Source organism: Leucopleurus acutus (assembly GCF_964270905.1).
Source record: "Leucopleurus acutus genome assembly, chromosome: 2".
NCBI lineage: Eukaryota > Metazoa > Chordata > Mammalia > Artiodactyla > Delphinidae > Leucopleurus > Leucopleurus acutus.
The window spans coordinates 92,502,490-92,643,023 of record NC_139143.1 but is presented as its reverse complement, the minus strand read 5'-3'; the positions used below and the strand labels follow the sequence as shown (position 1 = coordinate 92,643,023).

Sequence of the window (140,534 nt, the reverse complement as noted above, 5' to 3'; positions counted from 1 at the left end):
AATTCACATACAAATATAAGTGATGTGTATTCATGGTGTTTCAGTGGCAAGAGAGTAGCATAGCAACATGACACTCCTTAAATCTAGGTAGGTATTATGAAGAGAAATGCTACTTTCTCCTAACTATGTATTAATACATTGCAGCTTTTAAAAAATGACAAATTATTTCAAAACTAAAAAGTTTTAATGCATTCTAATTAGATCAATGCCTATATTGATATTATAATCTGTCTTTATACATGATTGCACAGCTCCAATTTTTGCCAAATTAAACTCTTTATAATGTGGCTTGCCTATTCTTATACATAAGTTGTGATTCTGTCCTATCCAAAAAATAAGAATCACCAAACCAAGAGTTGCCTGTTTTTTCCTTACAGGCATCTCACATCTAACTGTCCTTTTAGTCTAATCAAATTGAGTCACTTTGCTACCCAGCACCTCCTCCCCTATGGCTCGCCTAGCCTGCAAGATTCTTTATATCCCATTCTTCACCTCTAGTTTCTTGCCTTGACCTCCACTATCAGTAGACATTCTAATCCCTATGTGCTGTTCAAGTCCTAGATCTCTCCAAGCTTCATCTTTTGAAAGCTCCCTAAAGCCAACTTATTCACATATTTGCCCCTAGACACTGCTTTCTGAGCCTTGCTTCAACAGTTCTCACAGAAACACAGATTGAGAAAATATAACAGTTTCAATAATTTTTAAAATTTTGTTTCTTCTCTTAATACTACAAAATGAGTCAAAAGCTTCTCCAACTATTAAAGACTATTAAGTCAGGCAGGACTCACACGAAGAGAAGCTACAGCTCACGATAACCACAATGGGCAACCTCAAGAGAAGAAACCAGCAACTCAGTTCCTCGGGTGGGCAAAAGAAGTGTAAATGTGAAAAACTAAGCATGATTTTAAAAGTATAATAAAACAGAATGCTTGGAGTAAAGGCTACTAATCAATTCTTTTTTCCTACTCTTTGTTCCCAAAGAGGTGGTTCTTAATCATGTCCTTTTGTTTTTACAGTAAGTCCTCCATATACAAATGAGTTCTGTTCTGAGAGCACATTCGTTAAGTACGATTTGTTCGTAAGTCCAGCAAAGTTAGCCTAGGTACCGGATTAACACAATTGGCTATATAGTACTGTAATAGGTTTATAATACTTTTCATACAAATAATGCATAAAAAACAAACAAAAACAAAAAATAAACATTTTTAATCTTACAATACAGTACCTTGAAAAGTACAGTAGTACAGTACAACAGCTGGCATACAGGGGCTGGCATCTAGTGAACAGGCAAGGAAAAGTTACTGACTGGAGGAAGGATAGGAGGTGGGAGATGCTAGTGGTGAAGGATCGTCAGCAACAGGAGACAGAAGGCAAACTACAAGTTCACTCACACCTGATGATGGTGGCACAGGTTCTGGTTCCTTGCTGGATTCAATTCTATCTACCCTCTTGAAAAAACAATCCAGTGATGTCTGGGTAGTAGCCCTTTTTTTCTTGTCATAGATGACACGGTAGCACTGGATTGCATTCTGAACGGCTGCTTCAACCTTTGTGTACTGTTCTATGTTCGGGTCCTGTGCCTCAAAAACTAACAGTGCCTCCTCAAATAAAGAAAATCCCCTTGCCATTTCCTGCATCATGAATCTCTTTGGTTCTTCAGTTACTTCTTCCTCCTCTTGTCTCTCTTCGTCCTTTCTCTGGGCCTCCAGTTCCTGGTCTTTTTAGCAGTACCAGCTAGATCACCACTGCTTTTACACTTGCTTCCGGACATCCTGGGCTTGAAATAAAGATACTGTACTACTGTACTCTATACAGTACTGTAAAGTACACAAAAGCACAACCTCTTGTAGAGGATGCATGCACGTGACAATGTACACCAGACATGTGAACTAACTTACGTGACTGGACATGTGAACACACATTCGCATCTTTGAAAGTTCGCAACTTGAAGGTTCGTATGAGGGGACTTAAACTTGTTTTCTATTGCTTTTCTGAGTATTTACTTTCATCCAAGATATACAGCAACTACAGTTTATCAGCTTAAGATGTAATTTATAGTATAACCTAACACATATAGGATTCTGTGTTCTTAGCCTTTTAAAAGAAACCAATCTAAATCCATTCAGGTAAGTGAAATTCCCTTTAAGAAAGAGAATATTAACGTTCTATTTTACTGACTCAAGTCTATATAAGGAAAGTTTCTCACTCCAAATCCTTTAAAATACTTTATTTCATTAAGTATAATCTGGACAAATAGGAAGAATTTAGAACATTCTAAAAGTTAACTTAAAAACTGATGAAAGGATATACTTTTAAATGGTTAATTTTTGTTATGTGAATTTTACCTCAATTAGAAAGAAAACAGATAAAAGGGACCAAGAAGACTCTCGCTTCTGGTATGATAGAAAAATTGGACTAGACTTGCCTTCCCAACATAAAAAACTATAAAACTGGACTTATATGTAAAATAAATGCTTTTAGATATTGAATAACAGCAAAGGACTGTGATCCCTGAAAGAAGGAAAACAAATGAAGTGGGCACCAAGATGGCCCAGCTTTCACCCAGGAGGCTCTTTTCAGAAAACAGCATAGAACATGGTAACCATGCTGAGTTAAGGATAAAGAGACCAGAGTGTGGAGGGGCAGAGGCAAATACAATCTTCAGGGTACAGTATCAGAAAGGAGGGAGCAACACAGAAGAGAAGCTCCAGAAATCTACATAGGATCTACTTGAGTCTTGGGCTGAATACTAAGCTGGTAAGGTATAAGGTAACACTGCACGAGGCTAGACAACATATTACTGGGAGAGAAGAGCTAATGGAACCCTGTAAAGCTGACTAACACCCAGAGTTAACAAAGGTCTGGGAAATGTTCAACTTCCAATGATCTTCACAAGGGAGGCCTTGTCAAACACCTGGGTAATTCAGTAGAAACAGTAGGAGGTCACGGCTTGCCAGTGGGACTAAACTAGCCCTAGAGTGAAGGCTACTTTAGAACCACCACAAAAAAAAACTTTTCAGAAGGATCAAGTTGATCCATAAGTAATTTAAATAACCACAGAAACAAAAGTCAATATTTTTTACATGAACACATCAAAATCCAGACACACCACAATGTAACATTTACAATGTCTAGCATCCAATCAAAATTACTAAACATGCAAAGAAGCTTGAAAATGAGACCCATAATCAGGAGAAAAATCAGTTAACAGAAACTGAAGCAAAAATGACAGACAGGATACAGTTGGCAGAGAAAGACTTCAATTCAGATATTTTAAATATATTCATAAACTTAAAACAAAATATGAACATAATGAGTATAGAAATAGAAGACATAAAAAAGAAAACAAAGGTAACTTCTGGAGCTTCAAAATACCCCATATGAAAAGAAAACTTCGCTGGATTGTTTGAACAGCAGATTTTAGATACTGCAGAGGAAATGATCAGTGAAGTTGATTAAGTAGTAATAAAAACTGTCAAAAACTAACACAAAAACTGAAGCACAGAGAGAAGAAAAGAATAAAACAAAAGTCTCACTGGGACAATATCAAGTGGTTTACCTTACATATAAATGGGAATCCCAGAAGTGAGGGGTTGGGAGGCAGGGAACAAATATTTCAAGAAATAATAGCTGAAATTTTTCTAAATTGGATGAAAACTCTTAACACATAGATACATGGGGCTCAACAAATTCCAAACAGGATAAATATAAGGAAAGCCTTACCAAGGCAAACCATAATCAAGTTGCTGAAAACTGGTGATAAAGAGAAAATTCTTAAGAGCCAAAGGAAAGAACATACATTACATATAAGAACAACAAGGTAAGTCAGAAAACAATGGAAAATATTTAGAGAATTCCTTGGTGGTCCAGTGGTTAGGACTCGGTGCTTTCACTGCCGTGGGTCCGGGTTCAATCCCTGGTTGGGGAACTAAGATCCCACAAGCTGTCCAGAACAGCAAAAAAAAAAAAAAAATTTAAAGTGCTAAGGGGAAAAAAAAAATCTGTGAAATCTAGAATTCTAGACATATCCTTCAAGATGAAGGTGAAATAAAAACATTTTCAGTTAAACAAAACTGTTGCGAATTTGTTAACAGCAGACCTGCACTTAGGGCCAGGGACATAATTTGTGGGTCCCAGGGCAAATTGAAAACATGAGGCCCCTTGTTCAAAGTGCTTTAAAGGTACATATGAAGCTTTTTCTTTTTCTGCAGTCTTCTTTTCAGCTTATCATGGTGTTTTAAATTTACTATTTAATGTTTTATGGGAAAAAATTTTTAATTTAAATTATCAGCATGAGCTTTACCATTCATCTATATATTGTGCAATATCATTTTAAATGCAAATATCAGAACGATACATGGAACATTTACCAATAAACCATACATTGGGCCATAAAATCAGACATGATAAATTTAAAAGGATTGAAATCATTCTGAGAATGTTTTCTAACCCACTATGGAAATGAATTAGAAATCAGTTCTAAACCAAAATGAAAATCCCAAAATATTTGGAAATAAATGTTTATATTACAAAAGGAAGAAAAAGCTTAAAAACAATGAATGATGATACTATTTCTTGGTGTTTTAAATTGGAACACCTTTTACCCTGTTAAGTTTCAAGTTATATTTTATCTATTTTTTAAATTTAATTTTATTTATTCTTTTATATAGCAGGTCCTTATTAGTCATCAATTTTATGCACATCAGCAATTGTCAATCCCAATCGCCCAATTCATCACACCACCACCACCATCACCCTGCCGCTTTCCCCCCTTGGTCTGTCCATACGTTTGTTCTCTACATCTGTGTCTCAATTTCTGCCCTGCAAGCTGGTTCATTGGTACCATTTTTCAAAGTTCCATATGTATGCAATAATATACGATATTTGTTTTTCTCTTTCTGACTTACTGCACTCTGTATGACAGTCTCTAGATCCATCCACATGTCTACAAATGACCCAACTTTGTTCCTTTTTATGCCTGAGTAATATTCCACTGTACATATTTACCACAACTTCTTTATCCATTCATCTGTCGATGGGCATTTAAGTTGCTTCCATGACCTGGCTATTGTAAATACTGCTGCAATGAACATTGGGGTGCATGTGTCTTTCTGAATTACGGTTTTCTCTGGGTATATGCACAGTAGAGGGATTGCTGGATCATATGGTAATTCTATTTTTCGTTTTTTAAGGAACCTCCATACTGTTCTCCATAGTGGGTGTATCAATTTACATTACCACTAACAGTGCAAGAGGGTTCCCTTTTCTCCACACCCTCTCCAGCATTTGTTGTTTGTAGACTTTCTGCTGATGCCCATTTTAACTGGTGTGAGGTGATACCTCATTGAGTTTTGATTTGCATTTCTCTAATAATTAGTGATGCTGAGCAGCTTTTCATGTGCTCCTTGGCCACCTGTATGTCTTCTTTGGAGAAATGTCCCTTCTGCCCATTTTTGAACTGGGTTATTTGTTTTTTTAATATTGAGCTGCATGAGCTGTTTATATATTCTGGAGATTAATCCTTTGTTAATTTGTTTGCAAATGCTTGTAAATACTTTCTCCCACTATGAGGGCTGCCTTTCCGTCTTGTTTATGGTTTCCTTTGCTGTGCAAAAGCTTTGAAGTTTCATTACGTCCCATTTGTTTATTTCTGTTTTTAATTCCATTACTCTAGGAGGTGGATCAAAAAAGATCTAGCTGTGATTTATGTCAAAGAGTGTTCTTCCTACGTTTTCCTCTAACAGTTTTATAGTGTCCGGTCTTACATTTAGCTCTCTAATATTTTGAGTTTATTTTTGTGTATGGTGTAGGGAATGTTCTAATTTCATTCTTTTACATGTAGCTGTCCAGTTTTCCCAGCACCACTTATTGAAGAGACTGTCTTTTCTCCATTGTATATCCTTGCCTCTTTAGTCATAGATTAGTTGACCATAGGTGCATGGGTTTATCTCTGGGCTTTCTATCTTGTTCCATTGATCTATATTTCTGTTTTTGTGCTAGTACCATATTGTCTTGATTACTGTAGCTTTGTAGTATAGTCTGAAGTCACAGAGTCTGATTCCTCCAGCTCCATTTTTTTCCCTCAAGACTGCTTTGGCTATTCGGGGTCTTTTGTGTCTCCATACAAATTTAAAAATTTTTTTGTTCTAGTTCCGTAAAATATGCCATTGGTAATTTGATAGGGATTGCACTGAATCTGTAGATTGCTTTGGGTAGTATAGTCATTTTCACAATATTGATTCTTCCAAACCAAGAACATGGTATATCTCTCCATCTGTTGGTATCATTTTTAATTTCTTTCATCAGTGTCTTATAGTCTTCTGCATACAGGACTTTTGTCTCCCTAGTTAGGTTTATTCCTAGGTATTTTATTCTTTTTGTTGCAATGGTAAATGGGAGTGTTTCCTTAATTGCTCTTTCAGATATTTCATCATTAGTGTATAGCAGTGCAAGAGATTTTTGTGCATTAATGTTGTATCCTGTAACTTTACCAAATTCATTGATTACCTCTAGTAGTTTTCTGGTGGCATCTTTAGAATTCTCAGTGTATAGTATCATGTCATCTGAAAACAGTGACAGATTTACTTCTTCTTTTACAATTTGTATTCCTTTTATTTCTTTTTCTTCTCTGATTGCCGTGGCTAGGACTTCCAAAACTATGTTGAATAATAGTGGTGAGAGTGGACATCCTTGTCTTGTTCCTGATCTTAGAGGAAATGCTTTCAGTTTTTCACCATTGAGAATGATGTTTGCTGTGGGTTTGTCGTATATGGCCTTAATTATGTTGAGGTAGGTTCCCTCTATGCCCACTTTCTGGAGTGTCTTATCATAAATCGGTGTCGAATTTTGTCAAAAGCTTTTTCTGCATCTACTGAGATGAGTTTATGGTTTTTCTTCTTCAATTTGTTAATATGGTGTATCACACTGACTTACATATATTGAAGAATCCTTGCATCCCTGGGATAAATCCCACTGGATCATGGTGTATGATACTTTTAATGTGTTGTTGGATTCTGTTTGCTAGTATTTTGTTGAGGATTTTTCCATCTATATTCATCAGTGATATTGGTCTGTGATTTTCTTTTTTTTGTAGTATCTTTCTCTGGTTTTGGTATCAGGGTGATGGTGGCCTCATAGAATGAGTCTAGGAGTGTTCCTTCCTCTGCAATTTTTTGCAAGAGTTTCAGAAGGATGGGTGTTAGCTCTTCTCTAAATGTCTGATAGAATTCACCTGTGAAGCCATCTGGTCCTGGACTTTTGTTTACTGGAAGATTTTAAATCACAGTTTCAATTTCATTACTTGTGACTGGTCTGTTCATATTTTTTATTTCTTCCTGGTTCAGTCTTGGAAGGTTATACCTTTCTAAGAATTTGTCCATTTCTTCCAGGTTGTCCATTTTATTGGCATAGAGTTGCTTGTAGTAGTCTCTTAGGATGCTTTGTATTTCTGCGGTGTCTGTTGTAACTTCTCTTTCTTCATTTCTACTTTTATTGATTTGAGTCTTCTCCCTCTTTTTCTTCATGAGTCTGGCTAATGGTTTAACAATTTTGTTTATCTTCTCAAAGAACCAGCTTTTAGTTTTATTGATCTTTGCTATTGTTTTCTTTGTTTCTATATCATTTATTTCTGCTCTGATCTTTATGATTTCTTTCCTTCTGCTAACTTTGGGTTTTGTTTGTTCTTCTTTCTCTAGTTCCTTTAGGTGTAAGATTAGATTGTTTATTTGAGGTATTTCTTGTTTCTTGAGGTAGGCCTGTATAGCTATAAACTTCCCTCTTAGAGCTGCTTTTGCTGCATCCCATAGATTTTGGGTCATCGTGTTTACATTGTCATTTATCTCTAGGTATTTTTTGATGTCCTCTTTGATTTCTTCAGTGATCTCTTGGTTATTTAGTAACGTATTGTTTAGCCTCCATGTGTTTGTGTTTTTTACGTTTTTTTCCCCTGTAATTTATTTCTAATCTCATAACATTGTGGTCAGAAAAGATGCTTGATATGATTTCAATTTTTTAAAATTTACTGTGGCTTGATTTGTGACCCAAGATGTGATCTATCCTGGAGAATGTTCCTTGCGCACTTGAGAAGAAAGTGTAATCTGCTGTTTTTGGATGGAATGTCCTATAAATATCAATTAAATCTATCTGGTCTATTGTGTCATTTAAAGCTTGTTTCCTTATTAATTTTCTGTTTGGATGATCTGTCCATTGGTGTAAGTGACGTGTTAAAGTCCCCAACTATTATTGTGTTACTGTCAATTTCCTCTTTTAGAGCTGTTAGCAGTTGCCTTATGTATTGAGGTGCTCCTATGTTGGGTGCATATATATTTATAATTGTTAGATCTTCTTCTTGGATTGATCCCTTGATCATTATGTAGTGTCCTTCTGTGTCTCTTGTAACAGTTTTTATTTTAAAGTCTATATTATGGGATATGAGTATTGCTACTCCAGCTTTCTTTTGGTTTCTATTTACATGGAATATCTTTTTCCGTCCCCTCACTTTCAGTCTGTGTGTGTCCATAGGTCTGAACTGGGTCTCTTGTAGCCAGCATATAGATGAGTCTTGTTTCTGTATGCATTCAGCAAGCCTGTGTCTTTTGGTTGGAGCATTTAATCCATTCACGTTTAAGGTAATTATCAATATGTATGTTCCTATGACCATTTTCTTAATTGTTTTGGGTTTGCTTTTGTAGGTCCTTTTCTTCTCTTGTGTTTACCACTTAGAGAAGTTCCTTTAGCATTTGTTGTAGAGCTGGTTTGGTGGTGCTGAATTCTCTTAGCTTTTGCTTGTCTGTAAAGCTTTTGATTTCTCCATCGAATCTGAATGAGATCCTTGCTGGGTAGAGTAATCTTGGTTGTAGGTTCTTCCCTTTTATCACTTCAAATATATCATGCCACTCCCTTCTGGCTTGTAGAGTTTCTGCTGAGAAATCAGCTGTTAACCTTATGGGAGTTCCCTTTTATGTTATTTTTCATTTTTCCCTTGCTGCTTTCAATAATTTTTCTTTGTCTTTAATTATTGCCAGTCTGATTACAGTGTGTCTTGGCGTGTTTCTCTTTGGGTTTATCCTCTCTTTGGGTTTATCTCTGCACTTCCTGGACTTGGGTGGCTATTTCCTTTCCCATGTTAGGAAAGTTTTCGACTATAATCTTTTCAAATATTTTCTTGGGTCCTTTCTCTCTCTCGTCTCCTTCTGGGACCCCTATAATGCGAATGTTGTTGCGTTTAATGTTGTCCCAGAGGTCTCCTAGACTGTCTTCATTTCTTTTCATTCTTTTTTCTTTATTCTGTTCCACGGCAGTGAATTCCATCATTCTGTCTTCCAGGTTACTTATCTGTTCTTGTACCTCAGTTATTCTGCTATTGATTCCTTCTAGTGTAATTTTCATTCCAGTTATTGTATTGTTCACCTCTGTTTGTTCTTTAATTCTTCTAGGTCTTTGTTAAACATTTCTTGCATTTTCTTGATCTTTGCCTCCATTCTTTTTCCAAGGTCCTGGATCATCTTAACTATCATTATTCTGAATTCTTGTTCTGGAGGGTTGCCTATATCCACTTCATTTAGTTGTTTTTCTGGGGTTTTATCTTGCTCCTTCATCTGGTACATAGCCCTCTGCCTTTTCGTCTTTTCTATCTTTCTGGGAATGTGGTTTTTGTTCCACAGGCTGCAGAATTGTAGTTCTTGCTTCTGCTGTCTGCCCTCTGGTGGATGAGGCTATCTAAGAGGCTTGTGCAAGTTTCCCGATGGGAGAGACTGGTGGTGGGTAGAGCTGACTGTTGCTCTGGTGGGCAGAGCTCAGTAAAACTTTAATCCACTTGACTGCTGATGGGTGGGGCTGGGTTCCCTCCCTGTTGGTTGTCTGGCCTGAGGCAACCCAACACTGGAGCCTACCTGGGCTCTTTGGTGGGGCTAGTGGTGGACTCTGGGAGGGCTCACGCCAAGGAGTATTTCCCAGAACTTCTGCTGCCAATGTCCTTGTCCCCATGGTGAGCCACAGCCACCACCTGCCTCTGCAGGAGACCCTCCAACACTAGCAGGTAGGTCTGGTTCAGTCTTCCCTGGGGTCACTGCTCCTTCGCCTGGGTCCCGATGCGCACACTACTTTGTGTGTGCCCTCCAAGAGTGGAGTCTCTGTTTCCCCCATTCCTGTCAAAGTCCTGCAGTCGAGTCCCACTAGCCTTCAAAGTCTGATTCTCTAGGAACTCCTCCTCCCATTGCTGGATCCCCGGGTTGGGAAGCCTGACGTGGGGCTCAGAACCTTCACTCCAGTGGGTGGACTTCTGTGGTATAAGTGTTCTCCAGTCTGTGAGTCACCCACCCAGCAGTTATGGGATTTGATTTTACTGTGATTGCACCCCTCCTACCATTTCATTGAGGCTTCTCCTTTGTCTTTGGATGTGGGGTGTCTTTTTTGGTTAGTTCCAGTGTCTTCCGGTCAATGGTTGTCCAGCAGCTAGTTGTTATTCTGGTGTTCTAGCAAGAGGGAGTGAGAGCATGTCCTTCTACGCTGCCATCTTGGTTCCTCTCTCAAGTTATATTTTAATTTTCTCTCCAGGTTAAACACTCTAGCTTAACATTTGTTTAAGTTACTTTACAGCCAATCCTGAACAAAATGTACCATTCTTTTCAAAGTTACATTTTTCTAAACCATGTAGTGAAATTTGAGTGTCATTATTCCACCTAAGAATTGAAAAATAAATGATTTAATGTTCTCCCTTAAGAAGAAAAAATGAATAACTTAAGCGCAAAGCAAGTAGGAGACAGGAAATAATAAAGAGTGAATATTGATGAAACAGCAACAGATGAACAATGGAAAATACCAATAAAACAAAAAAAGTTATTTAAAAAGATCAGTAAATTGATAAACCTCTAGGTAGACTGAATAAATAAAAAAGAGAGAAAAGCACAAGTTAGTAATATCGGGAATGAAAAAGGGGGCATCACTGCAGATCCCACATTAAAGGATATAAAGGACTATCATGAATAAATTTATACTAGTAAATTTGACAACTAAAGGGGCAAATTTCTTGAAAGAAGCAAAGTAGCAAAACTGATATAAGCCTTGGCTGCATCTTTTACTTTCTGTGTAATCTTAGTAAGGTTCCTTAACCTCTCTCTCCCTCCATGAATGTGCCAATTCATAAGCTGATACATTTCAACTATTGATACTTAGATCAGTGCCTGGCACATAGAAAACACTCAGTGCATGCTAGGTGATATTAATATCATCATCATACAGACAGGGACCCCTTCCAAAGAACATACGGCATCTACATTAGATCAGTTTGAGAACTGTCAACCTACCTCATCAAATACTACCCTAGTATGTGAGTGAGTGCGAAGATTACAACAGAAATTAATTTTTAATGTAGGAAACACTGCATCAAAAAGAAACTGTCTTTTGGTCTTTATTAGAAAACTGGACTTCTAGCAATGGAAAAAATAACCCCTTCAAATGATGGTGTTTCAGATCTTAGTCTAAGTCTTCCTTCTTAAGCATGATTTCTGTTTTCCCTGGGCTAAACTAGCCAGCTTGTTTTCACCATGATTTGAATTCAGACTATTACTGGAAATGTGTAGTGCTGATAATATAGCTTAAAGTACTTTAAATTTTTGTCTGGAATGGTTTCATGTACAAATTTGAGTAGGGTGGGATGATAAAACAAAAAAGCCCATAAAATTTACCATTAAATTTTTAAAGTAACCAAAAACAAAAAAAGAAGATATAGGAATTCTGAATATCTCTATATTTACTTAAAAATTAATTTTAAATTTTAGTTAAAAACCTTCCATAAAGAAAATTCCAGGTCTAGAGACTGGTGAATTTCATTAAACATGTAAAGAGACAATGTCAACCTTACACAAACTCTCTCAGAAAACAGAGGAAGAAGAAACACTTTCCAATTCATTTTATGAGGCCAGCATTACCCTGTTAGAAAACCAGACAAAGACTTTACAAGAGAAGAAAAACACCGAACAATATAACTCATGAAAATAAATGTAAAAATACTTTAAAAGTATTAGCCAAAAAATTGCATAAATAAATACAAAAAAGATACTATGCAGTGATTAAGTATACTTTATAACAGAATGCAAGGGTTGCTTTAACATGAAAAGCCATCACATTTATGACATAAAGAAAAAAAAACCCTCACACTGGTCAAAATGGCCATCATCAAAAAGTCTACAAATAATAAATGAAGAGTGTGGAGAAAAGGGAACCCTTGTACACTGTCGGTGGAAATGTAAGTTGGTGCAGCCTCTATAGAAAACACTATGGAGGTTCCTTAAAACCTTATCCCATTCCTGGGCATATATCTGGAAAAGATGAAAACTAATTCAAAAGGATACATGCACCCCTATGTTCATAGTGGCACTATTTATAATAGCCAAGACATGGAAGCAACCTACATGTCCATTAACAGATGAATGGATAAAAAAGATGTAGTGTGGGTACGTGCGCGCGCACACACACACACACACACACACACACACACACACACTGGCATACTACTCAGTCATCAAAAAGAATGAAATACTGCCATTTGCAGCAACATGGATGGACCTAGAGATTATCATACTAAGTGAAGTAAGTCAGATAGAGAGACAAATATCATATGGTATTGCTTATATGTGAATCTAAAAAAATAGTATAAATGAACTTATTTACAAAACAGAAACACTCACAGACATAGAAAACTCATGGTTACCAAAGGGGAAGTGGGAGGAGGGATAAATTGGGAGGGAGTATGGGATTCATAGATGCACATTACCATAGGTGAAAATAGATAAACAACAAGGATTTACTGTATAGCACAGGGAACTGCATTCAGTATCTTGTAATAACCTATAATGGAAAAGAATTGAAAAAAGGGTATAGATATATGCATATATATATGCATAACCAAATCACTTTGCTGTATACCTGAAACTAACAGTGTTGTAAATCAAATATATATAAATTAAAAATAAATAGGGCTTCCCTGGTGGCGCAGTGGTTGGGAGTCTGCCTGCCAATGCAGGGGACACAGGTTTGTGCCCTGGTCCGGGAAGATCCCACATGCTGCGGAGCGGCTGGGCCCATGAGCCATGGCCGCTGAGCCTGCGTGTCCGGAGCCTGTGCTCCGCAACGGGAGAGGCAACAACAGTGACAGGCCCATGTACCGCAAAATTAAATAAATAAATAATAAATAAATAAATAAATGAAAAAACCTCTATATGATTATCTTAATAGATGCAGAAAAAGTATCCCAAGATGACAGAGTTGAAGGACCCTGTGCTCACCTCCTCTCACAGGCACACCAAAATTATAATTATTTACAGAACAAATATTGCTGAAAAAGATTGAAATCTACCAGAAAATATATTCTACAACTAAAGATATAAGAAACAACAAGAAGACACGTAGGAGGGGCAGAGATGCAGTATAGTCAAGACCCATAATCCTGGGTGGGTGACCCATAAACGGGAGAATAATTACAACTGCAGGGGTTCTCTCCAAGGAGCAAAGGGTCTGAACCCCACATTAGGCTCCCCAGTCTGGGGGTCCTGCACCAGGAAGATGAGCCCCCAAAACATTTGGCTTTGAAGGCCAGCGGGACTTACTCTGGAGAGAGCCAGAGGGCTGTGGGAAATAGAAACTCTATTCTTAAAGGGTGCACACAAAATTTCACACACTCCAGGACCCAGGGCAGAAGCATTAATTTGAAAGGAGCCTGGGTCAGAACAACCTGCTGATCTTGGAGAGTCTCCTGGAGAGGCAAGAGGCAACTGCAGCTCACCCTGGGGACACAGACACTGGTGGCAGCCATTTTGGGGGCTTGTTCTACCACGTGGACACTGGTGCTGGCAAGTGCCATTCTGGAATCCTCCCTCTAGCTTATTAGCCTCAGGACCCCTGTTTACGAACATTTAGGCACCAGTACTGTGACACCTCAGGCCAAGCAACTAACTAGGCAGTGACACAGTTCCACCCTCCAGCAGACAAGCTGCCTTAAGACCCCCTGAACTCACAGCCGCCCTTGGACACAGCCCTGTCCACCAGAGGATCCAAGACCTGGCCCCACACACCAGATCCAGGACCCTCAGGGTCCTGCAGCCAGACAACCCAGAACCCAGCTCTGCCCACCAATGAACAGGCACCAGCCCCAGAATCTCCTGAGCCCCAGCTCCACCCACCAGCAAGCATGCACTAGCCTCCGGACCAGCCTCACCCACCAGTGGGCAGACACCAGCCCCCAGGACTATAGCCCCACAGCCTGCCATGGCAGGACCCAGCCCACTCATCAGCAGGCCAGTAACAGCCTTGGGACAATCTGGGAATCAGCCTTGCCCACCAGCAGGCCAACACAAGCTTTGGGACACCCTGGACCCCACAGTCAGCTGTGTCAGGAACAGGCCACACCCACCAGTAGTCCAACACCAGCTCTGGGACACGTGTGCTCCACAGCCAGAACCCAGGACCCAGCTCTGCCTACTAGTGGGCTGGCACTAACCCAAAGATCTGGCTTAACTCAGTGGTGGCTGGATACCAACCCTGGGATCTCCTAGACCCCAACTCCACCCACCAGTGAGCCAGCACTAGCCCCAGGGCCATGTGGGGTTCTTCAGCCGGCCAACTCATGACCCAGCCCTGCCAAAAAGCAGCTGGCAGCCTCCTCACAAGGCAGGGCCTGGCAACTAACCAGGCTGGAGGCCAGCCATTTCTACCAGACTGTCCACAGTAGTCAGCCCACCATAAGAGAAGGATCTACACAGCTCAATTAAGGGGCACCCCCAGCTCTTGTGACCAGAGGGGAATGTGTTTCTGGGATGCATAGGATGTCTCCTACAAACTTTTCCAAGGTTGGAAGCATAACCAACCTACCATGTACACAGAAACAAAAACAGCAAGTTAGGCAAAATGAGGTGACAGTGGGATATATTCCAAACAAAGGACCAAGAAAAAAACCCAGAAGAACTATGTGAAGTGGAGAAAGACAATCTACTTAAGAAAGAGTTCCAGGTAATGATTATAAAGATGATCAAAGAACTCAGAAGTTTTAAACAAAGAGTTAGAAAATATAAAGAACAACCAGAGTTAAAGAATATAATAACTGAAATGAAAAATATACTAGAAGAAATTAACAGCAGACCAAATGATACAGAGGAACGGATGAGTGAGCTGGAAGACAGAATAGTGGAAATCAATGAAGCTGAACAGAAAAAAGGAAAAAGAATTAAAAGAAGTGAGAAGAGTTTAAGAAACCTCTGACACAACATGAAGCATACTAACATTTGCATTATAGGGGTCGCAGAAGGAGAAGAGAGAGAAAAAGGGGCAGAGAACATTTCTGAAGACATAATAGCTGAAAACTTTCCCAACCTGGGAAAGGACACAGAAATCCAAGTCCAGGAAGCGCAGAGAGCCCCAAACAGGATCAACCCAAAGAGGATCACACCAATACACATTGTTATTAAAATGACAAAAATTAAAGATAAAGAGAGACTATTAAAAGCAGCAAGTGAAAAGCAACAAGTTACATACAAGGGAACTCCCATAAGACTATCAGCAGAAACTCTGAGGCCAGAAGGGAGTGCCTGATATATTTAAAATGATGAAAGAGAAAAACCTACAACTTAAAATACTCTGCCCAGCAAGGCTCTCATTCAAATTTGATAGAGATATCAAATTTTTACAGAGAAGCAAAAGCTAAAAGAGTTCAGCATCACCAAACAGGCTTTACAAGAAATGTTAAAGGGACTTCTCTATGTGAAACAGAAAAGCCCACAACTAGAAACATGAAAATTACAAAAGGAAAAAGCTCATAGGTAAAGGCAAATATACAGTAAAGGTCATATACAAAACTGGTAGGAAGGTGAAAAGACAAAAGTAATAAATTCATCTATAGCTACAATAAGCAGTTAAGGGATATACAAAGTAAATAGATGTCAAAAACAGTAATCATGAGGGGAAAGGAGTACAAATGCAGAGTTGTTAAAATGTGTTTGAACTGAAGAAATCAGCAACTTAAAATAATCATATATATGTTTTATATATATATGTATATATATATATATATATATATATATGCATAAACTTCATGATAACCACAAAAGAAAAACCTATAATAAATAACACACATACAAAAGAGAAAGGAATCCAAACATAACACTAAAGATAGTTACCAAATCACAAGAGAGAATAAAAAAAAGAACAAAGGAACAAAAAAGAAATACCAAAACAACCCCAAAATGATTGAGACAGTAAGTACACGTATATCAGTAATTACTTTAAATATAAATGAACTAAATGCTCCAGTCAAGACACAGAGTGGCTAAATGCATACAAAAACAATATGTGTATATATGCTGCCAACAAGAGACTCACTTCAGATCTAAAAATACACAGACTGAAAGTGAGGGGAAGAAAAAGTTATTCCATGTAAATGGAAATCAAAAGAAAGCCAGGATAGCAATACTTACATCAGAAAAAACAGACTCTAAAACGAAGACTGTTAAAAGAGACAAAGAAGGATATTACATAATGATGAAGAGATCAATCCAAGAAGATATAACAACTGTAAATATAAAGCACCCAACATAGGAGCACCTATATACATAAAGCAAATATTAACAAACATAAAGGGAGAAATTGAAAGTAGCACAAAAATAGTAGGGGACTTTAATACCCCACTTACATCCATAGATAGATCATCCAGAGAGAAAATCAATAAGGAAACACCGGCCTTAAATGACACATTAGACCAACTGGACTTAATAGATACATATAGAATATTCTGTCCAAAACCAGCAGAATACACATTCTTTTTAAGTGCACATAGGACATTCTCCAGGGTAGATAATATGCTAGGCCACAAAACAAGCCATGGTAAATTTAAGAAGACTGAAATTATATCAAGCATCTTTTCTTACCACAATGCTATGAGACTAGAAATGAACTAAAAGCAAAGAACTGCAAAAACACCAACACGTGAAGGCTAAACAATATGCTAAACAACCAATGGATCACTGAAGGAATCAAGGAAGAAATCAAAAAGCACGTAGAGATGAATGAAAACAACAACACAAATGCTATGGGACCCAACAAAGGCAGTCCTAAGAGGGAAGTTTATAACAGTAAAAGCTTACCTCAAGAAACAAGAAAAATGTCAAAGAAACAACCTAACTTTACACCTAAAGAAACCAGAAAAAGAAAAAACCCAAAGTTAGCAGAAGGAAAGAAATAATAAAGACCAGAGCAGAAATAGATGAAATAGAGACTAAAAACAAAACAAAACAATAGAAAAGATCAGTGAAATTAAGAGCTGGTTCTTTGGAAAGATAAATAAAATTGATAAACCTTTAACCAGACTCATCAAGAAAAGAAGAGAGAAGGCCCAAATCAATAAAGTCAGAAATGGAAAAGAAGTTACAACTGCCGGCAAAGAAATACAAAGGATCATAAAAGACTACTAGAAACAACTACACCAATAAAATGGACAACCCAGAAGAAATAAATTCCTAGAAATATACAGTCTCCCAAAACAGAACTAGGAAAAAATAGAAAATACGAACAGACCAAATACCAGTAATGAAACTGAATCAGTGATTTAAAAAAAAAAAAAAACTACCAACAAACAAAAGTACAGAACCAGATGACTTCACAGGTATATTCTACCAATATTTAGAGAAGAGTTAACACCTATCCTTCTCACACTATTTCCAAAAATTGCAGAAGGAAAACTTCTGAACTAATTCTATGAGGCCAGCATCACCCTGATACCAAAACCAGACAAAGATATCACAAAAAATGAAAATTATAGGCCAATATCACTGATGAACATAGATGCAAAAATCCTCAACGAAATATTAGCAAATGGAATCCAACAATCCATTAAAAGGATCATACACCAAGATCAAGTGGAATTCATCCCAGGGATGCAAGGATGGTTCAATATCTGAAAATCAATTTATGTGATACATCACATTAACAAATTGAAGAATAAAAATCGTATGATCATCTCAGTAGATACAGAAAAGCTTTTGACAAAATTTAATGCCCATTTATCAAAAAGACTCTCCAGTAAGTGGATATGCAGGGAACATGCCTCAACATAATTAAGGCCACATATGATAAGCCCACAGCTAACATCATCCTCAATGGTGAAAAGCTGAAAGCATTTCCTCTAAGATGAGGAAAAAGACAAGGATGCCTTGAAGACCGAACACAGCCAAAAATAAATTAAAATAAATTTTTTAAAAAAGTTACAGGGTACAGAATTAATGTACAGAAACCTGTTGCATTTCTATACACTAACAACAAACTATCAAAGAAATTAAGGAAACAACCCCATTTACATCACATCAAAAAGAATAAAATACCTAGGAATCAACCTACCTAAGGAGGTAAAGACCTCTACTTGGAAAACGGTAAGACACTGATGAAAGAAACTGAAGATGAAATGGATGGAAAGATATATTGTGTTCATGGGTTGAAATCATTATTATTATTACTTATTAAATTTATTTATTTTCTTTTATTTATTTATTTTTGGCTGCATTGGGTCTTTGTTGCTGCATGAGGGCTTTCTCTAGTTGTGGTGAGCGGGGGCTACTCTTCGTTTCAGTGCACAGGCTTCTTATTGCGGTGGCTTCTCTAGTTGTGGAGCATGGGCTCTAGGTACATGGACTTCAGAAGTTGTAGCACACGGGCTTAGTAGTTGTGGCTTGTGGGCTCTAGAGCTCAGGCTCAGTAGTTGTGGTACACAGGCTTAGTGGCTCTGCAGCATGTAGGATCTTCCCGGACCAGGGCTCCAACCCGTGTCCCCTGCATTGGCAAGTGGATTCTTAACCACTGCGCCACCAGGGAAGCCCTGAAAGCATTATTATTGTTAACATGACCATACTATCCAAGGCAATCTACAGATTTAATGCAATCCCTATCAAATTACCAATGACCTTTTCACAGAACCAGAACAAAAAATTTTTAAATTCGTATGGAAACACAAAAGCTGGCAAATAGTCAAAACAATCGAGAAATAAGAACAGAGCTGGAGGTACCATGTTCCTTGACTTCAGACTATACTTCAAAGCTATGGCAATCAAAACAGTATGGTACTGGCATAAAAACAGACACGTACTTCAATAGAACAGAATGGAGAGCTAGAAATAAACCCACACATCTGTGGTTAATTAATCTGCAACAAAGGTGATAAGAATACACAAGGGAGAAAAGTCAGTCTCTTCAATAAGTGGTGCAGGGAAAACTGGATAGCTACATGTAAAAGAATGAAATTAGAAATTCTCTAATACTATATACAAAAATAAATTCAAAAAACCTAAATATAAGAACAGAAATCATAAAATTCCCAGAACAAAACATAGGCAGAATGCTCTGTGACATAAATCATGGCAATATTTTTTTGGATTTGTCTCCTAAGGAAAAGGAAAAGGAAAAAAAGCAAAAATAATCAAATGGGACCTAATTAAGCTTAAATCCTTAACAATTAACAAAACAAAAAATGAAAAGACAGCATAGTGAATGGGAGAAAACATCTGCAAATGAAATGATCCATAAGAGGATAATATCCAAAATATATAAACAGCTGATACAACTCAACATCAAAAGAACAAACAATGCAATTAAAAAATGGGCAGAAGACCTGAATAGACATTTTTCCAAACAAGACATACAGATGGCCACCAGGCACATGAAAAGGTGTTCAACATCGTTAATCATCAGAGAGATGCAAATCAAAACCACAAAGAGATATCACACCTCACACCTGCTAGAATGGCTATCCTCAAAAATACCGCAAATAACAAACATCAGCGAGGATGTGGAGAAAAGGGAACCCTTGTACACTGTTGGTGAGAATGTAAATTGGTACAGCCACTGTGAAAACAGTATGGAGATCCTCAAAAAACTAAAAACAGAACTACCATATGATCCAGCAATTCCACTCCTGGGTATATATCTGGAAAAAATGAAAACACTAATTTGAAAAGATATATGCACCCCAATGTTCATAGCAGTGTTATTTACAATTGCCAAGATATGGAAGCAACCTAATTGTCCATCAACAGATGAATGGATAAAGAGGACATATATATATATATATATATATAGAGAGAGAGAGAGAGAGAGAGAGAGAGACAGAGACAGAGACAGAGACAGAGACAGAGACAGAGAGAATGGAATACTACTCAGTCATAAAAAAGAATAAAATTTTGCCATTTGCAACAAAATGGATGAACCTGGAGGGTATTATGCTCAGTGAAGTAAGTCAGAGAAAGACAAATGCTGTATGTTATCACTTATATGTGGAATCTAAAAAACAAAAGAAATTAGTGAATATCAAAAAAAAAAAGAAAAGAAACAGACTCTCAGATACAGAGTGGGGAGAGGAAGGGCAGGAGGAATAAGACAGAAGTAGGGGATTAAGTGGTACAAGCTACTATGTATAAAATAAATAAGGTGCAAGAATATATCGTACACAATACAGGGAATATAGGCAATATTTTATAAGTATAAATGGAGTACAATGTATAAAAATTTTGAATCACTATGCTTCATACCTGAAGTTAATATAATATTGTAAATCAACTATACCTCAATAAAAACAAATAGATGAAGAAAAAGCATTTGAAAAAACTCATACCTGGGCTTCCCTGGTGGTGCAGTGGTTGGGAATCTGCCTGCTAATGCAGGGGACACGGGTTCGAGCCCTGGTCTGGGAGGATCCCACATGTCGTGGAGCAACTAGGCCCGTGAGCCACAACTACTGAGCCTGCGCATCTGGAGCCTGTGCTCCGCAACAAGAGAGGCCGCGATAGTGAGAGGCCCGCACACTGCGATGAAGAGCGGCCCCCGCTTGCCACAACTAGAGAAAGCCCTTGCACAGAAATGAAGACCCAACACAGCAAAAATAAATAAATAAATAAACTCCTACCCCCAACATCTTCTTAAAAAAAAGAAAAAGAAAAAACTCATACCCATTCACAATAGTAAAAAAAAAAAAAGAACCCTTCAGAAAATGAGTAATTAAATTTCCACCATCTCATAAAGAGCATCTATGAAAAAAACTACTGGTAATAGCATACTAAGTGGTAAAAGACTGAACACCTTTCCCTTAAGATTGGGAAAAAGGTAAGGATGTCATCTTTTCCCACTTTTATTCATCACTGTATGAGAAGTCATAATCAATGCCATAAGGCAAGAAAAATTAAATAAAAGGCATTCAGATTGGAAAAGAAGTGAAAGGATTTTTGGGTAAACAACATGATTGTATATTTAGTCAATCCCAAGAAATCTACAATTACAAGCTAACAGAACTCATGAACGAATTTAGCAAGGTCTCAGGGTACATGGTCAATATTTAAGAATTAATTGTACTTATAGATACTGAGAATACTGGAAAATGAAATTTAAAATAACATTTACAGTAGCATGAAAAACAGGAAATACTTAGGAGTACAAGACCTATACACTGAAAACTACAAGATAGAAAAAATTAAAGAATTAAACAAAGACATATCACGTTAATGAACTAAAAGATTTGATTTTGTTATGATATCTAATTCTCTCAAAATTGATCTGTAGATTCAACACAATCCTAATCATATTCATAACAGGCTTTGTTGTAGAAATTGACAAGTTGATTCTCAAATTTATATGGAAATTCAAACGACCTAGAATAGCCTAAATAATTTTGAAAAATAATAAAGTGGATTTCAGGCATTATAAAGCTATGGTAATCAAGACAATGTGTACTAGTGAAAGCAGAGACAAACGGACCAACAGAACAGCACAGAGTCCAGAAATAGACCCACTTGTATATAGACAATTGATTTCCACAAAACTGGGGAAAGAATAATCTTTTCAGTTAGTGGCACTGGGATAAATGGATATCCATATGGAAAAAATGAACCTCGACCCTTACCCACACCAGGTACAAAAATTAACTTGAAATGTACAGGTGTCCCCTCCTTATCCATGAGGGATACATTCCAAGACTCCCAATGGGTGCTGAAACTGCTGACAATACCAAACACTCTGTATACTGTTTCTTCCTATAATGGGGGGGGTAGCGTAAACAGTGTGGATTCTTTGGACAAAGGGATTGTTCATGTCCCTTGAAGGACAGAGCAAGACGGCAGGAGATTTCATCATGCTACTCAGAACAGCATGCAATTTAAAAATTATAAATTGTTTATTTCTGGAATTTTCCATTAATATTTTTGGACTATGATTGACTGTGCGTAACTGAAACCACAGAAATTAAGACCATGGATAAGGGGGATCACTGCATTATAAACCTAAACTTAAGAGCTAAAACTATAAACCTTTTAGAGAAAAAAAATCTTTGTAACTTTAGGGAGGGAAAAGACTTTTAAGGACACAAAAAGTACTAACCATAAAGGCAAAATATTGCTAAAATGGACTTCATCAAAATTAAGATCTTCTGCTCTTCTAAAGATGTTTTTAAAATTAAATGGCAAGCCACAGACAGGGAGAAATTACACACAATACATATATCTGACAAGGACTTAAATCCATAATATATTGTATATAAAGAGCTATAACAACTGAATGAAAAGTCACACAATTAAAATGTGCATCAGTTTAGAATAGACACTTTACAAAAGATTTTAGGAGTAGCCAATAAGTACAACAAAGCACCTGAAAAATGCACACTATCATTAGTTATGAAAAACATGCAAATAAAAACACAAGATACCACTGCACACCCACTAGAATGGCTAAAATTAAAAAGAATACTAAGTATTGGAGCTCATGGAACTTTCAAACACTGCTGGTATAATATGGTACAACCACTCTGGAAAATAGTTTGGCAGTTTCTTATAAAATTAAACATATGATTGCCATATGAGATAGCAATTTTGAGACAGGTTGGGGCCTGGGGCCTGGGGCCTGGGACCCTTTGCGGCAGTCCTTACATCTGGACAAATGTCTCCTTGAGCAACAGAATACAAAGAAACTATAAGGAACTAAAAATAACTGTGTATGTGCAGTTGGGGAAAATTATGAACAACAAGATACAAAAAGACCAAAAACGTAACTGCCATTTCTGAGGTGTTGGGAGCAAAAGCAGGGTACTGGGCATGACCCCTGCACATTGCACCACCAAGCGGGTGGGCAGACCACCTAAGACACCCCTCCAGCCTAATGCATGGGTCCGCCCCTATCGTCACCCCATTTAAGGGACCAGCTCGCCCTTGGCCTCAGAGTGGAAGCAAGGGAACCTATAACTTGTTTTCGTTCCCTCGAGCTGCAGCATGAATCCCATTAAAGCCTTGCCTGAATTTCTCATCTGGCCTCTCATCAACTTCTATTGATTAAAGAGTCCAAGAACCCTGGTAGGTAACAATCTCACTTAGGCATTTCATATGAAAGGAAAATAATGTTCACACAAATACTTTTATATCAATATTCACAGCAGCTTTATTCATGCTAGCCCCAAACTAGAAACAACCAAAAGGTCATCAAGAAGTGAATGCAGGGCTTCCCTGGTGGCGCAGTGGTTGAGAGTCCGCCTGCCGATGCAGGGGACACGGGTTCGTGCCCTGGTCCGGGAAGATCTCACATGCCGCAGAGCGGCTGGGCCCGTGAGCCATGGCCACTGGGCCTGCACGTCCGGAGCCTGTGCTCCGCAACGGGAGAGGCCACAACAGTGAGAGGCCCGTGTACCAAAAAAAAAAAAAAAAAAAGTGAATGCATAAACAAATTGTGATATAGTCATACAATAGGACATTACTCATCAATTAAAAAGAACTAATGATATGTACAATAACTTGATGTCTTTCAGAAACATTATGCAGAAACGAGAGTACATACAGTATGATTCCATTTATATGAAATTCAAGAACAGGCAAAACTAATCTATTATGAAAGAAAGCAGATCAGTGGTCGCCTAGGGCCAGGAAGGTAAGAACTAACCACAGAGAAGTATAAGGGACCTATGGAATGAAGAAAATTTTATATATCTTGATTGGGATGGTAGTTACATAGGTGTACACATTTGCTGAAACTAATGGACCATACACTTAAAATGGCTGCATTTTACCGTTTGAAATTAGAACTCAGTAAAGTTAGTTTTTAAATGTGAAAAAAAAGATGAAAGGTAAAATATCTAGTACAGTCACTCTGAAAACCCTATGCATTTTTGCTCTTAATTTGAATGAGAAAATCATCCTTTTAAAACAGATTTAAAACACGTCATTTACTTCAATATTAATTTGCGTAGTATTTCTAGTTACAAAGCAGTTTCAGTTAATCTATCTCCTTTCCTCCTCATAACAACCTTGATTATTATATTATTGTATACATTTTTATAGGTGAGGATACTTATGCTCAGAGAAGATAAATGAATTGCCAAAGCCTAAGGTTTTCTTCTATATCATAGTTACTATTAAAAACTTGACAGTTCAGTTCATTTCAACCTGTTCTTCCTCTGCCAGAGCCAGAGATACTGAGCTCTCCAATTGTTTGCCAGGCCAGAAAAAGAAAAAGCCATCAGGACTTAATTTCCTGAATCTGAATGCTTTAAGGGAAAACACTGCCAATGTCAAATTTAAAAACAAAAGGTCTCCTTTGTTGAAGTTAGTGCCCCTCAAAGCAGGTGTCACTGGTCTTCTGTATCCTTAATAATGAAGTGACAATCATTTAATTAAATAGTGTTAATAAACTTGTTATTAAACAAAATCCAAACACAGTGAATTTCACTCTGGGGACAATATGACTAACTTTCACTAAAATAGTCTTCTATTCAATTTTCACATAAGGCTTACTGCTTAAATGCAAAGGAAGCTTTGGACTTAACAAGGGTCCATAGTTGTCATGAATTTCAGACCCATATATTTGTAATGAATTTCAGACCTTTTGGAAACAGTGAATGTATGCTGAGTAAGATACGTTAATTATTCTAAACAAAAATCACTCTTTGTATTCAAGCCTAAATTCTGTAGGACAAGTATTACCTTTCTCTGAACAGCAGATTTTGATTAGGAAATGTAAAACAAGTTGTCATACAACCGTATCCTGGAACATCTAAATAATCTAATATTTCTTCCTCATAAATGCATTTAGCCCCCAAGAATACTATACTATTCACTGCAGATTTACCTTAAGCTCCTAGCTATTCCTTTGTCCTAGGAAAAGAGGAGGCTTGGGCATAGATGCCTATTTTTTAAAATGCCAGTTTCAGGTGTAGTGTCAGAATGACTGTTGCTATCTGAAGAAAATGGGTGCCAAAGGGATTCCAACTACTCAGATACTAGAAGGAACATAGCCAAGTGGAAAAAGAATCACTATTGGTGTCATAAGGGTGATTTATTTCAGGAAAGAGATAAGACTAAAGATAAAATCTCTGGAAAAGATGACTCCCCCTCAAAAAAAAAAAACATGCTGTACTGATTTTTCAAAAAGGCATCGTAGTAGAAAGAAAGGAAGGGAATTAAGATTCATTTTATGCCTTCAGTGTACAAGGTCCTTTAACAAACATTATAATCCTCCTCTCAACTGTATAAAGTAGATATAATCTCTGTGCATATTCTTTACCTGAAAAATGGAGATGAGAGATTTTCTCAATAGTCCAAGGTTCCAACAGCTGGAGGAGTTGAGATTCAGACCTGAATGTGATTACTCCAATGTCATTTGCTTTTCCCACTAAATATGTTATACTGTAACCCAAACAAAGAGTTTATTGAAATCAGAAGAAATGGAGTTCAGTCCTAACCCTGCAATTTATTAGCTGTGTGACCTCAGGAAATCACTTTACCTTTCGGGATTTCAGTTTCCTCATCTATAAATTCTGACTATTCACTGATCTCTGTGTACATTCTTTAATATTTCTTGTAGTGCAGATCTGTGGCAAACAAATTTCCTCCTCTTTCATTAATTTAAAATAACTTTATTTCACCTTCATTTTTTAAAATTCTATTTATTGATTTATTGGCTGCGTCAGGTCTTAGTTGCCGCATGCAGGATCTTTCACTGCAGCACGCAGGCTTCTCTCTAGTTGTGGCACGTGGGCTCCAGAGCACATAAGCTTTGTAGTTTGTGGCACATGAGCTGCCTAGTTGAGGCGTGCGGCCTCAGTAGTTGTGGCGTGAAGGCTTAGTTGCCCCGCGGCATGTGGGATCTTAGTTCCCCGATCAGGGATCCAACCCACGTCCCCTGCATTGGAAGGCAGATTCTTTACCACTGGACCACAGGGGAAGTCCCTCACCTTCATTTTTTTTTTTTTTTTTATATATATAAATTTATTTATTTATTTTTGGCTGCATTGGGTCTTCGCCGCTGCACATGGGCTCTCTCCAGTTGCGGCGAGCGGGGGCCACTCCTCATTGCAGTGCGCAGGCCTCTCATTGCTGCGGCCTCTCCCGTTGTGGAGCTCGGACTCTAGGCCTTGTGGGCTCTAGAGTGCAGGCTCAGCAGTTGCGGCACACAGGCCTAGTTGCTCCGCGGCATGCAGGATCTTCCCGGACCAGGGCTCGAACCCGTGTCCCCTGCATCGGCAGGCGGACTCCCATCCACTGAGCCACCAGGGAAGTCCCCCTCACCTTCATTTTTGAAGGATAATTCTGCTGGATATAGAATTCTAGGTTGATAGTATTCTTCTTTAATTAGTTTAAGGTTATGATTCTTCTGACTTGCAGTTTGCATTGTTTCTATAGAATGAGAAGTTTGCAGCCATTCTTATGTTAGTTCCCCTGTACATAATGTAGCTTTTTTTCTCTAGTTGCTTTTACGATTTACTCTTTATCTTCACTTTTCAGCAATTTGACTACAATAAGCCTAAGTGTAGTTTTAGTTATATTTATCTTGCTTGAAGTCTGTAGAGCTTCTTAAATCTTTAATTGGTGTTTTCTATCAAAATTACCCCCAGCTATTTTTTTTTAAATATATTTATTTATTTATTTACTTTTGGCTGTGTTGGGTCTTCGTTTCTGTGCGAGGGCTTTCTCTAGTTGCGGCGAGCGGGGGCCACTCTTCATCACGGTACGCGGGCCTCTCACTGTTGCGGCCTTCTCTCGTTGCGGAGCACAGGCTCCAGTCACGCAGGCTCAGTAGCTGTGGCGCACGGGCTTAGTTGCTCCGCGGCATGTGGGATCTTCCCAGACCAGGGCTCGAACCCGTGTCCCCTGCATTGGCAGGCGGACTCTCAACCACTGCGCCACCAGGGAAGCCCAGTTTCAGGTATTTTTGGTTCACCTTTGGACTCAACTCTGGCAGAGCATCACTGCACAAATACATGAGACTGCACTATTTCTTTGCTCTTCCCACACCCTCCTGCAATGCTGCTTTCTTAGTAGAAATCTGAAGATGGGGGACACAGCAGATAATTCTTGGGCCAGCTCGTTTGTTTTCACATTTGGGATTCTTCCAAATTCCAATCCACATTTCAATTCCAAGAGTCCATACTGTTAACTAAGGCTTGGCAGATATCCCCCTGCCTCTATAAAGCCTCACCATCTATGTCAGGGCTACTTGTATCCAGACCATGTGCTTGTCCCCAGGTATGAAAGTTGCTGTGGCTTTCCACTCACTTATAAACAGATTCATTTTGGAATTCAGTTCATGAAAGTTTCTTTCTGTCCACTGCTATGCACAAGCCCCAGAGAAATATATGATCTTTATTTTGTCCAGGATTTTCTTGCTACTACGGGAGCAAATGTTTTTCAAGTCTTTCTAACCCTAACCAGAAGAGGAAGTCATAAAATGTTTTTAACGAAAAAGAATAGTGTGAAATAGAAAAAGTCAGAATACACTGTATGTAAATAAGGGAAAGTATTGCTTCAGAGATGTTTATTTCAGATGTGTAATAGACAGACTCCAAATGTATTTATTATGGTGGGGTGTGGTCAAAAAATTTTGTGAAGTCTCTGCTCTAGAGACATTAAAGTCCACTTCAGTATAAAGCACAAGTTTAGAGAAAGGATATTAGGATACCAATTTGTAAAGAGAACAGTCTACTGCTAGATCACCTTCATGCTCTGAAACTTTTCAGAAACCCAAAGGCTTTTACGTATCAACACAGAACAAAGTAAGTCACTGTAAAAATATACAAAACCATAAATTATCACAATAGGCAACTGCTGTCAGAGAAGAATAAAACACATCCAGATATTTTAATAACAGACAGCCTTTGACTTTTTATTAAAGCCAGTTTCTGGACCTATGTACTATAATTCAATTTGTTGTTAGTGATTACTATTATGAGGTTAAGTGTGCAAAGAAATGTCCTGGAGAGAAAATATGCTCCTTTTACATTGTGCTTCCTTATTAAAAATCTTTTCAAAATCTCTTTTTAAGAGTGAGGGAGTTATACTCCAATAAAGATGTTTTCTAAAAAAAAAAAACATGAGGCAAAGAACCAAGAATATTCTCTCAATGTAGGAAAGTTATTCCTAGGTGAACAGAATAAACAACTTTTAACTCAGCAATCAATGAAATAAACCATAGAAATAGGTATGTAATAAAATGTAGGTGGAGGCTACAATATTTAATTTATAAGGGAGGCATCACGGCGCATGGTACAAAGAAGGCAGGCTTTGGAGGCAGACAACTGGATTTAAATTTAAATTCTCTACAATTTACTGTGTGGTGTAGCCTCGTACTCTTGATCAATCCAGCCTTAATCTATAACAAGGGAATAAGATTCACCAGCAGAGTTACTGGAAGGATCAAATGAAATAATATATAAAGTGTCTTGTACAAAGTGCCCAATAATGCCTATGACATTACTGCCACAACTTATTTAAATATTGTATATGTATGTGTGTCAGTACACATTCTCACCAATCTAACCTCCTGAATGTCTCTCTTCATTTCTATTACCATTACAAAAACCTTAATTTATGCCGTATCATACTTCTCCTAGATCTACTGTAATGTAGCCTCCTCTATGGCATACCTTCCTCCAGTATCAACCTGCCTCCAATATTGTTGTCAGAGTGCTATTTTTAAAACTTACATATGATCAAGCAACAAACCAGTTAAAATCTTTTACTGGTACTCCATAACCTACCAAGGTGATTAGCAAAACATACCCTCAAAGAACCATGCACTCTCAAGAACAGAGCAAGGTTCTGCTATCAAAATTGAATAATATCTCTCCCAACCAACACTACTTTGCAGAAATAAGTTAAATTAGTGGGCATAATTTCCTCAATATTAAGTTTTTTTTCTCCACAAATATATCTTAAACATTTGACCCTTGCTACTATTTGTGGTGATATTAAATACTAACAAAATGGCAAAACAAATAAATATATGGCCAACAAATATGAATGAAAAAATTGGAACAAGGAAATCATGAAGAGTTTTAAAGCTTTAAAAAAATGTCATAGGTACACACACATCTGTGTTTTTATAATGCATAAAAATGATCATGATGTTGCTCTAAAATACTTTCTGGTTTAAATGATAAAATTAATCCTGTAAATATTTCATGGTGTACTACCAGTGACAAGATAAAGTCCAAACTCCTTAACATGACATATGAGATCTTTCACCCTTTGATTCCAGCTTTGACTCCTGCCACTTGCCTTTGCTCACATGCTACATGCTAACAACATTGAATACTTTGCATCTACTAGTGGTTTAAAGCTAGAAAATTATGAGTTACACAGAGTTCAAATACCACCAGACTTGTTTCTTGGCTGTGTATCCTTAGTCAAATTACCTAATCCTTCTAAGCCTACTTCCTTATCCATAGAATGATCATGATGATTATAGGTAATAGATATTGAGCACTTACTATGAGCCAGGCATAGTTCTACTCACTTTACCAATATTAACTCATCTAATTCTTGTGACAATCCATTAGGTAATATATATTGAGCACTTACTATGAGCCAGGCATAGTTCTACTCACTTTACCAATATTAACTCATCTAATTCTTGTGACAATCCATGAGGTAAATAGTATTGTTAGCCTCATTTTGCAGATGAGGAAACAAGGCACAAAGAGGTTAAGCAACTCATGTATGTCTTGGCACTCTCTGCCCCCAAAGACACAGGTATTTATTTATTCTGTAAGGTTGTTATGGGGATTAAATGAGATGATATAAATAAAATGTTTAAGACAGTTCCTGGCTTTCAGTAACTGCTCAATAAATGATAGCTCCTATTAATTGCTTCATGAACATACAATGTACTTTCAAGACCAGTTCAAAGTTTTTCTGTGAGATCTTCCTTAGCCCTTTACCGAGAGTTAATGACTCTTTCTGTGTGCTCCCATTACATTTAATACTGTTCTGTAATTGTTCCCCAATTTTGAATTCTCCTTACAACAAATACTTCTTTATACCATTCCATGACCTTAAGAATCTTAATATTCTGGAGTAATTCTTGCTGGGTATATTTAGAAAAAAAAGGAAACTCAGGGATGAAAATGAAAAGAGAGATAGCATTAATAGCCAAGAGGAGTAAATGCTTCTGCAATGCTGTCTTAAAAGACCTAAAGTGAACCTAAATCTCAGAATGTCACTCCTGTACTTGTTACAGCAGAAGATGCTAAGACATGCGTCAGAGAAAAATTGAACATAATAATATCCACTCAGGAAGATGGGTAGAAATTTGAACTGCTCATGGTATTTGCTTTTTGAAATTTCTATTAAGTATATTTAATTAAAATATTAATATAGCATTTAATTTGTAAAGCCTTGAGATAAATTTTTAATAAAAGCCACTGGAAGAAATCTTGCCTAAAATACATCATTAAATTTAGCTAAAACTATTTTAAAGCAAATGATAAAGGAACAAAGAAACAGAGGGAAAAAAAGTAAATGTCAGACTGGCTTCTGCCTTTCAAAACTTTTACCATTTTGCAGACTGCTCCTTGAATAACAAATCTTCAAAGCAAGCACATACAGGATATCAGCCTTTTATCTCACTCCTATCAGAGGAAACAGCCTTATAGGTAACTAAAAATGATTCCCAAAATAGCAAAGAAACTTAAACCCTAATATTACTAAGAATAGACAACATAAACATCTCAAGCAGTTATTGTGCCTAATTGCAAAGTAAGAAAGACAATTCTTCAAAAAAAAATTGAATTTTAACAATTCTACCAACTCTGTTGAGACATCCATCACAGAAATTTTTGAGGTTTTTCTAAAATGAAAGAATAAAAAATGATAGTTGATTTAATGCAGATTATATTCAGAATTTTGAGGCACAAGCCAAAGACTTAGAATAATACTAACTTTGTGATTTTATTATATAGTTGGTTACCCACATTGTTCAAAAAAACTTCCAAATGACTACAAGTCCTCTTCCTTGCTGCCCACTGATTCTACTGGGTACTACTGGAGGTTTTATTTGCCACAGCTGTGTGACCTTAGGAGTTATCCTTATAACTAACCCAATGGTGTTATGGACAGAATGTCTATGTTCCCCCGAAATTCATATGTTGAAGGCCCTAACTGCCAATGTGACGGTATCTGAAGGTGAGACTTTGGGAGGTAATTAGGTTATGAGAGTGAAGCCCTCACGAATAAGATTAGTGCCTTATAAAAAAAGATACAATAAAGATGATCCCTCTCCATTCTGGGAGGTTACAATGAGAAGACGGCCATCTAAAAACCAGGAAGAGGACCCTCACCAGGAACTGGATTGGACAGCACCTTGATCTTGGATTTCCCAAACTCCAGAATTGTGAGAATTAAATTTTTGTTGTTCAAGCCACCCACTGTATGGTATTTTTGTTACAGTAGCCCAAACTTACTAGGACAAATGGTAATTCTTATTGGCTCCACTTTCAAACATATCTAACTCCAACCATTTACCATCTTCACCGCTACCACATTAATCCACGACACCATCATTTCTCCCTCTCTCATTTTTCGATTTGTACTCAGTTTTCACCTTCCCTGTTCATCTTATCTCAAATAAGGCTTCTTTCCTCACATATTTCTCTATGCCTTCACCATGCTATATTTTCTCCATAGGGCTTATCGTTTACCTGAAATTCTATTATTTATTTGTTTACTTATTGTTTGTCTCCCCTATTGGAACGTAAGCTTTTTCACTACTGTATCCCCACCACCTAGAAGACTATGCACCAGATAGTAACCCTTCAGTAAATACTCGTTAAATGAATGACTAAATCCTGACTATAAGAATACATAATAAGGAAAGGTTTATGAAAATTAGCAATGCCTATTACTTTAAGGGCCTCTAGTGATGTGAAGTTGCTCCATTTGTAGAATAGGAAAACATCTTAGAATACTTTAAAGATAAATGAGTAATACCAAAACAACTTACTTAAATAATTATAAGCACCACAATAATGACTTTTTTGTACATTTCTTATTTGCCAGGCACTACATGCATAATCTCATTTAACCTTTACAACAATCCTCAGAGGAAGACATCTTTATTTTCTAGAAGAGGAAACTGAGGCTTAGCAAGATTAGGTAACTTTTTAAGGTCATATATGTTATCATAAGTGGGGAAAGTATAATTTGAACTCTAAAACCCGTGTTATTATTAATATCATGTAACATATTACCTTCATGATAGAAAGACATTTTAAAAGGGGGCAATATCTAAGTCAGGGGTCTTCAAATTTTGGTTCTAAACTCCTATGAACATAAAAGAATGATTTATGTATATTTATAAGTTATAAACATACAACTATAGTAACATCATGCATATTATAAAGCATGCAAAAATAAAAAAGTTAAGAGATATTTTAAAAATCATTTTATTACTTTCCTTAAAAATTAAATATGTAAGAGGAAGGTAAAATGACCATTTCACTCTCACTAAAATATAATTACAAATATTTTAAGTAAAAGCAATGTGATTAAACATGATGTTTTTTCCTTGAAACAGTAATTCAAAGATCTAGTTCTAAATTCAGTTTATTTCAATACTTGGTTCTAAGGGTGCTATCAGCTGAATTATGTCCAAATTCATATGCTGACATCCTAACCCCTAGTACCTCAGAATATGACTATTTGGAGAAGGAGGCTTTAAAAAGGTAATTAGGTTAAAATGAAGTCACTAGGGTGGGCCTTAATCCAATACGACTGTTGCCTTTATAAGTAAAGGAAATGTGGACACAGACAGATAAGAGGGAAGACTGTGTGAAGACACAGGGGAAAGACAGCCACCTATAAAGCCAAGGAGAGAGGCCTCAGAAGAAACCAACCATGCTAAACCTTAATCTCAGACCTCTAGCCTCCGAAAGTGTGAGAAAGTAAATTTCTGTTGTTTAAGCCGTTCAGTCTGTGGTACTTTGTTATGGCAGCCTGAGCTGACTAACATCAAGGGCCATAGTAACTGAAAAAGATAACTTACACAATAGATAGAGCCAATGAAAGAAGAGCTTCATTGACTGAATCAAAATACTCACTGGTAAATTCCATTCACCAATTAAGCAAGAGTTTCTGTTGAAATTTGATTAGTATACCTCCATCTTCTCCAATGTCTGTCAACTATACTCGCAAACTAATTGGACAGTATTACACTATTTACATTTTTAACAACCTGATTAAAAATCCCCTGAAACTACTTTGAAAGATCTTAAAACAGACTAGAAAATTGTTTCCAAGAGTGCTAAGTGTGCAGATAGGAGAGTTTTATAGATGACACGCATACTTTGTTTTGGGCAATAACAAATAGCAATGGAAACATTCCCAGTTATCAAATTCCCTCTCCAAATCATGCGTTTCTTTAGAAAAACAATTGATTTCTCTCTCATTATTAACTTTTACCTTTAAGGAACAATTATATTTAATTATATTTAATTTTTTTTTGCCAATAACCACTTATCCCAGAAAACCAACAATCTTGGAACGTTTCTTACAGTAAAGAAAAATTGTGTGACATTTTAAGATTGGCAACTTTTAAAACTACTTGTCCGTAACAAAGTAGAGAACTACTGTGATATACAAAATATTTTCATGCCAATGCTCACCTTATTTTCAAGGACTGTAATGATTCTATCATTTAAAACATAATTTCTAAATCCACCTACTTGGACATATATAAACTGGACACATATGACTATTATGTGTTGCAATAACTAAAAGAGAACAATACCTAAAAGACCAGTGAGGATGTCACTGCCAATTCTTTTTTGCTGGGGAATGAACACCTTCCCCTTGGGATTAATGCCTTAGATGAAATCTGGTAAGACTGGAGGCACCAGTGTCAATCTGTATATTAAATATTTGACAAAGCCTAACTTACTACCTTTTTTCTTTTTTTTTTAACTTATTACTTTTTGAGGTGAAAACAAATATAAATAACTCTGATGCTCTTTTCACATCCTAATAAATCGTCTTGTGCACCCCCAGCAGACCATAAGTATAGAGTAAGATATTCCAACTGCATTAACTTTAATGTTCACCATTTTACAAAGGAACCTGAGGATATTCAGGTGTCTGCTAAAATAACCAGGTGGCCCAAAATCCTATGAATAGAAAATGTAAACAACTCTTCCCTTTGAGACTTAAGAGAACTAGTCAGAAGAAGCAATAACTATTTCCCCCTCAGCTTTATTGAGATATAATTGACATATAACACTGTGTAAGTTTAAGGTATACAAAATGATGATTTGATACATACATACATTTATATATATATATATATATATATATATATATATACACACACACACCCTGTGAAATGATCAGCACAATAAGTTTGGTTAATACATTTATCACCTCACACAACTATTTTTCTTTTTTTAGTGAGAACATTTAAGATCTACTCTCCTACAACAATATTGTTAACTATTAACTATAGTCACCAATAACTACTGATATTTTTTGAAAAGTGTAAAAGTACATGCCCACAGAGGTCATTTACATCTGGATGGTCCTTAGGCTTTCCTGAATAACAGGGAAAAGTAAAGGAAGCCTACAGAAGGGGAGATATGCACTACAGGCAGAAGAAAAGAAGAATGTGATTTGGGAAAACTTCCTCAGTCTAAATATCAAGGAGGCTAGAAATCACAACAGTAACTATATTTCTGTTGCAGCTGGACCTTAATCTAATGTTCCAGTTAGTAATCTAGTTTAGAGACAACCTAGGTATGGTTACTGCAAATTATGCCATATCCAGAAATGTACTGGTCCTAAAAGGCTGCAAGGGCCACTGAGGAAATAGGCCTTAAATAAGGTTGGAAAAGAACCTCCCAAACCAGCTTCCAGGATTCATAGAAAAATGAATTTTCTTGTAGTAGAACCACTGTTATAACATATATGCTAATTAGTACATGGATTAAATCACATCCTTGAACTGAAAAATAACAATTAAACTAAATAAAAAACTAGCATAATGCAGTTAGCCTATAAGGTTTTACCAATACCAGTGTTTTAAAGATATTCAACTAAATTTACCTAAGAAAAATAAATTTATAAAGATACTTTGAAAAACTGGAAAATATATAAGCTCAAAGCTTAAAAATTTTTCTAAATAATTTTATTTAAAAATAAAATTATTTATAATATTTAAAAATATTTATTTTCTAAATAATCTAATGATATGGTTCATTATCCACACCCCTGTTCCTCTCCCATAAATAAAGCTATAATTTAACAGGCAAGTATTTAATGTTATCTAATTGCATGGCTGATGTTCAAGGCAGTCTTCTCAGTCTAATTCAGTTCTTACATGTTTCTGATCTGAGAGTAGAACCTAATTTCCACTATTTGAACATTTTCAGCAAGTAAAATGTAAACGAAAAATCCAGGAGGTACAGAAGAGATATGTTTGTATAGAAATGTAATATTTTAAATGTCAATAATTATTAATTTATTAAGTGCTTACATGTGCCAACCACTGTGTTTAGTACCTACCTAGATTATTACATTTAATTTTCACAGCTCTGATAGTCAGTATTACCTCCATTTTGTGGATGAGGATGCTGAGACTGAACTGGTTACGTAGGCTACCCAAGGTAACACAAACTTAGTTCCACTTTACTCCAAAGCTTGTGCATTTAACCACTATATATTACTTGTTTCTGTAGGTAGACATAACAATAACATCAGCTAATATAACAGGATGTCAAATGCAACTTTTCCTGTCCTCTCTGAGTTTCTGCAGGGGGCTCAAAGGCCAAAATCAAAACAAAATGAGTCAAACACTTCCCTACTCTAAAGAGAAGGACAAGGCTTATAAAGTGGGGTGGTCAAAACCTGGTTCACTACCCTTGTCAAGATGATGTGAGAAGAATTTCAATTCTTTAATTGTAAGGATTACAAGGACAACAGAGAGGATTTCCTTAAAGAAACTAGGTGGTCTATGTTTCTCTGCCTCCTAAGGGAAAAGGGGGAGATACTTCCTGCCCACCTCAAGCCAAGGGATTATAACCACAAGATAACCACTCAGAGTGCTTTAACATGTATCCTGAATTAGGAGGGAGAAGGGACTAGTACTAGCTCCTGACTGGGGGGAAAAAAGAGCTGGCTCAGAGCTAAATTTTAAAGACTGCTTAGGTACCACAGTCAAATAAATGTTTCAGTAGAAGAGGAAGTTTTACAAAATGAAACAATGTGGAAAATTACATATAAAAATAACTTTAATAACATGAAACTTTAGAATCTCACTACATTAATGCAATGTTAATAACCATCTGCATAATTAAATGAGGTTTATCTTCTTCTATTGAGGTATAATTGACATGTAACATTGCATTAGTTTCAGATGCACAACACAATGATTTGCTATTTTCTATCAGTGTGAAAAGATCACCACAATAAGTCTAGTTAACATTCATCAACATACATAGTTACAAAATTAAAAAAATTTTTTCTTGTGATGAGGACTTTTCAGATCTACTCTCTTAGCAACTTTCAAATATGCAATACAGTATTATTAACTATAGTTGCCATGCTGTACATTACCTCCCCATCACTTATTTGTTTTATACCTAGAAGTTTGTATGTACCTTTTGACCCCTTCACCCATTTTGCCCACCATCCGCACCATCTCCCTCCCGTAACCACCAATCTGTTCTCTGTATCTATGAACTTGGGTCTTGCTTATTTGTTTGTTAGTTTCCACATATAAGTGAGATCATGTACTATTTGTCTTTCTCTGTCTGACTTACTTCACTTAGCACAATGCCTCAAGGTCTATCCATGTTGCAAATGGCAGAATTTCATTCTTTTTTATGACTAATATTCCATTGTATATATATACCACATCTTCTTCATCCATTCATCTATCAATGAATACTTTGGTTGTTTCCATATATTGGCTATTGCAAACAATGCTGCAATGAACATGGGGGTGCAGATATCTTTTCGAATTAGTGTTTTCATTTTCTTCAGGTAATACCCAGAAGTGGAATTGCTACATGGTGGTTTTATTTTTAATTTTTTGAGGAACCTCCATACTATTTTCCATAGTGGCTGCACCAATTTACATTATTACCAACATTGCACAAGGGTTCCCTTTTTTCCACATCTTCGCCAACACCTGTTATTTCTTATCTTTTTGATAACAGCCATGCTAACAGATACGAGGTGATATCTTATTGTGGTTTTGATCTGCATTTCCCTTGATGATTAGTGATATTAAGCATCTTTTCATGGGCTTGTTGGCCATCTGTATATCTTCTAAATGAAGTTTTATCTTAATCTTTTTGATCTATTTATCCTTTAAAAAAAACCGCTCTAATAAAAGAAATAACTGTCCCAAATTAGAACTTTTCAACTTTGTAAATACTTCAAATAAACTTAAAATAACCTAGTTTTTAAATCACAAGCTCAAGCTTGGCTAAGTTCTTAGCAAGACATTGGAAAATAAAAGCAGCAAAATTCTTACTTCCTTGAGTGTACAAAGGTTGAAACAAATTTCCAAAAACTAAAAAGAAACTAATAAGAAGCAATTTTTCAAAAAGGGATTTTAAAAGTCATACAGTCATACTGCTACTTTTTAGAAATTTTGAAAATATAGAAAACAGGGGGAAAATACCTATAAGCCTACCACATCCAGCATAATCACCGGTATATTTTGGTATATTTCCTTCCTGTTTATTTCATAAGATATATTTTTAATTTATTTATTTTATGTATTTATTTTTGGCTGCATTGGGTCTTCTTTGCTGTGCGCGGGCTTTCTCTAGTTGCGGCGAGCGGGGGCTACTCTTTGTTGCGGTGCACGGGCTTCTCACTGCAGTGGCTTTTGCGAAGCACGGGCTCTAGGCACGCGGGCTTCAGTAGTTGTGGCACATGGGCTCAGTAGTTGTGGCTCGCGGGCTCTAGAGCGCAGGCTCAGTAGTTGTGGCTCACGGGCTTAGCTGCTCCGCGGCACGTGGGATCTTCCCGGACCAGGGCTTGAACCCATGTCCCCTGCATTAGCAGGCGGATTCTTAACCCCTGCGCCACCAGGGAAGTCTCCCATAAGATATTTTTATATAGTTGCAATTATAGTGTATATGTAATTGTACCCTGCTTTTCTTTTTAATGCTGTATAAGATGTACTTTTCAAGGTTTAAAACTGAGACATAACAGGCTCTCCTAAAAATATACATTCATATCCATTGTACAATGTAACTTCCCATTTTATACTAAAGCTTTTAAAAAAGCCAGAAGACAGATTTCTCAAGTTTTCAAATCACATCCCAAAATTATACATCCACTGGGTATCTTATCTCATTTTACAATATAAAAGCAACAAAAAGTAAAACTGCATTCACACAGATATTAAACATATCTCCTATCCTTCAAATTACCATTTAAAACACATAAAAATATTAGTTCTGCAATATACTAACCCTCAGGCCCAACAATATCATACAGACACAAAGTTATTACTAAGATAAAAAATTACTACCAGCTCTTCCCCTCTCTTCCTGAACAATTCAGCTGAAAGCCATTGGGTGGAACAGAGTGAGGTAGACATCCATTCCTGATGCTAAGGAGCCACAACAGCAGGGCAGGTTATCAAAGCACCAGAGCAGGAGTAAGGAAAGCATCTGTGTAGGAGGGCTGCGAGTGTGGACCGTCAGGACCCACACAGGGTAAAGAGGGCAACTCCACAGAGGGGCAGCCTCTGTGAGATGTTAGTGTTGGAGAAGGATGAGGGCGTAGCCAGCCTGATGGGTGGCCTGGAGTGGGTTGTCAGAGGCAGAGCAGGGTGAGAAAAGGATCCTTGTGGGAAGGGGCAGACAGGCATAGAGTATTGACAAGTGGACCTTGGGCTGAATTTCAGCCCCTCACCTGGATGTCTATGTGTAATACATAAACTGCTCAATCACATAGGACATCCTGATTGAATACTATGCATGTATTAAAAGAATAAGGTAGAGACTTGTGTGCAGATATGGAAAGATGTCCAAAATAAAAGTGGGGAAAATATTTCTCAATTATGGTTCCTTTTCTATAGACTTTTAAAAAAGGATACACATATATTTACACACACACACACACACACACACACACACATCTTGCAATAATGTGAGTTTGGATATTACACAACTGACTTCTACCCTCTGTAGTCCCCTTTTCTGAAATGGGGGTGGGCGGCATAGATCTCTTGTCTTCCTCAAAGCAGAGAAAGAAGGTGGTTAGGAAGTGATCATCTTATGATCATTTGGACATTCTCAGTTCAGTATATGGTCAGTTGTGTCAATAAAAGTTTCATTATCTTCACGTTGGTACTTTTTATACAATCAGACCATATTTTTTGTTATTACAAGACTGAATCTTATAAGCCCTGCTTACTGAATTATGGTGGATATGGAAGAAATTGTCTACAGTGTGACCAGTGAGAAGGACTTGGGAGTAGGGGAGCAAGTTTTTTACTCTTCATTTTATAACTTCTTACAATGCTTGACCTTATGTATTTGTTGTTGTTGTTTTTAATGTTAAAACACAATCTATCTGAACAGTCAAATAACGGGTCTTTTAAATTGCAATCTTCATGGGAGAAAGTATTTGCAAACGAAGCAACTGACAAAGGATTAATCTCCAAAACATACAGGCAGCTCATGCAGCTCAACATCAAAAAAACAAACCACCCAATCCAAAAATGGGCAGAAGACCTAAATAGACATTTCTCCAAAGAAGATATACAGATTGCCAACAAACACATGAAAGGATGCTCAACATCACTAATCATTAGAGAAATGCAAATCAAAACTACAATGAGGTACCACCTCACACCGGTCAGAATGGCCATCATCAAAAAATCTAGAAACAATAAATGCTGGAGAGGGTGTGGAGAAAAGGGAACCCTCTTGCACTGCTGGTGGGAATATAAACTGATACAGCCACTATTGAGAACATTATGGAGGTTCCTTAAAAAACTAAAAATAGAACTACCATACAACACAGCAATCCCACTACTGAGCATATACCCTGAGAAAACCATAATTCAAAAAAAGTCATGTACCACAATGCTCACTGCAGCTCTATTTACAATAGCCAGGACATGAAAGCAACCTAAATGTCCATCAACAGATGAATGGATAAAGAAGATGTGGCACATATATACAATGGAATATTACTCAGCCATAAAAAGAAACGAAATTGAGTTATTTGTAGTGAGGTGGATGGACCTAGAGACTGTCATACAGAGTGAAGTAAGTCAGAAAGAGAAAAACAAATACCGTATGCTAACACATATATATGGAAACTAAAAAAAAAAAAAAAAAGGTTCTGAAGAACGTAGGGGCAAGACAGGAATAAAGATGCAGACGCAGAGAATGGACTTGAGGACAAGGGGAAGGGGAAGCTGGGACAAAGTGAGAGAGTGGCATGGACATATATACTCTATCAAATGTGAAATAGCTAGTGGGAAGCAGCCACATAGCACAGGGAGATCAGCTAGGTGCTTTGTGTCCACCTAGAGGGGTGGGATAGGGAGGGTGGTAGGGAGACGCAAGAGGGAGGAGACATGGGGATATATGTTTATGTATAGCTGATTCACTTTGTTATAAGCAGAAACTAACACACCATTGTAAAGCAATTATAAAGATGTTAAAGATGTTAACATCTCTGATAAAGATGTTAAAAAAATAAATTGCATTCTTCATATCTTTCTATATTAAATAAGGCCCTAATAAATGCTTTTTAAAAAACATATATGATCATGCAGAAACATCACTTCCAATAATTTATCCTAAGGAAATAAATGAACAAATTCACAAAGATACACACACACACACACACACACACACACACACACACACACACACACACACACACACAAGAGTAGATTTAGAATACTGTAAAATTTAAAATAACTTAAATTTCCAATAGGGGACTTAAATGTATTATGGTAAATCCATACAATGGAACATTATGAAGTCATACATGTTCATAGTAAATGAAGAATGTTATAAAGCACTGTATAGTATAAGTTAATTTTAAAATCTATATGAGGGAATTCCTTGGCGATCCAGTGGTTAGACTCCATGCTTTCACTGCCTCAGGTGCGGGTTCAATCCCTGGTTGGGGAACTAAGATTCCATAAGCCACACAGCAAAGCCAAAAAAAAAAAAAAAAAAACACTATATGAATAAAAAAGTGAATATGTATATAACACCAAAATGTTAACAGTGATTATCTTATCTCTGGGTATTAGAACTATGGCTGTTTTCTTTTGGCTTACCTAATTTTAAAATATAAACATAAATTGCTTTTATAGCACTTGTTTCATAAAATATAACTTACTTTTTAAAGGATTCATGCAATACTTTCTAAGCACCCACTTCATATAACATATTGTGGGAATTAAAACAGAAAAAACAGTAGTTAAGTTTTTTAAAATAAAATTTATTTCTTACCATACCATATCACAAATCCTTTACGGTATTACTAAATAAACATACTTCATTTTTAAATTGACTTTTATAGATCACCATGCTCTGTCAGGGATAAGCTTTATAAACTCTGAAAACATTACTAATCTAAAACAGGTCAGTTCTAGGACATTCTGGGTCAGTCTTCTTCTATCATAGATGGTCATTTAAGTCATGAAAGTAGTTAAAAGAAAGGAGAAAATACCAGGAGTATGTGGAATCATGGGAGCCAATGGAAGAGAACCTTTCAAACAGAAAAGAATGGTCAACAGTGCACTGTCAAAAGTCAAATAAAGTAAAGACTTGAGTGTCTATTGGTCATTAGGACCTGGGCAAGAGCAGATTCAGTGGAAGGAAGGAAGAGCATAGTGAATTGAGAAGTAGATGAGAAAGAACAAATGGAAACAGCAACTGCAGACAACACTTTCAAGGAGTTTATCCAGGTAGGCAAGTGGACATCAGAGTAGTAGCTGGACAGGAACATGTGGCCCAGGAAAGCTTTTTTTTTTTTTTTTTTTTTGATAGCAAAGAACTAAGCTTGTTTTAAACACTGGTGGAAAAGAGTCAGTAGAGGAGACAGAAGAAACAATGGTAGACAGCAAATGCCACGTGGGCGAGAAGGCATTGCCTTCAAATGGAACTGGAGGGATTAGCATTTGACAGAAAGAGGGACAGCTCTTCCACTGGAACAGAAGGTAATGAGGAAAGAAAGACACAGACGCAGGTACCTTTGTAGGCTTGGGGTCTGTATGTTGATTAACTTGCCCTCTAATGGCTTCTATTTTCTCTTTGAAATAATATATGCAATTATTTGCTGAGAGTAAAGTGAGAGATAGAAAAGCCAAAGGTTTAAGGGGAGTAAAGGTTTAAAAGAGACATCATGGAGAAAAAAGCAAGAATACATAGTTACATACATATACATACATAAGCAGAAAGTTTTTAAAAGGCAAAGAATTAGGGATTAAACTTTTGAGAACATTAATCATGATTAGGAACTATAGATGGAAAGAAAAGGGAGAATCAGTGTGGAAAAAAGACTATTGAGAGGTAACAGAACCAGGATAATGTGGATCACAAATAATCATGGAAGGAAAATGTCCTAAGAAGAAAAGAAAGAGGTAAGGAGAATAAGGACCGAGAAAGGGTCCTTGTATTTGGTAACAGGGCATTAAATAAATAGTGTCAAAAGACAGTGAGGACAGGGACTTCCCTGGTGGTCCAATGGTTAGGCAGGACTCCTCGCTTCCATTGCAGGGGGTATGGGTTCAATCCCTGGTCGGGGAACTAAGATCCCACGTGCCGCAAGATGCGGCCAAAAAAATAATAATAATAATTTAAAAAAAAAAAAGGACAGTGAGGGCAGATAACAGCTAAAGCTTAGGGAGAAAAATTAGTGAGAAAATGGATCAAGTATGAATACATTTATTTTAAAGTCAATAATAAGAAGAAGATCAAAAAGGGGAATCAATTTTAAATACAATGCTTTAAGGTTGGGAAAAAACCCTATATATATTTTAAAACTGCAGCAAAAAAATAATGAAGGATATAATAAATACGTGGAAGAGGGAGGGGAAAGTTAGGTCCCATGGAAGGAAGAGGTGTTAGGAGTCTGAGAAGTATGACAGTTCTTATGGAACTGGAAAAAAGATGAGAAGATTTGTGTATGCTTAAGACCCAGACCAAATCAGTTAAGCTTGCTCATACCATGTAACCTTAATCTTTGAAAATTACAATAGCCTTATTAAGATTTAGAGAAAAAGCCCATCTACTTGAGGACAAAATTTTTAAGAGCTGCTCAACAATGAGCTGGGTAATTAATAGATTAATGGAAGTACACTCAATTGAAGTTGGAAACATGATTCATAGAGGGTCTGGCCTACCTACGTGATTCTTCATCTGTCTCCTAAAGCTGGGCACAAGAGTGAACAAAGTAAACTGGAGCCAAAGATAGGAAAACTAGTAATTATCTCCAGCAGGGGGAATGCCTTGCTTCTTGTGCACAACAGAGATCAGTGGAGCAAAGGAACCTAGTGATATGAGGAGAGCAAAACTGAAGTCTCGGGCACTGGGTAAAGGAAAGGCACGTTTGTGGGGAGAAACTGGGTTCGAGGGAAGCAATAAACACAAGGAAAGTAGGCACACATAAGGTTAATAGGGAAGGAGACAGAGTGAGCAATCATAATTGTTTGCAGGACGAATGGAGACTCAAAGAGGGATCATTTAAGAGCAATAGCAGCAGTAGTACAGGTTGGTATGGTTTTTTAGAATACACACACACACACACACACACACACACACACAATCCCTAAGAGTCTTGAGCCTGCTTAGTGGGAGAAAAGATTCACCTATCGAATCAAATCCTCTTTCTCTTGCACTGTAGGCCAATGCTTCCTAAACCCTTCTGACCAAAACCCACGGTAAGAAATACATTTGATTCACAGTACACACACACACACACACACACAACTGAAACAGAAGTTTCACAAAACAGTAATTAACCTTACTACATATAATAAAGTAAAACATAAAGTTAACATCAAATATTTGGTCATTATTTAAATACATTTAAAATTCTAAAATTAATACATAATATAAATATTAAAATTAGAAAAGAGTCAGTGTAATGCAATGAGTGACCTTTCCTGTTCATAAATTAATTCCAGTCTGGAACACACAAGGACAATGTTATGTACTTATTAGGTTCACTATAGAGTCTTGCACTCTTTTGCTTTATATTGGGTCAGGGTTGAAAACCCTAGATGAGACAATAAGTTGCTGTGAATGGTAAAAATAGTACCATACGCATTCTATTTAGTAATGGAAATTCTTTGGTCTTAATACAAAATGATGGTTAGCAATATCATTCATAATCACTTCAGAGTAAATTAAGAACTAAGCTGTAAGAATTCATTTTCTTCTTGGAATCCATATTGAACGCAGTTATTGATGCAGGGCAAATGGATCTTTTAGCTAAATGTTTTTCTTTAATGTTTTAAACTTCCCCTCAGGAAAATAATAATTGAAAGTTTGGAGACAGAGAAATGAGATTTTACAATATCTCTACATTTTATTTTGTTCAAATTTTCTTTAATGATAATGCTCTCTTCCAGATGTAGCAACATGTTTGAAAGAGTAAAAGAGTCCAAGTATTACTTGCCATAACAATGTTTTGGAACCCTTAGACATACAGCTTCAAATTTAGCTCACTAGGTTGCCAAAAATATCAGTTAAATATGCAAATTTTGCTATTCAAAAATACTGGAAAACACCTGCCAAACGAGAATGTTTTTCAACTGGAAAAATTCTAGATTCGCACAATCTGCTTAGCTCCTTACCTCTTAACAATTATCAAACTCTGCTGTGACATAGTAAATGGGTATGATTAGCTCTGAACAAAACATTTTTAAAACTTGGCTACTCAGCAAGCCTCCTTTATAATAATTAATAACTTTCAATATTTTTCAATACACCCAAGAGATTCAGAGGGTTTTCAGCACTTACCAAAGCTTTTTGTATACGTGAAACAGTGATTCCAAAGAGCACTCTAAGCCCTTAGAACAAATGGGACAGAAAGAGAGCCCAGCAATGACCTGCTGGGCAGTGTGCTCATTCATGCCCAGCCTACTGCTTCTGCTGGAGGGAAAGCTTCAAGGAGACCAGTAGTCCGGCTGCCCCGGACATTCAGAAGAAAGCAGGAGGATGTCTGCACTGTAAGTTGTGCTGTTTTGACTACTGTCTGTATGTCCATCTCTGTCTCTGTCTGTCTCTCTGTCTCTGTCTGTGTCCGTCTCTCTGTCTCTGTCACTCTCCCTCCCTCCCTACCTCTGCTTGAGTGTTGGAAGGGTGCTTTGAGGAAATACTCAATAAAACATAAGTGTGGACCTTTGGGGGGAAAAAAGCACTATTATCAGTAGCTTCAAACAATGTTTAAAATAACTCCTCTATGTTTTCTAATCATATTTGCTATTCCACTACTTTAATTACTTCAAAAATTTTTCCCAGTTTAACTTACGAGGATCAACAATTCCTTTTCTATAAATATGACCATACAGTTGGAGCTAAATTTAAACAACACAAGAAAATCTTCCTTATTAATTACCTTGCTACCATATGCGACAAACTTAAGCCAGTGATCCCAACAATTTGGACTGTGAAGTCTGCATCAAACGGTAGCCACCTTATAAGCATTGTTGAAATGTCCCATAATGATACAGAATAGAGGTATGTCAACACGAAGAGGTGCAATTTTCAATTTTCCACTTACTAATCACCAAACATCATAAACATAACACCCATGCATTCTAGACAAATACTTTTTTCAAGAAATATGTAGCCATTTTTCTCTTATGCCACTGATATGCAACAAAATAAAACAATAATGCATCTTTCTCAGGAATGGTCCTTAAATAAAAGGGAAATTGAGATAATTTTATATTCTTTCTTTGAAAAAAAAATATATATTTAAATTTTATTTATTTTTGGCTGCTTTGGGTCTTCGTTGCTGCGTGCGGGCTTTCTCTAGTTGCAGCGAGCGGGGGCTACTCTTCGTTGCAGCGCGTGGGCTTCTCATTGCAGTGGCTTCTCTTGTTGCAGAGCCTAGGCTCTAGGCGCACGGGCTTCAGTAGTTGCGGCTCGTGGGCTCTTGAGCACAGGCTCAGTAGTTGTGGCGCACGGGCTTAGTTGCTCCGCGGCATGTGGGATCTTCCCAGACCAGAGATTGAACCCGTGTCCCCTGCATTGGCAGGCGGATTCTTAATCACTGTAGCACCAGGGAAGTCCTCTTTGAAAATATTTTAAAAGGCTTATCGAAAAGTCCAGTATGCTGTTTCCAAGAATCTTTTCAATTTTAAAGATTTTAACTTTCATTTGCAACATTAATACAAATATATGTCACTTTAGTCAGGTTTTGCACATTTGATAAACCCATTTTTAAAATAATCTTCATTAAAGTCTTACACTTTTTCTCAAGTCACCATTTCCTCAACATTTTTGTACTTCTAGATGCAGCTATTGAACATGCCTCTGTATTTTTTTACTACATGCTCTCTTCTCCTAATAATTAAACAGTACATTTAAAGGGTATATTGATCTAGTTTCTTTTTAAATAACAATTATCACTGAACTCCTAAAAACATCACACTTGAAGAATGCATTTAAAGTTAAAAAATAAAACCTAGTTAGATAGCGTCTCACCATTTTTACCAACCATTCTGCTCAACCTTGAATTATGTTAATATAAATTAACTGTGCAATAACCATTGCATTACAGTCATCACCAAACTGACCATCACTCTAATTCACATAATGCTGCTCTTCTGTTCCATGTTACCCCTTACAGTTTATGTAGGAACCAGGGAAAAGGTGATTTTGCAGTAAATACTGTTGTAAAGCAGGCTGTGTCATTTCCTCCCAGCAGGCCCTAACATCATCAGCCTTAACAGACTCTTATTTAATCAGAGTATCAAAGAATACAGATAAATATTTAAATACAAAATTATGCTTCATATTGCTAAGTAACCAACTCGAAAACATCCTAGACAGCCAGAGTTTTTTGTTTTTTTAACTCGAATGGAAAAAAGGAGAGAAAGAAAAAAAGCACATATCTTTTAAGTAGCACCAAGAACAAATCTCACACACACCTCCATCTGTCCTATATATTAACAACCACACAGAAAAAAATCCACAAATATGCCACTTCTATGAATTTAAACTTCGAAGAAAAACTAATAATTGTCCTCCATGCCCCCTGTTGTAAACATTTATCTCTGTTATGAAAACCATGAAAGTCAGAAATCTAACTTAAAGAAATAGAGCATTAAATATTACTTATAACTAATATAAATGGATTAATACTGCCTGAACTGAATGTTAAAATTATGTTTTCAGGCTGCTAACCAGGCTAAGATCTATAAGCAAAAAAGTATCATAAATTTCCTCCTCAAACATATAAGGTGCAAGAGAAACATCTGGGATGGCTCGATGTGAAAAAGTTAAGTCCTTTAAATTTCTTCCTCTTATCTCACCATTATTTAATCCTTCAATCTTATAACCTGCTATAATGCCCCTGAAGTGAAGAAAAACTTCATGTTTCCTTTTCCTTAGGATAAAAATTATTCACACAATTCAAAGAGGAAAAAGATAAAAGATTCCATCCTGCCCAGCCCTCTGGGAACCAGTGCAGGACACTCCTTCCAGTTTTGGTCTTTTATTCCACCTAGCTTTCAATGTTCCCACTTTCGCTGAGGCAAAAAGATTGCTGTTTAACTGGTTCAGTAAGCAATACTGAATGTTGAAAAATATTTTCAAACATATATTTTTTTTTTTGCGGTATGCGGGCCTCTCACTGTTGTGGCCTCTCCCGCTGCAGAGCACAGGCTCCGGACGCACAGGCTCAGCGGCCATGGCTCACGGGCCCAGCCGCTCCGCGGCATGTGGGATCCTCCCGGACCAGGGCACGAACCCGTGTCCCCTGCATCGGCAGGTGGACTCTCAACCACTGCGCCACCAGGGAAGCCCATTTCAAACATATTTTTGATTCTGACACTGTACAATTTAATCTATTTCTCTGTATCTCGGGTTCCAAACTAATGAAGGGAATGTATTCTAATTACTCTATATGAGAAATAGAGTATGAATGAAAATTTTTCAGATGTTTTAAGAAATGTACTAGAATTTGGAAGCAGGAGGTATAACTTTGAAGAACCATTTTATAAAAACTAAACAAATCCAAGTACTTCAAAGAACACCCCTTAAAACAGGGTCAGCAGACTATGGTCTACCTGTGGGTCAAATGTGACCCAACATCTGTTTTTGGCCTCTGAGAATTTTACATTTTTAAATGGTTGAAAAAATAATCAAATAACTACATTTTGTGACATGTGAAAATGCTATGAAATCCAAAGTTCAATGTCCATAAATAAACTTTAACTGGACCTCAGTCCATACTCATTCATTTAAGTATTGTCTATGGCTCTTTTTTGGCAGAATTGGGTAGTTATGACAGGCTGTATGGCTCACAAAGTCTAAAATATTTACTATCTAGCCCTTCAGAGAAAAAGTTTTCCACTCCCTGCCTTAGAAGATCATACACTTATTTTAATGATACTACAAACTAGGAAAATATTTTTGAAACTGCTTGTTTGAAAATGCCTTCAAAGCTGTAACACTTTCTTTTGAATCTCCTCAGTGGTGACAAGCCTTCACCCTTTGAAGATGAAAATGAATTTTGGAAATGGCTAAGCCATTTGGAGCCAAGACTGAATAAGTTGGTTATCAAGATGAATCAACCATTTATTGATAATCTAAATATATGGGAGGCTTTTTTTTTAAAGCACTATCTCTGACTTCTAAGAGCTAACAACCAAGTGAGGGAAGAGTCATATGCTTTCTTACCTTTGATTCAAGGTAAACAGGCTCTACAAACAGTCCCCAACTTATGATGGCTCCAGTTAAAATTTTCTGACTTTATGATGGTACCAAAGTAATACGCATTCAGTAGAAACTGTATTTTGAATTTTCATCTTTTCCTGGGCTAGTGATATGCAGTATGATACTCACCATGTTGGGCAGCAGCAGAGAGCCGCAGCTCCCAGTAAGCCACACGATCATGAGGGTGAAAATGCGATACACTTACAACCATTCTGTACATACAACCATTCTGTTTTCCATATACAGTACAGTATTCAATAAATTATATGAGATAATACACAGTATTATAAAATAGGCTTTGTGTTAGATGATTTTGCCTAACTGTGGGCTAATATAAGTGTTCTGAGCACATTTAAGATAGGCTAGGCTAAGCTACAATGTTTGATAGGTCAGATGTACTAAATGCATTTTCAACTTATGATATTTTCACATTATGGGTTTTTCAGAATGTAACCCCACGGTAAGTTGAGGAAGATCTGATAAAAGCCCATTGTAAAATAAAGTGTTGACTATCTCATGTAATTTATTGAATACTGTACTGAAAGTGAAAAACAGAATGGTCCTATGGGTACGGAATGGTTATAAGTGTATCGGCTGTTTATCCTTGTATCAATAATCATGTGGCTGACTGAGAGGTTGACTCCTTGTCTCTGCCCAGCATTAGGAGAGAGCATCACACCGCATACTGCTATCCCAGGAAAAGATCAAAATTCAAAATTCGAAGTACAGTTTCTACTGAGTACATACCAATTTTGCACCATTGTAAAGTCGAAAAATCAGAAGCGGAACCATCTTAAGTTGGGGCCCATCTATTATAAGCATGGAACTAGAAAGTACAGAGGAGGAAAAAGAATTCTATAATAAAGCCAGAAGATCTACTTTCTTGATTGGCTGTGAATTTGCTATAAAGTATTTTTTTTTTCACAAAGAGGTACTCCAGTAATAGTTTGGGCAATACACTTTGGGAATAAATGAGTGACTCCCAGTGAAATTTTAAAAGAACAGGATTCATTTGGATGTAAAAGCTGTTTAATCTTCAATTAAAACCCATTTAATTTCTTTATAATCACAATTAATAAGAAAATTAGTATAAATGAATCCCTTCTATTCATACAAAGCAAATAATTTATCCTTGGCCCTCTTCTCTTCTAATTCCTTGTCTTCCCCCCAAACAATTTCATCTGCTCTTACAGCTTCAATTTCCACTTACTGGCTAACTCCGAAATCTGAATCCCCAATCTCAGCCTCTCTTCTGGGCTCTGGATCCTCTCTTGACACCTCTGTCTGAATGCTCCATAGACACTTCTAACTCACCATGTTCAAAACTGAAACAATTATCTTCCCCTCACATTAAAAATTAAATCAAGTTCCTCTATCCAGTTTCCCAAGCTGAGAAACTAAGTTTTTACTTTTCTGTTCACCTTCAAAGCCAATCACTTTTTAAGCCTTGTAATACCATCTGTCCTCTCCTCTTCATCTCTATTACTATTTTCCTACTCCAGGCCCTTATCCACTCTTATCTGGGCTATTTCAATAGCAACAGCCTCCTAAGTTATCTCTCTACCTTTTGCCTCTCCATCCAATCCAGCTGCTATACCATACCACCACCATGTTATCTTTCCTAATTACTTAAAGTCCTTCCCTGGCTCTCCACTGTCTTTAGAATCAAGTCCAAAGTCCTCAGCAAGATAAACAGGCTCTTCACCAAATGGCACCACAGACTTCTTTTTTCTCTTTCTCTGAGTCATAACTTTTTACTTGCATAAATCTGTATGTTGTTTTATAGTATATCCTGTACTTCAAAGTATTAAAACTACCTTTAGCACCATATTCTAAAGTGAAAGATTATGCCAAACTGGGCAAATCTTCATTATTTCAAATGATAGGCACTGAAATCCCACACTTACCTTATTTCTAGAAATTTCAGCGATCCTAAAGTGATTGGCAACCAAGCTCTGCAATTTTAATTTTTTCAGCTTATTTCCAGGCACCACCTTCTTTAGCCCAACCCCTCATCTCTATACACTCTGACTTTTAGTGACAATATGGACTACAACACATTCCTCAAACATACCATATACTTTCACATAATATTCCTCGTTTTCATCCATATCTTCTGTTCCCTTCCCCAACTCAGCAAACTCCTATTCATCCTTTAAAGCCAAATTCAAATATGGTATCTTCTCACTAATCCTCCTCCCTACCATATACAGAATTATCTTCCCTCATCAACGGTCCCATTAACTCTATAACTATATCTCTGTTATAACTCTTATCACACTGAAATTGTAGGGACTTATTTACATGTCTACTTATAAGCATCTTGAAGGCAGGGAAACATTTTCTTTTCTTGAATCTAACTTTAACTTATGGTCTGAGAACAAACATTTTAAACTTATTAAAAAATAATCACCTCTTATAGTATTAAGATAATGCCATAATTGTAGTAACTGAGTGACTGAGGGCTTAGAAACGAAAAGAATCCCACATCATTCACCAGGAAAAAAAAATTCTCCTATATATAAAGTATAATTGTAGCTTGGATATGCCTTCATCTACTCCTTGCAATACCAGTTTCTTTCTCTCTCTCTTTCTTTCCTTCTTTTTGAAGAAGTTCTTTACAGAACTTTCTTTTAAATGCTTGTTGGATTTCATTTGTATCTCACTCACAGAATTTTACACTCAATATAATGAAGAGATTAAGATCAGGATTTCTGGAGCCCAACTGTCTGGTTTGAGTCCTACCTAGCTCTGGCACCTAGGCTGTTTGATATGGGAAAGTTATTCAACCTTTTTGTTTCTCAATGAGGAGATCATAATAATAACACCCCTCAAGATGCTGTTGTAAGGATTAAATAAGATAATGCATGTAAAGAATTTAGAGCACTGCCTGGCCCAAAGAAGGTCCCAGTAAATGCTGGTTGATGTTATTGTTAACATCAGTTTTAAAAACAGCTTATGTTAGCCCACTTGGTAAAGTGTAATCTCCTAGATGGAAGGAATTATATCCTGCCCATACATGAATATAAGTGCTAAAACTGTGCCTTGGAATGTATTAGGTGCTCAATAAATAACGTGAATATAAGGCTTCAGTCCTCCAAGATCAACAAATTATAAATCATAGCAAAATTTATATATGGAGTACATGTTTGAAACTGGTGTTTCAAAGCATCCATCTTGCACTGAACTGTTGAAACATGTAAAACTGTTAAAGCAACACAAAAATTACATTCACTAGAAACTTTCTCTCTACTCCTCCATTTAATTTGATCTTGGTATCCAGTGGTCTAAAATTCTTGTCTATAATGTAAGACTTACTACAGATCATTTAAAACATAATTTTCAGCTTTAGAAAAGTGCTTATTGTCGCATCAGAAAAACTAATATTCTTCCTTTATATTTGCATTATTTTAAAAGTCTGTTGCCACACTCAACACAAAAAAACTAATGAAAAGCCAAGAGACACAATTACTACATTTCCTGGTTTCTGCCTGGGAAACGACTTCAGAACACGCCTATAAGTATCCCTAGTCAAAGTCTGCTGGTTGCAAACTACTACTCTTTTTTCATTTCTGCTCTCCCAACACAACACCTCACACACATACCCACAGAAAATAATGCACATGTCTAGAATAAAGGCTGTACCCCCAAAATGCGGCTATATATTAATTTTGTTTTGGAGGACTTAAATCTTACAAAAGCAAATACAAGTCTGATTTGAAACAATACTCCCAGCTTACTTTACCAGGTAACTTAAACGACAACTATTTATCTAAAGCAAAGACATAGACTGATTGCTACCAAACTTCTTGGTAAACGATCAGTAACAGTGTATCGATAATATATGCTATTCTAGAAAAATTCATTAATCAGTTAAAAATGGACCACATTTCCAACAATGGTGATTTGTGGAAAATGAGCTTGAGCAATTTATTTACACAGTAAACGAAGGTGTAGGACTTGATCTAAAACACTGTAGGTGAATCACTAGCTTTAGGGTAAATGTTTACAACGTGCCTACTATGTGCCTGGCACTTAGTAGTTGTTTTACAGAATATGCAATACCTAACACTTATGGAATACTCTCACGCATCTCATTTGACCCTCAGAATACCCCCAGGCACGCATGAGCATCTCGATTTTACAACTAAGGAAACGTAGGCCCAGAAAAGTCTACTTGACCGAGGCATCACATCTGGTATGTGGGTCCTGGCCGAGGCTCCAGCCCCCGACTCATATTCTGATCATCTTCTGCCATACTAGTTAGAAGCTCTTAGATGTTCCAATGCCAGATTTTTAAATCAAAATCCTACTTGACAACTTTCACTACTGTGCTCGTCAGATTCTGTTAAGAATCAAAACACAAAAAAGCAAAAATGTAAAGTCCGTCGTCTCAGCCTGTCGACGTTCAAGCGCCGTGGCTAATCCTGGAGAGAGCCCCATGTTTCTTCCTGGATGCGGGGCGCTCCCTGCCTCTACCCCAGGACTGTCGAGCGTCCCCGAGCGTCACCTGGACGGCGGCCCCCGCGCCCCGAGGGGAGCGGCGAGGAGACCCTCAGCCAGGCTCCGCCACAACCTCCGAGGCCGACGAGCGGGCTCCCAACGCGCGGCGTCCGCTGGGCGCCGGGCTGCACGCTCGGGCGTCCCTCCAGGCCGTGGAGGTGCCGAGAGAGCGTGGGCGGCGCCGATACCTCCGCCAGCCCGCTCCCGCGCAGCGGCCGGACGGCGCCCGACGCTCCGTGGCCCCGCTCTGCGACACCCTCCGCCGCGAGGGTCCGAAGCCCCTGCCTCACACCCCGCCCGGGTCTCCCTACCCCTACTTGCTCTCGTCCTCGACGCCGCCTCCGCGGCTGGGCTCCGAGGCTCTCGTCCTCCGCGCAGAAGCGCCCAGCCGGCTCGCTCCCACTCTGGGTGGGCTCCGTCCCGCCCCCACAGGCCCGGCCGCAGGCCCCGCCCCGGCAAAGTCCTGTTCTTATTGGTTCCTGTTCCCACCCCTCACGGTCGGGCCCGCCCCCGGCACCGCCCGGGGACCGTCCAGAGGGGAACCGCCCCCTCTGGAGTTCGGCGTAGGGGCCAGAATCTTGCCCAGGACCTTGGGCGCCGAAAGGGTGCGGCCCCAGGAGGCAGGCTACCGGCGCCACTGTCGTCCAGCCGAGGGCCTCTAGCCAAAGCTCCTTCGCCGTTGCCGTGCCTGCCGTCCGACAGGCCCCACGGCGAAGGACCAGAACTTTACACGAAGGTTGACTCCTCACAACCACCCGTGAGAGAAAGCCTAATCAAGGAATCCAAATGGCACCTCACTCAAAGAAACCATAGAATTGTCTCCTGCCACCGGGCTCAGTAGGCCTGGTGTCTCCAGTGAAAGAGCAGCACCATTTCTCGGGCTGAGCTCAAGGAGGAAACAAACATTTCTCCGGCAATTGCAGTACAGCGCCTACTTGAAACATACACAGATGCAAATGACGCTCCGGACACCTGAGGCGTGAAATCCCAGAGCAGGGTTGCCTTTGATACTCCCAGTGCCTGAGGTCGGCTCCCACGCCCTGTTGTGACACACATGCTTAAGCGCTACGCCTGCAACACACTCATACTCAGGTATGTGCATGGCGCAGTGCCTACTGCGAGCAGCAGCCCAGTTTCACTAAGGCTGCGAGTCAAGGATGATTTGAGCCTGTTTCCCAGGCACTTGCTAACCACCCCACCCTGCCTCTGCCCGCCCGACTCCACCCTACCTCACCCCACCCCCACCAGAACCTCTTGGATTTGGTGATCAAACTCCCCATATCTGTTCGCATAGAGGTACCAAAATAGAAGACGGCCAGAAAGAGCAGTATTACACATCACAGATGACTGTCACAAGCCAACGTAGCCAAAGCAATAAAAGCTGCATATCCCAAACCACTGTGAAACCATGAACCGTGGACAATGAAACAGGAAGTCTCTTCTGTGATGGGGGGGAGAAAAAGAGGAATGACAAGACATATTTTTTTGACAAGACATATTTTTAATCATGTCTCAATGAGGAAATAAATTTGTAGTAAATTTTGAACACTGATCTTTATGGACTCCTCCTGCTCACCACCAAAAAATCCCTTATGTATTTAGAAAACTTCCCAAACAATTGTTTAAGATAAAATTTGGGGCTAGAATAGTGTGGCTTTGGAATTTCAAATTTATTTCAAAGTTCAAACTTTGAATTCCAGGAGACTATATGACAAAATGAGCAAATCGAATTCCAAGTACCAAATTGGAAACCAAATCTGCATGGATGTAATAAATGAATTAACATGTATGTATTCTACTGCCCTCTCATGGGTAAGATGGAGATATACATAATGGTAGTTCATGCCTTTTAAAATCTGAGAATAGAAAGTTTAATTTGGCAACTTATATTATTTTGATGACAAAGAGGCCAAGGTAAAATAAAATCAGGTTTTCCAAGGGACTTACAAATACTCAGCAAACAGAACTTCAACTTCAGAAACCAGGGAGAGCATTCTAACACCAGGGCTAGTACAAACATGCTGTTGGGATCATGCCTATGCTTATGGCTACCTGTACAGAATGTGGAAGCATGCAGGAATTTGCTTTTAATTTTTTTTTCCATTTGAAACGTCATTACTTTCTGGGATGTTTCACAAAATGCTCTTTTTCGCTTTTGTATCCACTCATGCTATAACTTCTTGCTGTGAATAACTTGAGAATAGAAGTGAAATCTTATTCTTTATATCTTTGCTGCCTAGAATAGTACCTGGTACTTTAGATGTTTGATCAGTAATTGTTTATTGAATAAGTGGAACGAAGTATCAGCCCAACCACTAGATGGCAACACAACTGTATATGTACAGAAGTATGGTCTGGCTAATTGGATTGAATTCCACCTGACCTTGAGTAACAGGAATGTTTCTAAAAAGTTACACGTGTATCTTATTTTGGTAAGTGAAATCGTTTAAAACGTACCACTACAGCTGACTATAACTTTATTGTCAATTATATCCTTAAAACTAAGAATCCTTTCATAAGATAAATTCTCCATGAGTATAATAACTCATAATTACAGATTTTCTATCTTGGGGTACACCTGTTTTTGTCTAAGAAAGCCACCCTTCAGATGTATCCTGTCAAAAGGACTTTTCAGAAGTCTAAGTGTCTATAGCAAGTTTCATTCTATAAACCAAAAGCCTACATTCTCCCTATATCAAATCATTTGCTTGTTTTTGTTTTTATTTTTTAAAATATTTATTTATTTATTTGGCTGCGCCGGGTCTTAGTTGCGGCAAACAGGATATTTTAGTTGTGGCATGCAGGATCTAGTTCCTTGACCAGAGATTGCACCTGGGCCCCCTGCATTGGGAGTGCAGAGTCTTAACCACTGGACCACAAGGGAAGTCCCATCATTTGCTTGTATTTTTGCCCTGCCTTAATAACCATTTTGCCTGGAAGTCATGGACACTCAAGAGTCAGAAAAACCCAGGTCCCCATTGCTACCTCTCACTAGGTGCATCCTTGTGCAGCTTATTTTTTTAATCAAAGGTCATTTCTTTTTTTAATTAAGGTATAGTTGATGTACACTACTATATGTTACAGGTGTACAGCATAGTGATTCATAATTTTTAAAGGTTATATTCCATTTACAGTTATTATAAAAAATTGGCTATATTCCCTGTGTTGTACAATTGTGCAGGTTATTAACTTCACCAACCTCAGTTTACTCATCTTCCCCAAAATGGAGGTAATAATACCTATAAAGTTGTGCAAAACATTAAATGAAATAATGTCAATGGAACAATATCTAATACAATCTTTGGCTTGTAGTAGGGATTCAATAACTGGTAACTATTGTTATTCACACTCTACAATGAAAATCTCACCCATATTATTATTTGGTTTATTTGTTTTATTCTCCTGATTTAATGCCTTCAGCAATTAAATTAAGTTCATAGCACCAGGTTTCGTAGCGATAGGCCATGCGGATTTGGGCCACATTTGTCTTTCGGATATCATTTCCAGTAGGACCTTCTTCAAGGTAATTGTCACCCAGAAACTTTACTTTCTCCTATAAGAGAAAAGGAAACAGAATGATTGTTGTCTCTTTTTACCCTGATATAGACAATAATTACATCCTCCACCAAGATTCCTTCCTTATGTTAGCTACGGGCAAGAGGAAAACAATAAACCATTAAAAGCACTCATCCAGTACCTCAATGTGCACGGTCTGCTGAGAAATCAATTATATTTTATTTCCCTTGCCCAAAAAGCATGGCCAGAGAGACAGAATAATTTTTTCTAGTCCCTGTCCATAGTAATTGCACATGATTTGTGAAATAATTTTTCAACATGTTTCCCCAACTAATTTTTCAATATTCAAGTTGCCAAATTCTAAACTCAGAAGGAGAGCCAGTCAAGGGCAGGTCTACCTCATGAGAAATTCCACATTGCAGAACACTGTTTCTTGCCACTTCACACATATCACAGGTACTCAGCTTGAAGACTTGTGCAGCAATGGCATATTCTTCCATTAGGGGCTCCTTGGGTTATTTATTTAAATGAGGCCAAAAAAAAAAAAAAAAAGGAAGAAAGGAAGAAAAAGGAATGCATTAAAAGAAATAACCCACATCCTGCACAAAAAGAATAATGAAATATCTTGATTTGACTTTAAAATTCTGGGTGGTAAACAACATTTCAGCAAAAATATACTTGTATTACTCAAAATTCCATATGTGTACCTTGGTGAAGTGGAATTGCATCGGGTCATCTGTAGACAGTGAGATCATTAGCCCTTTCTGGAAGAAATCTAAAAACGGATTTTTGGCATATTCTAGAAATAAGCCGTTGTTACTTAATGGCGACATAGCGATGGGAATCTGGGCTAAGAAAAACAAATACTGTAACACAGGACTCTGTAAAGGAAGAGTGAAAAAAAATTTTTTTAATGTTGAGAAAGGGATACAAACTAGAAAAGTTAAAACTTCCTGGTAACCTCAAGTTTTACCTTTCAACAAAATTATCACCTATTCTTTAAATCCCCTTGTAAAGAAGAATAATAGCTTTTAAATGTAAATACTATTTAGAAGAAATTTATTTGGGATCAATTTTCAGAAGCATTGAGTCAAACCCAGTTGTTTGTGTTTTAATTGTCTAGTTAGTTAGGCAAAAGACTTCACCTTGAAACATTTTTTTTCTCTACAAGAAAGTTCTGACTCACACCAGAGGCATTTTAAAACATGCTATAACATGAAATCTGGTGAAAACCAGTTTCAGGTAAGCCAAGCTGCCTCTGATTTATCCCTTGTCAGAGTTCTAAAATGCAAGTCAGGCGATCTGCATTAACTCCTCCCTGCCACCAACTATCTAGGTAATCTTGAGCAACTTCCTTTACTTCTCCGGGCCTCTGTAAAATGAGATGCACTAAATAATCTCAAAAATTTTTTTTGCTCTACTTTAATTTGATTCCAGTGTTGATAATGACTTGTGACAGAATGATAAGGGAAAAAAATGCTGTTCCTCTAGCTCCAGTATAAAAGTTAATATTGAGAAGAGAGCTTCCAACTCACCTTTTTTAAATTCAGGCCATGAGAGATATTATCTGCTGTCATGAATGCTGTCATGAGATGGGTGAGAGCTCCAGCTTCCCCACAGTGAGGTCGGAACAGAAACGTATTCATGCCTCGTTCCCTAGGGAAACGGAGCTACTATAGCAATCACAGGTGACTGACTGGGACCTGGCAACAATGCTGGGCATAGAGTGATTTATAAGAAAATCTGGTAGAAAACACCAGAACACTCTGAAAGGGAGTGGGGTATCCAAAGTATTCAGCAAAACTGACAATTCCAAATCATAATCTTAATTCTTCCCAAACACAGGCTTTTTGAAAAAAGAGACAACATAGGATATGAGGGTATGGAGGAAAGTTTTGATTACCTGAACAGAAACATCTTCAGTTTCCACCCAACTTTTACCAATATCACCATGTCGTTGTTTCTCCTACTCACACTTTAGCGGGGAAACATTTCCAGAAAACCCCATTATGATAGTCCTCTATTTATTCCTTACCCAGATATATCAAGAAAGGTAAAATGTATGGAATTTTATAGTAAATTGCACAGTGATTAGTGTAAATTCCTAAACTTCCAAAGAAAAGGAACTGTGAAAGTTACTGAAGGCTCCAAACTGTCCATTCCTGCCCCTAAATAAATAAAGAAACCGAAGAAAAAGAAAAGGGAAAGAAATTTCTGCTCTGGGCCAGCTGGCAGCATCCCAGCAGCGTAGGCCCTCAACCACCTAGGGTGCCAATGTATGAGGAAAGAGGTGTGCTAAATAGATTCTCCTTCTAGCTCCAGTTCTCATCTACTTACTTTCTCAGGCTGTTGAGCACCATGATGTTTGCGTACATATAGTAGGCATAGTAAGTGTAAGATGGATTCTTTTCCATGGTCCACTCCTGGGGCTTAGGGCTCTTGGAGGAGAACATGTGGCCGCTGTGTTTGGACTCATCATCCACACTGTCGAAGCCAGTAATCTGTCAGGAAGAGTGAGCCACGAAATGGGTTCAGTCTGAAGGCAGGGTCCCGGCCCTCAGACAAACTTTCAGCTTCCAAAGGCAAGGACCAAATGTCAGAGATAAGCATCAAGAATTAATCATGGTTAGGTAGGCGGGCTGGTTCATGTGCAGCCGTAGGAAGGCTTTCAGGGCCATGCTTACATGCTTGAGGAAGACACTGAGGTCTGGGTGAGCCTGGGGGTTGATGGTGGCCTCAAACACTGGCATGAAAATATTCTCCAGCATCTTTCCGAAGTGTGGAAGGAAATTCTTAGATCGGAACACATCACTAGAGGCAGGAATGAAGAGAATTTAGGAGGAAAAGATTGTTTGGACTAATAGTTCAAAGCAAAGGACCAAAGGCAAGCAAAGGACTAAATGCCATGTTCAGGAGAAGACCTAGTGTCTCCATCCTAGGTCCACTCTGGTACATTCTTCTTGGTTACCCATAAAGAAGGATTCAGTTTGGGTTGGCACAGGAGGTTTCTTGCTGGACCACATGCCCCTATATCTTCTACAAATCCTCTGTGGTAAGAAAACTAAACGTTCACAGCTAAGTCCAGATAGAAAATGAAGAGTATGGGAACTCTGTCATGAAAGGTTCAATGATTTTTACATGTGTGGTATCGTGAGCGTGAAACAGTTATCAAGAACACCTATGATATGCTGTGGCCAGGGGGCAATCTAACAAATTCTTATATAGCACCCAATATATGCCATCCACTCTTTTAAGTGGCCAGAAGTATTAGCTAATTTAATCCTCATAAAACACAATAAATTAGGTACCATTATGACCCCATTTTAAAGATGATGAAACTAAGGCACAGAGAGGTCACGCAACTTGCCAAGGTCACACAGCTAGTAAGTGGTAGAGCCAGGATTCAAGCATAGCCAGTCCAGAGCCAGGGCCCATGCTTCTAACCACCACACTCTAATGCTTTAATATCTCTTCCTTAATGATATTAGACAGGATGTTTTACTCCAGTCAAAAAGCTACTTTTATTTTTGGCTAAAGAGACAGGATAAAACTCTTGCGTTGTCACAGGGCACACACAGCATGGAGGTAGGTGGCTAGACAATATATAAACACTTAAGTTAGATAAAAGATCAATGGTATGAACATCCCTGAGGGCAATGAGTAATTAGCAGTGATAATACCATTGATAAATACTCATTAATCATGGAGAACTTGAGCACTTGTAGATGAGACAATCAACAGACAGTGGTAGAGGTTCTGATACAAGAAAGGTACACCCCAGTACAGATGCGCATGGGAAAGAGTGAACTGGACACAGAGAGGAAGACCAAGAGAAAGAAAATGTATAGTAAAATGTATATAGTTCTTATCTTAAGTCTTAATCATTCTCAAGAAGTTATTTTGTGATCTGCATAAAGTCCCCTGTTTTACAAAACAAAACCAAAAAACCTGGTTAGAAAACTGAACTGAAATGATCTTCCTAACTCCTGTCTGTCATCAAGAGTGCTAAACCCAGAAGGGACAAAACCAGGCACCCGGGCCCCAGTACTGACTGCTGTTTAACAAAGCTTATTTCTGTCCAGATGTGCTGCACATTCCTTGCTGGTGTGGAGGAGGTGAGGCAGGTGGGAGGAAGGCAGGCTTCAGGGTTTCCAGTGGGTGGGTACTTACTAGATCCTGGGGACCTGGATCATCCATGTCATGTTGGGGCAGTAGATGTGGTTTCGGATGAACCAGGTGGAGAGTTTGCTCCACTCATCAGGACTGCGGCCGTAGATAGACAGGCGGGGCTCAGTGTGCTGGTACTTGGCATCCACCAAGTCTGCACCTACCTCCTGCAAAGCCAAGAGAGGAGTCCAAAGCCAGGAATTCTCACGGGTCCCTCAGGGGTCTAAACCTGTGGGGTCTAGGGAGAGGAGATGGGTACTAAGAAGAACAGAGGAAATGTGAAAGGCAGTCAGAGGAAAACTATCAAGGTTAAGATGTAAGGAGCCTGAGAGGTGAGGGGGAGCTAGTCGGGCTAAAAGACTGATAGGATGTAATGGAGTCTAGAGAGAAAAAGAGTCAGACTAAAGATGATGAAATCCCAAGGCACTGCTGCAAAAGAAATTCAGCTTTTCATATGCCCCCTATCTCCCCAAACACACATCTCCCAACTGCACCTGTCATTCCTGCCTCCTAATGTTCAGGTGTCATGAAGATCAGGATGGATTCTGATCCTAATTCTTCCTGAACTTACAACTCCAAAAGCCTGGAAGAGCCAGGTCCTTAATCCCAAATCCACACCCTTAGGGTCTCTGTCCTAGGAATCAAGGTCTTTGAAAATCATTACAGTGAATGTTTCAGAAGAAATTATCACATTCATTTGTGTATTGCCTGACCCCAGGGATAGCACCCTCCCTCCCTCCCTCCTTTCCTTCCTTCCTTCCCTCTTTTCTCTTTCCTTTTTTCCCTCTCTCCTTCTTCCCTCCCTCCCTTTCTTCTTCCCTCCTTCCTTCCTTCCCTCTTTTCTTCTTCCTTCCCTCCCTCTCTTCTTCCCCCTCCTCAAGAACCAGGCCAGGTACCATAGATCTGGTTGATTTCTCCTCACCTTGATGATAGTGGCAAAATATTCCCCATTAATGTAATTGTCTGTCTTCAGGTAGAGGTCCCGTAGCTCACTTGCTCCTACAGGATTGTATTTGTCATTGAACTTATCAAAACGCTGGAAAGTCTGACGTCCCTGCATCAGGAAACAGGAGCACAAGTATATCTTTATCAGAGCTGCCTGAACACAGAGAGTTAGGGAATGGCCACAAGGAACAGTGGCCTGGTAACAGGAGAAGGGCTTGGCGCAGAGCAACTAAGCCAGTGCGCCACAACTACTGAGCCCGTGTGCTGCAACTACTAAAGCCCATGCCTAGAGCCCGTCTCCACAACAAGAGAAGCCACCACAATGAGAAGCATACGCACCACAATGAAGAGCAGACCTAGCTCACCACAACTAGAGAAAGCCCATGCACAGCAACGAAGACCCAACAGCCAAGAATAAAATAAATAAAATAAATTTATTAAAAAAAACAAAAAACAAAACAGGAGAAGGGCTTGGGCTCCAAGAATGGAATCCAATACAGCTGACAATGAGAGAACCTCAAAGTTGTCCATGGGTTCTTTCAGTTAGCATGGTAAGCCCACGTAGTTTAGCGGGCTCTGAGAAGGGAGAGTTTGTAGGGGAAAGGCGTGTGGGGTTCTGAGAATTAGATGAAACTGACATTATCTTTTCAACCTACAGCATGAACATCCAGAGAATCAACAGTCAGGTCGTAGGGATGCATTTTTAATTTAGCAAAAAGTTCCTTTAGGGTCAGATTTTTCTCCTTGGTGCTGTAGACCACTCTGTCAGCATCAACTTGGTAAGATTTCTTAATAAAGCGCAGTAGATGTTTCTGGTTCATGCAAGCGGCTGCATGGATATGGGTATCAACCTGTGTGTACATTCAGACAAAGAAAAACCAACAATCAGCTTGAGTTATGCTTCTCTGTGGTGCCTGCCAATCCCACTGTGATGGGAGAAAGGAGTATATGATAGGGGTGTGACCTGGCAGCTGGTGGAGGTGGCCGAGCAAAGAATGAACCCATAGCACCTTTTTGTGCCCTTGTGAGGATGTGAAAGTTTAGGCTGGATACAGTAATATTGCCTGCTTCTCCTGGATATCTGTGCATCAAATTTACTTCCTACATTTGATCCACACAAAAGTCTTGGGGACAGTTCTCCACCCATGAGACACAGCTGGAAGTGAAGCAGCTGCTACAGCTTTCAGCCCCAAAGGGAGAAAGGTTGAAATGATGAAGCCATGGCACAGCGATGGCACTTGTGAGTTAGGTATTTTTATGAGTACAATTTTATAAGCGGAAGTTTTGATAGATTAAGTAATTTGCCCAAGGTTATACAGGTGGCTGAGCCAGGGATTGGTCCCAAACCTCTGCTCATATATTTCCTACTCCCACTTCCTTGCAATCATTTAAGTGGTCAGAACACATCTTGGAAGTGTTTCTAGTTGATTAGTTTTCCATTTGCTATTCACAATCCTCTTATGAGCTAGATTGAGCAGATATATTTCCCAGTTTTACAAATGAGGAAACTGAAACTCAGAAATATTTAATCACTTCCTCCCCAATGTCTTACAGTCGGGAAGTAGAAGAAAGAGGACTAGAGTGAAGACCTTTCAAATCCTAGAATAGTGGTTTTTGAGGTTCTATTCGTTTTTATTATTTTTGTTGTTGATGATAACTATAATTTTTTATGGCAATAATGTGATAAACCTTTCTATGCAGAAAACAGCAGAAAAGGCATTTTAATCTTTTAGACATCATCTATCTCCTTTCATGAAGTTCTACTGAACCTGCAGAAATCTTACATGAATCAGAAAAACAGTATATTTCTTGTCCTGTTCAAGAAATAAGTGGATCAATGTTTTTGTCCAGGAATGACCCCTGAGCACCGAATATATTTACCTTCCTGCAGTTGTAAAAATCCCGGTGGGGGTTGCTCTTCAGCTCCTTCAACTCATCCATCTCATTGAGCATCTGATGGACCTGGAACTTGGAGGAGAGGAACTTCAGGCGCCGGTGGGTATAGGTCTTACTGTGAAAATTAAATCATGATTGTAAAAAATTCCAGACATCTAAGGAAAACAGTCACAATTTCAAAACCATCAGGACCCTTATAACCTGTAGAAAACTATTATGTTTGTTTCCAAATGGAACTGGCTTACTCTGCATTAATCTAACTTGAAAAGTATTGGGCTCCAAGGACTTAATCTTTTCATCAAAATTGTACATAAATAATAATGAGGGAGGATTGGGGCTCAAAGCCTGTCTCAGCCACCTGTGTGACTTTGGGCAAATAACTTAACTCGTCAAAGTCTCAGCGTGTAAATCGGGAGTTATAAAAATATCCACCTCATAGAACAATTGTGAGGAAAAAAGAAACAGTGCACATGAAGGTTTTAACATAGTGTTTGAACCTTGTAAGCAATTAATTAATACGTAGTCTTACTGTTAGTAGTAGTAATAGTAGCAGTAGTTTAGGTCTTAACACTTACACGGGTCCTCGAGCAATTAAAGCAAGTAAAAAATTCATATCATCTAAGAAGGTGTCCAGATTGGGGTAAGGAAGTGGCTTAGGCTCCTCTTTGCTGGCTGCTTCTTCATTAGGATAAATGTAAACCACACCGTCCTTCATTTTGAGGTGATAACCGAGGTTTTCCGGGAGGTTATCTGTTCGGAAGGGGTCTTCTCTCTTCTTCATGGGAGGGGTAAAGACTTTTTCAATAAAACACACAATAATATATCAGCACATAGAATGAATGACCACATAAAAATAACCAAAGTTAAATACTGTAAGATCTCATTGTATGGAATTCTGTATGTCATAAGTTGTAATTATCCAGAGCTAAGCTAAAGTTTATTTTTACATTATTTCCCAAAGATGACTAAATTAGTAGTATAAAATAACTATAACATTTTATCTAGTGTAAGAATGATTTTCAAGTTCTTCAGAATTGCTGTTTATATAATTGCAATACGACTTACAAACCATTTTCATTATTTATTAAAGTTGTTAAAGTCTTCCTGTTAAGAGCATTTTATTAACATTTGAGATAATTGCGTAGAAATAAAAGTAAAACTACTGTTAAAATGTAGAGTTTGGGCCTTTTCCTTATTTAAACCTAGCTTCTCTATCAGTCTTAATTTAGAGTGGTTATTTTTTAATAGACAATTTTTTTGAGCAGTTTTAGGTTTTAGGGGGGTGGTGTGATGAATTGGGAGATTGGGATTGACATATATACACTAATATGTATTAAATGGTTAACTAATAAGAATCTGCTGTATAGGGCTTCCCTGGTGGCGCAGTGGTTAAGAATCCGCCTGCCAATAGAGGGAACATGGGTTCGAGCCCTGGTCCGGGAGGATCCCACATGCCGCGGAGCAACTAAGCCCGGGCACCGCAACTGCTGAGCCTGTGCCCTAGAGCCCGCGAGCCACAACTACTGAGCCCGCGTACCACAGCTACTGAAGCCCGCGTGCCTAGAGCCCGTGCTCCGCAACAAAGTGAAGCCACCACAGTGAGAAGCCCGCGCACCGCAAGGAAGAGGAGCCTCCGCTCGCCGCAGCTAGAGAAAGCCCACGCGCGGCAGCGAAGACCCAACGCAGCCATAAATAAATAAATAAATTTACTAAGAAACATATATATATATTAAAAAAAAAAGAACCTGCTGTATAAATTTTGATGACCAAAAAAAAAAAAAAAGAAAGAAAAAAGAAAATGTTGGCACATTTTCTATCCAAAACTGAAATAAGGAACACGAAAGAAGTGAGACGGTACATTGCTATGTCAAATATAAACTTTCGAGTCCCTACTCTTAAATATACTAGAGAGATAAAGTATAATTTAGGAGAAACAAAGGCAAGTCATCCTAAATGTCAATACTATAGAAGATGAACAAACCAATGTTATGAGTTACCAAACTGGAACATGTTTACTATGATTTTAATATTAAAAGGAATTAAAGAGAAGAAGCTCTAGAACTGGAAATTTTTAACAACATAACAATTTGATAGTTCAAAAACCTTAAATAGCTGCCTCCCCTGAATTTCAATTATAGAAGTCTAATCCTAAAGATATAGAGCAATTGTACAAAGATGTCTTAATAAAGATGTTTATTGTAACCTTGTTGGAAATAAACTTTTTTTTTTTTTTTTTTTTTTGCGGTACGCAGGCCTCTCACTGCCGTGGCCTCTCCCATTGTGGAGCACAGGCTCCCAACGCGTAGGCCCAGCGGCCATGGCTCACGGGCCCAGCCACTCCGCGGCATGTGGGATCTTCCCGGACCGGGGCACGAACCCGTGTCCCCCGCATCGGCAGGCGGACTCTCAACCACTGCGCCACCAGGGAAGCCCTGGAGATAAACTTTTAAAAGTCAGAAATCTAAACGCCTAAATATAGGAATTGATTAAATAAATTATGATACAGTTATACAATAGAAATTATTAAAATCTGATTGTTTTAAAATATGTACTATATAAGAAAGAAAGTAAAAATGAGATATGTAAATAAAGTGCCTTGGAAAGTCAAAACCTGTAGTTTACTTTTATACAGAGGTCAGAGGAAGGAAGGAAATGATAATGGTTGGGCTGCACCTTGAAGGATGAGATCGGATCTGGACATTTGGACATATAGTAAAAAAGTGAAAGGAAGGGCAATGCAGCACAGGGAATGGCATGGCAACAGTACAGGCGCAGGAATGTGCTGAACTAAATGGACAACAGGATATGCTTCCAGGACAAAGAGTTCAAAGGTGGAGTAAAGGAGGTAAGTTTATAAATAGATTGAGTGTGCAAGTCCAAAAATAAATAAATAACAGATAAATAAAACATAGTTAGAAGGCTAGATGGTGGTAGGCCTTGAATGCCAGGCTCAAGACTGGACTTAACTTTGTAGGGGGCGTAGTTAAAGGTTTTTGTCAGGAGAATGATGTGCTCAGATCTGTTTTATAATAACTGGTACCAAAGTGAGGATGAACTGAAAGGAAGTGAGATTAGAATTTAACAGAGTAGTTAGGAAGCTATTGCAATGATCTGGACAAAGACAAATATGCACCTAAATTAGAGCTTGAGGAATGGTGAAGAGAGGAGGTTCTGAGAGATATTGTACAGACTGAATCAAGTGATTGGGCACTTGGGCGGGAGAGAGAACGGAGCCAAAGATGACTATGATATCTTAAAACTGGGTTACTTATAATCATGGGGCACTTTTAACAGTTAGTAGTTAAACCTAAAGATATATTCCAGACATTATATAAGAAAATTACTTACCGGGATAGAAGCTCTCATTTGCTACCGAAGCCTCACCCTCAATGTTCCTCAAGTACTGGGAAGGGGTTTTTGGAAACCTCTGAAACGACTTCTGCATATATTTCTCCCGTATACACAATGCCCGATAAAGACCTTTGCAAACCATTTCGAAATCTTCAACCGTAACCTACCAAGAAAATTTCAGAGTAGCTCCTGTGAAAACTGGAGAAGTGGGTAAAGCTTGTCATTGGCACCTCCCAGCTCTCCTGGGTGTCACAGCCCCTGCTGAGCCGCTCCTACTTCTCACTCAACTTGGGCCCTGGGTCTCCCTCAAGGAGCAGGCCCTGAAGTTTTAATCGCTCTTCCATTCTTGGCAAAACGTGTCTGTCCTATGAGTCTTTCCTTACAGTCCCATATTTGTTTTTGGTTTTTGCTAGATAGCAGTGATTATCTAACAAATATGATTAAAAGGACCCATTCTAACATGGACAATACTTTCTCCAGGTAACAAAAGAACATTTTAAGTATGGGCTTCTGAAGACAACATCTCAACTGAAAGACAATGTTGGTGTAATTTGAGAACTCAGACCACCTGCTGGTCAGTGTGGGAAAAATTGGGGAAGGAATAAAGTGTCACACTTCCCTCAAACCCTGTCACCCATGCACTGCTTTCTGTAGCTAGAGAAGGATCAGAATATCATCCTGTGAGAAGTCATTCTTTGGGATGGTTTTGAACAGAATTTTATCTGGGACTAAAAACAGAGATTATAGAGTAAAATTTTCTTAGAACTGCTGGAAATTTCCTAAAACTGGCCTATTTTTGGGCTTCCCTGGTGGCGCAGTGGTTGAGAGTCTGCCTGCCGATGCAGGGGACGTGGGTTCGTGCCCCGGTCCGGGAAGATCCCACATGCCGCAGAGCGGCTGGGCCCATGAGCCATGGCCGCTGAGCCTGCGCGACCGGAGCCTGTGCTCCGCAGCGGGAGAGACCACGGCAGTCAGAGGCCCGCGAACCACAAAAAAAAAAAACTGGCCTATTTCCCTGACCCCATCCCCAACTCCTGGCTGGGCTTGACATGCCCACAGTTACAACTCTAAATCATTGCATGCTCATCATCAGAACCCAAAGACTTTCTGGGACCAATGTAAGCTTGTTCCCAATGGTTTGAAGTCCAGATATTAATCCTAAACAGTTGAACTCTTTTTAATGACTTGCTGACCTTGACCAAGAGAGTCTGGCACAGGTGCTAGGTCTGGGGGTCTGCTTCCAATAGCACGCTTGTTCCTTTGCTACCTAATGGGCCAGCCATCTAAAGCTCCTTGAGGACAAGAGCTGGATCTTATCCACCTTCTCGTCCTCAGCACTTAGCACACAGTGCCTGGCACAGAGTATGTGCTCAATAAGGACTGATTACAATGAATTTGTTGTTTATCTGGGATGAATGGCCTTGGGAACTTAGCCCTAATTCTCCCTTTACTTCTCTGTTCAGTTATAAAGGCAAAGACTGATTCAGGTGCAGGCCACAACTAGGTGGAGTGTAGCTCAGCAGCTCAGCCACCTTCAGCTATCCGGTGTAGCCACATACTTGGTTCTTCAAAGAAATTATACTCCAATAAAGATGTTAAAAAAAAAGAAAAAAGAAAGAAAGAAAAAAAAAAGACTCCAGACCAAGATTTCAGGTGCCCTCCAGCTTTTATAGGAGGAGAAGCTAATCCCTGACTTCTGTGAGCCTTGTCCTTCCTCTCATCTTCTTTCTTTTTATTCCTGTTTTCATTTCCACCAAGCACATAGGGATCAAGTTTGTCACTTAATATTTGTGGTTTTTTTGAACTCTGGCCTTCTCCAAACTTTGTTTTCCACGTTGCTATTAAACATTTCGTTTCAGTTATTTAGCATCTAAAATCCCTGCCATTTGTAGAGCACACATGTTACCATGAAGAAAACGAATAAACAAGAATAGTGTCCATTTCATTGCTCTGTCATTTTTAAATATCTTGGGACTGACCCTAAGTGGGTCAGTTACATGAGAAGAGGGTTTAGGACCAGTCATTAAAACTATATTTGGAGCATAGACCAATGGCTAAACAGCAATTTCACCAATATGATGCTGATTTTGCAAGTCCGTGTGGCAGAGATTTATTTATTGACCAACTGTTCTGGATAGGACAAGCAGGTCAAGTTGTTTGCAACTTGAGTTTACTATCCCTGTGGCATACCAGAATCTGTTCCAAGCAATAATCTACTGTGTAAGCATCTGCTATGAAATTGGAAAGGACAGTTGGTCGAAAAACAGCAGCTGCATTAGAATGTTCTGACCTCTCTCTCATCTTCTTCTTCTTCTTTTTTTAAAAAATAAATTTATTTATTTACTTTTGGCTGTGTTGGGTCTTCGTTGCTGCGCACGGGCTTTCTCTAGTTGTGGCAAGCAGGGGCTACTCTTCGTTGTGGTGCATGGGCTTCTCATTGCAGTAGCTTCTCTTTGTTGCGGAGCACAGGCTCTAGGCACGCGGGCCTCAGTTGTTGTGGCACGTGGGCTCAGTAGTTGTGGCTCGCAGGCTCTAGAGCGCAGGCTCAGTAGTTGTGGCGCACGGGCTTAGTTGCTCCAGGGCATGTGGGATCATTCCGGACCAGGGATCGAACCCATGTCCCCTGCATTGGCAGGCAGACTCTTAATCACTGCGCTGCCAGCGAAGTCCTCTCTCATCTTCTTTTCTCTCCACTCTTCTTTCCTCTTTTCTCTCTCTTTCTCCTGATCTGTTTTCTTTGATTGGTTAATGCTACCTGCAGCCCTTCTCTCCATTCTAGGTCTGCTCTGGGTCCATCTTTCCCCAAGAGCCCCTCCCCACTCTGCCCCCCGGGCCTCCCTGAGGCTCCCTTTCCTGCTTTATGATGCCCTCAGTGAGACTAGTTCAGTTGCTACTCTCTTTGGTTCTTTTGCCAGAATCTGTCCACTGTATTCTGTAACACACACATCACATTCTACTGCGTATTCGCATGTGCAAGCAAATGAGATAAAGGAGGAGAAATTATGTGAGATGATAAAAGCAAAACAGAAATATGTCATAGCATATCGTAAACAACAAGGTCCTACTGTATAGCACGGGGAGCTATATTCAGTATCCTGTGATAAACCATAATGGAAAAGAATATAAAAAAGAATATATATATATATATGTAAAACTGAATCACTTTGCTGTACAGTAGAAGTTAACACAACATTGTATATCAATCATCAATAATTTTTTTTAAAAGTTGTAGCATATTGGTATTGAAATGTGATAATGAAGTATAGCAAAGGACAGGTGAGCTAACACCTTCTTCAAAAGGAAGGGGAGGAAGGAAAGAAGCTGAAACAATCAAGCTGAGTATCTTTCTAGCAGCTACATGTGAGGGGCAAGAAGCAACTCACCCCAGAGGAATAATCGCCTGTGATCTGCACTCTCTGAAAATCAGGCACGGTCTCGTAGGTGGGAGACGAAGAAATGTATTCATCAATGTGGGACAATTTGGTGGAAGATGTTTCACTTTGTGGAACGGGCAAACTCATGGTCTTCTGTCCCAAGGAACGCTTTTTTCTCGGTTTGAAATTGAAAAATAAAAAGAGTTAACTTTATCTTCATTGCGAGTTTCATTGTGATCAGTTGATGTTCCACTATACAATTTCATTTTGAGGAAAAAGAGTGAAAATTTAATGTGGGCTGGGTGTCAGAAACAGGATCCAACCTTATGGAAAGGGGTATCATGTTAGAGTGTTCCCTTCGTCCTCGTATACCTTGGAAGAGTGGGTCTTAGGGAATGTACTAGAAGACTCTCAGCATGACACTGTCCTGCACAGGAGGCCCACTCCCAGCAGAACAGGAAGTCTGGGTGCTGCAGTAAGCACAGGCTATGTCAGTTAGTACCTGTGTCATTTGGTGCATGTCCCTTAAATTCTGTGAGCTTCTGTCTCTCTCTCTAAAAAAGTGGTGTAATAATGTCTACCATTCAGGATTTCTGTGAGATTTAATGTTTATAAAATGCTTAGCACACTACCTGGAACTTGTAAGTTGCTTAATCAACATTACTTCCTCAAATCAACATGTATTTATTCCGTTTCTACTTTGACCCATGCCCTATGTTAGGTCCTATGGGGGATGCCAAAGCAGGTGGATTGTTGTTATTTCCTTAAAGAAATAAAACCAAGGGAAGGACTGCAGAATGACCTCCCCATGAAGCTGGTTGGGGGAGGGGAGTGTTTTGAGGAGGGGGGTCCAAGTAAGTGGTCAATAACAGGTTTGAGAACTAAACTGTGGCACATAGTGACAGGTAGTGAGTACTAGAGTAGTTCAAAGAAGGGAAAATAAACAGACTTTGTGGAGAGGGATCTGTTCAGGGGAGGCAGTAGTAGTTACACATCACAGGCATAGGATGGGCAGCGCCTGAGGGCAGAAACGGAGAGCTGTATCCCTGAGGCCTGGAGGAGGTCAGACTGGCTGAAGGGCAGGATTCCTATCAGGCAGCACGACACTAAGGTTGACTAAGTACAGAGTCCAAAGATGAGGCCCTTGAGTTCCAGTTTCTATATAGTGTGGAAATTGAGCGTGTGCTCAGCAGCCATCAGCCACTTTGGTTTGGAACAATCACGTGGTAGATCATGTCCTCTTGCTTGGGTGAACAGGAATGCTTCAACTAAAGGCAGGTTGGATGAAGGTAGGAAGGCCACTGTTTTCTTCTTTTTTGGTCCTCGTTGCTTCGCCCTAGTGTATTCAGTGTGTGTGTCTGGGGGAGGGTGTGGGTTTAACTCTGACAGAGTTTTTCCTCCAAGTTGAATCACCATTCAGAGCGAACCATCTGCCCTGACATTTCCCCTTCCTTGTGTCCCAATGTAATAAACATTCCACTTACACCACTTACCTCCTGCCTCCTGTGGGGGTGGACAGAGCCTCCAACTGGAATAGGTGTTTGCGCATCTCATCGTGCAAAATTGGACAGATCTCATCCACATCAAAAGGGGAGATCTCATGATGGCCTCCCTCATCTTTGACTTCAGAGGCAAACACTTTTTCAGCAAAGCTCCGTGTTGCATCGTCAATACCTAAAAGGCGTTTTCACGTGTTAGTGTTCAAGCACTTTCTCAGAAGTCATCCGAGAGTTTCTGCTACACAGAAGGCACAGTGCTAAGGACGGCCCTGGGTACATGGCTCCCCTGCTCTCCGCCCAGTGTGCCAGAAACATGATGGCGCTTCATGCCTATTCTCTCTTTAGTGGGTTTCTGTGTGGGTAGCTTGGAAATCCATTCTCAGAATCACGGGTCAGATTCTTACAGCACACTTTAGAGGGTCCTAAAGATGGGATCGGGCTCTTGCAGGACTAGCACTTAACCCAAGATCACCTGTTTCTGGCGGGGCTAAGTTTGATTTCATAGTAACCATGCAGCATAGTCCTTCCTAACAGGTTGGTGGAATTTTTCTGACGGTTTTAAAGATGTGGATAGGGTTGTTGGTCCTTGGCGTTCTTCTTCCTGAACAGAATAAGTGATCTAAATAGTTCTGAGAAATAAATGTGTACTTTAGGGCCTTTCTTCCTCATAAGACAGATATTGTGTTTCTGTCACACATCACAACCTCATTCTTTTCAAATCCTGATGACTTGGTGATGAGCTGGTGTTGGGGGCGGGAGGGGAATCGCTAATATTTACTGCCTAGTGTTGGGAGTCCCATTTCTTGTGGATATGTGGCCTTCCATAATGAGTGACCTTTGGACAGCCCATTTTACTTTTACTTGCCTTAATTTTTCCATTCTTAAAATGAGTGGAAGGATGACCTTTAGCCTGGCAATGAACAACCCCAAGATCCTTAGGATACAAGACAACCAGTTTTATCATATAGGGTGGTGATGGCCATCAAATATCTGCTTTTCTGTTAAGTTCTATTGTGTTTTCCAGACACCCAGCTGTTTCCATCGGAGTAGTTATAACCTCCCATACTTCTAAAAGTCTCTTGGTATTTCCAGAAAAGAGCAAGTAGCAAATAATGAGAATGGCAAACAGCTGGATATTCGGAGCAACAGCAGGAGACAAACATTCTTCATGTGATGACAAAGCAAACTGCATGCAGAGAGATAGATCCCCTCACTCCTGCTGCCCCTTCAATGTCTATACAAGTCTCCAAAATGACACATTTTCAATTACAATTTAGGTAAGTGTACTGTATTCAAGCACTGTTCTGTACTTACCAACTCCTTCACCTTCTCCTGTTTCAGTTTCCTTATGTATAAAGTGGGAATACTAATACCTACAAACCTCACTCACAAGGCTGTTGTGACATCGAGATAATGTATGTGAAAATGCTTTTTGAGAGCAATTTTTTAAAGGAAAATAAAACACCAGATTAAACGGAATGACACAACTTGGTAGCATTGCTCAGACTGATATTTGGTATTTGGGGTTAGGTTTGGGTTATTAAGGAAACGATAAATGGTATGGCTTAGTATAGGCTGAAGCATACATTGGAAATGAGAGTAATTGACTCATACCTTCACCAACGCTAACAGTCAGGTCAGCCAGTTTTCAAACCTGGCTTGTCACAGCAGAGTAACAGAGAAGCCCAATACGTTGGCTGAACTTCATGCATCTATTTGTCTCATTGAGCTCAAGCACTTCCTGAAACTGACAAGCATCTTTGGATGCTATCCCTAGTTTTTTGGCAAGCACCAAGATCCATGAAGGAACGAACAAAACACTAAGTAGACACATTTGATGACCTGAGAATGCCTCCCCAACCCACAGCCAACTGTTCCCCAGAAATAGTATCATTCCTCCCTGAGCATCACAGGCAAGCACATGCACCTAAAGGATGAATGACAAGCAGAAATTAGAAAAGGCTTCATGTACCATGGAGAGCAAATGGAAATAGGCCAGTGGGCTCTGATGATGAGGAGGAGGAGAATGAAGATGACTATGCAGGTGGCTTGTCATCATGGGTCTGTGGCAATGCTCCTGGAGGTCTCAGGAAGGAAAGTATGGAAATGGAGTCCCAGGAACCAAATCCTACTTGCTTGAGATCTGGCTCTTCCAGAACAAGCATCCATTATGCGGGACTGCACACATCTATTTGTTTCATGTTTTTAAACATTGTTTTTTCTAGGTTGTATCTCCCTAAGTCACTATAGACAGTTGAAAAGTAGAAACTCTACTCTCAAGAAGTAGCTTACATTATCACCAAAAATTATATGGTTGATATTTCCTTCCACTGAATCAACCAGTTGTTTTGGCTTCATGTAACCACAGCTGAAATTTGATTCCTAATTCAAGAGCTTTGCCTTTCAAAAATACTTCAGGGAGTGGTGGTGATTAGGGAGAGAAAAGAGTGAAACTGACATTTCAAAAGGTGAGTAGATAAGATTTGGTGACAACCTAATTCATGGAGTAAAGTACAGATGACTCCCTGAGGTTTGTATAGATAATTGCTGAGTTCTTTGTTGAGCATGTTTGAGATAATGGAGCATCTGAGTGGCAATGTCTTGAGGTTAGGACATCCACATTTAGACAGAGAATGGATAAGAGAATAGAAACAAGAAGCAGAGTGGTGAAGCAGAAAGAACACTGGACTAGGAGTGAGAAAAAGTGTCTGTGACAGCTGGGTGGCCTTGGTAAAGCCATATAATCACTAGGCGCCTCAGTGTTCATCATCATAAAAGAGGAATATTAATAATAATAATGTCAACTTCAGAGAATTGTTGTAAAGATTGACCAAGAAATACTTTAAAAACTACACAGTACTATGCAGAAGTTGGGGATTATTATTATTAACATAGGAAGTGCAAAACTCTTGAGAAAAGAAATATCATGCTTGCTGCTTCACCCAACAGACCCAGAAAAACATGCTTATTTCTCAGCAGTGCTTTATTAATGTGTAGGAAAGACAGGTTGTAGATCTTTCATCTGCCACACGGCATCTCATAGAGGAACTCAGAGGCACCAGGAGTACTATCAGTCCGTCAAAGGACAAGTCTGATTTGAGATGGAGGGGAACATACATAAAAAGTTACAATTTTATCGAAAATGGGTTTCACTTTATCTGGTCACAAAAATTCACCATGGAATTTTTTGCATTGGAGGAGGGTTTACTAGGGCAGGACTCAGTAGGTCCCCTTAACTAATGTCTAAAGGAGAAGATTATTTTATGTCAGAATAGCAAATGAATGTCCTCTGAGGTTTCTTTAAAAAAGGGATTTTTGGAGGCAGGAAAATTCATGAGTGCATTTGCTATGCTATGGGAGATCTATGGTCATTATAAATCTTTGTTGGCTTTTAATGGTATCATTAATAAACACTGCTGAAAAATAGACATGCTTCTGAATTAAAGAATAGTATCTTTTAGAAATTGATACTTTGGCAAATGGCAGGAAAAATAGCCCAAAATACTCACGTTTTTCTTCAGCTGTATGAAATAAAATAGAACAAGATAAAATATATGTGGCTACTAATCAATGCTTTGGAATAGAAATAGGTAGGTTGGTATAAGAAAGGGGTGTGGTGGGATGTGTTATTAAAGCTCATTCTTCCATTTTTCTACAATTTGCTGCCAATAGAAAACCCTGGGAATATAGTTATTATATAGCTCTTCGTTTTCTTTTCCTTTCTAATTTGTCTCTTTAAATTTATGTTTATAATTTTAAAAAGGTACTCTTTGTAAAATGTGATTTTTAAAAACCTGATCAAGAGGGATGGAAACTCTCATACAATGCTGATTGCAGGTAAGCGAAAACAGATTATTTGGTAAACAATTAACACCTACCAAACAGCCATTTCTGAGAATCTATTCTACTGAAATAATCCTTAAACATGGAAAAAGCTTTAGGTACAAATATTATTGTCAGAGCACATTTATACTTAAAAAAATCATCAGGAACTTAAGGGATTGGTTAAGAAAATTGGAATATTATACAGCCATTTAAAATGATGTTTAGGAAGAGTTTGGAGTGCCATGGTAACTGATTAAGTTATAATGTGAAGCCAGAAAAAGGGCAGGATACAAAGTCACATGTATAATATAATCTCAACTGTGGTTTTTTAAAAAAAATTCTTTAAATTTTCAAAGAAAATAGTTTGAAAGAAAAACACTAATATGTTAAAAGTTATCTTTGGATGATGAGGATTGTGGTTTTTTTTTTTTATAACTACTTTTCTAAATTTCTCAGTTTCTCTAAATGAGTGTTTATTACTCTTATTTTTCAGTGAAATGTCTCTTTTTATTTCACATGAAATGTATTACTTTTATAATGAAAAAGACAAATTATTATTTTGAAAATTACTCTGTGTACAAACCTGGATTGTGAACCATCAGAATACACAGATTAATATTAATATTGCCATTATTCTCATGATTTTCAGCTAATGGTATAGCTAAAGACATTTTATAGGACCCTTCTCCCAAGTGTGGCAGCACAGGTTTTGTTTAGACTAGCACCGTAGATAATAAACATCTTACACAGTTTTCTACTGGGATCATCAAGGATGCTACTACATGATACAGTTTTAGAAGATTACCTCCCTCCTAAAACTAAAAACCGAAATCCCCTTGGAAACATTGTCTTGTCTTTTCCTGAAATGTACTGTTAAAATTACTATGAACCTTAAATAAAGGATTCCCGAGCTGACATGATAGTTAAAGGATTGATTGCATATTAAAAGCAGTGAACTCTACAAACACTTTTGCACACCTACCTGGAAGTTTCAACAGAGGCATTGTGCTGGGATCCTTGATTCTAGGATAGCACAGTAGAAAGGAAGAGACAGGAGACTGTGGGGATGACTGACTGACAGTATAAAACACGCTGATATTCATTTTATTATTTTGCTTTGCCCCTGTAATTTGACCCTTCTCTGCTAAAAGGAGACAGATGAGCTTTAGACCTATTTATAGCTTTAGGCATTGACTGTGAAAAACAGGTGAAGCCTTCAGTGTTTACCCTGGGATTTTAGACAAGATATCTGTGGTAAGCCAGAAATTGCATTTCAGTACTCTCTAAATCTTCCTATGGATTGGATTCTCTTCAAGTGTAGTTTTCTTGTATGACTGGACCACTGATGACTATTTTCCACCCTAGCGAAACACAATGAAATCGTCCAGCCTTCTGGAAAGTCAAGGTCCTCAGGATTTCAGTCCTGAGAACAGCTTTCTGTGGTCGGGGAATATGCTGGTACATTCATCAAACTCTCAACACACACACACACACACACACACACACACACACACACACACACACACCCCTTAAGAAATATTCCTGACTTGGCAGAAATTCACCTGACAGAAGTTATTTAATGAATTAAGTCATAAATTTACTTCAAATCTTGTGGAAGCACAACTGCCATCTAGAGTGCTCAGGGACCCTTACTCTATATATTGTTACAAAAAGAATATATTTCTCATGCATAACATTTTATAGTACACAAAGCACTTTCCAAATATTATCTATTTTATCCTGCTTACAATGCTATAAGGCAAGGAGCACCTTACCCTTGCTTCCCAAATTAGAAAACTGGGGCCCTGGGGAGAGACGTGCCTTACCCAAAGTCATTCTGATTGTTAATGCAAAGCCAAGTCTCTCTGGACCAAGATCTCATGCTCCTTCCACAGTAACACAGAGTCTTGGTTACAGCAAAATACAGGAAGACCTCGATTTTATTGTGCTTAACTTTAACACACTTTGCAGATATTGTGTTTTTTACAAATTGAAGGTTCGTGGCAACCCTGCAAGGAGCAAGTCTACTGTCACCGTTTTTCCAACAGCATTTGCTTACACTGTGTCTCTGTCACATTTTGGTAATTCTCACAATATTTCAAACTTTTTCATTATTATTATATTTGTTATGGTGATTTGTGATCTGTGATCTTTGATGTTACCATTATAATTGTTTTGGGGCACCACGAACGCATGCCCATATAAAACAGTGAACTTAATCGATAATGTTGTATGTGTTTTGACTGCTCCACTGACTGGTTCCTGTCTCCCCGCTTCTCCTTGGGCCACCCTATTCTCTGAGACACAGTTATATTGAAATTAGGCCATTGAATAACCCTACAATGGCCTCAAAGTGTCCGAGTGAAAGGAAGAGCCTCATTTCTTACACTTTAAATCAAGAACTAGCAACGATTAAGCATCGTGAAGAAGGCATGTTGAAAGCCAAGATAGGCCAAAAGCCAGGCCTCTTGCACCAAACAGCCAAACTGTGAATACAAAGGAAAAGTTCTTGAAGGAAATTAAAGGTGCTTCTCCAGTGAACACACGAATGATTGATAAGAAAGAAAATCAGTTTCATTGATGATATGGAGAAAGTTTCAGTGGTTTGGAGAGAAGATCAAACCAGCCACAACGTTCCTTCAAGCCAAAGCCTAATCCAGAGGAAGGCCCTAACTCTCTTCAATTCTACAGAGGCTGAGATTGATGAGGAAGCTGCAGAAGAAAAGTTTGAAGCTAGCAGAGGCTGGTTCATGAGGGTTAAGGAAAGAAGCCATCTCCATAATGTAAAAGTGCAAGGTGAAGCAGCAAGTGCTGATGAAGAAGCTGCAGCAAGTTATGCAGATGATGTATGTAAGTAATGAATGAAGGCGGCTCCACTAAACAATGGATTTTCAATGTAGATGAAGCATCCTTACATTGGAAGAAGGTGCCATCTAGGACTTTCATAGCCAGAGAGGAGAAGTCATGCCTGGCTTCAAAGATTCAAAGGACAGGCTGACTCTCTTCTTAGGGGTTAATTCAGCTGGTGACTTGAAGTTGAAACCAATGCTCATTTAGCATTCTAAAAATCCTAAGGCCCTTAAGAATTAAGCTAAATCTACTCTGCCTGTGCTCTATAAATGGAAAAACAAAGCTTGGATGACAGCATATCTGTTTCAACATGATTTACTGAATATTTTAAACCCTCTATTGAGACGTACCACTCAGAAAAAAAAAATTCTTTTCAAAATATTATTGCTCAATTGACAAAGCACCTGGTCACCCAAGAGGTCTGATAGAGATGTACAACAAAATTTATGTCATTTTCATGCCTGCTAATACAATATCCATTCTGCAGCCCAAGGATCAAGGAGTAATTTTGACTTTCAAGTATTATTCTTTAAGAAATAAATTTCTTAAGGCTACAGTTGCCATAGATAGTGATTCCTCTGATGGATCTGGGCGAAGTAAATTGAAAACCTTCTGGAAAGTATTCACCATTCGAGATGCCATTAAGAACATGCGTGATTCATGGGAAGAGGTCAAAATATCAACATTAACAGGAGTTGGAAGAAGTTGATTCCAACTCTCATGGATGACTTTGAGGGGTTCAAGACTTCAGTGGAGGAAGTAACTGCAGATGTGGTGGAAATAGCAAGAGAACTAGAATTAGAAGTGCAGCCTAAAGATGTGACTGAATAATCTCATGATACAACTTGAATGGATGAGTTTCTTCTTATGGATGAGCAAAGAAGGTGGTTTCTATTTTCTTTCTTTCTTTTTTTGGCCACTCCACACAGCTTGCGGAATCTTAGTTTCCCGACCAGGGATCAAACCTGGGCCCTGGCAGTGAAAGTGCCGAGTCCTAACCACTGGACCACCGGGGAATTCCCAGAAGGTGATTTCTTGAGCTGGAATCTACTGCTGGTGAAAATTTTGTGAAGGTCGTTGAAATGACAGCAAAGAATTTAGAATATTACATAAACTTAGTTGATAAATCAGTGGCAGGGTTTGAGAGGATTGACTCCAATTTTGAAAGAAGTCCTACTGTGTGTAAAATGCTATCAAACAGCGGTGCATGCTACAGAGAAATCGTTCATGAAAGGAAGAGTCAATTGAGGTAGCAAACTTCACTGTTGTCTTATTTTAAGAAATTGCCACAGCCATCCCAGCCTTCAGCAACCACCACCCTGATCCGTCAGCAGCCATCAACATTGAGGCAAGACCCTCCACCAGCAAGAAGATTAAGACTCTCTGAAGGCTCAGATGATGGTTAGCATTTTTTAACAATAAAGTATTTTAAAATTAAGATATGTACATTGTTATTTAGATATAATGCTACTGCACACTTAATAGACCACAGGATAATGTAAACATAACTTTTATATGCACTGGGAAACAAAAAAGGTTGTGTGACTTGCTTTATGTGATACTCACTATCTTGTGGTGGTCTGGAACCAAACCTGCAATATCTCCAAGGTACACCTGTCTGTGATAATTACTGTTAGGTAAATAAAGTACTTAGCTAGACTCAGCAGAATTTATGAACTGTAACAGCATATATTAAAGATAGTAGCATCAGTGTGGAACTTCAGATTTGGAACAGAATTGTGGGCATGGACTGAACGATCTTTTAACTACTATTTTCTACTGAAAGTTGGGACAAGCCTCTTTGTCTGCAAAGAGAACATTTTACGGCTTAGCTTTATGGCCATCCTCTCCTTTCAATCAACAATCTTAGAAACACATTACAAAGTTGTTTCTCAACCAAAATATTTTTTGTTCCTTTTGAACTCTTTTTTGTGACATTTCCATCTGGATTTCCCAATGGTATCTACAAATGGATATATACAAACCAAACATCTCCCCCCCAAATCAGCTTCTCCTTCAAATGACTCTTAACCTTTATATGTTACCCTCCACTTTCCCCATTCTATTTGTGACAGATACCCTAGTTGTCTATTCAAATATCATTTTCTCTTTTTTCTTATTAACAAAAGTTAACTAATGTTGACAAGTGTTAACCGATGTGCTCAGCCAAAAAACTATATTTGCTATACTTTTTGCAGTGAGAGTGGCCATGTGACACAGTCTGCCCAATGGGATAGAAGCAGAATTGCTGGGCGGGATGTCTGGAAGAGCTCTTTTAAAAGAGGCCAACTCAGCTGGCATATGTTTTGCCTTTTGCCCTTCTTCTTATTCCTGCCTGGAATAAGAAAATATCTGGGTAGGTTGAGTGCAAATCAACAATTGTTGTAACACAAGTGACAAGCAGGACAAAAGCCACATGTGAAGAATGCCTGAGCAGAAAGAAAGGGCCTGGGTTCCTGATGGTATCCTTAAGCCACCACAGTAGCGCTGGACTGCCCACCTCCAGACTTCTTAATATATGAGAAAATAAATTTGTTTTATCCACTGATTAGTCTGGGTTTTTTAGCTACTAGCAACCAATGTAATTCTAACTGATAAGTCATGAGTTATTTCAAATTCAGATGATTGCAATAGATTCTAATTATTTTCCCTGTCACCAATCCATATTGCAAAATACTGCCAGGCTAAATCTTCTTGAAACACAACTTTGATCATTATAGTCTCAGTTCAAAACCATTCACTAACTCTTCATTCATTGTTTCAACAAATATTTCTTGGGCACTTAAGAAGACCAAGTTTACGTGGTTAAGGTGAACTAGACCTCGGTTCTAATTCTGTTTCCTCCTCTTACTAGTTGTGTGGCCTCAACTTTTGAAAACCTAACCAGACACTGTCCTGAGCAATGCCATTTAGTGAACAAGACAAGGCCTCTGCTTATATTCTAATGGGCAATACACAATAATTTCAGGTAGTAATGGGTGTTATGAAGAAAACAAGACAAGGTTATTTCTAGTGACGAGAGATGGTTTTCAGCCAATCCTATAATGGAGGACAGGAGTAGATCACTTCTCAGAACTGTTTAGATTAGTAGTATAGATTTTTAGATACCTCACACAAGTCTCTACTGGATCATGAAAGACTTTATCCATACAAATGGCCAAACTTCTTGAATAAATTTCCCTATCACTATAGAGCACTACAGAGAAAACAAAGTTCCTCTCACTACTTCATGGTCTTATCCCACTGATGCCCCCTCAAACATTTTTTATATACCCACCCATTTTACAGTCTAAACCCTTTTTCATAAATGCACTCTTTTCAAGAATTCATGACCCACCTGTGGAACTGCAATTAGTTCAGTATGGTTGGGACTGAAGAGCCTCAGATTGTAGTCTGAAAAAGTCTTGGCCAGGCCAATGGGGAGCTCCCCAAAAAGACTGCCATTAAAAAAAAAAAAAAAAGACTGCCATTATAGGAATTCAGGACTGAGCAGAATTGATCCAACTCTATACCCTCATCATGGTCAATCATTGACTGTGGGATGGTGAGGGGGGTACTGAGCATGGCTTCAAGGTTGCAGATGAAAAGGTGTGGAAACTGGAAGCTGTTCAAGGGCCTCTTCTCCCACCTCTGTATTTATTGATTTATTTTTGCCACACCACGTGGCATCTTAGTTTCCTGACCAGGGATTGAACCCACACCCCCTGCAATGGAAGCATGGAGTCTTAACCATTGGACTGCCAGGGAAGCCCCTGTTTGAGAAGCTTTAGAGGAGCCATGAGAGTAGAGGAGGCTTGATGGTTGTGAGTTGAAAAGTGGATGGGAACTGAGGAAGGTGGAGACTCTTTTTTCCTAATGACATTGGCAGAGAGTGGAAGGAGAAAAAATAGAATGATAACTAGAGGGAACTAGGGTCAAAGGAGCAGATTTACAGAATTCTAGGGGCAGAAACAAGTAGATGGAGGAAAGTAAACATATAAAGAGAGTGGAAACTACAGGTCAGAACAAGTTTCCACTCTTGGAGGACATGCGAGGAGGTGGAAGCAAGACCCAGGTGGAGGAAGAACCTGGAAGAGAGGAGAGGTGCTTTATTGCTGAGTCTGGAGTGGAGGAGGGGAGAAGAATGCAGACAGAGACACTCTGAGATGTGGGGGTAGTGTTTGGGGTAGTCAAGGCCTGTATAAGTTTTAATATTCCTGATTCACCGAGTAAGTAAATTAAGGATTATAAAGTTGTTAGCAGGTAGAAATGTCCAGACAAATGTTGGTAGGTGTAAGTAGTGGGGAAAAGTGCAAACAAATTTCAAGGCTTTACCATCAAATTAAAAATGAAAAGATATTAAGAAACTGCTGTCTTTTGGGGAATTCCACCTGATACAGGTAAGAAAATATGATTGATTATACTATGAAGAGTTTCTAAAACTGCATATATTGTAACACTCCATTTTTTTTTTAATTTACAGTTTCTTTTTGTTTTCCCACACAATTTGAAGTGAATTTGATTACAAAAGAGAACCAGTTTCTTGATAATACTCAATGTTTAATATATGGGGAAACAAACACTCATGTGGTCGGTGAAAGTGTAAGATTTTAGCCTTTCTGGAAGGAAATTTGGCAAAATATTTATCAAAAACCTTTAAAAATATGCTTATCCATTGATAAAACAATTTAATATTTATGACTTTATCTTAAGAAAATTATACAAGTGCTCAAAGATATGTTTCAATAATGTTAATTGTAGCCAAACTTATAAGATTCAAAAAGTAGGAACAGGGACTTCCCTGGTGGTCCAGTGGTTAAGAATCCACCTTCCAATGCAGAGGAGGTGGGTTTGATCCCTGGTTGGGGAACTAAAATCCCACATGTAGCAGGGCAACTAAGCCTGAGCGTTGCAACTACTGAGCCCATGAGCTCTGGAGCCTGCACGCCACAGGTAGAGAGAAGCCCGAGTGCCGCAATGAAGAGCCCGCGTGCTACAACAAAGACTAAAAACAGCCAAATAAATATGTTTTTAAAAGTAGGAACAACTGCAATAGAAGACTGATTAAAGTACGGTACAACCATAATATAAAATACCATTCAGTCATTAACATGATGAGTAGATGAATATATATTAACCTGGAAAACATTCAAAGATTTTTATTAAGTGAAAAAGCATTTTACAAGGATGTATACATAGTATAATCTTGTTTTCATTAAAAAAAAAAAGAAAGGCATTTAATTTATGTATCAATATAGACGTTGAAAACAGCCTGGACAACCTATACCAGCGTTCTGTCTGGGCAGTGGAATGATGGCAATATTTTACTTTTTTCTTTTTTCTTGTTTGCATTTTCTACCATGAACAAGTATTATTTTTGTCATTAAAAAACTGAATTTAAAGCAAAACAAAACATATTCTGGTCCTATTGTCATCTACAGCCCTTAAGGAAAAATGTCCAGAAGTTAAATGGGACAAGTCTATAAGTGGGACAAGTCTATCTACTCATTCTTTTTCTGTAATTTAACTTCGTTTTTCTTCAAGCATCAGTATATAAACTAGTCTCATTTAATTCTATTTTTGCTTTAGTTTTTGGCAAAAGAAAATCATTATTTTCTAAAATCATTATTTTCTATGTCTTTTAAAAATTGTTAATGTGAATATTTCATCCGAATTATGGACTACATTGGTTGGAGCTTACCCAGATGCTTCCCATCATTTAGAACATTATTCCAATGGAAAACATTCAGAGTTCCAAATAACAAATTTACAAACTATTTTTTAAAGTGGAGACTTATTGTATTTTATCAAGTTAGAGATCCCTGTAACCTGAGGCTCTACAGGAAGGAGATGACAGACACTTAACAGGAATGAGCTGTGCACAGGCAATCACTGCTGCCTGGCTTTTTTGTCCAGAAAGCCCTTCTTCTATTCTACTATAGCAGGTTTCTGTCCCTGCTGTGAAACCTGCTGGGAGGGCCCAGCCCTTTCCAACCTGCTGTTCACCCCACCCTCCTCCATGCCCTCACAGTCACTCATGGTTTAGATGCCAAAGCGTTCTATGGGGCTTGGGGCTACCAGTAGTAAACTTTCAGGATGAGCTTAACCCTTTGTAACATTGCTTCAGTGGCAGCAGTCCTGAGTTCATTACAACCTCTGGTTTGGAATACAGTCCTTTTGCCAGCAGCAACTATGGACTATTTTTGTCACCCTGCTAGAGGTATATAAAAGTTACCTTAAACCTAAGAAATGAGTTTTAGTTTGGAATATAATCAAATTCTGAAATCTTATGGTATTTTACTGTATTTAGCTTCATTTCCCTGTCAGTCATAATTTCCCATACATTCCTAAAAATAAAGAAGTCAACTTCGTAAGACTCATCCTTTTCCGTGAGACAAACTGACTTTGTTTCCTGCCTCTTGCATGGAACTAAAATTCAGCAATTTGCTCTTAACAAAGCAATCTAAACATCAAAAGTATACTGCATTCTGTCAGGAGAGAGAGGGAGGCATGACGTGGGGTCTGTGCAATAATTAACAGTGCTCAACACTGTTCCAAGGTTGTTGTTTAACATATATTAATTCATTTAATTTTCACAACAGTCTTTTGAGGAACTATTATTACCTCCATTTTACAGTTGAAGAAATTCAGGTACAGAGACTGACTTGCCCAAGGTCTCACAGTTGTTTAAGTGGTAGAGATGGGATTTAAGCCCAGGAATTATGGCTCCTGCATCAGGGCTCTTAACCATGGTGTCATTTACGGCCTCACTCTTGCTTAGTTGTGCAATGACCGTGATTGTGCCTAGAGTATTGGGTTCTGGACTAGACATGAGGATGCAGCATAGTGATTCCCAGCTTGACAGATGGTTGTAGGAGTAGATCGAAGTCAAGGGGTGTTTAAACTTTTACTTATGGAATCTTCAAACTAAATCTTGAGTGGAAGCCTAAAATGAAAAACAAATGAAAGTGCTTATAGTTAAAGATATGCAAATTGGACAGTAGACAAAAATATCACAGTTTACCTATTAATCTGGTAAGAGTTTGAAATTTTGATATATCCCAGGGTTGCCTAGGGTCTGGGATTATACATCTTCTCATGCACTGTTGGAAGGAATCTATTGATAAAACAGTATCTGGAAGACAATTAAGGCCATATGTATTAAAATAAAAAATGTATTGGGGACTTCCCTGGTGGTCCAGTGGTTGAGACTCTGCACTCCCAAGTTCAGGGAACTAGATCTCGCATACTGCAACTAAAAAAAATATATATATATATATATCCCGCATACCACAAGCATGCTGCAACTAAGACCCGGCACAGTCAAGTAAAAAAAAAATTAAAAATTAAAAAAAATTAAAAATGCATCAAGTGTAACCCAACTATTTTGTGGGAATTTGCTCTATGCATATACTGGCAAATATATGTTGAATATAATGATATTTGATATGACAAAACAATCAACCATCAAATAAAAAACAGCCCATGTGTTTGTCAGCAGAGAAAAGGTTATATAAATTACAGTACTATATAGTTTTCAAAAGAAAGATGTTGTTGTAAATATGCTGGCTTAGAAAAGGTGTGGAATTTGTTATTAAGTGAAATGAGTAAGGTACAGAACACTGTATATCTAGATGATTCAATCTTACACACACACACACACACACACATCATGTGACCCTGTGCATAAAAATCACCACAAAAGATGACAGAAGAACAAGAGAAGTTTAAAGTGATTAACTTTGTGTAAATGTTAAGTAATTCTATGTGTGGTTTCCATTTTTTTTCAATTTTTTTAAAACCAGGTTCTGTTACTACTCTTATAAAATTAATAAAATTGACTACTTGAAACACAAGGTCAATTCATACAAAACTTCAGGTAGTTGAATTAAAAATTGTCATTCTTGATATTTAAGATTATAAAAATAAAATATCTGGATAATATGCCAAAATAACCCCACCCCCAAACAGTTGAAAGTGGAGCCTGGGTTGAAGGACAAGGGAAGACGAGCAGAGCCCTGACCACTCAGGCTTTCCCGGAAATCTCCTTTACCATACTCCAAGGGCTTTGAGCAGCATGGTTTGAAAGCTACAGTTGACCCTTGAACAATGCAGGCCTTAGGGGCGCCTACTCTCCATGAAGTCGACAACCCGCCTATAATTTACAGTCAGCCCTCAGTATTCGCGATTCCTCTGTATCCCTGGATTCAACCAACCTGAGTGTAGTACTGTAGTATTTACTGTTGAAAAAACATCTGCTTAAAAGTGTACCTGCCCACTTCAAACCCGTGTTGTTCAAGGGTCAATTGCACTAGTGAACCAAAAAGAGCACAGTATCTGAAGTCAGAAGACCTAGGTTCAAACCTGGAATAAACCCATCTAATTTTACAGGATTCACATCAGTAAAATGTAGACCATTCCTCTTTTACATGGCTTTTGTGGAGGGTTAAACGAGATTTATGTAAGAGCACTTTGAAATTGTGAAGCAATATACAGTTTCCTTTTATGAGAGCCTTGACTTGAAAAGGAGAGACCCAACTGGCAATGAGGCATGAGACAGGCTCTGTGCATCTTGGGTAGCCTTGATTATTCACCGAAAAATTGGGTAGGAGGTGACCCTGGGCAGTGTCATGAGGGCGACAACTGGAAGAGTGAGGCTAAGCAAGTTATGCCTCAGTAAACAACATCCTTCTCCTTTGAAACAATCACCAAATTGCAACTAAGAAATTTTTGTTTTCGAGATCTCTCCTCAATGCAATATAAAAGACGAATGAGGAGCCAGCCTATGTGGCTCACTGCTGTATGCCCAGAGCAGCACAGCATTTAGGCACATAGTAGGTTCAATAAAAACCTGCTACATGGGTTAGGAAGGAAAGTCGTAAGGAAAACGTACTGAGCCAACGAAACAAAAACATTCTGTTAGGGCATGTGACTATGCCTCCTAGTGGAATCCAAATGTGTTTCTCTGAGAGGAAATGTCACACCAGCTATAGAACGATGGGGCGACAGGCCTTGGTAACTTCAGTTCATGTGCCTTGCTAGGCTTTAATATCATATGTTAAACTCCTCAAATTCACAGGCAAAACAAGCATAAACTTATGAGATTTCTTGATCTAATTTTCAAGATGTATTTAAACTTCATTCCAATGAATAAAAACATTTTTTTAAATGTTGGGTCTCAATTGTACATGTGGAGAATTGATTTACACTAAGATGTTTAAAATAGTGTGCAGTTTTCCTTCAGACAAATATCATACAAAATTCACACATCTCAAGCTCCTCCAGCAAGTGTCAATAGTGCCAATTTTATTATTTCCACAGTAGCCATTCTAGAAGATTGCTTTCCCTAGCCTGGATAATATTTCAGCCTACTGCATCTGAAGGCTCTGTAGGCAACTGCTCAGTTCCAACCACGTACTCCCTGGTTAGGCATGTAGCTGCCTCTATCTTTAGAAACATTTAATATCACTTTAACCCCCAATATTGCAGGCACTACGCCTTGTTCTCTTTATACGGTGCCTAAAAATTGATGGTAATCTGTATTTACACTAGTTTTAAAAAGAGATTAAACATTAAGTTGAAAAAGAACATCTGCCCCCTCCCCACTATAGGTTAATAAGCAGACTATTTTGGTGCAAGCGCAAAGTCAGTCATGAATACAATGTCTCCAGATAAGAATGATTAATTCACTAGGTTTACTCCCAGTTCCTGAATCTGAACCTCTGATGTTCCTTTCGGCACTGCAAAGGGTATTTATTATCTGCATTTTGGATGTTCCTAGAGTTCCAGTTTTCTTTTATTAAGGTATAGGACCACATTTCATTGCCCAGGGTTATACTGAAAGCATTACAAACCATACCCTTCCCCCCTTTGGATACTGGACACTGCTTCTCTGTGCTCTCAAGTCATGGAGCTGGACATAATCTGAAATGTGTCCTAAGTGGTTTTGCAAAATGATCACTAGCACAAATTCTTGGCCCCTTTACATGTATTTATGGATATCAAACAACTCATGCGACTCTGTTGGCCTCTTAATGACCTTGAGAATTGCTTGTTCTGAGAACAGAAACCTTAATAGCACAGAGATGCATAGGAGGTCCCCTCATATTCCAAATAAACAAGTTTCCTTAGCTACTTTTCCATTGTTTGTCTTCCTATAGCTTCATCTTGCCAAGTGGAACAGCAGCTATCATCAGTAAGATAATATCCTTTCCTCCTTTCCTCTTTCTCAGTTATCAGGGTGTCAAATATTAGAAGAACAAAAGATCTGATGTGAGGCATAGGTGACCGACTTAGGAGGAAATGTTTTAGATATACCAGTCCATAATTCTGTTTTTCATGTACATTTTACAATCTAAAATATTTATACTCATCTAGTAGCTAGAAACAGTATCCTGTTGCTTAAATTTGGTTTCCTTAAGCTTAATTCAGTCAAATACTAATGATCCACATTTCTGCCTTTTTTAAGAAAAAAGTGAAAAAAAAATTGATGTCTTTGGTAGAAAGAATCAAGGTCCTCATAATCACACTATTCCAGTGTTGACTGAAAAAGCCTAGGTTTGGGCTTCCCTGGTGGCGCAGTGGTTAAGAATCCGCCTGCCAATGCAGGGGGACAAGGGTTCGAGCCCTGGTCCGGGAAGATACCACTCGCTGTGGAGCAACTAAGCCCGTGCGCCACAACTACTGAGCCTGCGCTCTAGAGCCCGTGAGCCACAACTACCGAAGCCCGCGTGCCTAGAGCCCGTGCTCTGCAACAAGAGAAGCCACCGCAATGAGAAACCCGCGCACCACAGCGAAGAGTAGCCCCTGCTCGCTGCAACTAGAGAAAGGCCCACACGCAGCAACGAAGACCCAATGCAGCCAAAAATAAATAAATAATTATAAAAATAAAAAAAGAAAAAGCCTAGGTTTGAAATCATTCTTTTATATCTCCTTAATTAGGATTGGGAAATCTGAGATATCCTATTTCAACTTCCCTATTTTGCAAAATGAGGAAACTATTGGCTAGAGTAGTAAAATTATAGTTGGAGCTCATGTTCTCTGGCTCCTAGACTTTCGCTCTCAAACCTACACCAAGACTGGTAGACTGTAGAGTAGTACAAAAATAGACCAAAAGATCCAATGGTAGTTTTTAGCACTTCATGTTAATGTGTGAGAATCTGCCATACAGCTTTGAATCACCCCGACATAATAAAGCAGGCTCTGACATATTTTATACTGAGACAAAATGAGGAACTCAGATCTTCCAATATTGTCCAAATGTCACATCCAAACGTCTGAATTAAATATTAACTTTCAATAAAGGCAATCAGTGGTAAAAGCAATTATGACTAAGCAAAGAACTTCCAGTTTTTATTTTTCAAACATTTAACAAGAAAAATATTCAACCAAAGTTTTAAAAATTAGAATGGATTAATTTACAATAAAATAGTCAACTTAAAATATCAGCCCTTTCATTTAGGGCCAAGGAGGCCAATAGTTCCTGTTTAAACAGCAGAACTGCACAATTGACATTTTTTACCTATATTTAATGGCACAGAAATATAAAAGTCATACAACTTCCATTGAGATCCTCCCTTGCCTCCAGAGAATTCATACAATTGCTTCTTAGGTCAGTACTCAGGCCTTTAAAAATTACCAGTTATATTTTGAAATATATCTACAATTACTCTGATAACAAGAACACTTTAAAAACAATTCTTATAAGAAACACCTTAAAATAATTTCGTGGCACATTAGGTTTCTTAAAGAAACAGCAAAGATGAAAAATAATGTACAAGAATTATAGTCTCTTGTTTATAGAAACCACCCAAATTAAATACTTTCTCTAATTTAATTATCCTTGCTTCTTATAATTTATTAGCAGAGATGAATTACAAGAAGCAGAATGCACCCTTTTTTGGTTCTTGGTTGTAGCTGCCAGCTTAAGAGTTCATGACTGTAAATGTAAAGCAAAACATGACTATGCTCACAAATTCCGGAATGGAAAAAAACCAGACTATCTCTTTAAAGTGTTTCTCTATTCTTGCTTTCAAGTCAAGACAAAAAATTCACAGCAGTTTAAAGGATGATGAAAGACTAAACATGGGGCCCACTACAATACAGATTGAGGATAATTTTACCTATTACACTCCTGAAGTGAAAACTGTAATAAGTACGATATGACCAAGTAGCATTCTATAGTAAGCTGTTGGAGCAAATACAGCACTCAACAGATTCATTTACACAGAGGCATGGTAGCCTTCACACAGAACACCTTATTTTCACAATCTTGAATGTACAACCTTTAAGAAACAAACAGACATAAAGTAATATGTAATTTATGACAGCTGGCCAGGCACTTAACTTGGGGAAAGAGACTTCCAGATTTTGAGGTAAACTGTAATTGTTTTCAGCAATTACAAACATATTCTAAAAACTATCTGATACCACACTAACTGAAGTTATTCAGCGTTTTAACTGTCAGTTTGTCACTCTACTGTGCCAAAATTCATACCAAAGTGTAACTCTTTAAGAAGCTATTAAAAGAACATTTTCAAGTCTGAATTTTGGCCCCATTTAGATACTACTGTGCTTAGAACATACTTGAGAAAACTAAAAGATACAAACATACAAGGGTAATGGGCACAAGAGCCTAAAATGAGTTGTTTTCCCCCCAATTTGACATTCATAAGAATCACACAGTCAGTCACATAGACAAAAGAAGAAGAGGAAGACAATGACAACTGAGGTGACAAGTCTCCATCTATCCTCAAGAAAATGAGAGCAATGCTCCAAGAGGAGCAGAAGCAAAGTGGCAGAGTTTCTGTTTACCGGCGTGGACTGTGAAAGCTCTCAGAATTAACACGAAGGAGCACAACTCTCTGGGTTTTTCATTCTCTGGGTACATTATGTTTTTTCTTCTCTTCCGAATTCATTTCAAGGCAATGTGAAATTTGCTTAATAAATGAAAATTCATATTAGAAGAGGACCTCAGTAAGTATTTACACATTAGAAGACGAGAACAGGAAGTGGTCGTTTTGGAAGTATTCTTTCATCAAAAGTTATCCAAGTCTATTACTCATTAGAATTATCAGGATATTATCTGCAAATGGAAAAGCCAAGCCTCCAAATCCTCATAACTATTAATTATATTCTCTATTCCCTTCTCAAACAGCAATTCCAATCCAAAGGCTACTTCTTGTTCAGAACAAGAACAAACTCATCAGCTTATCTGGTATGCCCAGACTAATTAATCAACATCCCGTTTTAAACCCTCAAAGAACATTATGAATAAAGAAAAATTTAAAAATTTTGATCTGAGGTATCCTCATTCTCAAAAACATGAGAAAAAATATTGGCTTAATTTGGTTTCCATGTAGCTAAAAACAGAGTCTAGATCCTTTATTTATAAAGACTTCTAAGCTGACCCTTCTCAGGATAACAAGTTTTTCCAGTCATGGTTAAGAATTTGTGCTAACTGACCTCTTCTCTCCTTGCAGGCCTAACCACGTGCATCTGGCAAAACTACTAGCTGGAATTAATGGTGCAATGAGGAAATGTGGAAGAATTTCTCTCTCTGTGATGCTAACTGGCTCACTGAAGTTTTGAAACTGTGACCCTGGTCTATTAGCACCACGCTTTACTCAACTGAAATAATCAAGCCACTGCTATAGGGTGAAGGACAGGGGATGGGGTGAGAAGGGGACCGAGGGCAATTATATACATGAATAATTACCATGATATGCAGTGAAAATTTGTCTATTAACATATTTGAGGCTTGAGAATCATTGATCACAGCTATTAAATAAACCTGCATCTAATTTTATAATTTTGAACACCTGCAAATATAGACTTTCTGATATGACCCAAATTTAAATATGAATGGAAGTTCATTGAACATTAGATTATCAGTAAGCTAGAAGAAACAAATTATATACATTTTGCAGGTAGTAAACTACCAAAACAAAAAAAAAGTGGAGATTAGGTAAAAAGTAAGCAAAATTATTCCTAATCATTTATAGTCTCACCTTTCTCTTGGGAGAGCCCCAAAACAGGTCTCTAGAAAATCAACTTCATACATGTAAGAAATGGCATCTGCTATCATATTGGTATATCTTTCCCTCAAAGCTAGACGGGTCACAGACATATCTCGCACAATCATTTTCATGTATAACAGTTTCTAAGACATCTATTCCACTGAAGTATTGTAAAGGAAGTCTACAAACCACTTCCAGGAAAAAGGCACTTCATTGTGAAAGTCAGGTTTAATTACAAGAAAGTCGAGAAGACGAGGATAGACTCAAAAAAGTCAGTATTCACTTTTGTATTTCTGAATACAGAGCAGATGCCAGTTTATAGAATATAGCTGATAACATTACAAACAAACCAAACAGCAACATTAACTATATTCTCAGCAAAACAGTAATTTATGACATTTCTCCAAAAACCAACATAGTTCCAAGTTCAACAGTAAAAAGGAAAAAAAAAATCACCAGCAGTTGCTACTTCAGAGCCAAGACATTGTTTTCTACAGAATTTCATGTTTCTACAGTTTGGTTCTCTGTTTCAGAGCATTAATTGCTTTTCAGATGAAAAACCTGGGGTGGTGGAGGTTGGTTTGTGTGTGCTCGGGGAGAACCCAGGGTGGAGAAATACTGGGAGTAACAAGAGGTTCATTTCTCTGGTCAGACAACCAAGTGAGGAGGTAGTTACTCTGAGAACTTCTCAAATAGAGAATATTATACTGATCTACTGAGAGTTGGGGAAATCGCAGGAGCTTCTTTGTGAGACTGAAGATAGCAACAGCAATACTTCTCCTCCAGGGAAGTCAGGACCAAGGTGTCAGTGCAGCTGAAATAAAGATGGAATCTGTATAAATGGTACATAGAGAGTATTAGAAAGACAAGGTTACAAAATCAACATAAATGATAATACATTCGTTTCCAAACCCGTCCTACCTTGACGGTGGCTCTTTTCTGATGCTAGAACTTTAAAAGTATCTATGAGAAAAGAATACACACCATGTCATCATCATGTAGTGATCCTTCAAGCTCCTGGTAATACATTTCATAAACAATGTCTTCTAATTTCTAATATTATTGAAAATTTAATAGTCTGTAAAATAATTAAATGTTTTAAAAACAGTTTAGGCTGTGGTACTCTCAGAAAGGGTGCCATAAGGAAAGTTCTTTATTTTATAGCTGTAAGTGAGCAGAAACTGTTAAATAGCAACACAGAAAAGATAATAGCAACACTCCTCCAAATTGCCTAAATAATGTTTATAATTCTGTCAAGAGACCACATGCTCACCTTGTTACATCACTACACATGGCAATCCCATACAACCTTGAGTCCCATCATCACTGCTGTTGAGTTTTTTCATTCGGTACTGACGTATTTCTCTTACCAGTGTGTAAAAGGCATCTTCAACACCCTATAAAAGAGAGAAAATGATAAAGACAGCTTAACAGACACAACCCAAGTTGTAAGTTCTCTCTCATTTGTACTTCTTTATGTGGATTTAAAATTGCAATTATTAAATTATTAGCTGATAAAATAGGCTGATTCAGTATTCCTATTGAGTCACATTAGCAGGATGATATACAATAGCACTTTCTGCAAAGATAACATTTAAGTAAAGGAAAATGGATAACATGGGACATACAGAACTACCAGATCTAAAGATTCCATTCAGGAGGGCCTATGCCTTAAATAGTAGCTGGTGTTGATAGATGAAGGACTAATGTTTTAAGTATCTTTAATCAAGGGTCTTCATTTTAGAAATATTTGTGCATGTTAACTTGCATGAGTAAAAAAGAAACCACACTTGAATATTAATAAATTCATTTTGGGTTTAAACTGAAGATTAAAAAAACAGAATAGTATTAAAAAAATCCAAAACAGCAAAGAACGTGGATCACGTCTCTAGTGAAGAGTCAGTCAATCAAACTTTTCTGCCTTAAATAAACCCTTGCCAGATGCTAAAAGCTGTACTATACCTGTCTGGTCTTGGCTGAGGTTTCAATGAATGGAATCCCATAACTCTTGGCCAGTTCATGGGCTTGTTTTGTGTCAACTGTCCTTGTTGGCAAATCACACTTGTTTCCTACTAGCACCATAGGGACATCATCTGAGTCTTTTACACGCTTAATCTGTTCCCTAAAAAAGGGAATATGTTATCATAACAGAAGAGTAAACGTTTAGGAAGGAATAAACAGCTAGGGCAAAAAAGAAAATCTAGCAAATTTCACCTAGCCCTATTAGCTTCTATACTGAGTTTCACTTTTTTTCTACTTATAAAAGGCCTTGCATACTAAGAAGACTGGTGTAGACTTGATGCAGCAGCCGCAGGGAAGCCAAGTACCAGTTCACCTTCTATCTTGACACATGTCCCTGTTAGGCTCCTTGGTTCTCCAAAAAGCTTGGCTCTGGAGTTGAACAGCAACTAGAAATCACACTCTAGGTTAAGGTCTGAAGTATAAAAAGTAAATCTTACTGCCTCCAAATAACTTTTTGAAGCTCCCTTGAGAGTGACAGTATTTAATGAAAGATAGTCTATCCACTTCTCTAGATGGGTGGTGTCCAAACATTTTCTTCAAACAAATTATAGCTGGAAGTCCAAGATATAAAATAGGAAACACCAGAACTGCTCTTATTAACAGGGGACTAAAGGATTTGGAACTCCCAACTGACAGTTCTCTCTTCAATGACAAGTAAGACATACCACACAGCAGTTTGGAAACTACTGTTCCAGATTCTCTTGATCAACCCTGTCCAATAGGACTTATGATGATGATGGAAATGTTCTCTAGCTGCACTGTCCAACTATATATGCTAGTCATATGAAGCTACTGAACACCTGAAAAGTCAGTTGCTAATGGGGCTGACGAACTGATTTTTAAGTTGTTTAATTTTAATGAATTTATTTATTTATTTTAAAATAAATTTATTTATTTTAAAATAAATTCATTTATTTTTGGCTGTGTTGGGTCTTCGTTGCTGTGCGCAGGCTTTTCTCTTTGTTGCTGTGGCGAGCAGGGGCTACTCTTTGTTGTGCTGTGCAGGCTTCTCATTGCAGTGGCTTCTCTTGTTGTGGAGCACAGGCTCTGGGTGCACGGGCTTCAGTAGTTGTGGCACACAGGCTCAGTAGTTGTGGCGTACAGGTTTAGCTGCTCCACGGCCTGTGGGATCTTCCCGAATCAGGGCTTGAACTCATGTCCCCTGCACTGGGAGGCAGACTCTCAACCAGTGCACCACCAGGGAAGCCCAATTTTAACGAATTTAAATTTAAACCACATATGGTTTGTGGCTACCATACTGCACAGCACTGCTCTAGACTCTACCCTGGGATTACATACAAAGTCATGTACTTGAAATGCATTTCACTGGCTATCTGCAGAACTGAGCTTTGGTGTGATGGCAGTAACCTATGTGAAGGGATAATATAAGACAACCTAAGGAGAAAAACGATTTCTAGAAATTCAGCAAATAGTTTTTTGGTGCTTGCCAAGTGCTAAGCTTTTTATTAAGTGCTGCTATTAACTGCAGAGAGAAAATGGAAAGTAGAGCAGGTTTAGGGGAAGAAAACCAGTTTTAGACTAGTTTGTTTCTGAGAGTCGACATCGTCATATGGATGGAGCATACGCCAAGACTTAGGCTACAGGCAGAACGCTTGTGTAGCATTTACTCTGTGCTAAACACTGCTCTGAGTGATTCACATATTTATTAACTCGTTTAATTTTCAGAGCAACTCTTGGTAGGTACTACCATCTCCACATTATAGATAAGGAAACTGAGGCCCAGCGGTTTAGTAGTTTGCCCCAAAGTTCCATGGCTAAGAGATGATGGAGCCAAGTTTCAACCCAGGTAGAGTCTGTATTCTTAACCATTATATTATTCTGCCTAAAGAGCACAGAGCTAAGAAAAAGGAGCCCTGGGTTTTTGGTCCTGGCTCTGCTATGAATAATAATCATGACTATGAAAACCTAACAAACCACCTTCTGAACTTTGTTTCTGTAAAATAAGAATGTTGTATTAGAACTTTTATGGTCCAACTGAGCTTTGAAACTTTAAGGTTCTGTGGAGAAAGACCATCTTTATCTAACCCCCCTTTGCCTTGCTTTCATCTTTATCTAACCCCCCTCCCCCCATTTGTTTCTTCCCACTATCTTCTCTATTACTTACTGAAGAATGTTTCTCAGAGGTGTTTTCCTCTCTGTGATCTCTCATAACACCTCTAGTTCTGAATCACTCCCACTAGCAAGCAAGCTTCATTTATGTATTATCAGGCATTCTAGACATAGTAGCTTATATAAAATAAACTCCAGTATTAACTTTCAGTAATAACCCCAGATTCTCAATGTCACAACCTAAAAGCAATTCTTTTCATAATGAAAAAATTGCATCTTCCCTAGTGTGGTATCCTCATTCTCACCCCAAAACTTCAGAACACACTTAAAGATCATCCTTTCAGAAAAAACAATGCTCCTAGTACCTGTAGAGGTTAATATCTGCAAATGATTTGCTATTATTGATGGCAAATACACAAAGGAAGCCTTCGCCTGTCCTCATGTATTGGTCTCTCATGGCACTGTACTCCTCTTGTCCAGCTGTATCCAGTATGTCCAACAGACAGGTTTCACCATCTATAACCACCTGTTTTCGGTAAGAATCCTGGGGTGGGGAGGGGGGCAGGGAGAGAGGGAGATTCCATTTTTATTAAAAATCACAGGGAATGCAATGCTATTGCTAAGGTTAAATAAGCTCCTAACCAAGTCCAATTCTGTCTCTTTGGTTTGTCCCTCAAACTGCTGATATATAATCACAAACAGAAAGTACTTAATGTCACCCTAGGAAAAAAGCCCCAAATGCTATATGCCTATAGAAAGGAAAATGTGGTCACTCTGTTCCTGGAAAAGATGAAGAAAACATGGTAATTGAAAAGACAGTTCTACCGCACTTAGACTAGAGATTACGCTCACTGAAGTATGAACTGTACTTCTTCTTTGAGTTGTTTATTGTCCATTTACAATTCTAAACATACCTCCACCAATTATAATTTGGTCCAGGATGCACTATCTTTTGTGTTTATGATTAAATACACAAATACCTTTTATTTCAGACAAGGTTATAATATCAAAATATTTTTCTCATCATGACAGACTGTACCTCTGGGGAATATTCCTGAATCAAATTCCTAAAGGTTCCAAACGTGGTATAGTTAATTAATTCCTTGGGAAGACAGACATGCATAGATCATATTAAAAAAAAAATTTCAATTTGACTCTAAGGCAAAAATTTTACTTGTATTTTAATATTTATGTTCTGGGAATTCAGTTCAAAGAAAATAACCTCATCACACTTAGTAAAGATCTGGCTCCAGAAACAGTATGCAACATACTTTGCCAGCCCATTTGCATTGAACAGCGTCTCTGTAACTCACGCCATTGCGGGACTGTAATATACTTTCAAATTAACATAGAATTCACATTGTCCAAATTTCCTTAAAGCATGAAATAGGGTCAAATGTATGAGTGTTCTGAGGAAATAAGCAAAATTAAAATGATAAAGATAGGTTTTAGTCAAATTAATTTATAACAGAAGTCAGAGAAGTGGTCATTTCCTGGCAGGATAGGGGGGTTTACTGACTAGAAAGGGGCATGAAAGAACTCTCTTGGGCATTGGAAATAGTCTATATTTTTATCTATGCGGCGGTTACATAAGTGTACACAAATTTAAAGCCACTGAGCTATAGATGTAAGATTTATATACCTTATGTATACTACCTCACAAACAAATAAAACTCTGAAAAATAATAAAATGTTCTAACCATTAATACTAAAGCTGGTAAGCCTAAAATAAAACTTTGCCAAGGACTAATGACTAATTTTTAATAATGGCTATATTAGAGTTAGCTTGCATTAAACACTCAATGGCTGGGTGGTACGAAGACCAGCATGTGGATTAAAATAATCTCTAGAGTTAGACGTTTCTAAACTGAATAAGATTACAAACTCTTTACTTAAAGGACTTTAGATGACATTTACTGAAGCCAATCTATAGCATGAACTCCCACAAAAACAACAGAAACTTTAAATAAGTGATAATTACACAGTGTGTTAGCATCCACAAAAATTTAACATATTTGATTTTTCACAACATCCCCTGGGTGTCAGGCAAGACAGGTTTATGGTAATTTAATAGATGAGAAAAGTGATTTGCTCACTATCATATAACTAACTGCAAACAGGGACTGTATTCCTAGGCACAGTGACTCAAAATCTCATGCTCTTTCTTCCCCAACCCACAGTCTCAGCTGCTTCAAGTGGCTAAGAAACACTCAGATCTCTGAATCCTTCATCTCCATCCTGCTATCATTCAGGTATTCTATGACCTGTGTTTCTTTTTAACGGAGCTGTCATATGTGGAGAAACTAAATGAGTCCAACACTGAGTTTGTAACCGTTTTCAAAACTGTTAAAAACTGTAAACTTTTTAGAAAATCATCAGTAGCTAATAAAAGTGAACTCTTCTCCAAAAACAGGTAAAGCTTTACTTACTGTATTACTGAACACAGTGCCCCAAATAACTTTTATTTTCTCTCCTGATTATTCCTTTAGCTAAGGAATAGGTGAAAGGTATGGGAAAGGGAATGGGTTAAGAGTAAACCGAAAGAGAGAGGTATGGTCAGCGGACTGCCTCTGGGCCTCACCTCTATGGTGGGATCATATTCATCTACAAAGTGGTTCTGGATCAGCTGGATTGTCAGTGCGCTTTTCCCAACACCACCTGCTCCAACCACCACCAGTTTGTACTCAGTCATTTCACACCAGCAAGAACCTGTGGGAAAGCAGCAATTAGAGTTAACTGTCGAACCACATCTACAGTACTTCAAAGCTTTCTGTAATCAACAGTAACTAAAACCAGAGTCTGAAATGTATTGGTTCCGTACACGTTCATCGCCACTTGGTTCTCAAAGTGATTCAGGAGTGCAAAAACACTTGCAGGTTACTGTGGATCTCAGAATTCTGGACTAGTCTTCTAGCTACCCCCACCCTCGTCTATTTTTCAGTAGCCCTTGGGCCCCGCCCTCAGCCTAAGGTAAAGAAAACCCCCCTTCCTACTCCTTTAAATCTTCTGAGCTCTGGGGGGCGGCCTCCAGACCGTCTCCCCTTCTCTCTATCCCGCCTGTCTCCAAAGAGCTCCCCCGTAGGGCTCAAAACGAAGGACCCCCCGCCCAGGGCCTTTGTCTCCAGCTCGTAGATTCCGCTCGATTCCTGGCAACAAGGAGTCGTCAGCATGCTCCAAAGTCGAACGCTACATACGCCAGAGCCTTACCTCAAGCTCCACTGCCTCCGCTTCGGACAGATTTGGACCACAACCGGGAAAATTGTTGGAGACCCCGGAACCGCCATGAACAGCCCCCACCAGGGAGCGGCACTTCCGGCCCCGCCCGCTACGCAATCAGTCGGCGCCCCAGGCGCCGGAGTCCCCGCCCCGGCCACGTGGGCCTCCGACCCAGGAGTCACGCGGCAGGCCGCACCCAGACCCGCCCCTCCCATACAGGACGTTTTAATAATGAAAGCGCTAGGTGCTAGTGTCTCAAAAATCAGTAAAACTTTATTCGCTTCCATTCTTTCGCCATTAACAGAAAACTGGAGAAAGCAAAAGTGTTAACGTGTTTACAAAGATAAATGGCCTCTTTACCCAGAGAAGATCAAAACCTCAAACGACAACGGGGAAGATAAAACACCCTCCCCCACATCCCCTGAGCTGACCCTTGTCATCTTAGACAAAGCCTTCAGTCCACTGGCCAGGGACCCTGTACGTGGCCAATTCAAGTTGAGGGCCAAGAAATCAGACCAATCCTTTCCCATGATATAAAGCCGAACAGAAGCTACACCAAGGGTCAAGTGCCTGTACTTTTTACAGGACACAGGAACCAGGCGGCTACTTATAAAAAAAACAAGATTCATTTCAGGCACAACTTTTTTATTATTTTTTGTTTTTGTTTTGTTTTGAAATCAGTAAAAGAAACTGGGTCCTAGAAGCTGCAGTGATCTAAGCAGCAGCAAGTTTGTGCATTCATCCTTTTGTTTTTCTTTAAATACGTTTAAATTATCACACTGCTGGCACACCTCATTTGCATGAAATTCTGCACCATATATACTAATTGTGGTAAAGTTACAACCCCCATGGGGGGGGGGGGGCGGAACTACCCTGGAAGATAATTTTCACTGAAATCTACCCAAACTTCATTAAGTGGACTGTGATAAGATTATAAATGATATGAAAAATAACATTTTAACATTTGGCCATCAACTTAAAGAACTGGTTTGCCTATACAAATTTTTGTAATTTTTAATATATTCTACCATCATATGGTCCTCAGAATTAAAGCATAATGAACAGAAAAGAAAAGGAAAAAGAATGCAACTGAGTGCTAAGGCAGAACATCTTGCCAAAAGTAATGAAGGTAGAGTATATATACGAAGTATCAAGTGCAGAATTTCATAGGGCCAACAAGGTAACAGTCTATATTTTTCACTTACACAGGCAGAAGTGGATTTTGCAATTACCAGTTGCGTTAAATGCACCAAATAAAGCTCCTAAAATTGATTCTATAAGGCGCCACCTTAAGTTTTCCAGGCTGCAACTGTGCGTAATTTTAAAATGGTTTTCTTAAATTTATTTATTTTTTTAAACATAACACGAGGAAGGTGTTAAAACTGGTGTAACAGCTCAATAGAATAAGTATTCCAGATTTTGGGAGGGATGAAGAGGGAGATATTCAGAACCCTTCACCAGAATCCCCCCAACTTGATCATAGTGGATTAATGATGTGCTTTGTGGATGTGGTTAGTCAATGACACCAGCTTGACGGATCTTTCTTTCGGCACCAAATCCCTGTGAGGAAATAAAATTGCAGTTAATGACCTGGGTGTATGACAATCATTGTACATTCACAATTCCAAAAGGGACTACCAAAGCATTACTCTCAATCACCACCAATTCTTTTGCAGAGGAGGAAATCTATAGTACGCCTTCCTAAACTATGTTCAAAGTATCAGGAACACCAAGAAATGTTCCTCTTACTGTAAGCAACCATTACGTTAGGGGCTGAACCAATGTGCAGAGATGCTAACTAGTTATGACAGCAATACTGAAGCACCTTGGTAAAAAGTAAGCTCTTTGAGTTCTGCTAAAATAGGTTCTCAAGTAGTATGCTGGTCTATCAGTTGCCCCCATCCGCCCAAAACCTTGTATGCCCTCATACCATTGAGTTATCTGGTCCCCTTGGCTGACGAAGAACCATTAGGCGAGGAGCACTGGCATCATCCAGGGTGATGTTTTTCAAGCGATTGACCAACCTATCAGGTCGTGGAGCTGCAACAGCCTTGGGGCCCTCGCTGTAACAAAGTCAATAGGTGAGAAGAAGCAACACTTGATGGGAAGAAAAGTACATGCAGAGTAGTGTGTCTTCTAACTAACTACCCAAATGACTCAGTTTTAATGAGGGGAGACTCTTGCCTCACCTAGCCAACTAACTAACTAGCAAGACAGGGCAGACAAGTTTATGTTTTTATTCTGAACTCAATGTTTATTACTGCTTAGGAGCTGGAAGAATCATTTGGGTGAGGGTCATCCCGAGACTGGTCTGCAACCAGAAAACCAGTTCCACAGACACATAAAACAATGTAGCAGGTATGGAAAAACATTAGAAAAGGAAAATATGAAGAAATATTTCCAGAGACTTCCAGCTCCTCTCATGCTATTTTGTTATTAAAACAAAACAAAAACATAGTGCCAGAAATGCTAAACTACAAAATTTAGACAATGAAGAAATAACCAGAAAGTGGCAGAAGAGGATTAAAAAAAAAGCAGTGATGGAAAAGTGAAAAAATATGATAAAGCAGAGATTACGAAAGAGACAGTCCAGGGAGGTTACTAATCAACAACAACAAAGAACTCACCAGACTCGCCAAACATTACAAGCACTGCACTTGCCAGTGCGCTGATTAAAAATCACTGAGAATTCCACCTCATCTCCTGCCTGTAGCTCAATGCCATCCTGAACTTCTTTCACATGGAAAAAGAGCTTCTTGCTATCTCCTACTTCATAGTTAATGAAGCCAAACTGAAATTTTAAAAAGACAGCATAAAAAAGACATACCACACAGCAGGGAAAAGAAACTCACTTTGAATGAAGCACAATTTGCCCCTAGCTAGTGGGGTTTATAAAATGTGGCGTCAGTGCTGATGCTCGCTGCCTGGGCTATAACAACAGCATATGGGTCTGCAAAACTTGTCAGGGAAGAAATGTATCTTTGAAACCACTGCCATCCACTCTATCATAGCCTGAGAAACAAAGAAAGGTTACCTTGTGCCTACATATATTGTATGAACTACGCTTTTGAATTAAGCAAAATCATTAGGAAGCTGTTACTTGAACATATGCATTGTTTTGATACCTTCCAAAATTATTAAGCTGGGTTATGGTATTATTAGAAACAGCCATACAAAATGTTAGTCACTGTACTGATACCAAAAAATGTCCTCTCTGAGGACTCAGAGAGATTTCCTTGAGATTTAAGTACCAGGAATAGTTTTGTTTGCCCGAAGCTTATTTTATGAACACTTCTACACATGGTTTCTTTCTTTGTGTGGTCTGTAAAAGAAGCTCTAAGCTCAAGTATGAAAAACATTATAGTCTTTCTATCCTGGAAATCTCACTCCAAACTTATTTTCCCCATTGTGTTAGCTATTAATACTATTCTTACTTTCCTTTTGCTACTATTGCCGTTTTTTCTTTCCATGTGGTTTTCTCTGTGTTTTTAATAAGCTACTTCAAATCACTGAAAAGGGGGGTAAAGTGGAAATAACCAAATGAATGTTGATGGTTCCCCCTGGGCTGAAAAAGTTTCAAGGTTTTGGTTACTATTTGGTTACCAACTCATAAAAGGATCAAATTCAGATCAAGAGATATAACCACTTACCTGATCTTTCACACACTCCACTGTGGCCCTACGCAGGGGTGTGATGTTGTAGGCCATAGTCTGTGCATTTTGGCCCAAGACACACAACTGGAACTTGACGCTCTCCCCTTTCTGTAGGCAATCCCCTTTGTTGGCCATCCCAACTATGCCAAATGGATAGACCTCACCTTTCATATCCCCTGTAAGGAGAAACAGGTACAAAGTCTAAAAGCTAATATTTCACGACAGCCCTCTGCTGATGGTCCTAATGAATTTTTAATTTGCTAAAAACATATTCACTAGGAAGATTTTTTTTATACCTAAGAAATTCTACTTTAAAGCTCCAATAAAATCCTGAAAGCTAAATACTACCACAAAAACAAATGAGAACTTGTAACTCATTATCACCTTACTAGCTAATGAACAGTTTTAAACCACATTTATGGGGAAAAAAAAATAACACTAGCACTCACAATCTCATTACCTTTCAGCTTTTAAAGTTCTATGGGTTGCTAACATGATCCACTGGATTATCTTCTTCCCAAGTTCACAATATGAGCCAGTCAAAAACATTTCTGATCCATACCCGACTGGGCATTAAACAAGCCAGGCATAGGCAAAAACGCAAAATAGATAAATCATTTCTTGGCATTCCACTTCCTTTCTTTGTTCTGATTGTGGCTCCCTCAAACCTACAGTTACCTTTCTTCTAGATCAGGGCCCATCACACTTTTTCTTAAAGGGCTAGATAGTAAATATTTTAGTCTTGTAGGATCCTGTCTCTGTCATGATGACTCAACTTTGCTGTTGCAGTGAGAAAGCAATCAAAGACAGTATGTAAACAGTCTTGGTTGTGTTTCAACAAAACTTTATTTATAAAAACAATCTATCTTATTTGCTGAGCTCTGCCCCAGAGTAAAAAGTTGGCTGGAGGTCAGTGCAGGCTATGGATAAAAACCAGGCCAAAGAGTCCATCCAGATGCCTATCAGTTCCCCTGGATGGTGAATTCACTGAATCAACGAAGGTGGAAAAGAGGGGAAAAACGTTAGATGGAAGACGAAGCTTCAAAACTGGGAATGCTTTTAACCGTTCTCTTGATGATTATAGGGGGTAAGTGAAGATTTTCTTCTCAAAGTTACGGGAACTAAAAACTTTGAGATTTCCAATAGATCAAGTCATGCAGAAATACTAAAGACAGCTAGTCTGACTTAGTGGTACTAGCAGTAACCACTATTTATTAAATACTTACACTGATGCATATTTAATCTTTATAGAATATTCTGAGGTTGAAGATATTATCCTCATTTTAAAAATGAAGAAACTGGGGCTTCCCTGGTGGCACAGTGGTTAAGAATCCACCTGCCAATGTAGGGGACACGAGTTCAAGCCCTGGTCCGGGAAGATTCCACATGCCATGGAACAACTAAGCCCATGTGCCACAACTACTGAGCCTGTGCTCTAGAGCCCGTGAGCCGCAACTACTGAAGCCCACGTGCCTAGAGCCCATGCTCCTCAAAGAGAAGTCACCACTATGAGAAGCTCGTGCACCGAATGAAGAGTAGCCCCCGCTTGCCTCCTCTAGAGAAAGCCCGCGTGCAACAATGAAGACCCAAAGCAGCCAAAAATAAGATAAATTAAAAAAAAAAAAACCCCAAAGAAACTAAGCTAGTAAAGACTTAATTAATTTGACTTAGGTTGTATAGCTAGAAGTGGAAGAGCTGGTATTCAGATCTAGGTCTGTCCGGCTCTAAAACCCATGGTCTTATATTGGGTTAGCTGTATTCCTAAATAAAAGAGCTGTTCTCACCACCAAGTGGGGAAAAGTGACCTTTCTAGTCGCAGAAAACTCTAGGCTTAGAGATTTCAGGGAAGTTTCCTTTTCCACAAAACCTTGCTTTTAGACTATCAAATAGCCAGTGTTGAAGAATTAAGTGGACTGGGGGGTGGGAATGCAAAAGTAAATAAAAGGGTGCATGATACAGAGGAGGAAATGGGGCACTTTGATATTACCTCACGAGTTTAAGTTAGTTGCCCATACCCTCGTGGCCCTTTTAAGGATATGGTGTCACCATGGCATTAGTTTAAGACTGACTTGCTACAAAGTCAATTCATATTTGGAGATGTGTGTATTAGGGTACTGATTCTATTAAAAACAGAAATTTCTAAGAACCTCATGTAGTAAAGGAATATGTTCATCAAGGCTCACTTCCTTCTCTTAAATGACCTTCTCTTCCCCACTTTATGTTCTCCTATGACTCCTAGATGACACAAGATTTATTCCCTTTGTGAGCCAAGCTATCGTCTTTGGTTAGAATTTCAAATCCTCTCATCAACCCCATCATTATGGTAATTCTGCTGTATTAATCATCCAGTGTTCCCTACTAACACTTCTACTGCAAACTTATTTTATGCACAAAGTTGGTCTTTCTGGCGTTAATTGTTTGGGGTAAGGGATGACACCAGGACTCAGGGAGTTGTCAAAGATGGGGAGAAAAAGGCAGGAAATGAAAATGTAGGGGGCCTTGACCTAGAGAAAAGTAGTAGGATCCCCATGGAACCCTGGCTATTAAGTAACAGATACAGTAAACTTTTACAGGAGGCAAAAATGTTTATAGAATTGAACAGTTACTAGGAAATTTTGTTAATACTGATGTAAATAACCAGTGAATAACAGAGGAAAACTGCAAAGTTGTACTAAACCCAGCCAACTTGAATGTCTGATTATCAAACATTAAATGCATATTTTTAGTGTGAGATTTTGTTCTCAGTCTATTTCAGTATAACTCACTGTTAGTAGCTCACATATCAGCCATATGCTCCACAGCAGTCATTTGTTCACAACATAAACCCAGGCTGATCTCATTTGCAAGGAATATAAAAAAATAAAAACCAAGTATTGTGGGAATAAAATCACTTTTCCTTGATTCAGTTTTTAAGGAATTTGAAAATAACTGCCACCCTACCATATTTTAAAATCTTCGACGCACTCATCTGAAGGTAAGGCAAATTTCAAAACAATCTGACAGCGATGTTCTTACCTTCGTCCATGATCTCAATCATTCCTTGGTACTCAGTCTGTGTAGGATCGACACTCCTCAAGGGGCGAATGACTTTACCAGAGTAGATGGTGGGATCAGCTTCCTCAGTAATGCCATTCACTACAAAACAAAAGCATGTATACCTCTCCCTCAACAATTTTATTTAAACTCTATTGCATAGGACCAAAAAAAAAAGCGAACATTAACAGAACAAACGTTAACAGAGGGTTGGCTGGTTGCCTGCCAGTCCTGAAATGCAATACTTCTAAACTACTATTAAAATAAAGATGTTTAAAGACTTAATAAGTATACATATTTAAACATGTCTTGCTCTCTCACCTTTTCCACATGACCAAATATCACCTTTTTAGTGAGGCCTTCCTTGGTCTCTACAAGTATTGCTAACCCCAATACTTATATACTTCCCCAATTTATTTTATCTTAGTATCTTTCTGAACGTACTATATCCGATATTTCACTCATCTTTTTTGCCAATCTGTCTTATTTCTTCACTGCTGTACCCCCAGTTTCTAAAACATTTATTAAACTGAATGTTCTTAGCTCCCATTTCTCTAGAATAACACCAAGAAAAAGTATTATTTGGTGAGTTTACACGAAAGCCAAAAAAGTAAGTTGTAGGCCTTTTAAAAGTCAAAGATCCTAAATAGCAACGATTTCCTTAAGTTGCCATTATTCTTCACATTTAAACTCATTCTTCTCCAAAATCGTCTTCTAGAGGAATGCCTCCTCCCCCAATCCCATGGAGATTTATTATCTTGGGGTTATTTTTAAAGAGAGATATTGAACAGATAATAAACTCAAAGCAAATGACCTAGAAAATCTAGAACAATGGTTCTCAAACTTCAGTGTTCATCAGAACCACCTGAAGGATTTGTTAAAACAGACTGCCCATCTCCAAAGTTTTGGTAGGTCTGGGGTGGGGTCAGACAACTTGTATTTCTAACAAGTAGCCAGGTGATGCTGCTGGATCTGGGGATCATACCTGGAAAAACACTGATCTAGAACAGTAGGCTTTTCTCTCCCTCTCCTACCCTACCCCTCACCCTCCCTACCCAAAACATAGGCCTAATAATCAGAAGTCACAATTCATTACCTGAGTGTGTTTTGTTCACTTTTTCTGCACTGACTTTGTTGCCTTTTCCTTTGGACAAGCTGTACTCGACCATGTCCCCCAGTTCCAGGCTATCAACATCACCAGAGAACTCACTGCAGGGGAGGGAAAGGAAATGACATTTGCAAAAGTATTTACCACAAACATCAACAGTAGCAAGTACCCTTTATTTCTTCTATTATAATATTCATGGTGTGCTTACTTAAGCTGGATACTGTTTTAAGCACTGACTCATGTAATCTTCAGAAACATCCTATGAAGAGGTACCATTATCCTCAGCTTCAAGATAATGAAACTAAGATGACAGGAGGTTATTTTCATTTGATAAAACTTACACAGGTACTAAGTAGCAGAGCCTGGATTCAAACTAGAACTGTACGGTTCTAAGAGCCCATGCTCTTAACCACTATACTATAACACCAAATGAAATATACAACTCTCTGGTAGCAACACATAAAACTATATCTTTTAAAGCATTTTTTTTTTTTTTTTTTTTTTTTTGCGGTACGCGGGCCTCTCACTGTTGTGGCCTCTTGCGTTGCAGAGCACAGGCTCCGGACGCGCAGGCTCAGCGGTCATGGCTCACGGGCCCAGCCGCTCTGCGGCATGTGGGATCTTCCCAGACCGGGGCACGAACCCGCGTCCCCTGCATCGGCAGGTGGACTCTCAACCACTGCGCCACCAGGGAAGCTGTATTCTTTTACTGAAGCAGAAAGGCTCCTATCCAATGTTCAAAGCAGGTACAGGTCTTTCTCTATCTTTTGACCACATGTTTTCTATACAGAGGTAGACGGTTAACTTTATATATTGCCAAAATTTCACCAATATGAAATTTGAGATTAAAAAATACATAACTACCCAATACTAATGTTTTTGACTCCAAAACCAAAGAATGGATTATGGATTGTAAGCTCTAAGTTCCTAAAAGGCATTCCTCACCTGTAATGGAAAAAGATTTCCTTATCATGATTGGCTGTTTCAATAAATCCAAAATTATCCTTCAAAGTTGCCACATAACCCAAGAGCCTCTTGGAGTTGGAATTACGACCTAGGAGTCGCACACAAGTTGCAATCTGCTGTCCAGGCCTCTGTTTGTCACTAATACTAAATTCAACCTGTGAAAAATAACGATGCTCATTAATATCATGTCATTTCACGCCAAGTGGAAATGACAACTCCCCCAGACCTTGCTTTCCACTCTAAATATCCTTTTTATAAATACTCTGATGGAACAGATATTCACCAGAACTATCACTTCTACTTCTCATTCCACTTTTCACAAGGATCAAGTTTTGCTCTCCAGTGTGTATTCCTTATAGATTCTTAATTTCTCTAAAGGACGTCAACTAGAAAACCAGACATATTAAGTATGACAAAAATGAACAGCAATATAAAAACCTTTGGCGTGGTTTTATTTTGATAATGCTTCAGTGACTGTTTTAACTTTCTTACCAATTTTATTAATTTTATATAAGGTAATTGCTTTTGACATATCTAATGCTTAAATACTAACTCTTCAAAAAGCTTTAACAAAAAGCTTGCTAGACCCTGTTCTTATTGAATAAGCTGCTTTTAAATAGGAAGATGTTCATATATTAAGCTTGTAAGCACAAAAGAATGTTAGCAAAACTTGATAAAACTTAAAGAAACCATTTTTCAGGATTTATGATGAAGATGATAACCTTTAACCCTCCCCCCTCTCTCAAATAAACAAAATTATCTTGCCTTGTCTCCTATCTGAGGAGAATTAGATCCTTCCACATCCTTGGCTTGAAAAGCAATAGTCAATTTCACCCCACAGTCATCATAAGCAATAATACCATCCTCAGCCTCCTAAAGAAATAGTCAGAAAACAATGAAAAGAATCAAGAACCACCACCAAAAAAACAATATAAGCACAACTGCAATTATTACAGACTCCTGAGCCAAAGCACTGGTACAGCTGTAGAAATTTCCTACCTAGGGTTCTCTAAAATATGTATTTTTCGTATGAATAATAGATGGTCTTGCCTTTTAACCCAGGGCTGACTCAGTCTGCCTAATTTGGTCTTAAAGTCTTAACCTAATTTTAATGTTGAGGAGGGAACGCTTACTGACAATATGCCTATTCTATAGTGTTCACGGCCAATCAACAATCACCCCCACCCCAAAAAGAAGCCCTATCTTCCTGTCCAACTAATTAGTGTTTTATAAAGAAACCCTGAATTTTTCTCATCTGTACCTCTATTCAGTGAGGAATATCCTTTCCTCATTTATCTCTACCTATTAAATGTCAATGACTTAGTGAAACCATCCCAGATCCTGCCAGTTTAGAATTTTTGCCAAAGCTTTCTCATTGACCTTTTATAGCAATATTTAATATTGTTTGAATCACCCGTTTCTATACAATTCTTGTTATTTACTTAAGAGCAGAGGTCATCTTAGGGATAGCTTCATATTTACGGATTTAGTGGATTTTTCAATAAATGGAGTTCAAATGTGTGAACTGAGTCTACCAAAATTTCGAAGTTTTAAATTGCTTAGATGACAAGTACTATCATTTTAGATGAGTGATGCTAAACTGGGAGTGATCAGGGGACATTTGGCAGATTCTGGAGACATGTCTGGCTGTTGTACATGGGAAGAAGGAGAGATACTGACCTCTAGTGGGCCAGGGATGCTGCTAAACATCCCCAAATGCAAAGAACAGCTCCCCACCCCCTCCCACTCAAAGAATTATCCAGCTCAAAATGTTAATTTTTTTTTTTTTTTTGCGGTACACGGGCCTCCCACTGCTGTGGCCTCTCCCGTTGCGGAGCACAGGCTCTGGACGCACAGGCTTAGCGGCCATGGCTCACGGGCCCAGCCGCTCCGTGGCATGTGGGATCCTCCCGGACCAGGGCACGAACTTGTGTCCCCTGCATCGGCAGGCAGACTCTCAACCACTGTGCCACCAGGGTAGCCCCCTAAAATGTTAATATTGATGAGATTAAAAACCCTGCTTTAGGTTAGTTCACTGTTAATATTACAGGGAATTCTGAAAGAGACAATACTCCATTATTGTGTGGACAGTGGTTGCCTTTAAGCAGATGAGGAATAAAGAACTGCAAAAATCATTTTGATTAAAACTTACCTTTTCTTTGCCTTTATTTGGGCTAGTGGTTTTAGGATTGGAAAAAGTGGCTTCTTTTTCTACGGTGCCCAGAAAACGATGATCTGAATGGGAGTGGAACGAAACCGTGCCCTTGGGAAGTTTTTTAATCCTAATAGCATGATTTCTTTGGGCAGAGAGCATATCCTACAAATGATAAACAAAAGTAACTTTAAAACCAAAAAAGGAAGGATCAAGAAAACCTCCCATACTTTTCTCAAAACTACTCACAGGAACCACAGTAAACTCTACTTCATCTGCAATATGGAGCTGGTTCCCATCCAGAATTTCACTGAAGTGGAAGAACATACGAGCATCACGATCCACACATTTGATGAAACCAAAACCATCTCTCACGGCAGCAATTACACCCTGAAACCAAAACAATACTGTTACTGGCTGTGCAGATTGTCAAGACAACATTCAAGATTGGAAGTATCATCAAGTTAAATTCATTAGGAATTCTCTGTATTAAACAGCCCAATTTTGTACCCACATTTTAATTTTTCCACTTAAATACAAACTCATTGATTTCAATAAAGTAAATTAATCTCTAAGCAATTGCCTGAGACTCCCCAGATGCTACTTCTTGGCCAACACGCACTAGAAAAATTATCATTTTTAAAGTAAATGCATACAACATATTCCATTTAATTTTCAATTCTGTGAAAAATATTGTTTTACAAGAAGAGGAAACTGAGGTTGAAAGAGGTTAAGCAATTTTCCCAAAGCACACAGCTAGTAAGTGGCAAAAACCAGGATTCCAAATAATGCCCAAGCTTTATGACACTGTAACTTCCAGAAATTAAAAATCTACAGAACAATACTCCAAATACCCCAGAAGTCAACTAAAGGCAACTCTCTAATCTCTACTGCAAAAATTCTGAGTTTAGGCACAGGAGGACTTAAGATTTAGGTTTGAAAAATAAAATAAATGAAGTTCTATCCTCATGTTTTTTTCCTTCATACTAAATTATCAGCTCTGTAAGGGCATTATATCCAGAGTAACTGGCACATGGCAAGTACTCAAATACTTACTAAAATACAAATTATCAACCCACCAATGACTTACATATTTACATATTACAGAGATGATTATTATTTTTTTTGCGGTACGCGGGCCTCTCACTGTTGTAGCCTCTCCCGTTGCGGAGCACAGGCTCTGGACGTGCAGGCTCAGCGACCATGGCTCATGGGCCCAGCCGCTCCGCGGCATGTGGGATCTTCCCGGACTGGGGCACGAACCCGTGTCCCCTGCATCGGCAGGCAAACTCTCAACCATTGCGCCACCAGGGAAGCCCGAGATGATTATTCTATAATCAGTTTTGAATATAGCCTAAACAATACTCTGACATTTAATCCTTGCTATATCCTGATGGTAAGCAAGCTATTCAACAATGTACTCCATAGTGTAAAGCAAAATAGATCTAAGAAACTAAACATGCATTAAAGTTTAAAGCACATTGCAAGTGTCAAACAAGATCAGTTCTCCTAACAGTTAAAAAGTTTCAAGAAACTTAAATTTTCATTCAATGTATCCAGTTCTACTGACAACACTGAGATATACTGTAGATGTTATGACTCCAAACAGAAGCAAATGTAAATTACATCTGATAAAATTAATTCACGAAAACGGAACTTGTAAAATATGTTTCAGCAACAATTCTGGCGTATATCATTTCCAGACATATATTCACTAAGAAGAATTTGCAAAGTCCTGCTGTAAAAACGAAAGAAACAAAACCTACTTTGTTTAACCTACTGTTTACTAAACATTTTATGAACAGTCTGGAAAGATCTACTTTCTACAACGATGAACTTAAATCTTCTCAGGCTTCATATTTAAGGGCCAGAGAATCACTGACTCTCAAAAGACCTTAGAAATCATCCTCTCCAGATTTTTTTTTTTTTTTTTTTTTTGCGGTACGCGGGCCTCTCACTGTTGTGGCCTCTCCCATTGCGGAGCACAGGCTCCGGACGTGCAGGCTCAGCGGCCATGGCTCACAGGCCTAGCTGCTCTGCGGCATGTGGGATTCTCCCAGACCGGGGCACGAACCCCTGTCCGCTGCATCGGCAGGCGGACTCTCAACCACCGCACCACCAGGGAAGCCCATCCTCTCCAGATTTTAATTCTACAATTTTCTCTCATCTATTTCAAGGTAACTGGCAGAGCTAAGTGTCAAACCCAGATTGACTCAAGTGTCTGTGTTCTCAATCACCTTAATAAGGTAATTGCCCAATATTGTCAAAACTCAAAGAATTTTCAATACCATATTACAAACTTGACTGTAACACTGCCCTGCCGCCTCCAAGACTGGGTACGTATCTAATAATACCCAACACTTACCATTTCTCTAGCTTCATTAGTGAACTGAAATGTATTTGACAGAACTTCTATGTTGGTTGCTCGTTCTAATTTGTCACGACGGTCTGTTGAAATATTAAACCTAACATGGTCGCCTTCCAGCAGGGTCACCTTGGATTTCGTATCTTTGTCTCCAAAGGGAAGTTCTTTAGGAATCACAAAATCAACTTTGATGCGTCCTGGCAATGGGTCATTCTGATGAAAAGGAAAAACTATTTTAGCTGGAGATTTCTCACCCTTCTTAGTTCTAAGTCAAACAAGAAGAACACACAGCAAACCCATTTTATAACAGATAGCTCCCTAAAGAAAAAAAAGGTGTTGATAACATAAGTCCAATTTGAAAGGTGTTCTATGGTCACATGACACAACCATAAAATCATGATACTGCAGTTAAGATCCTGCACTCTGATACTGAGAGATTTTATTTAAGGAAAAGAATTTCAGTCTTTTATGTTCTACATTTCCTTAGCAATGACACCACTGGTCTCATCTCTTCACCCCACCCCACCCCCACCCACCAACAACAGGAAAAAAAACCAAACTGGGATGCACGCATGCACACATGAATTTTTTCCCCAATCTAACCAGTATTTTTTTTGCCCCCTTCTCCATATCACCCAGTTTAAAAAAAAAGAAAGAAAAACATATTCATGGATGTACCAATGGTTTCTCATATAGTTTAATTACACACATAAAATACTTAACTGCTCCACTGTCACAAAATTACATTAATTGAAAGTAATAAAACTTCTGTATACCATACCGTATTATTCTATTACTGATGAGGTGTAAGATGACTCTTCTGAAAAAATACTATTTACCTGGGTTTTACTGGGTACTTTTGGGATAACTTTGGTTACAGTTCCTTCAAAATGTTCAATGCTGATATCTTCAAAAATGACTGTTCCTTGAGGCAATAGTCTGACATCTGTTGCAACTTCTTTACCCTGAATCAGAAGGGAGTGGAGAGGGCGAGGGGAACCATGTCACTTTAAGTGTTTCCTAAAATTTTAACTCACTACTTATCTTAAAAGAAGGCCAAAGATCAAGTTATTCAACTATCTTATCTTACATTTCTGTCCTTGATTGTGAATTCCACGTCATCTCCAGGCTGCAAGGTTTCTAAGTCACCCTTAAATTCACTATAGTGAAAGAATATCTCCTTTACAATATCACCTCTTTCAATAAAACCAAACGCATCCTAAAGCCAAACAAATATGAAGAAACAGCAGGAATATTATGTACTATTCAGTGCACATATTTATGATTACAATTTATAATCAATAAGCCTTTTCACAAAATTATACTCCAGTGGAAACAATATTAATTGATAAAGTCTAATATTAATATCAATTAAATGGCCCATTTTAAAGAACATAATTAGTAACCAAGGAATTTTAAGAGATTACTTCTGACATTAACAATTAAATATTTTTAAAGGAAATATAAAGAGGAAAAACAAAAGGCTTGGGTTTGAAAGACTTAAAGCGGTCAAAGAAAAAACTAAAGTTTCTCAAATCTGATCGACACTTACCTTCATGGCACAAACTACTCCCTGACAGCGAGCTTGTTTCTTTTTCAACAGCATAATATTACGAGCACTTACAGCACCAGTACTAGAACAAAAGAATCGGGTGGGGACGGTGGGGACCAAAGAGGGGTGAAAAATGCATTGGCTTGGTTAGACATGATGAGTTTAGAGAAACAAACTAGTTTTCTGAGGCCTCAGGAATTCTGTATCATCATTAATATAAGGTTTTATAATACATAATCCTTTTCATATGGCTTCACGTGCAAAGGACTTCTGCGCAAACTCCCTAGCCTTTTAAATTGGGCACACATATATGGCATTGTTTCTCTCAGACTGCTGAAATAAGGCCACAAATTGGTTGCAACCAGATGCGGAATGCTAAAGTTTTAGAAAGGCCATTACGTGAACAAACACTAAGTAGGTATTACGTACTGCAAACAAAGGTACAGGGGATAAAGAGATAAATAAGAGATAGTCCTATTTGCAATGAATACTGAATTTACTAGCTATCCCATCAATTATTTCTGATTAAACAGTCATAAAAGAAACATGAGTAAATGCAGTGATTACAGGAGATATCTGCTATGCTTTAGAAAAGTTCAGGACTTCCCTGGTGGCCCAGTGGTTAAGAATCCGCCTGCCAATGCAGGGGACAGGGGTTCGAGCCCTGGTCCGGGAAGATCCCACATGCCATGGAGCAACTAAGCCATGTGCTGCAACTACTGAAGCCCGCGAGCCTAGAGCCTGTGCTCTGCAGCGAGAAGCCACCACAATGAGAAGCCCGCCACTGCAACGAAGACCCAACACAGCCATAAATAAATAAATAAATTTAATTTTAAAAAAAAGAGTGATGTTCACCTCCATTGAAAACAGACATCACATGTTGCTGCAGCAACAATGTAAATCAGATTTCGTTTTAAAGATGGCACACACAGTGTAAGATGCAACAGTATTTGTTGGTGTTGTTTATAAGATCTGCAGACCAACTAATTACTTCCCTTAATTCTTCATGGACAAATTGTCACCCAATTGTGCTTTTTTTATTTCAAAAATTTAACAGACTAACAAAGACACTGGAAAAATCCTATTTGCTCTTGCAACTTACTACAATGAAAAGGCTTTATTTAGAGCCAGATTGGGATTCAAACGTCAATTTAAAAGCTGTATGACTTTAGGCAAGTTACTTTATGAGAACATACCTCATTTTACAGATGAAGAAACTTACCAGATGAGGCTGTTCTGAGGATTAACAACTGTACATAAAATATTTAGTACAAGTTCTTAGCACATTCAAGAACTTATTAAGATTAAATAAAGCCCTTTCACTGGTTCCCCATCCACCTCTAACTCAAGCCCTATTCCCAAGTTTCCTAACCTGACATTAAATTGAGGCCTCAGACTAGCACTACTAATATCAATCTACAACTCAATCCAATTCCTTCTAGTCTTACAAGAGGTAAGGTTCAAGGCTAATAATTCTGCACACTCTTGGGACTTTTCTTTCTGTACTGCCATTCAAAGTCCATTCCCAGCACTTTCTCCTGTTTTTAACTTCCTTCTGTACTTGTATCTGTTTCTCCCACTCCAAAATAAAAATCATCATCCCTGGGCTTTCTTAACTACACTTTCCTTAACTGCTTATGCCAATGAATTCAACAGCTCTATCTCCTGTCCATAACTAGCTTGTTCAGATCTATATACACAACTACATATTTAATATCTTCCCCCAAAGACACCTCAAATTCAAAATGCCAAAATAAGCACAATTCTTCTCCCATCCTTAATACTTTCTGCTGTACCTCCTTAGTCCAGTTAATGATCATCATCTGCCCAGTAGCCCAAGCCAAAAAAAAATGGCATTTGGGACTCCCTTTCCCTTAGTTCTAATACACAACCCTATCTAAAAAGTTATAAAATTTGGTGATTTTATCTTCTCAATGTGACTTGACTTTTATACCCAAACACCCCTGGCCTGTCTATACTACACCCTCATCTTTCATATTAATTTTCATAACTCTGCCTCTAGTCTATAGCATCCCTACTCTCCAAAAGCCTACCGTTTCCACCACTTCCAACAATAGAAACCAATCACACTTCCCCATTTAAAATCCTTCAAAGACACCTGTGACGAATGAATAAAGTTCAAACTTCATCTTTCCATGATCCAGTCAATTAAATCAACTCCAACTTTTGGCCTCTTCCCCCATGGTACTTCCTCTATCCAGAATGTGTTTCTCATCTCCCTAGTGACTTCCTCGTCTTAAAGCGCACCTCAAGCACTGCTGCTATGGCAAAACCTTCACTGATCTCTAGAATAGTTCCTTGAAAGTTCTGACCATGTTTTAATTATCCTATCTCTGACACCCTGCATAGTGCCTGTCATAGAATTGACGCTCAAATGCTTAGCTGATGAATAAAAATTTAAAAGATCATGAAAATTATCCAGATTTACAAGTTAGGTTTTTGACTTGCTTCAAATTTCTTATTGTAAAAGGAAAACAAAAACAAAAACAAAAAAACAAACCACTTAGGTGGGAAAAAAGAACTTACTGTTTATTGTTATCAATTACAAAGTTTATTTTATCTCCAGTTTCCAGCTGAACATTCCCTTCAACATCTTCAGGGGTGTAAGTCAGATAAAACACTTCCTGTGAATTAATAAGGTATTATTACTATACTGGCAGGATGCATGTTCAGTGTATACTGTGATTTACTTTGTTAAATACTTCTTAAACTGGCATTTAAAGCCAAATTTCTTAAAATTAAATGCCTTTTGACAAGCACATAGTTTATTCACATAAACACACTTCCCCTCCAAGGTGCTGATGACTTCTGCGAGTCCACAGCTGAGCAGCAATCCAACTTCAAAAAGCTTACACACGTGGAAGCATTTGCCCAGAGGCTGTAGTTACATTTCAAAAAAAACAATTTTTATATAAGGCATTCCAAACAAAAAAGCTGAGTTAGTGCTTAAAAGGAACCAGAAAAAAGATCCCCTCCCACAACCCCCAAAAAAAGCGAGTAAAAGAAGCATTTTACCTTAATGTTCTAACTAAGGTCACACTTGGGCAAGCTAAGACACTTGGAAGTCCTATGGATTTTTTTCTTTTTAGACTTTTTGATAATGCTGCACTCGAAGCCTCTTCAAAACCAAATTTTAAACTGATTTTTATCAACTGCAGCTTACGTTTTCTATTTTGAATTTTAAAGTACGCTTATAGATCACATGGTGGATCAGGCAAAGGTTTAAGAAAAATACACAAGTTTACCCCATTACGTTCGTAGCATACACTCCCTGTTGGACTCTGACCCGGGGCAGCTGGAGATTTACTCTCTAAGTTGTGAGGAACAGCGCACACAACCTACCAGTCAAAAAAAAAAAAATTTCCATTGCTAATCATTTCAGGAGCAGCACTGTGCAATATAAACTGAATTTTAATATCCTCTATACTATACAAAGGGATACATCTTGATATGATCCACAAGAGGATGTCATGCTGCCAAGTTTCAAACTTACAGTACATAAGCTGACTGTAAGTATAGACTTAGGGTTATATGTAAAAACCCAAATTGAGTCTTGACCAAATTTTTATTTCAGGTCAAGAAATGCCAGTGCTTCTGATATAATTTTAAAATAGTAACTTTTATATACTATAGCTCTCTTGCGTGCAAACTGAGGAGATGGGGAGAATCTTCCTTTTCTAATGTGAAAGATATGCAAATGCAGGGCCCTAAGAAAACATAAAGCATCTAAGTCACTAACTTGTCCATTAATTCGTTCTTCAGGGAGGATTTCTTGTTTTATCTTCACCAGTTTAACAGCAATGGGCTTCCCAGTCCGCCGGTCAGATGATACTTCAAATTCAACATCATCTAAAACAAAGAGAGTGTTGTGTTTGGTGGACTAATTTTGGCCAAATGGTATCTCACTTTCAAGCTAAACTTAATGAGGCATTTGAGTTTCCTTAGACTGGTGATTCTTAAAGTGTGGTCCCTGCATCAGCAGCAGCATCACCTGGAGTGTAGCAGAAATGCAAATTCCCAGGCCCTACTCCAGACCCACTCCAAAACAAATTCTGGGCATCACGTACAGTAATCTGCATTTTAACAAGCCTTGTAGGTAATTCTGATACACACTAATGTTTCAGAACCACTGCTTTAGACTAAGCTAGCCATATCTTAGTTTTCATGGCACCTGCACATACTACAGCTGATGCAATGTAATGATGAGATTTGGCAAGCTTCCCCCCTCACCCCCAAAATCCCTCTATACCCTGAGTTTCTTCATCTGTAAAATAAGGATTAACCAAAATAACACTCTTGTACAGTTTAGAGTATTTGGTATGCCAAATATTCATGTAACTATTGTTCTTTTTTCTCAAAGATATTTTAAAAAAACACACACTGAGACCTTGTAACTTCAGTCCTTTAATAAGCCACACATTTTCACATGTGAAAGTAATTTCTATGTTGTCAGCCAAAATGAATTTCCACATAGTCCAAGTGGTGACATGGTAAGAGTTATTTCTTTCAGGTACTACTCAAACTAGTACCTGGCAAAATAATTAAAACTAACATTATAAAGTTTAATATTTTCACTGGCATAAAATCTAATATATAGCCAAACAGTCATTATTGGGGGAATAACAATTAAATATACCAAGTGTCTATTTAAAAAATATTCAAAGATATCTTTAATCAATTACTCTTTCATCCCTCAAAAAGACTATCACCACAACAAAAATCAGGATTCTGCTAATTTATATAAACAAACTTCAGTAATTGGTACAATTAAAAGGCCAAAAGCATAACACTGTCATGAGTAAGTTGATATGCAAGATAAATTTGTGATTAGTTTTATAAAAAGGAGAACCAACAGATTACCTCCTACTTTTAAGTCCTGCAGGTTGCCATTATACTGTGAACAGTGGAAGAAAAGTCTAGCTTGACGTTCTGAACACTGAATAAATCCGTAAGAGGTTAGCAGTTTTTCAATAACCCCAGTTTCACGCAGTGCTGCTGAAGTACCATTGGGGTACCCATTATGCCCATTGTTGTGGAGAAGATTTGGATCAAAGCTCATCTGTTTTAAAAAGAGAAAGAACTCAATACATATAGATCTGTATATTACCTCCATAGCTTACTGTAAGTCTGATTAACAAATCACTGAATTTTCGTATAACTGATTCACTTTGTTATAAAGCAGAAACTAACACACCATTGTAAAGCAATTATACCCCAATAAAGATGTTAAAAAAAAACAAATCACTGAATTTTTAACATAAAAAGGCAAATAAAGGTAAAACAACAAATAAAGGGAAGATTATGTGTTTTTATTACTGAAATGTTAATTTAGCTAATAAAACATTTCAGAGGAAGTAATTCAAATTATTTTGGGGGAACCGCCCCAATTCATGGTAGAATTTTCACTTACCAAACAAATAGAATTTCTGGAGTTTAAATATTAAGATAAAGTAACTATATAAGGAAAAGCTGCCTTTACATTAACTTTAAATTACTAAAACAACAGTATCAGAACAAAGGTAACTACTATTCAAGAGATGGAAACCGAAACTACCAGGACATTTCATTAAATTTATTAATACTTATTTTGAAACGTAAATAGAAACCTTGATGCTATTTGGTAAGCCGTGCATCTTGAAGGCAATTATTTAAGTTAGTAGAGATTAAAACAATAAAAGAAACTTTCCATGCAATACTTATTTCAAACTAGAAAATACATGCATGCTCAGGTCCTTTAATGGAAGACGACTCAAAATAATGAGTTAGAAAGCAAGAGTTTTCTAAGAACTCCAAGACAACAAAAGCTCTTCAATCCTAAAAATCTTCAATCACTTCACAGGTACAATTAAAGAAATCTTTTCACCTGTTTTCAGACAGTGAAATCTCTAAATACTGTCATTTGTTTCTATGGTCAGATAAAGCAAAATAAAACATTCTTTAGTAAACAGAAGGGCTATTTATTTAAATGCAATGCACTGGGACCTATTTAATCATCAGATACTGTCTATCACATTGGATATTTCATTTTATTTAAGTGAAGCATGAAATAGGACAAAATCCCTAGGAAAGGTTAGGTCTATAACTGATTTACTATAGCAACATATCCACATCTTTATACCTAGTTTTAGACCCTTTCATTGAAAATTTGACCTATAAACATTTTCATTTAAGTTTGACATTGGGCAAGTAAAAAAATTTTTCATCAGGAAAAAAAGATGACTGAAATTCTAAAAAGATAAACCCAACTTTTAAGTAAACACTGGGTGGGATAGCCAAATCATGCAAATCAAAGCCATCACATCTGTAGGTGGTTAAGTTCTAATTCATTCATGCTAGACACTCTTTTGTGTCGGATGTGTACTAACTCATTTTATTTTTACAAAAGCCCATGAGGAATATTGTCCCAATTTTACCAATTACGAAACAGACATTGAGATTAAATGACTTGCCAAAGTCAAATGACAGAGGAGTTGAACCAAGAAGGTCTACCTCTACAATACTGACTCGAAACTAGGGCTTCTCAAACTGAAGTTACCCAGTGATCTGGTTAAAATACAAAATCTGATTCAGCGGCAGGGGTTTGAGATTCTCCACTTCTAACAAGCTCCCAAGGTGATACCAATACTTCTGATTCTTGGACACACTTTGAGTAGCAAGGCCTAAACTACTAAACTTACCTTTCAAGATTCAAGGTGAAGGAAATACTTAGGGAAGTTAGAAAGTGAGTTTGCAGGGTATTTCAATCAAACTGAGTGGCCCTTCTGAGTCATGCTCTTAACACAAAGAAAAAAGCTGGGATGACTGCTTCCCTGACTTACAGATCTCTGATACGTGGGGGTCCTCTTTTGTTTTTTAGTCCCAGATGAGGTAGAAGATGAAGATAAAGGTAAAGAAAGTGAAGGAGGGGCTGTAGGAGGGGGATGAGGATCTGATGACACAGTAAAAACGTTCTCCATCTCAAACAGCTGTGATAACATAGCACAATGTTTACAACTATGATCAATAACAATTTAACACACATTTGACAGTCAACCTGTATATCTTTACATTTATCACTAAGTTACTTCAGCAAAATATAATTCATTTAATCAGATTTCTATCAACAAAATAAATTATAGCATTAACACTAAACGGTCAAACTGAAATGTATTTTTTAAAGCACTTACTTAACCCCTAATCCATAACATTTACAATTTTAAAAATGCCATAAGGACTCTGGTGGTTGCTACAGCAAGACAACTGAGACCAACTTCTTCTCAATATCCCACAACTTTACACAGAATCCAATATTCTCAATCACTTGTCTCCCTCAAGTAGGGTACACACAGGATAATCTAATGGGGTGTAGGAAGAAAATATCTGAATTAGAATATATATATTTGGCCAGAGATAAAAACTAGCTTTTACAAATGGTTATTATGTATTTATAGAAGAGGCCTTGCTGAGTTGATATGTCAGGTCGTATCACATGTCATACATCACTTAAGTACTCTGAGGAAAGAGTGGAGAACCTCACAAGAGATTGACAATGAAGCCCTCGTTCATTTACTTTCAGCATATTAAAGTTTACATCTCTCCAATTAAGTGTACATATTTAGCTATCTAGTTTAACTAAACTGTCCTCACAAATAGACAAACTGTTGAAAAAGATTCCCACAGAAGAATCTTAGAAGATAATGCTAATAAAGCAAGCAAAGGCAGAGAATTGGGAGCCAGCACTTCTAATCCTAGTATTAGTTCTTATACCTCCACATTATGAAATAAATGACCATCTAATGAGATCTGACAAGTCTGACAAAACATTAAGATCAGGACTATGATACAAACTTATACCAGTATCAATAAAACATAAAATGCATACTGTCCCTCAGATATTAATTCATGATAGTATAAAGTTTTTAAATTAAACACTTATAAACTAAGCATCCAGATATATATATTTCTAGTGGGGTTGAAAAGTTTCTACACTGTTAACAGGTACACTATTTTCACAATATTGCTTATTTCACCTTTGTCCTATTTGTACCACTGCTTCACAATGCAAATGGAGCAGTATAATCACACGATTTATAAATATATACACGTACATATTGACATACATGCTCTTCTTGTTAAACAGTATGATCAAATTAATTTGAAGACCACTATTCCACCATCACTGACTTAGACCATGACTTTCAAGCTGTGCTTTTTTCATGTTTAGACTAGTTCTTACCGCCATACAAGTAAGAACACAATGATACGATCTGTAATACATAGGCCAGGAAGCTGCAAAAACCACATTCTCAAGTCTCCAGTCCTAGTAGTCCTAGCTGAAGGTAAGAGGTAAGACTCACGTTTTTCTCACCCTAAGGGAAAATGAACCAGAATGAGAAGGGATTAGAGCTATCATTTCTTTCTAAGACTGAACTATTCCCACAAGCGTACTGGAATTTAGGCTATATTGCTCATCTCATCTCACCTTTAGATGTGCACATCAAAACAGAATTGAACCAGAACCTCTCCTTTCTCCTAGCACCTTTCCTGACTTAAGTATTTTTCTCTAGCCTTTATCTAATTTGAGGGCTACTTTTTAAAAAGGGAAACCCATATATCACTCAAGCAACTTTAGATAAGAATTCCTAAAAGAATTCCTAATAGTTCAGCTAAATAGTTCAGCTAAATTTTTTTTAAGAATTTAAAAATTCTTCCTAAAAGAATTCCTAATAGTTCAGCTAAATTTTTTTAAAACCAGCACCATCAAAACTTTAAAGAAGCACCATTAAACAAAAGTGATGTTCCTTAAAAAACAAAACAAACAAAACCACCAAACAATTACGTAAAAAGAGAAATCCAATGGAAAAAGCAGACAGCTCAACAACAGATGCTTGTTTATAAAAAATTAACTAAAGACAACATCAAAAAAGGGGGGTGGTGGTGGATGAGTATGTAAATGTTACTTGGCTTTTTTTTAAATAGGGGGAAAATCAATTTAGTTGCTCATCTCACAGTATACAAAAAATATATTCTAGATGAACTGTGTTAAATGCCTTAACAAATATTAAATAAAAATGTACGCATTTATAAAGTTTTTGGAAGGGGGGACTTTCTAGGTTTAAAGTCAATAGAAAAAGACGCCAAGGGAAAGGATCAATATTTGATTACATAAAAAGTAAAAGCTTTTATACTCAAACCTAAAGAGAACAAACGCAAATGTAAATATATGAGTGTATCATTAAAGAATTTAAGCAAATCAGTAAGAATTAAACTACCAGAATATAAGCTCTATGAGAGCAGGGGCTTTTTGTTCAAAGATAAATCCCTAGTGTTAGACAGTGCTTGGCACATAGTAAGCACTCATTTGCTGAATTATGGAAAGACATTAAGACAAATAAGTCTTAAAAGATCATTCATTAAACACAAAACATATGAACTTCAATTCTAGCAAGCAAAAATTTAGATAAAACAAATTATTCATTTATCAAATTATCGAAGATAGATTTAAAAAATTGAGAAAGTAGGTTAAGAACAACATGCTAATATATTTTCATGGTGGCAAACTGGTGCAATCTTTCTGAAACACAGTTTAACCACATGTACCAAAATGTGGAGGTGCTTTCCTTAATAATTCCACTGCAGGAAACTTATCATGGGGAAATGTGAAATGTAGACAAGGCTTTATGCACAAATGTGTTCATTAAAATGTTTTAATAACAAATTCCCGGAAACAATCTAAAGTTTCATAGTCATTTATATAATGACAAAAATATTTCTATAATATAATTTCAACTGTATTTTAAAAAGGAAAGACCAGGAAAGTCTACTTCAATACTCCCAGACAATGTAACACTTAGATGGTGTTCTAAGTGCACAGAGCTAAAATTGATAAATGGGAACAGAACTCAGTACTCACTCCATGGCTCACATTCTTAACCACTGCTTTATACGCTAAACCAGAACTCGAATGCCTACAATGCATCAGCACTGTTCTAGGTTCTACATGTATAGTAGTGAACACAGCAGACGAATACCCCCAACACCAAGTTTAGACCTTCTACTCTTTTCTATGTATTTGTTTTTAAATCAGAAAGTCATTAATGGGACTTCCCTGGTGGCGCAGTGGTTAAGAATCTGCCTGCCAATGCAAGGGTCACGGGTTCGATCTCTAGTCTGAGAAGATTCCCACATGCCACGGAGCAACTAAGCTCGCGAGCCGCAACTACCGAGCCCTCGGGCCTACAGCCCATGCTCCGCAATGAGAAGCCATCACATCGAGAAGCCCGCGCACTGCAACAAAGAGGAGCCCCTGCTTGCCGCTCGCTGTAACTAGAGAAAGCTCACACGCAGCAATGAAGACCCAAACATGGCCCAAAAAATTTTTTAAAAATCATTAACAATGATTTTTTTTTTAAAAGGAGAAATGGAAAAGAATCACAGGTCAAATTTAAACTTCACTTCTAATTCAAGAAATCAACTAAAGTTCCCTAAAGGACACAGAACTAGAATCAAAAGACTGGCTTTTAGTCTTGCTTCTCATACTTTTTAAAACTTCTCTGGGATTGTTTCTGCAGATGTAAAATGATGGCCTAAGTGATTTCCAAATTCCCTTGGGAGGTGGGGAAAAAAATCAAAATTCTGTGCTCTGTAATTTCTTCTTGCAACATCTCTGAGCTGTTCCCCCCCACCCCTTTTTTCCTAACCTAGTCTGCTTGGCTCCCACTGAAAAGGAATTAGTTTAGAAAAGGCAACCTATTTCACTGTATGACAGTTTCAGAAAATGACTGTTTTCTTAATCTAAACATACTTCCCCTTAACTTCCTTTGCTCCTTTCAGTTTTCGGAATGCAACTGTTTTTCAGACTAATTGCTGTCTTCTGGATATGTTTCAAGTTATTATTCACTGAAGTACATTTCACTACTATTCTTACTGTACCCTGACCAATATATAGAAAGCACTGAGTGATTATGTTTCTTGATTCTGTAAAGTTTGAGTAACTTTAAAAACAACAACAAAAAAAACTCTATTACTCCTTAATAAATTAGTAAAATCATATTTTCTCCTTTTAGTACTTGTATAACTGATCATTTGTTACTAAAGAAAAAACTAATCTAATGCTTTTAAATTTCTTAGTTAACCTGGAATTCCAATTTAGAGGGATAATTTTAAATCATTAGACTTTGTAATCTGTCTTTTAAGCATTCTATGTCCTTCCTTAATACCCACCTCACAGGGTTGTGGGGACGGTTAGGGTTACTTCATACAAAAAGCCTGGAATGGTGCTTAGTACAGAGCACACACATAACTACTTACCACTCAATCTTTTTTAAAAGTAGAGCAAGAATAGAATCTGGGAGCACACATATGGAGACCTCTCTGAAAATCAGTCCATTAGTCAAAGCCTTTTAATGCTTATAATCCAATCTATATTCCATACTGACCACTATGTTATCAAGAGATACTCTGTCAAATTTCCTTATTGAAAGATCTTATTTTTTATTTGTTTGCTCCTGGATTTTTGCTAGGGATGGAGAGCAGGCTCCAAAGTTCGCACACCTGACTTTGAAAATCAACCAAGACATTTACAGTTCCTGATCATAGGTCTCCACACCCCTAGCCAAGTTACCCTGTTATCGTCTCATTCACCTGAGGCTTTAGTTTTCTTTTAATGTTCCTAGCTTTGCTTTCCTTCTTGTCACCTTAAACTGTCTTTGATCAAAATACTCATCAAAACAATCCATGTCTATCTTTACATGACAAACTTCTTATAAGCCTTATTCATTGATATTTTTTAAGGCCAATCCCACTCCTCAATATTTTTATTCATTCTTAATTATGTACTACTTTTACTGTTTCTTACAAAGGCTCTTTTAAAACCTGTGGTTCTCAGGTGTAGAGAACAAACTTATAGTTACCAAGGAGGGAAGGGGCAGGGTGGGATGAATTGGAAGACTGGGACTGACATATATACACTACTATATATAAAATAGATAACTAATGAGTACCTACCTATGGTATGGCACAGGGAACTCTACTCAATGCTCTGTGGTGACATAAATGGAAAGGAAATCTAAAAAAGGGTGGATATATGTATATGTGTGACTGATTCACTTTGCTGTACAGCAAGAAACATAACATTGTAAAGCAACCATGCTCCAATAAAAATTAAAGTAAAAAAATAAATAAAAACAAAATCTGCGGTTCTACTGCATTACCAAATCTGTTTCCTTAGCTGCACTCATTTTAAATGGAATAATTCACAACTGTACAATCAGAACACGTTTTACTGTCAATAACCCCCCAACTGTTATTTATCTGTTTGTAAATATGTGAATTAATCTATATAACTTTTTTTTTTTTCTTTGCAGTACGCGGGCTTCTCACTCTTGTGGCCTCTCCCGTTGCAGAGCACAGGCTCCGGACGTGCAGGCTCAGCGGCCATGGCTCATGGGCCCAGCCGCTCCGCGGCATGTGGGATCTTCCTGGACTGGGGCACGAACCCGTGTCCCCTGCATCGGCAGGCGGACTCTCAACCACTGCGTCACCAGGGAAGCCCTTATATAACTCAATTTTTGACAGCTATGCATGCATTTACGCATTAAAAATGTTCACGTAGCAGATGATGGCTTTCTCTCACAATGGTCTGCGATGCCACTGTGGGCAGTGCCAATAATGCCAATGGCTCAGCTGATGCCAGAAAGAGCAGGGAGCGGCTTTTGAGCTTAGGCTTGCTGAGAAGTTCAATGACTAAACTGGGATCCTCTAGGACAGGTTGTCAATAGCCCTCCCCTAGTCACCCTGTCTTGTTTCCTTACAGCTTTGCTTCCCCCCACCTCCACCACCCCGGCACCCCGGGGCGGGATGTTCCTGTAGTAAACTAACACTCAGAATACAAAGATCAGGCTAAACAAAAAGCACTTCTACTTTAAATCCATCTTTGCAATTAATGTCAATGCAATGAAAGCTGTAGCATCTAATCTTTTACCCTTCTGAATAGTAACAATAGAGCTGTACAATTTCAATGCCCATTATTTTATCTAACCCAGCACAAGTGGTACCAGTCTAAAATTATTTTTTAAAAAATCAGATGAGGAGGTAGGAAGAAACAAACAAAAAAAGCAAATAATACAATAACCTTGGGCTTCCCTGGTGACACAGTGGTTGAGAATCTGCCTGCTAATGCAGGGGACATGGGTTCGAGCCCTGGTCTGGGAGGATCCCACATGCCGCGGAGCAACTAGGCCCGTGAGCCACAACTACTGAGCCTGCGCGTCTGGAGCCTGTGCTCCGCAACAAGAGAGGTCGCGACAGTGAGAGGCCCGCACACTGTGATGAAGAGTGGCCCCCGCTTGCCACAACTAGAGAAAGCCCTCGCACAGAAACGAAGACCCAACACAGCAAAAATAAATAAATTAATTAAAAACAAAAGTACCAATGCCACTGTGGATGTGAGGATTAAATTAGTCAATGCTTAAAAAACAAAACAAAACCAAAAAAACCCTTAATACTGAGTAATTATATGTCTGTTTATGGATAATTTAAACAAATTGGTGTTAATGGTAGTTTTAAATTAAGGAATAATTCTGGTCCACAGTAAGGTCATTACCACAGCCAGGTCCTTAACCTTTAAATAAACTGGAGATAAAGGCCCACTACTTCTTGAAATGGTGATGAAGCTTTTATAAGACAACAACCTAGGAGTGGTCTGTTTTCATTCTCCTCATTTGATCAATGAAGCGTTTTACAAAAGGATTACCACCCAGTTCTTGAAATTCTCTTCCTTGGCATTCCTACCTGGACTACCTATTTCTTTCAACATTCTCTTCTTTGGCACTTCTTCCTTTATTACCTATAAAGTGAAGACTCCTTTCTGAATTCCAAGTCTTTATTTCTGCTGATTTTAGAAACTCTAGAAACTCTAGAAACTAAAGATTAAAAAGGAACAATTGCCCTTCACAATCTTACCTCCCCCAAACAACCACTGTTTAACATTCCATACTAGAATATTTTCTCAACTTCAGATTACTAATAAAATAGATTTCCACAAATTCCTACCTGAACTTCCCCATTCCTATGAACAAAGATTTCTAACTTGGACAACTGGATAGACTAAATCAATTCCCTCCAGCCTCAACTTCCCATTCAACTAGTCACCAGTCCTATTACTTCTACCATTAAAACACCTAGTGTCTACCTCTTTCTCTCCCTTTACCCTAGCTTTTATCTTCCTTCCACTCTGTCCATTGCTCCTAACAGGTCTTCCCATCCTCAGCCTATTCCTTAAAAGTAGCACCATTTGTCTTTCAAAGATACATTTATGAATATGTAACTTTAAAACCTGAAGCAATAAACTGTCTCAGGTTTGAAATACAAAATCCATTAAGCCCTTGCTTATAAACAGCTGACAACTTTCCTGAAAAATAAAGGCAAGTAGAGTGGGCCCTGTAGAACCTGCCTCCAGCAAGCCTCCCTTTCCAGTTATTCTCTCTGACCCACAAAACTGTATTCTCTACTCCTTTCATAACAGACTACTCAACATATACCACGTGCTTTCAGATCTCCCCAAATCTGCTCATTCCGTTACCTCTATACCTCTACCAAAAACTCTTCTCCCTCTTAACAAAGTACAACTCACCTTCAAATGTCCCTTCTCTGTAGGCTTTCTTTACTCAAGGTTACCTCAAAGACTACAAAGGGCACTCCTAACTGAAACCCTAACTTCTTAATAGTACAGAGGGAGTTTTTCTTTCTAAGAGACCAATAAATCAAGAGACCTGCATGTATTAATAAATATAATCTGGGGTGGAAAATCCCAGATTTGGGCATAAATATTGTCATCTAACAAAAGACAACAAGTTAAAATAATCTAGTGTTGATATTTTCAGACTAATAGTTGATAATATAAACTGTTTTCAGAATACCTTTAGAAGCAAACAGATTAAGATTTTAAATTTAACCAAATAATTAGGAAATCTAGAATTATAAACTGATTCTTGCCAATAGGAAACGATAAACCTACCTCGCAGTGATAATCAAATATTGCACTTTCAGTAGTATTTGCTGATTCTTCTTTTTCAGCACACGTTTCAAAGGATGAAAGTTGCTAGTGTTAAAAAAAAAAAGAAAAGAAAAGAGAGAGAGAGCGCGCGTGCGAGAGAAAATGACCTATCAAGCTAATAAAGAATACAACTGCTGCTGCACCAGGCAATCTCACAGTACAGCACTGAAGAAAACAAAGACTACTAGCAGCGTTGGGAAGTGCTCTTTCAAAGCTGTTGAGTAGGCACAAACTTCTTGTTTCAGATCAAGTGTTGTGTCTTCAACTTAAGTGTACTCTTCTTTGGTCTTGTTGGTTGTTTCGAGGTTTGTTCCTTGCCTGATCTGAACTTGAAGCAGCAGTTTCAGGTGGTAAAGTCTGTTCTGTTACACTTCATACTAGAGATAAGAATGAAGACATTAAGTATAACTTACATAAAAGAATCAGGGACAGAGGGTAGCTAGAGGGACAAACTCATTTCATTAACTTAGAATCAAGCAAGGCAGAAAACTTGGAAGCACACACACTCAATGTCATTTAAGCAATCTCCCAAGTGCTAATGGATACCTCCTTTGGTACTGTACACTCAAAACCCGAAATTATTCAGTCCTTATTGACACCCCCCCACAAATAAATTCGAAGTTACATAACATAATATTCTATTTAGTATGTGTTTTGTAACTACCTAGCACTGTGTTAGGTACTGTGGAAAACATAAAAGAATTTCCTGCCATCAGGGACTTTACACCCTTGTTGAGAAGAGTTATTTATACATGGAGGGAAAACTAGAATATAGGACAAAATGTCCAAAATTAATTTGCTCAACTAATATCGGGTATCTACTACATCACATACTATTCTAGAAATACTATTTATTGTTTATGCATCACCATCTGTGCATCAAAGCAACATGGTCAGAGAAGGCTTTTAGTTAAGAGGTAGAATATTTCAGCTTAATTTGGAGAAATGGGCAGATATTTAAGAAAAAGAAAACAGCTGAGTATTCTAGGCATAAAATATCACATAAATCAAGCCAGAGTATACAACTAAATCCTAAGTCCCTTGAGAGCAGAGACCATGTATAGGATTTTCTATGCCTGACATCAAGGGAGCTTTACTGCATGAGACTGTCACAGCAAGTGTGGCTTGTTTCAGAGGAATCAATAGGCTAGCCTGGCTAGAACAGAGGGCTGGGTTAAAGTGAAATGAGATATATGGTGTGACAGATGCAGTAGAGCCAGATTATGAAGTGTTTCAACTTGATATAACAGGAAACAGAGAGCCTTAGTTCTTGATGAAAGGGTATGAAATCCTGAAATCCTATGAAGGATCACTTAGTGAAGGAAACAGACATCTCATTAGAGCTGTTGCCATAAACAGATGAGGAATGTCTATAGAAGAGAAACAATTAAGATGAGAAGGGAAGAGAAGTGTAATATATGTATAAATAAAATCACAGAATTGTGCTTTGTATTAGCTGTAAAAAATTATTATTTTGCAGTGCCTCAAATGTTAGCTAAAATGGTGCTGTTAACTAAAATGACATATGGGGAAAAGAAAAGGTGGATTTGGTTTTAGATATGCTGAGAGGTGGATAGTATATTTTAAGATGAGAAATAATGACTATAAGGTGAGAGGTCAGACCTGGTGAAACAGAGTAGGAGAGCTCAATATTAATCACACTGATACTTACCAGTAAAATGTCACAAACAAATTATTTAATCTCCCTGAGTTTCAGTTTCTCCTATGCAAAATGAAAACTCAGTAACAGCTGATCTGTGGCTATTGGGTATACCTAACATTCCATGACTTTATACAGTAACTTCAAATATCAAATGTTACATTTGTCAAATCTTTCAATTTTATTTGCATCATTCTATTACCCAGACTAGATACTTCTTAGAGCAATGATTCTCAAATCACTTGGGAAGCTTTAAGACATACACATGCCCAGTCCCCACTCAAAGAGTAACTGAACTGGCCTGACATAAGGCCACTTCTGTAATGATCTTTGATTCTTCCCTCTCCACCTACACACCCAATGTTGCAAGTCTTATCAATATTTCAAGATACCTTGTGTATTCATCTTTTGCCCTAAATGACATCATATTTTAGTCCAGGGGTCTGACACATCTGCTAACTTCCAGTGTCAACCCTTTCCATAGTCTGCCACATAACACTACCAGACTGATTTATCTAAAATTCCAATTTCATCTCATTCATCTCATCTCCTTGTCCAAAATCCTCAGTGATTTTTCCAGCACTGTAAATGGGAAGTTCTTAAGCCTGGCTGCAAATCCAACCCACCTGGGACTTGGGGGGAGGGGAAATCAAAGCCTGGATCCCACCTTGAGATTCTAATTTAACTGGGGTTAGGTCCTAGGCATTGGTGTATTTTCTTTCCCACCCTGCCCCCAAGATGTTTCTGACTGCAGCCAGCGTTTAACCACCACCATTCAAGGTGTGTCTCTTCTACCTTTACATCTTTACCTTCTTCTGCTCTCCAGTTCTTCTAGATAGGTGCATTTTCCTCCCTAATTCTTAAACGCAACTCTTGGGAGATTCCTGAATTCTAGTCTTTGTGTATACAGGTCTTTCCACAAAGAATACATTTTATCATCTTCAATGTGACAAAAAAAGCCTTTCTCGACCATTCCAGCACAGATTTATTACAGTAACTCCCACTGCTGGCATCATGCTTTTTGGTACCAAATCATTTCTGCACTTTACTTACATGTTTATGTACCTTGTTCCTTCAATTATATTTCAGATTTCTGAGAGACAAATTCAAGTTTATTTCTTTATCACAACCCCTGATAGCACTTAACCAGGTACTGCTAAACTTACCACAGCAAAAACTAATACAGCCAAAAGAGTTCATCTATAACAGCAAAAGACACAATTCAAGTTGGTAGACAGTTCCACCAACTTTAAAAAATTTTGTTTGGTGAACTGTATAAAGTCTTAATTATCCAATCAAGAAATAACCTCTTCTTTTAAAAGATACCCATTGGGCATTTTAATAAATTTGCTATCCACTCATGCTAAGATTATTAACATTCATGGGTGGTACTGACCAATTCTTTCGCTTTAATCCTCTGAACCAAAGTGTACCCACTACAACCTCCCCCCGCCGCCCCCAAAGCTAGACGCTTCTTAAGTCACATGAAATACAGAGTACTAATAAAAAAAACTAAGGAACAATTTAAATGTGGATCTGAGAGTCTCCCTGATTACTAAGTAATCAACTCCTTTTCCCTTTGCTCTGTATGGGAACACTACCACCATTAGTTAATTATCAATTATGTCATGTTGTTTTAGAAGTTAATTTTCCTTTACTTGATCTGATAATCCAAACAGTCATGCCCTATTTTACCTGCCTTAAAACTATCATCACCTGTTTTGTTATTTACTGTCTCCTCCACTTCGCTGCTTTACCGCAAAGGCTTAGCTGAAGCCGGGCACAGAGCAGGCACTAAACTAATACACGTTGAACTAATACATTTATATGACATTAATCCATCTAAAATGTTACCACATAACCCAGTTTATCATTTTAACAAATTATACTCAAAGTCTGTACAGCATTCACTTGGGAAGAATGTTAAAGAAATGCTAAACCAGTCTATAAAAGTCCCTCCACCTAACCTACTTCTTCAGAGTACTTTCTTTGAGAATAAGAGCAAAGACCCAAATAGGCAGCACAGAACTGAAAAGGTTCTCTACTGTTGATTTATATGACTAACACTCATTCTTGCCTTAACTCCCCAGTTGGTATTTCTTGATGAATTAACCCAAGACAAGTTTAAGTATATCACATTTTTCTCTAACCTGCATAACCGAAGTGCCTAACAGGTTTTAATTCAGTTTTACTTTGGGATCTAAGGAAAATGATAAAAGTTCAGATAATTAACCACCTTAAAACAATTTAAGTCATCAACACGTTGAGCGGAAATAAAAGAATATCAAATTGCTGCAACCATCTTTTTCTATGTTTCCTTTAGTAATAACAATTGTGCTGTTACTAGATATTTAAAATTATACACCCACCCATCACTTAACTTTTTACATATACTAATACTTTGAAATAGGACAAATGCCAGTGTGGAAAGAAGCTGAAGAAATGCTCCAGACACAAAAATCAAAGAATAGTGTAGACCAGCACCATCCAACAGAAATACTGTGCAAGCCACATATGTAATTTAAAATTTTCTAGTAATAATATTAACTTGAAAGAAAGGTGAAACTAATTTTAATTAAGTATCTTACTTAATCAAATCCAAATGTCATCAGTTCCCACAGGTAACTGACATGTTTTTAACATCCCTGGAAATCCAATGTTAGCAGAAATGCAAACAACTAACTGGTTATATATTGGCTGCAGCTGCAAACCAATGGATAGCCTACAGGTTCAACGCGAATAAACTCCCGATCAATTATTTTCAACTACACATTAATATTATACCTCAGCATAAAAGGACAAATAATGCTCAAAAAATAATCTTCCAATACACAATATTCAGTTTAATACCCCTAATAAAAAATGTAGCACAACAGAAACATCTCTAAGAATTCCTCTGGCTTGACAGTATATTTGAACTGGAAAAAAGTTTTGAATTATTTTTTTTAACTAGGTACTCACACATGCAAGCAGAAAACATTCTAATACCAAGACAAAGGAATTTTTAAAAATCTTGATTTGGCAGAAAGCATTTAACAGCAAGAAATGATGGGATTCAAGAAAACAAGTCACCCCCACCACAGCAATTTCACCACTGAAGACATTCCAGCTATTAAATCTTAAAAAATACAGTTTAATTCTTCTAGTTGTAATTCTTTATCATGAAAAATCCTACAAGTTACAGCTCTCCATTAAGACAGTCTGGGTCAAAAATCTCAAAGTAGTCCCCCTTTGATTTTTGAAAAGACTAAACTAAGAAGGCAAACCAACGCCTTGTATTTATTTAACAAGATCTCAAGATTTTATTTTGTAATGCAGTCCTCAAATTCAACTCCTTAAAAATCTGCGCACACAGCATTTCCATGTTTAAACTACTTTGTCAAAAGTATGGGCCTCACAACAATGTGAATGAACTTAATGCTACTGAACTGTACACTTAAAAAAAAAAGGTTAAAACGGTAAATTCCGTTATGTATATTTTACCACAATTTAAAAGAAAAAATTTTTAAAAATGTTGTAATGGCCCTGCATTGTGTGTCTTTAGATGGAGGGAAGGGAAAACAGGAGTAGGATAAAGCAGAACTACATGTCAGCTTCCACATTCTCATTTTTTATTTGCAGGAATTTACCAGAATTTTCAACCATACTCTAAAGGTCATACTTGTTAAGTCAGAACTTATTTACAAAAAAAGAAAACCTATCTTCTGTGCCTCAAATGCTTTACTTTTCAACTCAGCTGCTATAAATACTCATCTCGATGGTAAACATCCAGAGCAGCTGCAAAATCACTCAAACCACTACCATCTCTTTTATTTCGGGCCTATGGCTAAAAGGAAAAAAAAAAAAAAAACAAGGTTGAAAATTTATCAAGATTTTATGACTCAGGCATATGCCTATTCAAGTATATAACCCCCCTTCTTAGCCAAACCAAGAATACCCAATATTGGTTAGTACCAAAAGGGCACAAAGGTATTATACTGCCCCTCAACGTAGTATTTAAAATGCTTCCTTCTATAGACTCGAAAATTACTCAGCGTTTTGATACAGAACAACTTATATTAGCGGGCTATAATTTGGTACCTACATTTTATAGATTGGTAGCTCTGGTCAAGAGCTGCCATTTCATACCATCCTGATAAAAAGCTAAGTCTCCCACAGGAAGGATTTAAAGATTTAACTACCACAGTGCCTTTGGGCGTCCTCCCTCCTCCACCCTGTCTACCAACTGTTTAAGAGGACCACATTCTTGCGCTCATTTTAGGTGCAAAACAAGGAAATTACCTCAAACAACGTTCAGCTTTTGTATTTGCGGATTGAAGGCTGTTTTTAGAGAGGGTTCCCTGCCTCACTTGTCAGGCAAGAGAGGAGCTACTGGGTGTTTCTAAAGGAAAACCTTAAAGCAAAAAGAACCGTAGCACTAAGAGTTCCTACTTATGATACAGCGGATGGTAAGAACCTCTAAAGTGTCTACGACCAGGGCTCTGAAAAACTAATTCTACACAGAATGACGAAGCCATGCCTTTCATTGCACAATATGGGCCGGGCTCTTACACCATAAGAACCAGAGGGGGAGTAAGGAGAACTCCACTGAGTTCTCACCGAGTTCGCCCTAACACCAGGATTAGAAGGGTGAGAGCCATGTGCCTAAGTTTAGGGGCTGGTTCTCTTCCTCAAGAAGCCGAAGGGGAGGACTAGACGGGAAGGTTGGGTGTTGAGACCCAAGATAAACAGCTCTAGGTGAATGGAAGTAAGGATGACAATTCGGCCGCACTACCGTGCCAGATGTGCCGAGGAAAGGTGGTGTCTCTAAGCAGTTAGATGGAGCGGCGTCTCAGTCCATACACAAAGGAAGCGCCATTGCCGCACTGCGCGCTGGTACTCGTAGTCAGATCCAAGCAGGTGATGGCCAAGATACCATAGGGTTCAGAGTCAGGATAGGCCCCTCTCCTATGCCTCCAGCTCTTCCAGTCTCACACAAAGGACCGCGCCACCACTCCCTCGCCCCGCCCGCCGGGACTTGTAGTTCTCGTTCCCCCCACCAAGCCGCAGAGGAAGAAGCAGCCAGACTACAACTCCCAGCAGCCTCCGCGCCCGAGCCCCGCACCCCTGCCTCCATCTTGGCTGCGGTCGGAGCCTCCATTTTCGCTCCCTCCCCCAACTTTAGTCACCACCACCAACACAACGCGCGACCGCCTGGCCTAGACTCTTCGCTTCTGCTCTGCAGCCTGATGTGAGGCCTAGACAGTTGAACGGGAGCCGGGTGGAAAAGCCCGGGGCAGGGACTCAGGGTGAGATCGTCTCTACCCGGAGCTCTAGGAGTGCCCACCCTGCCTCAGAAGTCTCTCCCGTTTGTCTTGGTCCTCTCATCCGCCCTTAACGTGGCTTCTTGCTACCCCTAGTTGGACCCTGAGGTCGTACTCACCCCAACAGCTCAGCGCCCCCTCTCCAGCGCCGCCATAAGCAGCACGGCCCGGTACGTAGGACTAAATCTCGCTTCTCTCGCGAGAGTTGCGGGCTTCGAGCGCGTGCACAGGAAGGGGGGAGCGTACCCTTAGTACGCCTGCGCACGAGGGCTGAGTGACGCCGGCCAGTTCGCTGCGCTTAACCACAACCGAAGTGGTGTCTACGTTCCCTTAGTTCCCCTCCTCCGTGAGCTGCACGAAGCAATCTCTGTGTTTGCTGACTCCGCTGGGACGCACGGGGCAGGGTGGCGGGTGACTTTCGGCGTCTCTGATCTTTGCAAACCTGAATGTTTTAGGCCCCGAGACCAGGGTAAACATTGAAGACGAACAATTAGGAGGGCATATCAGGAATGTAATATAAAGGATTTCTCTTTTCTCAGCGATAATCCGGAAGTTCCTCAAACCCCAGTTCCTCTTTATTCACCGTGCAAGCCTTCTTTCTCTTGTCCGCTACCTTAGACTGGACTTTTATTTAATATAGAGTTAGGCTTTAAGCAAGGTAATTTGAATGCCATACGTGAGAACTTTGTTTCCCACAAACTATGTTGCTTGCAACAGACAGACAAGAGTGAGCAAGGTAGCATAATCATTAAAAAACAAACTCCTTCAACTGACCTTTTTAGTTAACAGAAGATCTACATAGTGTATCAGGTAATCAGAGGGGTGAATCAGTAACCAAAAGGTTGAAATCAGGGCAAATGGATGACTCATCCCACAGGGAAAGAGGGAAGGAGGAAAATGGTTAATTCTGGCCCCAGAAAAGTTCAATGAATTATACCTTGCCAAACGATAGAGCAGTCCCCTCTGGTGAGAGGAATGCTCTTTCACAGATTCTGTGGCTCTCTCACTTGACAATATTGGATAAAAAATGACCAGTCAACGCTCCTGAGAACTCTCCCACCACTTTATTTTCCCCTTCAACATTTATTTGTCTGGCATCTTGTATGCGTCGTCACTGGGGTGTGTACTATAGTAAAGATAAACGGTCATGGTTCTGTCCTCAAGGAACTTTCAGTCTAGCATCATTCAATAATCACAAAACCAAAATCTGAACATACACATTGAAATAACTGCAATGAAGGAAAGGTGCACAGCTCATTTCTGAGCAAATCATCTTGAATTATAAGAGGAGGTAGTATTTTCTGATGTTCAAAGATTTTTCTTTCCACCTTTGTTGCTATTGGTCTAATCCCATACCACCTCCAAGCTGCCTCTTCTTTTTGATGCCTTCCCACGCTTTCCCAGGCACAGATATTTGCTTCATTTTCAGCGCTTTCATAGCTCACTCTATTGTAATTATTAGTTTATACTAGCTAGTGTTTCTTTAGGACAGGGCCTGTGACATTCATCTTTGCATCGCTCTTTCCTGACAGTGCCTGGCATAGACAACCCTCAAAAGCTTGTTGAATGAATAGCACTGAACAACAATGTAAGAAGTTGTTAGAAAGTGGAGTGTTCTGTTGGGAAGTATGGAATGTAAATATGTCAACCTAGCTGTTTTGTTTCCTCTGTCCAAATCTTAAATTAAGATTTCTCCTCCCCAGCAATAGATCTCGTTTGGATATTCTAATCTAGTGTTACAGAGAAACTGCCCTGGGCTCTTGCACTAGAAATAAGGTCATGTGAAGCTGGGCTAAAAGTAGAATTAGGTCTAAGAGCACACATTCTCAAATATCACAGCAATGGGAAATGTAAAAAGTAATAGTCTCACTAAATTCTATAAATACAAGTCCTATTAATAAGAATAAAGTCTCAATTTCTACCATCATACATAGCTTCTGAAGACCTTCTTAAACCATGTAACTGTTTTATCATCCTCATTCTATGTCTCAATTGCCTTTAAATTCCTCCTTGGTCCATTAGTATCGAATTACACTTAACACAAAATGCAAATGTGTATCAATCCAGAAGCATACATTTTAGCTTCCAATGCATTAAAGTAAAAGATGGAGTAATTCACTAGTTTAAATGATTTTGTCTTAAATCATTGATTTAAATCACTAGTTTAAATGATTTAGTCTTTCTACAATTACCACTCATAGGTTTCATTTTTAGGTAGAGGTGTAGGTTTCATTCTTAGGAGATCACATTTTAAGGCAATAATATTTTTTCAGAGTAATTTTGAAGTCAAATGAAAAATACCCCAAAATGTAGTTATATTTTTATGTTTATTTTTTAAACTGAAGTTAATTAAAGCAGAAGCTTATGAAGTCACTTGGGAAACCATTTCCTATAACAATAGGGTAATCATGGATTTGGGGAAGATATTTACTCCATTAAGGAATAATAATCAGAATTTAAAAGTTGCATATATTTTTGGTTATCATACTAATTTTTCTTTCGAGAAACATAGACAATGAGATTGATTATAGTTGTGGGGTTTTTTTCCTCTACCATTATCAATAAGCACATTTCTCTGGAGTCTATTTGAGAATCAAAAGCAAGCATTCTGGGCTTCCCTGGTGGCGCAGTGGTTAAGAATCCGCCTGCCAATGCAGGGGACACGGATTTGAGCCCTCGGCCGGGAAGATCCCACATGCTGCGGAGCAACTAAGCCCGTGCACCACAACTGCTGAGCCTGTGCTCTAGAGCCCGCGAGCCACAACTACTGAAGCCCACGCTCCTAGAGCGCGTGCTCCATGAGAGAAGCCACCGCAGTGAGAAGCCTGCATACCGCAAGGAAGAGTAGCCCCCACTTGCTGCAACTAGAGAAAGCCCGTGCACAGCAACGAAGACCCAACGCAGCCAAAATAAATAAAATAAATTTTAAAAAAAGTAAGCATCCTTTATGCATTTATAAGGTTTTCTTGAGCAGCAATGGATGAGATTTTTGTCAGTTGTCTGTGAAATGAGAAAAATTAGATCAAAGTAGAGACTTCTTTTAAGTAAGGCTAAATTGATTCAAGATTTAAGGACTGTTTTTTTTTTTCTTTTTTTTGGCCATGCCATATGGCATGCAGGATCTTAGTTCCTGGACCAGGGATCGAACCTGTGCTTCCTGCAGTGGAAGCACGGAATACTAACCATTGGACCGCCAGGGAAGTCTTTAAGCACCGTTTTTATTCTGACATTATGTCTTTCCTAGTTAGG

General features: G+C 38.4%; 3 protein-coding genes across 8 annotated transcripts; all 3 read right to left on the bottom strand.

The window, feature by feature from the left end:
• Nucleotides 1-57,104: 57,104 nt before the first annotated feature.
• On the bottom strand, nucleotides 57,105-77,287 carry AMPD1 (adenosine monophosphate deaminase 1; the record flags this gene model as incomplete). Of its 2 annotated transcripts, none has more annotated exons than XM_082865709.1 (15): nucleotides 57,105-57,263; nucleotides 57,625-57,735; nucleotides 57,934-58,107; nucleotides 58,762-58,882; nucleotides 59,564-59,727; nucleotides 59,911-60,037; nucleotides 61,397-61,560; nucleotides 62,316-62,447; nucleotides 62,995-63,189; nucleotides 64,220-64,349; nucleotides 64,810-65,029; nucleotides 67,583-67,748; nucleotides 70,969-71,134; nucleotides 72,453-72,633; nucleotides 77,260-77,287. In XM_082865709.1, the coding sequence occupies 15 exons, from the start codon at nucleotides 77,285-77,287 to the stop codon at nucleotides 57,105-57,107; spliced, it is 2,238 nt and encodes a 745-aa protein (XP_082721835.1). The 2 variants fall into 2 exon arrangements, with proteins under 2 accessions (XP_082721835.1, XP_082721836.1); XM_082865710.1 differs by having other exon boundaries at nucleotides 77,266-77,287.
• Nucleotides 77,288-90,457: 13,170 nt separating this feature from the next.
• Nucleotides 90,458-100,539, bottom strand: NRAS (NRAS proto-oncogene, GTPase). 2 transcript variants are annotated; one of them, XM_082834693.1, is made up of 7 exons: nucleotides 100,430-100,539; nucleotides 99,804-99,931; nucleotides 97,588-97,766; nucleotides 95,093-95,252; nucleotides 94,404-94,527; nucleotides 94,052-94,093; nucleotides 90,458-93,962 (listed from the first exon to the last, which is right to left on the bottom strand). In XM_082834693.1, the coding sequence occupies exons 2-5, from the start codon at nucleotides 99,912-99,914 to the stop codon at nucleotides 94,408-94,410; spliced, it is 570 nt and encodes a 189-aa protein (XP_082690819.1). In that variant the 5' UTR covers nucleotides 99,915-99,931; nucleotides 100,430-100,539; the 3' UTR covers nucleotides 90,458-93,962; nucleotides 94,052-94,093; nucleotides 94,404-94,407. The 2 variants fall into 2 exon arrangements, with proteins under 2 accessions (XP_082690819.1, XP_082690818.1); XM_082834692.1 differs by having other exon boundaries at nucleotides 90,458-93,944.
• A 150-nt stretch (nucleotides 100,540-100,689) lies between these two features.
• On the bottom strand, nucleotides 100,690-137,528 carry CSDE1 (cold shock domain containing E1). Of its 4 annotated transcripts, XM_082833787.1 has the most exons (20): nucleotides 137,405-137,528; nucleotides 130,284-130,699; nucleotides 120,149-120,347; nucleotides 119,028-119,137; nucleotides 118,534-118,626; nucleotides 117,815-117,912; nucleotides 115,268-115,349; nucleotides 114,806-114,934; nucleotides 114,555-114,680; nucleotides 113,716-113,928; nucleotides 111,600-111,740; nucleotides 111,351-111,515; nucleotides 109,964-110,071; nucleotides 109,178-109,353; nucleotides 108,221-108,333; nucleotides 107,107-107,226; nucleotides 104,089-104,267; nucleotides 103,066-103,229; nucleotides 102,369-102,501; nucleotides 100,690-101,998 (listed from the first exon to the last, which is right to left on the bottom strand). In XM_082833787.1, exons 3-20 carry the CDS (start codon nucleotides 120,345-120,347, stop codon nucleotides 101,951-101,953), a joined length of 2,397 nt encoding a protein of 798 aa, XP_082689913.1. In that variant the 5' UTR covers nucleotides 130,284-130,699; nucleotides 137,405-137,528; the 3' UTR covers nucleotides 100,690-101,950. The 4 variants fall into 4 exon arrangements, with proteins under 4 accessions (XP_082689913.1, XP_082689914.1, XP_082689915.1 ...); XM_082833788.1 differs by lacking the exon at nucleotides 118,534-118,626; XM_082833789.1 differs by lacking the exons at nucleotides 130,284-130,699; nucleotides 137,405-137,528 and adding an exon at nucleotides 122,107-122,362.
• Between the last annotated feature and the right edge of the window lie 3,006 nt (nucleotides 137,529-140,534).

Excerpts from the sequence above, each read along its gene's own strand:
- NRAS (XM_082834693.1), bottom strand. The coding sequence starts at position 99,914 with ATGACTGAGTACAAACTGGTGGTGGTTGGAGCAGGTGGTGTTGGGAAA. Across the intron at positions 97,767-99,803 it reads AATATGATCCCACCATAGAG|GATTCTTACCGAAAACAGGT; the intron begins GTGAGGCCCAGA and ends TCCCCACCCCAG. Across the intron at positions 95,253-97,587 it reads GCAGATATTAACCTCTACAG|GGAACAGATTAAGCGTGTAA; the intron begins GTACTAGGAGCA and ends TCCCTTTTTTAG.
- CSDE1 (XM_082833789.1), bottom strand. The coding sequence starts at position 122,265 with ATGTTATCACAGCTGTTTGAGATGGAGAACGTTTTTACTGTGTCATCA. Across the intron at positions 114,681-114,805 it reads TCACAATCAAGGACAGAAAT|GGTAAAGAAGTTGCAACAGA; the intron begins GTAAGATAAGAT and ends CTTCTGATTCAG. Across the intron at positions 111,741-113,715 it reads CTAATGAAGCTAGAGAAATG|GGTGTAATTGCTGCCGTGAG; the intron begins GTAAGTGTTGGG and ends TTTTGGTTTCAG.